The 106,189-nt window shown below is 36.6% G+C and overlaps 6 protein-coding genes across 8 annotated transcripts; 2 read left to right on the top strand and 4 right to left on the bottom strand.

Moving 5' to 3' along the window:
• The first annotated feature begins 4,472 nt into the window (after positions 1-4,472).
• Positions 4,473-30,778, top strand: LOC117992222 (semaphorin-1A-like). Of its 2 annotated transcripts, none has more exons than XM_069503622.1 (11): positions 4,473-4,784; positions 16,536-16,667; positions 19,603-19,699; positions 20,703-20,754; positions 25,046-25,298; positions 27,029-27,222; positions 27,498-27,639; positions 27,784-28,465; positions 28,635-28,960; positions 29,209-29,398; positions 29,647-30,778. In XM_069503622.1, the coding sequence occupies exons 2-11, from the start codon at positions 16,577-16,579 to the stop codon at positions 29,870-29,872; spliced, it is 2,253 nt and encodes a 750-aa protein (XP_069359723.1). In that variant the 5' UTR covers positions 4,473-4,784; positions 16,536-16,576; the 3' UTR covers positions 29,873-30,778. The 2 variants fall into 2 exon arrangements, with proteins under 2 accessions (XP_069359723.1, XP_034835774.1); XM_034979883.2 differs by having other exon boundaries at positions 4,474-4,780; positions 16,531-16,667.
• Positions 30,779-32,140: 1,362 nt separating this feature from the next.
• On the bottom strand, positions 32,141-34,577 carry LOC117989773 (putative nuclease HARBI1). Its single transcript, XM_069503656.1, has 2 exons — positions 34,244-34,577; positions 32,141-33,429 (listed from the first exon to the last, which is right to left on the bottom strand). Exons 1-2 carry the CDS (start codon positions 34,535-34,537, stop codon positions 32,542-32,544), a joined length of 1,182 nt encoding a protein of 393 aa, XP_069359757.1. The 5' UTR covers positions 34,538-34,577; the 3' UTR covers positions 32,141-32,541.
• Positions 34,578-38,432: 3,855 nt separating this feature from the next.
• LOC117992231 (methyltransferase-like 26) lies at positions 38,433-40,179 on the bottom strand. Of its 2 annotated transcripts, XM_069503425.1 has the most exons (3): positions 39,951-40,179; positions 39,772-39,840; positions 38,433-39,449 (listed from the first exon to the last, which is right to left on the bottom strand). In XM_069503425.1, exons 2-3 carry the CDS (start codon positions 39,819-39,821, stop codon positions 38,810-38,812), a joined length of 690 nt encoding a protein of 229 aa, XP_069359526.1. In that variant the 5' UTR covers positions 39,822-39,840; positions 39,951-40,179; the 3' UTR covers positions 38,433-38,809. The 2 variants fall into 2 exon arrangements, with proteins under 2 accessions (XP_069359526.1, XP_034835785.1); XM_034979894.2 differs by having other exon boundaries at positions 39,772-40,179.
• A 3,213-nt stretch (positions 40,180-43,392) lies between these two features.
• Positions 43,393-54,220, bottom strand: PIG-N (Phosphatidylinositol glycan anchor biosynthesis class N). Its single transcript, XM_069503588.1, has 12 exons — positions 53,859-54,220; positions 52,661-53,116; positions 52,440-52,570; positions 51,948-52,153; positions 50,899-51,400; positions 50,272-50,447; positions 49,121-49,308; positions 48,261-48,484; positions 46,346-46,539; positions 45,636-45,743; positions 44,323-44,514; positions 43,393-43,715 (listed from the first exon to the last, which is right to left on the bottom strand). The coding sequence occupies exons 1-12, from the start codon at positions 54,053-54,055 to the stop codon at positions 43,470-43,472; spliced, it is 2,820 nt and encodes a 939-aa protein (XP_069359689.1). The 5' UTR covers positions 54,056-54,220; the 3' UTR covers positions 43,393-43,469.
• Positions 54,221-58,078: 3,858 nt separating this feature from the next.
• Positions 58,079-73,454, top strand: LOC117992200 (ras GTPase-activating-like protein IQGAP1). Its single transcript, XM_034979862.2, has 15 exons — positions 58,079-58,303; positions 58,785-59,041; positions 60,427-60,504; positions 61,327-61,471; positions 61,561-62,640; positions 62,719-63,551; positions 63,636-64,489; positions 65,153-65,378; positions 66,389-66,553; positions 67,339-67,518; positions 68,850-68,990; positions 69,534-69,684; positions 70,262-70,435; positions 71,559-71,778; positions 72,083-73,454. Exons 1-15 carry the CDS (start codon positions 58,258-58,260, stop codon positions 72,438-72,440), a joined length of 4,908 nt encoding a protein of 1,635 aa, XP_034835753.1. The 5' UTR covers positions 58,079-58,257; the 3' UTR covers positions 72,441-73,454.
• A 490-nt stretch (positions 73,455-73,944) lies between these two features.
• nkd (naked cuticle) lies at positions 73,945-87,796 on the bottom strand. The gene is made up of 5 exons (XM_034979116.2): positions 87,447-87,796; positions 80,005-80,228; positions 78,307-78,417; positions 77,747-78,219; positions 73,945-77,475 (listed from the first exon to the last, which is right to left on the bottom strand). Exons 1-5 carry the CDS (start codon positions 87,559-87,561, stop codon positions 77,106-77,108), a joined length of 1,293 nt encoding a protein of 430 aa, XP_034835007.1. The 5' UTR covers positions 87,562-87,796; the 3' UTR covers positions 73,945-77,105.
• Between the last annotated feature and the right edge of the window lie 18,393 nt (positions 87,797-106,189).

Here is a 106,189-nt window from a genome sequence, read left to right on the forward strand (position 1 = left end):
AGGAAAAGCGGAACCATTATAGGATCACTTTGTTGTCTGTCTGTCTGTCAAGAAACCTACAGGGTACTTCCCGTTGACCTAGAATCATGAAATTTGGCAGGTAGGTAGATCTTATAGCTGACATTTGGGGAAAAATCTGAAAACCGTGAATTTAGGGTTAGATCACACAAAAAAAAAATTGTGGTCATGAACTAATAATTAGTATTTTCAACTTTCGAAGTGAGATAGGTAACTATCTCAAGTGGGGTATCATATGAAAGGGCTTCACCTGTGCATTCTAAAACAGACTTTTATTTATTTTTATGCATCATAGTTTTTGAATTATCGTGCAAAATGTCGAAAAAATACGACTGTAGTACGGAACCCTCATTGCGCGAGCCTGAGTCGCACTTGGCCGCTTTTTCTCAATGGCAAACGTCGAGATGCGTCGTTAACTGAGCTCCATCGAACCAGCGAACTGTTATCTTGCTATCCTAACTTTCCCCGCGAGATAACTATTTCTACTTTATCGACGACGGTAAAACTAACTCAATTTACTCGTCGCTACCGATATGGAAATAAGCAGATTTTAGAAACTGGTTAGGTTTGGTAGGTAGATATAATAGTAGGTAAGTAGTAAGTACCTACCTATATTTTTAAGGAAGGCATAGTGGATAGCTTTATCAATGATATTACCTACATTCTTATCGATACCAATAAAATAAGTTTGATATTAAATTAGGTAACGGCCTAGTTATTATTATAATTACACATAGGCACATAGTCACAGCCTAGTCAATATAATAAGCCATACAGTGGATGTATACCTATTATAAATGCGAAATTTGGGATAAGGATAGCCTGGATAGACATAGACAATACAACGGCTACTTTTTACCCCGGAAGTTTTTAAAACCTAAGTACACGCGGATAAAACGCGAGCATCCTCTAGTACCTCTAGTATTATAATTAGGTACCTATACTTACATATTTTTATATAAGCCGAGTCATCAGTCATAATAAGATGAATGATCATCATTGATCGTATGGATCGTATAGTCATCTCAAGCTATATCAATGTCAAATAAATAGCAGCAATGGAAAAGTCCCTGTTTACGTATGAGTACCTAGCTAATGTAAGAAACATGTGAATTATTGTGAGTTGTGACCCAATAGATTCCTCCTACTGCCTACATCAATGGTAGGACCAATAAAATATTAGTTGGTAGGACTTAAGTTAGGGGACAAATCCTTTTAATTCCTGCCCACCTTTGAGACCTACCTCACTTTTTCGTCAAAAATACCGGTACGATGGTGCCTAGTAAACGGCTCTTACAGGTTAGCCCGCTTCCACCTTACCTACTACATCGTCAGTCATCACATAGGTACGTCACCAATAACCATATGAAATCACAGTACCTAAATCACTTGTCATGGAATAAAAATATTCCCCCGACATCAATGAAAATAATAATAGACATTTCGGTAGTTTGCTTGGTGAATGAACAAAACGCTATGTGGAACCACACCCGCCTAGCTGATATGCAAATTGACCCTGCAAATGGCCCAAACTGTTTTGTATCAGATAACGTAATTTGAGGCTGAAATATTTAACAAATGTAGAGATATTCCGACGCTGTATCTGTCTTACTGTCCAAAGTTAAAAGTTGCTTGTTTATGTGGACAAGATTAAGATAACTAGACTGCAATTTCCAGTAGAGTTTTCTTGATAGTAGGTAGGTAGGTACTACCTACATATTATTTTGTTTAATCAAGTTTATGTTTGGTAAAACATTATTTTGTATCGAATTGACTGTAAATTATTAAGGTACCTAATAACTAGGAACATTTTACAATTATTTGTAATTCTCAAAAAATTATGGCAAATAAAATTAATTGATATTTTTTTGTAGAGGCTTTGATCGAGATTCGAGACCAATTCCTGAATGTTTTTTTTTGATTGGACAGAGTTTAACTATTTTATTAGTTTTAAATATGTAGTTAGAGAAGATCAACCTATAGGTACTTACCGTCCTACAACACAAGATTAATAAAAAATTTGCAAAAAGTATTTTTTACTTTAATTTTTTTAATAAGAATCTCTAGTCAAATCAACTCTAAAATAAAGTCTGTCCCGCTGTCTGTGTGATGTATGTATGAACGCGTAGATCTTTTAAACTACGCAACGGATTTTAATGCGGTTTTCACCAACAGATAGAGTGATTCAAGAGGAAGGTTTATAGGTTTAGTTTAATTCTCAAAAAATTAGAGATCCCTAGAGAAATTGAAATAATGTGAATTAGGTCGGAAAAAAATCCTCTCATTTCAGAGTTTCCGAGGCAATGACACGTCAATGAAACCACATTAGTATCGACATTGCACCCATGCGAAGCCGGGGCGGGTCGCTAGTATATAATATATTGAATTAAGTAAAGTTAATATAGTTAAGAAACACGCATAAATCTTATTATAAAACCATAAATTGCAGATGACAGACAAAACGTTGTATTATCTTTAGGGCGCTGGTACCAGCCCAGAGTTCCCGGCTTATCTAACATCTTGAGTGGACCTCTTTTTGCTTATCTTTTTCCTAATACGAGTACATATAATATATTTTGTGAAGGACAAATGTTTGCTTTATTAAAATTGTTTTGTCGCTATCAGCTTACAATAATGGCAAATATCCTACAACTTTTTGAAAGAGCTTGTAAGACTATTTTGAATATTCTGGTCTCCGTGAAAAAATAAGGTAGTTATGCACATAATTGAAACAATTTTGGCGACAAAAACTTATATTATGTTCATGAGACTTCACTTTCGAATACAGACAATTGACAAGCTCTAAAATTGATGCAAAATAAATCATCAGTTGCTTTCCCAAGTGAAAGTGATAGTTGAAAGTTGGCACTTTTCGTAAATCATTTTAAAAACATAATGATGAGTGAATACAACTAACAATCAGAAATTTTAGACATCACCGTTGCAACATATTATTTATTTTAGAACCGTACCTGTATGTACCTACTCGTATATTGGTTTCTGATTGCACAATTAGGCAAAGTGGCAGACCGCCCACAGAGAACTCGAATATCATATCGCTGGCCTGCCACAAGTTCTCCCGTATCACGTCATAGTATATCTAATTACCCAATGCGCTTGTACGTTTAACGTGAAAAGCATTACACTGTACAGCATCAAGTTTATCTGAAACGAGACGTAGTCTACCGCTTAAATTTTGTCTGACCCAATTCACTGTTAGTGAAGTTAGTAAAAAAATTACTACTTTTTACTTTAGCCTGCCTCCTTTTCGGGAGGTCAGGGATTCAATCCAGCTATAACTTTTCGAAGTTATGTGCATTTTTAGTAGATAGGGTAAAGGAAAACATAGTGAGGAAACCTGCATGCTTTGAGTTCTCAAAGACGTGAATTCTATCAATTCGCAATGGGTCAACGTGGCGGACTGTGGCCTAAGTCATTTTCATTCTGAGACCTGAGCCGACTATGGGTTGATCATGATGATGATGAGGTAACCAAGGCTTGTCATGTTTCAGTAGGTAGGTACATAGGTAGTGTAAAAAGCTGTCAACTTTATTCGATCATAAGCTTCAAATGCGATTGGTATAATATAGAGTATTTCGTAATCAAATACGACAAGACAGGGTACTGAAAATCCTTTTTTATTGACTTTAAAAATAATATAAACTGGCATCTCGTAAAAATAGCATTAAAATCGAGCAGATGCGGCTATGAATGCAAGGGAGCACAGTAAAGTCTTTTCAATAAAATTTCACTACCATGTGGTGTAAAAAAAGCTCGTTCGTTCGTTAATCTGGCCCAAGATGTAGATAATAATAAGTGTTGGCGCAGGTAAAGGCCCATGTGGTAGCACCTGACGCGTCGCGTCCCCTAATAATTCCGAGGCCAAGATAGAGCGTTCTGTTTACGCTGTGTGGCAAAGGTACTCTTCACTCAGATAACATAGTTGAATCAAGGAGACTTGGCTATGTATTCTGTGCTTTATTTAGTAACCATTGTGCCTGGATAGTTTTAATATGGTGATCCCTGTAACGTATACCTTACTTTATGGTTACAGTAAAGTCATTTCAAAACTGATTTCAGTTATAAAAATCCCCTGTACAAGATTATGCTTTAAAGTGGCGGACGCTTTTGCTAACTTCTAAGAATATTTTTGCTCAATGGGACATACAGTTATTCACTTCAGCAAAAGCTCCTAGGTACTCAATCAATACGCTCCTTAACTGAAACTACCTCTAGTATACCTATCTACGTTTCTATTAATTTATGGCCCCTCATTTAGAAGACTCAACACAAAACAAAAAAATATTATGGTAAAACTGGCAACGCGTTGCTAGAAGTAAACGACAAATGTGGCAACGACGCGCAGCGCACGCGCATAGTAAAAGAGATAGAGAAACTGGTCGGGCGAGTTCGTGTATAACCGCACCCCCCGCGCGTTGTAGCCGCTCGCGCCAGTGCCGTAGTCGAGTGCGTCGCGGGTGTACGTTCGTGTATTGAACTAGCGGCAAACTTTGAAATCGGCGTCCAGCGCCAACTGTAAACATTAAACAAGACACGTAACACTTCAGACTGGCAACCGGTCTGTGTTCAAGGAGTCTGTGATCTGCGATATCGATGTGTTCAGTGAACATTGTATCTGTGTTTCAGTCAAGATTGTGATGATAATTAATTTGTGTCTGTGAAAACTTTGTTTTTATGGGATGACCTGTCTGTTGGAAAATAGTGTATTTGGATTTTGCAGACGGTGAATTTGGCTATCTAGGTAGGTCCATTTTCAAGTTAATAATTTACAGTCCAGCATGGCAGATTACGACAAAAAGCTCTAGATGTAGAGTAGGGGAGAAGGAGAGTGCATGTATTGTTGACACGCGGCTAATAACACCATGAATTCCTACTTCTCGGGACGTTTATTTAAACTTTGTTTTTTTTAAACGCAGGAACTGAATACGAATTCAAATCACAAACTTTACAGTCAACATTATCGTTCATTCATAGCTTATCTAATGCATAGAAATTCTTGCGTCTCACGTCATCCAGCCTTTGTAAGTCACAATAAAATTTAGACTTAAAAACAATCAAATTCATCAAATGCGTACCACGGCGTAAAAACCCTTGAAAAAAATGTTGTTTCCCACCGTTCACAGAGTATAGACTATAGGCACGTATAGAGGTACTAGGTATATTCAAGAGCTTTCGCACATTATCGTGGAAGAAGATGAAGAGCGGGCATTAGATTGAATATGAAATACCTACCTAACTGTTAATTTTAATTTCAGCTCTAAACAAATATGCTAATATTTTGAGGCTGGGTTAGTACATCTAACTGTCATAGTTTGTATATCTGGATATAGTAGTTAATTTGCTGTTTCCGTATCACACGTGTGTAGGTAGCTAATTAGACTTAAATACATATTTTAGAAAAGTCACTACTTAATTTCGCGCTGGAAAAACTGAGGGATTGTGTAATAGAGTAAATAGTATTAAAGATTTTTTAGAATTCAGCTGTATAGCTGAATATTATAATGATCTGCGATATATAAAAATTATTATGTATACTGGAATGCAAAATAAATGAATATGAGTATTCAGGGATAAGATTCCTACAATTTGTCCTATTTTATCAAACGATATGGGGTTCCGACAGCTAGCAATTGGTGGGTCCGCTCCCCGGACACGGACGAGTCAACGCGCCGCGGGGTGAGTTGTAGTCAAAAGCGCTACAGCAGCGCTTTGTTCACCTATAGGTTATTATGTACGTTCCTATAGGTAATTATATCAGTTGAAAAGTGACCGAATTTGGAGTTCCGAATTTGCCCTTTTCGTTTCTTCCGTGCCTTCTCAGAGCATGTTAAACCGTGGGCTCCTATCAAGGGCGGATCCAGGGGGGGGGGGGGGGGGGGGGGGGCATGGGGGTCAGGACCTAGGTGGACCACTAATTAAAATTGTTAAACATAATGTTTTTTATATTTTTATATACCTAGATTTTATGTAAGTTCTTTCAATACTTAATCAATTGTATGATGGCAAAAACATTATGTTCTTGCGAACAAACGCATCCAAAATTTGAATTTTACCGCGTCACCGCTACCTTTCATCGAGATGTCACATTTCGTGTGACGTTCTTCAATGATTGAAGAACATCACACGGCACTTGACCAGGGCCCACGATCGATTGGGGCCCAGTAGTCCCTGCCAGATCACCAAACTATGACAGACCAACCGATATTTTAATACCCAAAAACGATATTTCGATAAAATCAACGGTCAAAAAAGCCATCTCAAACAAAGGACCGTAGAGATTGTTAAATAGTCAAGACTGACTTATATCCGATCTTTATTGTCTTTACTGATAACGCAAATGATAGAACATTTCATTCTTTTTCACACTTTTTAAAAAATTCCCGACAGTAAAAACCTCTCAAAGTAAAAAATAATATGTATTATATACCTACCTATAATGTATTGGTCGGATTGGTCCTTTACGTTTATTATTTATAGTAAAGTTTTTATTATCCAAGCGCTCGTTGCATCTGGGGACCCCTAAAGATAATAGAACTATTCTTTATACAACAGATGACTTTATAGTTTTTAGTACAAAATTTCTGGTATTTATCTATATCGTAATACAATATTTCTGACATTTATCTTTTCTTTTTTTTGTAAATAATGTCATAAATTTTGCGCTCGCTTCGCTCGCACGTCCTGTTCACTAAGATTAAAAATCCCTTCCGAGATGCAAGCTATCACTGAGTAGTACCTACCTACCTACATTTGGCCGTGAAAAGTACCTAACAAGATGATAGTCAGACAGAAAATTTCGCGCTCGCTTTGCTCGCGCTTTTGCTCTGTATTAATTGTTGCCCGCCCGCAACCTTGTACGCATTGATTTAGGTTTTCAAAAAACCGTAGGAACTCTTTGATTTTCCACATAAAAAGTGTATGCAGGTTTCCGGTATGAAAGCTTTCTGTGTAGTACCTGGTCAAAAAGATAGACCGTCAAATGGTAACAGATAAGTAGATAGACACGCTTTCGCATTTATAATATTAGTAGCTACCTTATGATTTTTTCGTAAATATATGAAAAATTTCGCGCTCGCTTAGCTCGCGCTTTTACTTTATATTGGTTGATGCCCGCAACTTCGTCCACATACATTTAGTTTTTAAAAATTTCCGTGAGAACCCTTTAATTTTCCGGGATAAAAAGCCGTTTCCGAGTGTAAACTATCTCTGAATAGTACCAAATTTTGATTTAGAATATGGACTTTGAAAAGATAACAAATAGATAGAAACATTCGCATTTATAATACGTCTAGAACGTGACTTATCTGCTTTCTTTGCCTATTCAAAGAAAATAGTACCTAGTCTGTCAAGATCATAGGGGCCCCGTTATTCTAATGTGCCCAGGGCCTCCAATAGGTTAAAGACGGCCCTGCGTGCGGGTGTGCGGGGTGTCCCCCCCCCCAACCCCCGCTCGTCATACCCCGATTACCAACTCGACCTGTCGCAAGAGGTCGAGATGTTGTGACTTGACCACGACTATCTGACCCCCCCCTGGCACCATAGCTGGATCCGCCCTTGGCTCCTATTATCTCTAACATCTGATAACAATGATCGTGAAAACTCTTTACATCACTAACATCTGATAGTAATGATCGTGAAAACCAAAGTTGAAATAGTTCCTATCTACTCCCGATCGAGTCATATATATGGAAGGACCTGGGAATCGCATTATTATACCCAAGAAAACGCCTGCTACTATTAAATATGTAACTGATTGAACAAGGTCAATACCCTCAGCAATGAGGAATCGACACAGATAGAGAGATACAAAAAAATTGTGACTAGAAAAAGGAATGTTTAATGTTACTACTTAGGTCTATCTAAGATTTTCATTTTAGAATTTAGGTGTAACTCGTACTTAATTAATTGTTAAAATTTTAAAATCTTCATCAAAGAAATCATGGAAGTCTACTGCTTAAGCTGAAATCATTGTTTATTTAAATCGTATTCCCAGTAATAATATTCATTAATAGTTACCGTCATTTATTGATTGTTATTCACATGAAGTGGCTACTCACTCAATAATGATGAGTGATTAAGGACTATCGCAGTCTTTTAATAATGATAAATTTTACGAGATTCTAAAAGGTTAACAGTTCATATTCTGTTAGACATTAGAAATTGAGACAAAAAAAGGCTGTGTCTCTGCGTGGATGTTAATACTAGTCTGTTAGACTAACAAATTCTTAGATTCATTAAAAAAAATCAGAGTTGTCTGAGATTGCTGGTAGGGAGCTCTTTGCAGGGATTCTCCTCCAGAAAATCAGTAATCAGGATCTCTAAAAAAATCTAATTCCCTCAAAACTAAGGAAAATAAGTAGGTATCTATACAGCTACTTAGTAAAAAAAAAATATTTATAGTAAACTACAATAAACTCCCACCCGATTTAAAAAAACTAACTCTTAGATGCGGGTGGAATTGCGGACATATTAAGAAAAAGTAGGAATACATAATATATCGTATCGAAGCGTGAGATTTGTAACGTTGCAGTCGAAGCAGAACCAGACGCTAACTGGTTTGTTAACACGACCCCAAAACGCGCCTAGACCATAACCACTAGAGACAAGTCCGTTCTACTGACACGGTGAAAGCAAAGCTACCACTGATGTCGAATGCGACCTTTAAAAAAGAAACGTTTAAATATTTAATTAACTATTACTATTATTGCCCATGCAAGGAATTGCATGGCGTAAAATAAATCATACCTAAAACAATATTACAATTAGATATGTCGTAAAATACGAGTATCATTTACATAGTAAGTGTAGGTACCTATAGTATTTCAAGAATTTGTAGTAGGTTGATAATAATAATTTAATGTCGATGATTCACTCAAGCGATTCCTTCCGCAGAATTTATAAATAGCTCTAAGTAGATAATTAGGTACCACGGTTAGTAAATGAAATACGTAATGAATGGGTACATTATTATCAACATCCTGGGTTATTGCGCATATATCACGCCGTGTCAAGATAATGGAAATTGTTGCCGTAAAGATAGCAAACCGGTATGAACATATCCTACAAATTACCGTAAGTTCCGTACTGCATATAAGTACGTTAGGTACGCTAAAATGTAAGAGAGAGAAAGTTTGATTAATTCCTACTAGGTACTTCTTTGACAAGATTGATCGATAGGGTTGCAGGGTGTCCACTTTTTAGGGTTCCGACGGGCCCATATTACTAAGCCTCCGCTGTCCATCAGTATGTCTGTCTGCAGGCTGTATCTCATGAACGGTATTAAGTAGAGTTGTTTTCACAGAGTGTAATCTATTTTAGCTATAACAAGAGATAAAACCAAGATGGCGAATTTCAAAATGACCGCCATGCAAATTTAAAAAACCGGCCAAGCGCGAGTCAGGCTCGCGCAACTAGGGTTCCGAACTACAGTCGTATTTTTTCGACATTTAGCAATATAATTGAAAAACTATGATGCATAAAAATAAATAAAAATCTGTTTTAGAATGCACAGGTGAAGCCCTTTCATATGATACCCAACTTGATATAGTTATCTTACTTCGAAAATTGAAAATACTATTTTTTAGTTCATGACCACAATTTTTTTTTTGTGTGATGTAACCAAAAATTCACGGTTTTTAGATTTTTCCCCGAATGTCTGCTATAAGACCTACCTACCTGCCAAATTTCATGATTCTAGGTCAACGGGAAGTACCCTGTAGGTTTCTTGACTGACAGACAGACAGACAGACAAAGTGATCCTATAAGGGTTCCGTTTTTCCTTTCGAGGTACGGAACCCTATAAATCAAAAAGTAGGTACATAACTAGTGTGAAAACGTGACACAATATTGGAACGGAAGATACGGAACCCTTCGTATGCGAGTTCACACCTCGCACCAGGAATAGGTTGGTGATCCCATAACTAAACATTTTTTTAAATTCATAGTGGGCAATTACAATTTGGCCTCTGCTTAAAATCCATACTAATATGATATCCATATCCATACTATACTTATTATAAATGCGGAAGTGTGTCGGTCTGTCTGCTAGCCTTTCATGGTCCATCCGTTCAACCGATTTTGACGAAATGTGGTACAGAGATAGTTATTGCATCCCGGGGAAGGACATAGGCTGTTTTTTATACCAGAAATCAGAGTTCCCACGGAATACTTAAAGACCCCATCCGTTTAATCATTATATGATATTTGGTACAGAGGTATGTAGTTTGCGTCCTGAAAATTGACATAGGCATTTTAATATCCCGGAAAGGCAAATCCACGCGGACGAAGTTGCGGGCAACATCTAGTATATAATAAAAAATGTTGTGCTTTTCCTATGGAAGATAACAATAATACATTAATGTTTTATGCGTGATTGACGATCTCCATTAAATCCTTTTCGAATCCCAACACGTATGTAGTTATCCGCTATCCAATGCACGTCCGTTTACACATGTATATGTATACACATGTATATATGCCATACATTTCACGTCTGACATCGCCAGAAGCTGTAATAAAAATAAATTATGCGCTGATATAAGGCTTAGGTAAAAAAAATGGTGACAAGCTGCTTTTATGTATGTACTGTCCATAATCTTAGTCGATTTTTCATGCAAATAGTAGAAAAGGATGTTGGTAATAATTTGCACCAAATGAAAATATTAAAAGTAAACAAAATTTTAAAGCCGTAAAAATAAATAAAATCGATTTTAAATGTAGAGTAACGAGTTAAAGATAACCTCGGATAAGACCTGTTTCATCTCGGTAAAATAAAATTATAAAAGTTGTCCTAAATAAAAAACTTTCTGTTTAAAATAATAATAAGCTCCTAGAAGACATATTGGAGATATCTCTCGACAAGTTCAAAATTTTATAAACCGTAAACTTATTGAATTTTTTTATTCTATTACAAATGTAAAGGATTATTTAAATTTTAAGAAGGCTTGGGAATGAATTGCTTTAACATCTTTGATAGTTGTAATAAGTTTTAACGTTTGAGTAATAGTGTGACATAGTGATAATGAAAAGAACACCCGGTTGAGTTTCTTGTGGACTTCTTTTCAGACCAGTGCGTTTGGAACTCTGGTAGTTTTAGTTTTAATTTTTAAGTGCGCATGGTTAATTTATCAAAATTACATCAACTATCTTACAAATACAATAATTGACACATTTCATTAGTGTACAATGGTGCTTACTTATTTTGAATATACGGCTTTTACTTTTGACCAATCCAAGAAAATGGAGGTACTTTTGAGTTGAGCGTTCACTTCCGATTTTCAAGAAATAATTTTAGTTTTTATATCTATGTTTATCGATGCTTCAAGTTCAACCCTTAATTGTTGTAGAGTAGATAATGTAATATATGATAACCGCAGCTTCCCGCATAGCGTGGGATCGGGTAGGTCTCAACACCACAGCCCATTGCGGGCTCGGATGTCAACCACATCTACATAATTATAGGTCTGCCTTGGTCACGCTATACGCATGCAAGCGTAATCCGGTTGAGAAGCCGATATAAAACTTGCATTAGTGGGAAACTTCACATATATGGGTAGCTCATTTTTTCTTTGTCGGTTAGAACTTAAATTCAGTCTTAATTAATTATATGAATGAATGAATTATATTTTTCCACATTACTTACAACAGCTATGTAGATACAAATATTTGTTACTTTACTATTTTACATTTCGCTGTCGCTGTCGAAATTCGCTGGATGAATTATTATACAGCTAGATGGGCAGACCCAAGTCCAACAGTGGATGTCCACAGGCTGATGATGATGTTGAATATGGTTCGACTAGTAATAAACGCTGTACGAATCTTATTATCCAGCAGCCTAACATTAATATCCAGTTATTACCGCAAGTTTTACCTACTATTCAGACTTAAGTGAAAAAAACACAGGTCTTGGTAACTAAAGTCATTAGAAACGGATTACTGGAAAGCTAGAATCGAGTACTTAATGGGTACCTACGTATCTCGTGAACTAGGATGGCAATAAAAATTAGCCACATCTATAGGTGTTGAAGTTTACATAAACATCCATAAGTCAACGACTCTCACAATGAGTTCACTTGCTGGTTTCGATGGGTCCGCATCACTACTCCAAAAGTCCAAACACGTGACATAACATCCAACAAGTCAAATGTTACTTTCTTGCCCCACCCAATGTATGGGTTTACATATTTATGATTCAATAGGAGCGTTACCCCTTTCCCTTTAATATGCATACGAATGTCTTCGTTACTTTTTTATTTTCATTTATATTCAGCGTTTGTGTTATAAAGGACTTATAGGTATTTCGTGACATTCTGTTGTTCGTTTTGCTCAAAATTTTATCGCCTTTGTATTTTGGAACGTCCTTCAAAGAATTTATTTGTTTCATTACATACGATGATCTACTTTCATGACTCCAAAGAAAAAGAAAAAATCATTTAATTCCGTACCATCGTACAAGAAATAACACTTTTTTAGATTTTTTTTAAATTTTCATTGCGGCCATTTTGAATTTTTTATTGTTTATTGTCACTTATAGCGGCATATTCTTTCTCTACCTATTACGGTTACGAGATACAGCACGCTGATAGACAGACGGACAGCGGACGTTTAGTAATAGGTTACCGTTGACAACCCTCAGGTACGGAACCCTAAAAATCAAGATGTACTATATTTATAAGACCGGTTAGGTTCAATAATATTATAATATGTTACAATATTAGCAAGTCGGTGTCGATGTTTGTGATAACAGCTCCTTTGTTAAGTCGAGTAATTGTGCCGCCAGATCGAGTGCCGATAAGTTACAGGTTTGCCTTAGCGGGCGTAATGTAACGCAGGCCGGGGCATTAACTTAGCAAACTATGCCAACGCCGTTAGCCGAGCGACGTAATACTATCGAATTACTATTTTGGGCCGAGAGTGAATCTGAAAGTCCAATAACGGGTAGGAAATATTACATTATCCACGCCCCCAGTTCCTTTTGTGCGACATCTGCGCAGCGCCGCTGTCCTGCATCATGGCTGCCTGCTGTTACATTAAAAACTTACAACCCTTTTTGATATTGCATTAAGTGCCATCCTTTTATACATATATAAGTATAAAATATTGTATTAATCAAAGGGTACACAAAAATATATAGGTACCTACCTAAGTCATTTTATTTGCAAGTGGCCTCGAATCGTCTATAGTCATTCTTGTCTGGTCTGTTGACTGTACTCCTTTATGATACGAGTAGGATTTGAGCAGGACATAATTACAATATATCTGCATAGAAATATCATATATGTATATAATGTGTTAATTTATATGTACTTATACAGAAATATAAAGCTCAGTTCACACCACGGGATATAAATTATATTATATAGTGCGGTCAATATTAGTTTTCCTAACATTTTTAGCTCTATGCGAATTATTGTAACCTTGAATGACTAATTTGACCGGACTGTAATGGATGTATTATATCCCGTAGTGTGAAATGAGCTTTAGGCATAATAATTTATTTGTTTCTCCACACAAAATTAAATAAGTACATATTTTTGCAATCCACACATCATTTCATTCAAGCTATAGTGCCTAGTTATTCTAACGACTAATTTTTTGATAAATAGTACCTACCTACTAGAACTATAATGAATTCTCACGTCTTGTTCATTATATCCCGAGATCATTAACGAGTTGTCCACAGAAAAAAGTAAACCTACAGTAAATTGCCTGATGCGTAAAAAAAATAAAAAACACTGCTCGGTTAAGTTTCTCACGACCAGAAAGATAGTCAATGTAAAAACTAGAATGGGAGGATTCCGAAGCTCGATGCATACAGGAGTCTGGTCGTATGGAGGAATTATCGCCAAGCCAGCGAATTCATTTTGCATGCTCTGAATACAGATTAATACGTCTACTAACAAATTTAGTGACCGGTTTTATTTTTGAACTAGCTTATGCTCGCGACTTCGTCCGCGTGGACTACACAAATTTCAAACCCCTATTTCACCTCCTTAGGGGTTGAATTTACATAAATCCTTTCTTAGCGGATGCCTATGTCATAATAGCTATCTGCATGCCAAATTTCAGCCCGATCCGTCCAGTAGTTTGAGCTGTGCGTTGATAGATCAGTCCCGTCAGTCAGTCAGTCAATCAGTCAGTCACCTTTTCCTTTTACATATTTAGATAACATCAGATGCAAGGGAATGACTTTTAAAAGCTTTGTTGTTTGCATAAAATTGTGTTGCGATTGGTTTTCTTAACAACTTTAAAACCAAGTTTCGGAAAACCTACCTAGTAGGTACCTACTCGTATATTATTTCGATGACCTTAGTCTAGTCTTCGAAGCGTCTATCAGTGTCATTAGATACTAGATGATGCCCGTGACTTCGTCCGCGTGGACTTAGGTTTTTTAAATCCTATTGGAACTCTGATTTTTCGGGATAAAAAGTAGCCTATGTCCTTCCTCTGAATCCAAGCTATCTCTGTACCAAATTTCGTCAAAATCGGTTGAACGGATGGGCCGTGAAAGGCACACTTTCGCATTAATATTATTAGTATGGATATTTCTGTTTCACTATAAAGTTTTATCCGCATTTTGATAAACTATTCATCATAATCAATTTAAAAAAATACAACTGAAATAATTGATGTCTTAAAAATCTGTATTGCAGTCATCTTAGATACTTACATATTGTTATTGAATCTCATCCATAAAAATTATAATAATTCATCGGTAGGTAAAACTAATGCAAGAATATCAATTCAGTATTATGTAGAGAACAGCATGTACATAGATTAACTCTTCTTTATTATTATAAGGAAGGTTGAACTAGCTCCCAAGTTCCAGTCCGTAGCCACAATTAACTGATACTATTTAAAGAAGCTGAAAACTAAATGGAGTAGGTACATTTTAAATCACACGATTGCCTGCGGCATGCTCGGTTTAAGTGCTGGGAATTATCGCCAAGTGAGCAGACTCGTCTCACATGTTCAGAATACGGAATAATCTTACGTGGAACTGCAGCTACTGAAAAGATTTCTTATTTAAGTATCATCATCATCATTATCATGATCAACCCATCGCCGGCTCATTACAGAGCATGGGGTCTCCTCTCAGAGTGAGGAAGGTTTTGGCCTTAGTCTACCACGCTGGCCATGTGCGGATTGGTAGACTTCACACACCATTTGAGAATATTTTGGAGAACTCTCAGGTATGCAGGTTTCCTCTCGATGTTTTCCTTCTGTAAACTGTGGTCATGAACTAATAATTAGTATTTTCAATTTTCGAAGTAAGATAACTATATCAAGCGGGGTATCATAATATGAGTCTTCACTTGTGCATTTCTTAAACAGATTTTTATTTGTTTTTATGCATCATAGTTTTTGAATAAATCGTGCAAAATGTCGAAAAAATACGACTGTAATACGGAACGCTCGTTGCGCGAGCCTGACTCGGGTTTGGCCGGTTTTTCCTTTTGAGGTACGGAACCCTACAAATGTACTCACACGAATAGTACGTAGGTAGTGGATACTCATATAGCTACTTAGAAATGTATAACAAGTTTGTTTACTCACATTTAATGAGATAGATAATAATAATGATAACTTCGATATCTATGAGTAACCATTAGCGAGGTAAACATTGTAATAAAATCGATTAAAAAAATGATAGCAAGCTTTTTATTTACGTAGGTAGGTATATTATCAATTTATCATTTAAGCTAACGCTGACACAGTTACGGGTTATTCTCATTTCATTTGATATAAATAACCTTGTCTGGCAGTCGAATTATACGTCCAGATTTACCTATAGTTAGAGCTGTATAATTAAAATTTCTGTGAAAATGTTTCATAAGTTTGAAACTTTAAGGTTCATATTAATATGTACTTACTTAGTTTTTTTTTTATTTTTTTAAGAATATTAGCCATGTTAAATGACTAATATTCCCCTTTCCTCTCCAACTAAGCGTCAGGCTTGTGCTAAGAGTAGGTACGACAATAGTGCAACGGGCGGGGTTTGAACCGGCGACCATTCGGTTAGTCAGTACCGTTAGGTCTTCTATATTTATAAAAGGAAAAGTTCAATTTCCTTTTTACTCTTTTTGTAAGCTTGGTTTGACCACCAAGCGATTTGCAACTATGTATTATGACATGTGCCTGGTACAGCTCAAAGCATTCATCTGAGCGGGTGTCTACTGTCTACTGCCTACGTAATTTTTCTGCAAGGTAGAGATTAGAGGGATGGCTCAGGGTGATTCTTTTGCTCCATAATTTTTTTCTTCTCTGAATATACCTATGTATGTTATCATAATATTGTTATTCTAATGGTATTAAGTATAACTCATAGTCACACATCTCAAACACAGTCAACAAAGCTTTAAAGTACCTACTACCTATGACATCAGACACATTTGATAACCCTAAAAATAAATCAGAGGACCATTCACAAAAATAAATAAAGAAAAAAAATACCGACGAAAATTAACATGAAACCTTTATTTGTTACAGGGGAGGCAGTGAAAATGGCGGCTACAATGTATCGGTTTTGAACAATATGGCCGTCGCCCGCGCGGTCTTGGTGTTGCTAGCATCCACCGCACAAGCGTGGATGCCTGATTCCAATGCTCGAATCCATGTTAAATATGGTAAGCTGTTTAAATACTGCAATTATTATTGCTTGATACACCCACTAACAAACGAAAAAAATACCGACCAATCCGTTTAGGAGCTAAACTGTAAGTATATTAGGTATACCTAGTTATGCGATGCGCGAAATAAAAGAGCATTCAAATCATAGAGATAGAAATTAGTTGTATCTCTTGTACCTCTTGTACGTAGGGGTCTCTAGAGGTGCTGAAATAGCAACTTCGCACTGAAAGGCGCAGCTTTGGAAGACCCGCCATTAGGTGGACGGACAACATCAGACAAGTCGCAGGGTGCCGCTGGATTCAGGCGGCGCAAGACCGTGGCGTGTTGAAGTCCCTACAAGAGACCTATGTCCAGTAGTGGACGTCTATCGGTTGATGATGATGATGAAAAATCGAGTCGGTGAAACAAACAATTAATAATGCACAGTAACAGTTGGTGAGAAGTAAATGTTAGGGGAGCATAAAAAGGGAACCTGCCAACGCCAGGCGGGTGATCAGTCGTATTTACGATCCATTCCACTTAATTCCCTGCGTTCAAACTACTGTTAAAACCCTCTTACCCAGTGGAATCCCGACAACAGCGCGGACTTAGCCTATCTGTAAAGAGAGATACCTAGTTAAAGCACAGAATACCTACGAGTATATAATAGGTAGTACTGGTTTAAGCTTTAAGTATTTAAGTAACCTAGGTCAACAGGAAGTACCCTATAGGTTTTCTAGACAGACAGACGGACAGACAGACAGACAACGAAGTGATCCTTTAAGGATTCCTTTCTTCCTTTTGAGATTCCTACGGAACCATAAAAACCGGCCAAGTGCGAGTCAGGCTCGCGCAATGAGGGTTCCGTATTACAGTCGTATTTTTTCGACATTTAGCACGATAATTCAAAAATTATGATGCATAAAAATAAATAAAAATCTGTTTTAGAATGTACAGGTGAAGACCTTTCATATGATACCCCACTTGATATAGTCACTCACTTCCAAAGTTGAAAATACTAATTACTAGTTCATGACCACAATTTAATTGTTTTTGTGAGATCTAACCCTAAATTCACGGTTTTCAGATTTTTCCCCAAATGTCAGCTCTAAGATCTACCTACCTGCCAAATTTCATGATTCTAGGTCAACGGGAAGTACCCTGTAGGTTTTTTGACAGACAGACGGACAGACAGACAGACAGACAGACAACAAAGTGATCCTATAAGGGTTCCGTTTTTCCTTTTGAGGTACGGAACCCTAAAAAGCAAAAATTATAATTATTTATAACATGATACCTAGGTTGATAACTTAGGTACTTACCTATAAATATTATTTTGCAACCGTTTTAACAATGTAGGTAACTATCCAATGCACAAGGGATTGTTACTAAATCCGACAGGCAGAATTCGAAGGGGTAGACTTGCCGCAAAATACAGGTCAAGTCAGCTCTGCGGTTTAAGTCGACGGCTTAGACCACGACAGTTCGCAGACCTTTTTGACATTAACAAACTTGCGGGTAAGACAATCACTTCCCCTTCTTTTAAGAGGCCTGTTACACTATTAATATTATCACACTATACGTGATATCGTAATCCTGTATCATGGAAATATATTGATGGTACACATATTGTCAAGATCGCAATGTATTCGGATGTTCTTGAAAACCTGCGATCTAAGAATCGTGATAATGATAAGGTTGAAGTAATACCGCCCAAAGTAAATAAATCTAAAAAATGTCTGTGTATCCTTGTGTATGTAGTGATCCTGTAAGGGTTCATTTTTTCCTTTTGAGGTACGGAACCCTAAAAATACTTTGTTTGTAATTATTCTCTTTTTTGGTTTACCACTGACTATCTGTTGCGTGTGACACGCACTTGACCAGTTTTTACTTTTTATGGATTTAATATTTTATATAAAATAATTTCCGATCGCTTTCTGACTTCTGTAGCATCTCGACACAATATCACATCACCGTTTTTCGCCTCCCAGATTTCTACAGATATTTCAACAGCCAGAAACAGTCCGATATTTGCAAAATTATAATTGCGCAATGACACGGAATTTTTTTTGCGTCTACGCCTACGTTGCTACAATCCGATTATATTTTAGTTCGCAAGTTTTTACAGTCGATTCCATTTATAGTGGATTACAAATCATATTGCAAAATGTGTAGTTACGACTTGGGTTGGACCGAGATAATATTATTGTCTTCGCTCTATGAGCCTCAATAACACAGACTCTCCTTTTTGCCTTCAAGCCACAATCCTACAACACTATTAGCATTATGTTTTGGCAACGTAGACATGACGAATGCCTACCTACCCATTACCTACATTACATTAGTGTATACCTACAGTATTTCATTATGCCGTATTTGCAAATTTTTTCAACAGAATAAATAGTACCTAGTTGTTCCTACTTCCTACCTAGGAAATCAGATCGTACCCAAATTAAGCTACCCTTCTTATTTTGTGACTAAACTCAAACATCTGCTAACCTAAAGAAATACGAATGCTCTCAATAGGATTAAGTAGATACTGGCCAAAGTCACAATTTGAGTTTAAATAATCGGACTACGGAATCTACGTCACAACTCCTAATCCTTTTAGAACTTGTATCATAAGCATATCATACAGACTACTTAGTTGTACGGCTGATTAATAGACCTACATTAGATATCCTATTAAATGACTCGTACCTAAGTGTGTTAGTACGGAAAAATCAAGAAGTGACTGTAATAATAATTAATTTAGAAATAAGAGAAAAACTAATAGTTGTTGTGTTGTGAATTGTAAATATTAATAATCTTATAAGATTAATAATTTGTTATAATAGATTTTGACCTCCCCTACAACTCCTGAAAGCTGAAAGAGTGTGACTATTTTATACTTATTCCTACGAAGCAACGTTGTTATGTTGTAAAGTCGAACTTTATATTGGTTTGTTACAGGCGATGAAACTCCGGAGCAGTTTGTGGGCAATACGACGGGACCAAACCACTTCCGTATTCTAGACAAAGATGACTTCTCAATTTTAGTCGGTGGCAGGTTGGTCTACTTTACTTTGTGAATTGCGATCACTTTGTTGTAAAGTTTCTTCATCATGATCAACCCATTACCGGCCCACTACTGAGTCGGGTCTCCTCTCAGAGTGAGGAAGGTGCCACGCTGGCCCAATGCGGATTGGCAGACTTCACACAGCTTTGAGAACATGGAGATTGGAGAACTCAGGCATGCAGGTTTCCTCAGGATATTTAATTATGTAAAGTTTCTTAGGTTTTTTAATTTAAGCAATAATTCTGTTTATAATACATCCATAATTGTCTGAGTATTCTTCTAATCTTCTTAGTGGAATTCAATACGGTTTTAAGTTTTTCACGATAATTTTTTCAACATTAGGTAGTTAGGCCCACCAGTACAAAGCTGGGGCGAGTCAACTAAAAAGCTGTAGTCTACAGAGGCCGTATAAAATTTCATAAAAATTGTGTTCTGCTAAGACAAATTCTTTTTTAAAAGTTTTATTTGGAAAACATATTCAATAGGCTATTACAGGAGCTAATTCAGTTTCCACGTTTTTGTTGAATACCTTTTTAGGTGGGAGTCCATTCTAAACTTCTAGTAAAAAATAAATAAAAGATGTACATATTTAGGTACAGTACGCGGCAGAAAGTAATGTACATCAGCCTTTATAATGACATTTCGGCTTTTAGAGCGTTGTCTCTGTCACTCATACCTATATGACGTTTTGTCGGTCTCAACGACAGGGACAACGCTCTCTCCTGCTATCTCCTTCCAAAGGTCGATGTACAGTCAGCAACAAAGCTAGGTTTGCACCCGTCCATAGTCGCTTGTGCTGGCGGGAAACCTAGCTTTGTTGCTGACTGCACATTATGTATACTGACTGTACTGTATATCCTAAAAGGTTCTACATCTGCATAATTACAGTGGTACCAATAATATAGGATGGCTTCCTACTTGTTTGTTCACGTGTTTTAATTTTAAAACCAGCTGAATTACCTGTCTAATGTATGTATTTTTTCTTTGTTTTTAGGAGCATGGTCTACAATCTTAGTCTGTACGATTTATCAGAAAATGTAGAGCAGGTGAGTTATGTTTATTATATCCATATATACTATTTTATATTATTTGGTATATCTATTTGTAAAAGAAACTCTCAAAGCTCCCGAGCTTTGAGAGTTTCTTTTAGATTCGATAGAGCAGTCCACTGCAGAACTAAGGCCTCTTTACTAACACACCATACGCGACAGGTAGAGATGGCAATCGGAGTATGAGGCGGGGGGGACGCCCTGCACACTCGCACGTGACCCGGGCTCGCCCGCACCGGCTTAGCGCAGGGGCTGTGCGGGTACGGGGCGAGTTCCCTCTCCGATTGTCATCTCAACCTGTCACGTACTATACTTCTGCTCTTGGTGAGCTATAAATACTTCTTTCCCACTGCTTTTTGATGTGTTATGCCATCTCTCCATGTTACCTAAGACTTGACATGAAGCGCGACGGCAACTGTACGCCAGGATAAGACTGAACGCGCACGTACTTGTGTACGATTTATAATACAAGGAACTGTATAAAAAGCGAAGACAGCATGCGATTCGCGTGGAGGAGCGTGGCTCCTACCCGCGCTTTGCAATGTGACATCCTTCATACGATACCTTATATTACAAACTACATAGACGAAAACCGCGTGGATTTAGGTTTTAAAATTCCGTGGAAACACTGATTTTCAGAGATAAAATATGTTGCTTATTATTACTCTCCAGATAACTATTACAAAAAATTATGTCGATCCATTGCTCTGTAGTGGCGTGAATAAAGGATAAACCAACACACAAACACACTTTCGCATTTATTATATTGGTATTCTATAGGAACTGCTTCAAAAGCGTTGGTGTCGCGTGTGATAAAATGGTAACCTAAGTGATCAAAACTTGATTGTAGTTTCGTAAACTTGTAATCGAGAGAACTAAACCGTAGCTGCAGTTGGCTCCTTAGTTTATGTTTCTAACCTTACGTAAACGCCTCGATTCGCTCCCGTTGCTTCTACACTACCTCTGCTTATTCTTAGTTACGACCTATTTGTCGGCATACCTACTGTTTATTGTAACGTAAAAGACGTAGAGAGAAAATAAATTTAAATAAAAATCCACTGAAAGTAGGTACCTAAGTATTTAAAATTTACATTTTGTTTTTAATTCGAGCGGCTTTTACATAGAATTGTTATTGTTGTAAGAAGCACAGTCGTGCCTACTGAAAGCTTTTACCCTCAAACCCCCGACGTTACTGAATGATGACGTCTTTTTATACGCAAACAATGACCTGGATTAAGTTCTAAAGTCTTGGACACACAAGGAATGTGACGCGCGGCGGCAAGCAGGACGTTACACTATAAATCCAGTTTAGAAATCTTCTTTAGATACCCGAAGTCCTGGGTTCTCGATGGGGTCATGTAGGATTTTTACCTAATAAAACCCCCTCGGTGGGATATTGGGAGGCTCCGAGATCTCTTATGAACACAACGGCGCTCTTCTTGCACAACGCCCATGGGCTCATCAGAGACAAAATTGCCCTCTGTGATCTGTCTCATACCTCGCTATGAGGTATGTCAATGAGCCACAGCAGGCTGCCATCTTCGCAAGGTCGCATATGAGATGGTAAAATTCGTGTACAATGTGTAATATAGTTCGCGTTACGAATAGAGCCTACACTTGAACCTGCGCAATAGACGATATTTAATCGATCTATTTAGTATTTGCAAGCTTTGTGCGTGTCTAGAAAATAAAAGAGAAGATGTTGAGTCTGGTATTTCTAATGAACTAAAATTGCTAATTTAATTTAAAAAACCGGGCAACGGGCGAGGGTTTTGTAGCTTGCAAAAAAAACTAATCCAAATAGTAAGAATATAATATAACACACGACTGGTTCTTCAGCCAACTTCTCGTTTCGCGAAATGTACAAAAATCTAATACGGCTAATAAGTACCTGTACGCAGATTGATTTACTCTACTGTCGTCTATAATATTTTTACGCCTGAAATAAAGTATACAAAGAACTTGAAGCTACTTGAAGCGCATGACGCGCACTTTGCAGTGAACATACAAAATATGTTTCTACGTTTAGGAGCCCTGAAATAACTTACCATACCGCGAGCTAAACTACCAACCTACCTTAGCTTAGCTCATGTAGCTTCAGCATCTTTAAGACACGTTACCTTCGCACGTCGTTACCGTCGCGCGTTCTGTTTGTACAAGCCATTAGCTATTATCACGCATGTAAAGTAAATAAGTAATAATATATTGCCACAAGGCGGACAGAGTACGTTACTGCATTCCTTTGCGTGCGAGACTAACGCGTGTGTTATGAATGAGTTGCAATAGTGTCGCACAAAGGCTTATGAATAGTCTCGATTAGAATTGTTTTATACTAGCTGATGCCCGCGACTTCGTCCGGGTGGACTACACAAATTTCAAACCCCTATTTCACCCCCTTAGGGGTTGAATTTTCAAAAATCCTTTCTTAGCGGATGCCTACGTCATAATAGCTATCTGCCAAATTTCCAAATTTCAGCCCGATCCGTCCAGTAGTTTAAGCTGTGCGTTGATAGATCAGTCAGTGAGTCAATTCTTTTATATATTTAGACTAGCTGACGCCCGCGACTTCATACGCGTGGATTTAGGTTTTCAAAAATCCTGTGGGAAGTCCCACAAGGAAGGAAGGGAAGGAAGTGGTGGAAGGGAAGTGTGTATGATTTTCCGGGATAAATGTCAATCTCCAGGTCTTAAACTATACCCATGCAAAAAACATGTTGATCCGTTGCTCCGGTGCGATGTGATTGAAGGACAAACCAACAAACCAGCAGACCAGACTAAAAAATTAGAAATTACAAATTCCAAACCTCTGCCGGGAATCGAACCCAGGACCTCCCACTAACAATATAACAGCGCTTACCACTGCGCCAGGGAGGTCGTCATTATCTATAACGTCTCTATCTATTACGGTTGACGAGATAGGTAGAGCCCGCTGACAGACAGACGGACGGATGGACGGGAGTCGGGACGGACAGCGCAGGCTTAGTAATAGGGTCCCGTTGGCACCTTTCGAGTACGGAAACCTAAAAACGTAATATTATGATCATAAGAGATAGTCTATACCTAAGTACCATCTACATAATTTCTTACCCGTTTTAAATATCATAGTGGTGCTACAGAACCGGAGCTAGGTCGGTTATAGGTAGGACTTCTAAAAATAAAAAATATCTGGCAGCGATCTCTGACGTCAATATAATAAGTAAACTTTGCCTCGCGTGCACATCCATCACAAAAAGTAAGTATGACGTGACTGGAGCAATTCTGTCAAATTATTCGCATTGCATGACGGTGATATCGCCGCTCCAGACCGCTTAATATTTATACCATAGTACAAACAACTAAAAAAAACATAAGTAGGAACGTAACATAAAGAAGCAGCAGGTTTATTATTGTAAATCTAGCTTAATGCTCGCGACTTCGTCCGGGCGAACTACATTTTCAACCCCCTATTTTACCCCATTACGGCGGTTACGCACTCGTCCGATCCGAGTCTGTAAAAATACGTTCCTTTTTGTTTTGTATGGGCGCTTATGACATATGTCGTAGATAATCGCTGGTATTCTCACGGACGACGGATAGAACTCGGATGATGGAAGTGCAGTGCGTAATCGCCGTTAGGGGATGAATTTTCAAATATCCTTTCTTAGCGGATGTCTACGTCATAATAGATATCTGCATGCAAAATTCCAGGCCGAACAGTCCAGTAGTTTAGGTTGTGCGTTGATAGATCAGTCAGTCGGCTTTTCCTCTTATATATTTAAGAAAAAGAAGATGGCAATCAAGACCGGATCTACATAATTTATAGTAAATAACTAGCACTATTCGCGGCAATAGTTAATAAGTATGTACCTACAAACTGAAATTAAATTAAGCTGAAACTTTTTAACCCGTATGACTAGGCGTAGCCGCCAAGCGATTTAGCGTTTCGGTACGATACCGTGTAGAAACAAAAGGGGCATGGGTTTAATAAAAATTGCCATACCAGGTTAGCCCGCTTCCATCTTAGACTGCTTGTATCTGAATAAAAAAAATTAAAAAAAACTTCACGATGATTCAAAACATCCGAATAATAAAACATACTAACAAAATATGGTAGGTGGATACCTAGTACATAAAGAATTGCCTATTAATCATGGTTTCCGTTTTATCTCATCATCATCAAACGCAGCTCATTTACGTCGTTACTCCCACACGTTTCGGGTATTCCCCAAACAAATTAATGTTTTGTGTACCCAAAATTGTTGTTTCACTTTCGCATTCATGTAACCTCGAATGTTTTTTTTATTTACAGCGGTTAGAATGGCAGTCTACAGATGCCCACAGAGAACTTTGCCAGCTAAAAGGGAAGTCGGCAGACGATTGCCAGAACTACTTGCGAGTAGCAACAAGAGCTCATGGGCGCCTGCTCGTGTGTGGCACCAACGCCTTCAAGCCAATGTGCCGTAGATATGCACGACACCCACCGAACCACCACCTCGAAGAATTCGATGGCACTGGCAGATGCCCGTACAACCCTCAACATAACTCCACCGCAATTTTCACTGGTAATTTTTATATCTATAATTAATGACGTAATATTCATATTATGGTGCCTTAGTTGCGATAGCCCATGAGTTGATTGCGCTGAGTAAGCAACGTTGTAACCAATTCGGTAAATGGAAGGGTGATCCACTGTAGAGGTTCGAATTTAGCCTTTGTACCTACTTAATTAGATGATACCTAGACTAGACTATCGAGCACCTGAACACCTAGAACTAGATAAACTGTATAGTAATAAGTCTAAAATCGTTAACCAGTTACGAATATCCAAATGACAGTCCCTCCATGTAAAACCTTGTAATCAACCAAATCTACAGACCCTCGTTAAATGCCGGGAACATGCTAGGGCATAGGGCATACAAAATACTGTAACTGGTTTTTGTTGTACGTGCTCAACTATATTCCTGTTAAATCATAATGATCTTTGACGGAGATGGCACAAAACAGCGCCTGCGCCGCTAGCTCGAGGGTTGTGCCGAGCACGACGCGCGAATTTCGATATGGATCGATTTTATTACCATTACAGTTACATCCAAAATCTATGCAGCTTTGAGATTCCGTGTGCTGTTATTCGAGTGACAGTAACGTAGAACAACGGTACCGGTCTTAAACAAATGCTTATTAACTACTCGGATTACAGTTAAGCTTAAAAGCAAGACAAAAGCGATGATAGTCATCTTAGAAACCGGTAAATTCTTTATTGTGTTGCATTTTTATTGGAACGAATGACTTGGATGACTTGATGATTGTTAAATTACAACTACGACTGCTTTTTGCCCATTAGGCTTTGGCTTCAAAATTCGCAACTCACCGCTTCGCTACCTTATATACGTCTTGATAAATCACACAGCTATTGACATACATTTCGCTGCGCAATCCACATGAAAGTAGGTAGGGTTTTGTCGTAGGGTTAACATAAAATTTAATAACAATTAAAACACAAAATATAGGTAGGTATTATTTAAATGCAATTATATATGTAATATGGTTGAATTTGTTAAAGGTTATAAATAGATATGAGTTATCGAAGGCCGGCACCCAGGCTTAAATAACTTCAGCAATTCATTTATTAGCAATTGTATGTTTAACCGACTTCCAAAAAGGAGGTGGTTCTCAATTCGGCCCGTTTATTTAAATTATAATAAGCTCCTAGAAGACATATGGTCAAGTCTCTCAACAAGTTCGATGTTTCTATAAAACGCAAACGCATTGAATAATTCTATTACAATTTAAAGGATTATTGAAATAATATGATTGAGTTGCTTTAACCTCTTTTTCGTAACTCATAATGCTGTGAATTACGAAATACCCTGTAAGACTTATAATCACAATACCACACAACACATTCTAACCTCTAATGACTCAAATGAGTCATAGAAACCACAAAACAGCGCGCCGACTCACGACTCTGAATGAATTACTACACTAATTTATCTAAATACCTACAAAAATTTTAATCACCAACGTAACGGTGTGTGGTTCCAAGGATATACAAAATCTCTGACACGATTAAATAATTAAATCCGAAATAAAATTTTAAATATTTTTGTGGAAGGAAAACATGAGGAAGATCGCGTAGATGATATGCGTGTACGTGGTGGATGCGTTGACGGATGACAGAAGCGAGAGTGGAAGAAGACACATATTGTGCGGACCCCGCACGGATTGTGCGTGGGATAAGGACAGAAAGAAGTATCGCTACTATGATTAATATTTTTCTTATATTTTTTTGCAGACGGACAACTTTATACTGCAACAGCGGCAGATTTCTCTGGCTCGGAACCTTTGATATATAGGGAACCAGTACGAACTGAACATTCCGATTTACGATTGCTGAACGATCCCTCATTCGTTGGAGCTGTGTCATCTACGAGCCACGTATACTTTTTTTACCGAGAAACTGCAGTGGAGTACATGAACTGTGGAAAGGTCAGTTTTGATGCAAATGATAATTTTACTATACATACCTACATAAAGAATAATTTGTTTGTATGCTTATTGGATATTTCTATATCTATAATATATGTAATTATTTATAATATACTATCATGATAGATAAGTATGTCTACATGGTATAAAGTCAAAGAAAGAATTGAAAGTATAATAAATACCTATAAGCACAACAAAGGCTGTAAGGCTGTTGTTTTTGTTTTTATATCTATAAGTTTTTCTTGAATTACCTAATATCAATTGTTATTTTACAGGCTGTATATTCGCGAGTTGCGAGAGTTTGTTTGAACGATAAAGGCGGCCCGCACCCTTTCAACGATCGATGGACCTCATTTCTCAAAGCCCGATTGAACTGCTCGATACCCGGAGAGTATCCGTTCTATTTTGATGAAATCCGTAAGTTTTATTAATTAGCCAATCCTTCTTACTTCTACTTAATTTATTTTGTCTATTCAAATACAATAGTTTTAATTGATGCAATTATAACTTTGAATTCAAAGGTTCGATCAGTTTTTTTACTAATTGTGCATACTTTTACAGAGGCAACTACCGAAATTATCAATGGCATTTATGGGAGTGGTAGCAGCCGAAACGATATAGTTTACGCAGTGTTTACAACACCACAAAACGCAATCGGAGGATCAGCAGTATGCGCTTTTGCTATGCGGGATATTTTGGACGCTTTCGAAGGACCATTTAAGGGCCAAAAGAGTATGAATTCGAATTGGTTGCCATTGCCAAAGGAAAAAGTGCCCCATCCACAACCCGGGGCTTGTGTAGAAGACAGTAGGACGTTATCAGACTCTGCAATAAACTTCATCAAAACGCATCCACTAATGAATAGAGGCGTCCCTTCATTTTTGGCACGACCAATCCTTATAAAAGTTAGTTTGCAATACAGATTTTCAGCTATCGCTATCCATCCGCAAGTTCAGTCGATGAACGGTAACAAATATGATGTGATGTACGTCGGCACTGATGATGGTAGAGTCATAAAAGCAGTCAATGTAGCGTCTAATGAAGGAGTGTTCGATTCTAGCATGGACGAATATAGTAGGAATCCCGTAAGAACAGCCGTGATTTCTGAAGTGCAAGTACTGCCACCGGGTGTTCCGATAAAACAAATGCATGTTGCTCTCACTACCGAGAAACTGATCGTCGCGTCCGGGGACATGATAAAAGCTGTTACGTTATCACACTGCACCAACAGTCAATCATGCAGGTATGTAATGATTTGTTTTCTTTATTTAAAAAAAAAGAAAAATTCTGTTTTCATTATATACCTACCTACATCCACAATGTGCAGATATTAGATAAAATTAAAATTCGGATAACGGATTTAGACTTCTACTACTAGGCATTTCTCTATTTTACTTAATATATTTTTGCAGAGAATGCGTCGCATTACAAGATCCCCATTGTGCGTGGGATTCTAAACAACAACAATGTTCTTGGGTTGGGAACAGACAATTCCCAAACCCGGAACGATTTTTACAAAATATCGAGAGCGGAAAGACTGACATATGCAACAAACTACCCGCACTCCTGGCGAGCGAGAGGCACAACAGCAGAAGTCCAGCAACGAAGAAGCCGACACTATCTGAAACAAACCAACTGCTGCCAAATAACGATATCCAAAATGAAATCCTTATAGAAGTAGTGGAAACAAACGTTTTGTCTGAGGATAAAGGTTCCAGTAATAATAAGCATGAAACAGGTAGGTGCAATTCAAATTGATTTCATAACGTATTCACTGTTGGCTGCGCAACATAAATACGAAAGTGACGTAACCAGATCAAAATCACGAGAATTTTGAAAACAGTAAAAAACCTACGCTACGAGCACTAATATTTATTTAATTCTAACAAAATAATTGTCGTACAGTTATTAGTAAAAGTATTCGAAATGACTATTTTAGAGAACTTTTAAAAAATCCAAAAATAATACATGATCTTTTCTTAACAGATTTGTTGACGGTGGAAGCAGCAGACGGCAACATCTACAGTGCACAAGCTTTGCTAACAGCAGTCGTAGCATCGTGTCTAGTGACTCTCATGGTGGGCTTTGTTATTGGATACCTGTTCTCTCGGCGATTTCGTCATCCTTTTTTTACGGATACTTCGCCGTTCAATGAACAACACAACCATTTAAACAGGTCAGAATTAGTTTAATCACTAAGCAATACTCGACATACTAGGAAACTGGAAAAAAATTGATTTGTTCAAGACCTAACAAAATAGCTAATTTTAACTAATTTTAAACAATCGATTAGATGAAGATGAAAGACCAAATGATTAATTTTCCCGAATTCAGATACCATATCTAGTAGTTCATATTTCTACTGGCCTTATTGTATACACATTGTTTGTTGAACTGTATTAACCAAAATCATGTTGATTTCAGGCTCAGCCCATTAGAGACTCCTTTAAATGTGAACTCGGGGTACAACATGCCCCCGAGGTCGAAGAACGTCAACATGGTGGCTAACGTATGCCCGCTCGCCAAACAAGACAACCTGCACCTCGAATTGGGCAAAGAGCGCACTCTTGACCTACGTAACTCCACAGAATCCCTCGACAAAGACTTAAAATGTGGAACCTTACAGAAGGTTAAAAAGACTTACATTTGAAATATAACCCAACAAACTGTATACGGTACCATTGCAAAGTGATAGTGAGTTTTGTGACAGTTTAGTAAAGTGTGTCGCGTGTGCCAAGTGAACCGAGCAACTCGGCTGGAACTGTGTCGGTGTTATTGCGTGAGAACTTTTGATTCTTGTAAATATTGCGTTTATATGTACAGTTTACAAACAAGACTCGTATTTTAATTTTTACTGTGGCAGTAAACAAATGCATTTAGGCGTTACGACACAAGAAATTGCCAGTAACTCTACAACGGACTTTCATTGGAATTTTAAACTGTAACCACGTATAGATTTTATTTTTAAAGGGGCTATTTTTATTGTGTACGACGTTTTCCGTTAGATTTAAACCCTACTCATAAGTATTATAGATAATAATATTATCTACAATCTTATATGGACTTAAATAAATTTATATATTCCTCTTTTAATAATATTATGTTAGCTCTATCCCTCCCATCGTCGTTAACGTCTTACGTAATTATAGCCTCAGTGTCCTGTAGTTTGTATATTATCATATAAATTACGGAGATATGTGGTTTCAGAGACATTTAATACTAAATGAGACAATCGTCGCCTGTATTTATCCGCTTTCCGCTTTACGAGTACATTATTGACCAAAGGAAACCTATGTGTATAGATTGTCGATTCAGTATTAAGTGTAGTTATAAGTAATAGGTACATTCCATACGTTAGATATATAGCATACGTTAGATATTCGCAGAGCAGCTCTTGTAAATATAAATAAATGTGTATATAGTGCTAATAATAATAGCGACTGGGCTTAAGGATATCGACATAGAGATGGCAAAACAGTTTTGATAAAATGATTAGCTAATTTATTGCATAGTCCAAATTGATCATTCGAGCAATACAAATATTGTTACGATGTAGTTGGAAGAGCGGCAATTATAGTTGGTCTGGTAAGATATTGCCATTTGTGTTTGTATGTACATGGTATGTACCTCACACATGACGACACATTACACCAACATGCAGATAATGTGGCTAATTCTGTTGTAGGTACGTACAATCTCTAAACTAAATTCTTTTTTCGCAGGGAACATTTTGAGAGGGATGTATATTATAGTACGCGACAGGTTGAGATGGGAATCGGGATGGGGACGCCCTGCACATCCACACAGCCCCCGCGCTACCCCGGTGCGGGCGAGCGTGGGTGACGTGTAGGTGTACGGGACGTTCCCCCGCCTAATACCACGATTGTCATCTCGGCCTGTCGCGAACTATAGATATCTCATTTTAGTTAAATTTAGAGATTGCTGACTAATAAAAATTCTCATAAACGCAATTCTCAAGATCTGAAGTCAGCTGTATCTGTATTTGAAAATTATTTAAATAGTAAAGGTATAAAATTTGTTAAAATAATATTACGAACATGTTAAATTGCTGTGCTAACTGCATAGTGCCTTGTAGGTTGCCAATCTAGTGCCTAATGTACTGTAGGATACATCAGGAAGATATTATATGCCTAAGTATACATAATGTGTTTGTTCTCTTGTTACATATTATTGTTTCAAGCTTAAAAGCTTTGATAATGAACCTGTATTAATTTATAGTTATGCGGACAATTGTTTTGTAAGCTTATGCCGCTTCTTAGAAATATGTATAAATCACTACATATATTGTATCTACCAACCTCCTTTCCACACATTATATCCTCCTATGTCGGTTATTATTTTACTAATCTTAAATTCTATAAAGTTGTATCTTAAAATGTGAATTTGAATGCTAGGCTGAAGGAACCACCAGAGATCTAATAAAAATTAACATGTATTCCCACCGCAAAACAAAGTTGTTAAGTAAGCGGAAATTATTTCTGCATCTTCTGCTATGTAAACTTTAGAAAGAGTTCTATATATTATATATAGTTATAGATGAGGTGAAATAAACTCTTTAAAAGTTAGGAAATTTTTATTTTTAAAAGTTTTTTTATATTTTATAGATAATTGAACTATAATTATTATGTGAAACGTGCATGATTGCAAAAAAAAACAGTTACTGTATTGTATCATTACACAAATAATGTACATATACATTCATATAAAATTGATTGTATTGTATACCTACATCAAAATATGTATTATTTATATTCTTTGTAATAAATAAATTAATTGAAAATATTTTGCGGTTTTATCAATTGTCCTGATTATTGTTGTAGATAAATATGTTTTATTACATTTTAATTTAATAATAATGTAATTGGTTTTATTTCTTTTTCAATATTAAAACACAAAATATGACAGTCATAGATTTCTTTATCTTAGGTATCAATATAAATAAAAAGAGAAACTAGCTTATCAACAAATAGTTCAATCTGCTGGTTTCAGATATTTGAGATACCTCTTGGATATAGGTTCTCATTATAATTAAAATTCCGCCACAGCGCAAAAGGGACTAGATAGTAATTAAATGAGTCATGAATTTTATGAACAAGTACATATTTTTTTACTGTTTGGTACTTTTTTGAGACAACCACCTACTCATTTTACTGAAGTCTGTCGAACTGATTGGCATCATTAATATAGAATATTATATGACTATCATAATTATATAAATAGATCATTTCAACAAGTTTCAGTCTACCAACTGGTTGGTAAAACTAAAAATTTTTAGAACACAGACTTATAAAATATTATTCACTGTTGAAATGTTTTAGAATTATGAAAATAATTGATAAAATTAGATAAAAACTGACGTTTTTCTGCTGCTGTATCAACTACATCAGTATCAATGGTAATACCCTCATCAATCAAAACTACCTCTTCCTTGACTGGGCTGCCTTCTTGAATTAGAACGAAATTGTGTAAAACACATGCTGCACATATCAATGTATTCACAGCTTCAGGTTTATTTATGTCTATAAGGTTCAACTTCCTAAATCTATCTCTTAAAATATCAAATGCTTGTCTGATATAACTATGTGCTTTCCAATGCACTGCATTAAATCTCATTTCTTCACTTGTTACTGCTTCATCACGAGTAAATGGTGTGATTAAATTCATTCGTAATTTATAGTCTGCATCTCCTAACATGTGATTATCAAAGTTGACTAAGTTCTTGAGCTCCTGTGATAGAAAACTTTCCCTGAAGACTTTGCCTTTTCGTGTCGTACCTATTTCTCCCACATGTATGTCAATGAACATAAGTGTTTCATCACAAACAGCTTGAAGGAGAATTATTTCAGGTTTTGCTCTTCTTTTTCTCCTCGAACCAACTTTTAGCTGGCAAGCATCAATAAAACCTATACAATTAGGGAACCCATATTTACTATTAACCTTTATCCTAGTCACATGTTGCTCTTCCAAAGATGGCCAATTTATGAACTGATTTCTTTGTTCTGCTACCAAAGTTGCTATCTCATGGAAGATGTAGCTAACTGAGGACTTGTGTAAACCAAATAATTCTCCAATTTCTTTAAATGATACATCATTTGTTAGCAGCCACAGAAATACATGCACCTTCTTATTTAGTGGTACAATCGAAGAGCCAGGTTTCACATATTCTTTCAGAAAGTTGATTAGTGCCTGAAATATAAAATTTAAAAAATCGCTAACTTCACAAAAAAAATATCCTTTCTCTTTGGACAGGCTTTACTTTAATAGTTAGCCAGAGGTCAACCACCCTAGTTTGACAGCTAGTGTGACAATCGCAATCACCTATGATTGTGCAACAGAAGTATTACTATTGGCTGAAGTGTCTTGCTGCAGAATAAATACCATAAATTCAGCTAATCACAAAAAATGAGACTGTAGCAATGATTGACGCAACTTTTTTACAATCAACCAGCCGTTTTCAGAAAAAGCCAAACTCTCTATCATCTATACTTACTAATACCATAGAGGTCTCACATACAACAGGGCTGCATCTAAGTGCAGAAAAGAAACCGAAGAAGAAGAAAGATCATAGAGGTTAAAGTAAGTGAGGTACAATAGTCATGTAGGGGAAGATCTCTGAAAATAAACTAGCGACCCGCCTCTTCTTTGATACTTTTTATACCGGAAAACTGACGAGTTCTGACTGGATTTTTAAAATGCCGCGGTGTAACCAGCATCATCCAGTTACTTATTTTATTTAGTAACTAGCTGATGCCCGCGACTTCATCTGCGTGGAATTAGGTTTTTTAAAAATCCCGTGGGAACTCTTTTATTTTCCGGGATAAAAAGTAGCCTATGTCACTCTGCAGGTTTTTATCTACACCCATGCAAAAAATCACGTCAATCCGTTGCACCGTTGCGACGTGATTGAAGGACAAACCAACGAACCAATAAACCAACAAACAAACACACTTTCGCATTTATAATAAGGGAACCTACTGATAACACATACAATAACAATTACCTCAACGGTAGTTTTACTCATTTTGAACCTGTCATAATAATCTTCTTCAGAGAAATTTTTCACTGTCTCCTCATAGAAATCCTCTTCTCTCAAAACTGGCAAACAGAATGAGCGCCTGCTCGAAACCGAGTCCAGAGCTGGACGGTGTTCCTTCATGAGAACATCGTTCACATACGAAATGTTTTCTAAATTTTCACTGATTACATTAGCCGTAGCTACTATTAGCCTGTTCGTTGTCGAAACATTGTCATCTAAAAATAACTCCATTATAAACTCTATATCTCTATAAGACATGTCTGATGGCTTGTGATTTCTACGTATATTATAATACTCTTTGTTTCTACGCAAAATTCTAAGTTTTCTGTTATTTTTATTTAAAAAAACTGATTGTTTTTTTTTAGCTATTTAGGCTTAAGGTTAGGTTAGCAATAGTCATGCCTATATAATGTACTCTGTGGCAACTGGCAATAGTTAGCAACTTGACAGTGACACTCATGAGTCTTGACAGTTTTTTCTGGTTTTTTAAAAACTGGTTTTACGGCATTGGGCTCTAGCCTTTTTGAGCCTGGTAGATAGTGCTGTCATGATTTTTTTTTCTGGTCGGTATCTTGGCGCGTTGCGAAAATCGGAACTAACGTTGCCGTCAAGTGTCCCCTTTGTCCTTGTTTCAATATTCGCCTTTGTTCTCCAACAGCTCCCCCCTGTCAATGTTATTCAAGTGCCAAGAGACCCTTGTCGCACTGTAAAATAGTTGATTTGAAATATGCTCTTGCTTAGCTAAATTTTCTTAAGAAAGAGACTGTAATGTTTTTAACATAATATAAAATAAAGCGAGATTCGGCCGATCTTTACCATTTTGTATACAGCGAACAATGGATGGAGAAGTACAGTACGCGGCAGAAAAAAATAATATAGATGAAACCTTGAAACAATGAAAACTTCGGTTTACCGGCAGGCCGGGCCGATTGCGAATCGACTGCATCTATCATTTAATGACAGCATCAATGTCAAAATATGGTTTTCCTATCACGGTTCGGTGAGACCTTAGATGAATGATTACCAGCCCCCCAATTGTGTAAGAATAACCATTTCATGGCTATCGCAATCGTCAAGCATTCTGCCCTTTGATTGGCTGTGAAAAAATGTAAACAGCGAATCAACCAATCAAAGGGCAGAATTTCCTGACGATTGCGATAGCCATGAAATGGTTATTCTTACACAATTGGGGGGCTGGATGGATACTAAGCTCCAAATGCGTGTCAATTCATTTATGTGTGCGTGCGTCATCTTGTCACTGTGTGCACCCATCTACGGTTGGGACGACGAATTTTTTAAGGATATCGATATTACAGCTAAATTATTCTCTATGTTCAGATGACGGAACACTTTCATTAAAAAACAGTAAATCTCTTCGAATATTTTTTATTTATTAATGCGAAAGTGTGTTTGTCCTTCCTTCACGCCCTAACTAAACAACCAATCGACTTGATTTTTGGCATAGATATATTTGAAAAGACGGAGAAGTAACAAAGGAAAGGTACTAATCCTCGCGGACGAAGTCGCGGGCATCAGCTAGTACTTAGTATAAAAGGAAACACATTTTAATTAATTCAAATCAATTTATTGAGTAAAAAGAAGATAGGCAAACAGTTTGTTGGTTCTACTTCCCACCGCTTCAAATGTAGGTAGATAAGAAATGTGACTTGTTTTAGGATCGTCTTTATACGTGAAACAAATCAGATCTAAGTTGAGATCAGCTGGCATATTATAGCTGCTCGATACTCTCTAGGATAGGATTTCCACACGCCACGGTCTTGCGCCAACATCATCCGACTCCCTGCAACTCTCTTTACAATCTGTAAAAAAAAAACAAGTAATAAAATTAAAAAGCTCACGATGAACTACAGTGGCCCTGGTAAGTTCTATTTTCCTTATTACTGACCAAAAATAGATGCATTTGACGATTCAAAAGTAAGAACTTCTAAAAGTTTATAATTGAATAAAAAATTATCCTCAATCTTTACCTAACTCCTTACCTACTCTTGCAACATGACACTGAGGAGTTGGATTAGTGATTAGTTGTTACAAAGTTTATACCTACCTGGCAGCCAGCCTGGGTAGCCTAGTATCTATTCACAAAAATGAAATGAAATGAATATAAATGGTTAATATGTGTCCTATTATATCAAAAAAATTAACACTATATTTTTTTGCGCCCTAAAAACCGTAAAACTTTAATTAAAAAAAATATTTTTCTTAGACAGGTGAAAACACTGTCGGCCATGTTTGGCCGATAGATTATCTGTGCTCTGACGTCATGCATTTGTAAATAACAGTATAACCCTGGGTTATACTGTTGTTTACAAATGCATGACGTTACAAAACCCTGGGTTATACTGTTGTTTACAAATGCATGACGTCAGAGCACAGATAATCTATCGGCCAAACATGGCCGACAGTGTTTTCACCTGTCTAAGAAAAATATTTTTTTTAATTAAAGTTTTACGGTTTTTAGGGCGCAAAAAAATATAGTGTTAATTTTTTTGATATAATAGGACACATATTAACCATTTAAGACCAACTTAAAAAAATTGTCAAGTAGCCTATTTGAAAGTGATTAGTACATACTGGTTGATAGTACCTAACTATTTAGGATATCCTTCAAATGTTCTGGTACTGCATCTAATTCTAATTTCTTTATTTTAAACCAAAAATATAGTTAACAGGATTTTCGAAATGTTTTGAACATAGGCGAGAATATTTCTTTGGCTCCCAGTTTTTTCGTTTTATGGCCCTGATTATTTAGAAATGTGTGGCATTTCTAATTTCAGGACATTTTGGAAATCTACAAAAGTATGCAATTATTATTAAAAAGATAAATTTGATTTTATCGATAAAGTATGTACACACATCACTACAAATGAGGCCTAAAAGAATGCATTAAATAAATATTAAATTACGCTATGAAACGTGATTTTGTTACTTTGTCACGAGATGATTACACTTATAATATGCAAATCTTTAATTTTCAGCTATTTTCGGAGTAAAAATCGCGGTTGGTAGCGATGAAATAATTATTAAAGACTAACCCGTGAAAATACAATTCTAGAACTTTTACGCCTCCTTTCGTAGATCTGGATGCATAAAATACAGCTTCACACATTTTGTTTCCACTTTTTAGTGTAATTTTGACCCTGATTTATCTGATTTTTAAATATTTGGTAAAAATGTTGCATCAAACCCCAATGTTTTGTCTGCTTAAGGGGGCACCTGTCAACTATATATTTTCACCGATAGAGCGACGTTGCCAGACTTATATGAGCTATCGCTTTTATACGAATGGAGGTTCCCTGAAAAAGACTGAGATAACAATAACCTCTTTGGCACATAGATGTACAAGAGCGGCAACACGTTATGGTTACCTCTATGTATACTATCTCTATGGGTGAGACAGTCCACAAAGGATAGATGTGGACAAAAAAATGTTTTGACAGTTCATTTACACTATCGATAAAATTTATTGTATGAAAAATGGAAAAATGCTATTGCGGACGCGTTTTGAAGTTTGATGTCATATAAGAACCAAGACAAATGTTACGTCAAATGAGGTTTTCATTGAAACAACTCGTGGTAATAGATCACGTTTGACGCTTCTAAAGTTACCCGTGGCCACGTGACCACGGGGTACGTCCAACCAGTTTTTCTTTGCCGCCATTTCTCACTCAGCTCAGCTTTCAAGATTCGGACTCACTAGACAGTAGACACTCTAGGCTAAGCTAAATTACTCTTGACAAATACCATAACAATTTATTCAAATGGTATATATAGGTAATTATAATGTTGAGTGCTCTGAAGTTTTTGACCTCATTCCACCCTCGCTTTTTCTACAACCGTACCGCGCGCCACCGTAAGCAATTTCACCCTGACCACCTGGGTGTCTGGTGCACTTCGACAGTCCTTTGTGCCAGATCCTTCTTTCCACGCACATGCAAACTGTGGAATCAACTCTCATCGACGATGTTGCCATTAGATCACAACATGGGATTATTCAAGGGGCGAACCAAATTCCTGAAAGGCCGGCAACGCACGGGCAGTTCCTCTGGTGCTGTAAATGTTCGTGAGCGGTGGTAATCACTTGACCCGCCAGCTCGTTTGTTCGCGATTTATATTTTTAAAAAAAAGTAATGCATAAGATTAAAAATAATACCTACTGAAAAACATTTATTCAAATGTAATGTAATAATAATTACATCAAGTTATGGTAATAAAAACTTCAATACCTACTGCTTTTGTTGTGCTAAATGGTAGAAAATAAAAAAAACTTAGGGATACATAAAGCGCTCGGAAGATCAAATCATGTCTTGTAAAAATTTGGCAGTTAACAAAATTTAAAATACTGTAGGTATTAGAAGTTAGCTGTAAAAATTATTAGGTATACACTAAATACTATAATATACTGCTAAATATTAGGTGTATATTTTACAAAGCTCTCCATAATACAATATAATACTAGAAAATGTATGGGTGTGTAAAAGTACCTAATACTAATTCCACTAAATGATTTACTTAGTCTTTTTTCCATATCAAAGTCATGTTGTTAGCTGGCATTTCTACTGTGTCTATTAAAGATAAATTGTTTTCATCACCTAATTTTATTAAATCATTGATATCTCGAATACCCCATAAAGGATTTCTTGCTTTTAATGAAGCATGGAATGAAATATTGCTCTGTGGTGATATCACACCATCCTTACTGTACGGGCCATAAGTAATCATAAGTGCCTCAGGCTTCAAATAAATTCCTGCATTTTCAAATAAACCAATTGTACATGGGAAAGGGCTAATATGGATCATATTTGCATTAAACATATAGTCAACAGAGCCTTCTTCAAATCCATAATGTGATAATTTGTTTTGAATGTCTATGCAAATTGGTTGGAGGATATTCATCGTAGGACAGCTTGAAGCATAATAAGATATACTCTTGAATAAACTTTTGTCAACCTCTGATGGTTGAAATCTTACTCCAGGAAAATGGGGTGCAAAATGTGCCACATGTTGACCTGTTCCAGAGGATATTTCCAAAAACAAAGGGCTTTCATCTTCAATTTGGTCTGTATCGCTGATTATGAATCTTTTTAAAACTTGTAATATTGGATCTTTATTCCTTGATGCAGCAGGGCTAATCAACTTTTCATCTGTATATCTGCAAAACATTTAATGAATCAGTAGGAGTAACAACTTGGAATGTCTAATGACTGCAACAATCTAATAAAAATAAAAACTAATGGAAAGGCAGCAGTTGACATAATTTAACAAGTTAGTCTTGACCAATGGCAAGAACACTCATTTAGATATTATTATAGTAAAGCTGGAGCTTTTATAGCATAAATTTTTATTATAAACTAAGTATTGCATATTAAAATTATACCTATTGGAAACAAGGTTAATAAAAACTATCTCCATCTTGAGTGTGCTACGTTATGTAGGGCTTATTATGAAAAACATACTTAACACTTAAAACTTACCCCTCATTTTCATGACTTATAGTACAACCAATATCATTAGTCTTCGCCATAGATCTATTTATTAAAACCCTTAAAAATTTTAATAGTTGTTTACTTATAGGCTGTTTATGTACCATATATTTTATAAGAGCAATAAACGTAGAGTTTGCATTGAATGCAAATATGGGAAATACAAGTACCTATAAATTAATTTATTATTACGAATTATTCAAGCAGGTATAATATGACTTTTTGTATAATTTTCAGTCTGTTTGATTTTCGATCTATTAGAAAATACTGAATGCACCACAAATGCCACAATCACGTATTTATATAGCAATTATGACAATCACAGAGTTGTTAATTAGCTTTAAATAAAAGCTATCGAACTAAGCTTGTTTAATAGAAAAGTACAAAGCAAAAGCACCATGGAACTTAACATAATACAGTGCTACGCCGCTTGTTGGTATGGGCCACGGAACAGACAGTTTTTTCTGTTCCGTGGTATGGGCAGGGCAGCCGGCAAAGATTAAAGGCCGGCAAGGCCGGCAAGCAGGAGGCGAGGCGAGGCTCACTTTCTTTCCAATTTTTTAATTTGTACAACCGACTCGTTATGACATTTGTCTGACAAGTGACAAATGACATTCACATATTTTGTTTTGCAGTGTTGCCAACTAATTTCCAAAAATGCACTTAACTCTAAGCCAACTTCAAAAATGCACTAGATTGTGCTAATTATGTTACAAGAGAATAATGGTTCAAAATAAAATACAACTAGGTACTGTTTTTTAGAGTATCGACTCTTACTTATCATGAAAAATGGCGGCAAATTTAATAAAATTTGTCGTGCATATTCCCGAATGAAGGAATTAAATATTATGTACGAGTAGGTATTTGATATACTTTTGCTTCAAAGTGCCTAGAACCAATATCAAAAAATTCACTTATACCTAGCCAAAAAGTTGGCAACATTGTTGACATGTCTTAATGTCATCGTAAATTGGAACATTGGCTACTTGGCTAGGTTGGCACTATGTAATTAGTTCCGGTCAAGTACCTACAGCAACAAGTGCCTTTATTTCGTGGTTTAACGACATATTTTAATGTATATAACGGTTACATACCACGATTAATTTTTGTTTTTGTGTCGATATTTCAACCCAATTGCACACTTTCTTGCTAACCCTTCCTATCTTATACAGTTGTGGTCATATAATTAAGAACGATTTGTAGTTCCAGTTTTTAGTATCATGTTATGTGTGGCTGTATGTTTCTTCTTAGAAGTAATTAATTATGTTTTGACATAGCCACATAGCTCAGTAAACTGAATAAGAAATAGAGATATGAAATAGCTAAATATATTTATTTATAAATTTCATTTCTTTTTTAACCGACTTCAAAAAAAGGAGGAGGTTCTCAATTCGTCGGAATCTTTTTTTTTTTTTTTTTTATGTATGTTCCCCGATTACTCAAAAACGCCTGGACCGATTTTGAAAATTCTTTTTTTGTTTGAAAGGGTATACTTCAAAGTTGGTCCCATTTAAATTTGGTGAAGATCTGATGAACATCATCAAAGATAGATACTGGAACTCCTCAACGGATAAGAGTAAATTGCTCGCGATCAGTGTAATAGCTTAGTAAACAGTAGATTTTTAACCAGTCATAGCATAATTCCATGGGGCCACTAAAAATTGTGAAATAAAATTTTTTTACAAAAAAAATAAAAACCGACTTCGTTACATAAACACTAAAAATTTAAAAATAATTTAATTTATTACCGAATATATTATGTATACAAGAGTTAATATAGTTCCATAATAATATTTTTTGGGGTCGGTGCCATTGTGGAGTCCCATAAAAATATGAAGTCTAGACGATTGGCGCAGCTAAAGCTAATTGGCACCGGCACCAAAAAGTATTATTATGGAACTATAATAACTCTTGTATACATAATATATTCGGTAATAAATTAAATTATTTTTAAATTTTTAGTGTTTATGTAACGAAGTCGGTTTTTATTTTTTTTGTAAAAAAATTTTAATAGTAACGAATTTGAACACCAATGCAGCTGGACAAATAATTAAGAACGAATATTAAAATTGGTCGAGGACTATTAGAGATGAAACTTAGATTAAATAAATTACATGAATGTGAAAACATGATAATTTTAAACTAAAATTAATAGTTAGTGGCATGTCTACAGTTTTTAATTACTGTCTTACAGCGGCAAGACATTAACTCTAGTCAATTTTTTATATTTTTCAAGAAAAAAGTGTTCCATCTTTTAAGAAAACGTCGGAAAGCTCTTAAATTTACACACTGTCGTTTGGGTACACTTTTCTTGCCTTCACATCAAAGATTTTAAATTGTATTTACATCTGGACTGTTATAGTTGGCCAGTCTAAGATAAAAACTGACTAGGTATGTTATGAAAAATTCCTGAACGTTGCGTGCAGTAAGCTAGCTTTAGATCATTGTAGTGATGCCGGAATGTCCAAATAACTGAAAGCACGTCTTCAGCATACGATAGCATTGTTTCCTACAGTATGATTTTGTATTTGATCCATGTTTCCTTCTATCAGTCTAACGGGTCCAACTCAATGACCAGAAAAACACCCTCAAATTTTCATGTTTCCTCCGCCATGATTTAATGTCACTTTGGTGTACTTAGAGTTAAATTCTTTATTCGGAGGTCGTTTTACGTATCGTTTTTCATCCGAACACACTGCGTTTATTTTTGTTTCATCTGAAAAAAGTACATTTTCCACTGTCTGACAGTTCAGGTTTCATGCCTTCTTGCAAATGCGAGACGGGCTTGCCTGTGACACATCTTGAACATGGATAACTTCTTTCCTATCTTTCTGTACAACTTCTTTTCTACCAAACGTCTTCGAATAGTGCATGCCGAGATTGCTGAACGGTTGTTTTCACCAAAATATGCTCGTTAGACCCCTTGCAGAATTTTGTTTTGCCAAACGAACAATATTCCTATCATCTCGACCAGATGTCTTTCTCGGTGTAGGTACGCGCGGAATATTTGAAGTCGTTTGATACGTGTTAAAGTAGTTAACAGCATTAAAAACTTTGTTTTCGAGCATTGTAAATGATCAGCTATCTTTTTATACGCCTAATTCATCTCACTAAGTTTTATTATGGCTTCCCTTGTAGATTTAATACAAAATTTTATTTTTACCCATTATCTTTCTAAAGTAATCATATTTAAGACTTGCGCAGCACTAAATGGCGCCAGAAATTAAATGAAAAAGACGTAGCTACAGAGTATTCACTAAAAAAATTGAATGAAAAAATAAACTAGTAAGCGTTCTTAATTATGTGACCAGCCAGTCAGTAGTAGTGTTAGATTCAGATCTAATGTAATAAATTTATCGTTTTATTGATTATTTTGTAATGTCCATAAATCAATGCACTAATAATATGGAAACGTTTTGTGATACCACGAGATATAAAAAATAATACATGCATTAAGTTATACTAGTTTATTTCAAAAATAATAATCTTTAAATAAGCGTTCTTAATTATATGACCACAACTGTATATATACCTAAGCTATCATCAACACATTATATTATAATATGTAGTATTAATATAATTTAAAAAAGGGAGGAACATAAAGACGCCACGTTATACATAATATTTTATTTAAAATGAGAAATCACAACAAACATATTACAAAAATAAATATAAAGTGTGTATGACACTTACACATATTTCTTTCTGTTTTTAAAGAGCTTAACTATTAAACTGTGGATTGCGATTTCAGTTAATATTTTGGCAATTTTATTTATTAAAACAATAAATAAAGTTATAACTTGCACTATAATATATTGAGATATTGATGTGCCTATCTCAAGCCAACTGCCTGTATTTCTGACATGATAGAGCATGTGAAGTCCCATAATATTCGAATATATTAGCACAATCATATTTAAGCATCCAAAAGGAGCCTGAAAAAGAATAATAATTTTAATAATATATTTTTAAATTACTCAATGCTTCGTGTCTGGGTGTAACATTGATGTCATTGTTTTAATTTCTAAAATACAATAAATTGATCAAGTGCTAGTAGGACTCGTACACGAAGGGTTCCGTAATACCGTACAAGAAATACTTAACATTTCTTTTTTTTTTTTTTCATGGGCGGTTATTTCGAAATTTTAGTAACTATTTGTTGTTATAGCGGCAATAGGAATACATACTTAGAAAATTTCAACTCTGCCTATTAAGGTTCACGAGACAGCCCGCCCGCTGTACAGACGAACAGACATAACGGACGGACAGTGGAGTCTTAGTAATAGAGTCCTATTGGCACCCTTCGGGTATGGAACCCTAAACAACAAGCAATTTAAAGAAAGATTTTTTTGTCTTGTGACAAAAGATTACACTTTGTTTATTTTCATTCGTTCATTCATTTCATCCGTTTTCACAAATTTACAAACCACGAATACTATTATTAATTTGAAGGCAAGAATGAATAGGAGTCTTCTAGGCAAGCGTTCCAACCTAATTATTGGAATACGAAAATTCACATAGCATTTTCAATAATAAACTTACCTTGGTTAAATATTGTATTGCTCTGAACGTGCAAGCGACGCTCAAAAATGGAGAAAGAGTTTTTAATAAAATTAAACCAGTCATGACGAAAGGCTGAAATGAAGTTGTAAAACATAACACCCATCTCACTTCGAAAGAGTTGAGTGATGCTATGTTACCCGTGCCGAAATAGGCTAAAATTATATACAATGTCTGTATTTATGTAGCTAAGGATCATAAATGTATATATATAAAAGGAAAAGGAGACTGACTGACTGATCTATCAACGCACAGCTCAAACCACTGGACGGATCGGGCTGAAATTTGGCATGCGGATAGCTATTATGACGTAGGCATCTGCTAAGAAAGGATTTTTGAAAATTCAACCCCTAAGGGGATGAAATAGGGGTTTGAAATTTGTGTAGTCGACGCGGACGAAGTCGCGAGCATAAGCAAGTCATAGATAAATAATATTGTGATTTATACAGAAGTGGTCTACAGAGAAGACAATATAATTGTTTCGACATAATGCATTAGCCATGTCTATAGTAATAACTAGATGATGCCCGCGATTTCGTTCGCGCGGTTTTTAAAAATCCTGTCGAAACTCTTTGATTTTCCGGGATAAAAAGTAGCTTATGTCTGTCTCCAGGATGCAAGCTATCCCTGTTCCAAAAAGATGATGCCCACGACTTCATCCACAAAGATTTAGGTTTTTAAAATTCACCAAAATCACAAAAAGCGGAGACAGCCAAATGATTAAGACGTCGGCCTCCTTTTCGAGGAGTCGGGGGTTCGATCCCGAAGCAAGCCTTTAACTTCTTGCTTTGTATGTATTTTGATTTGATAATAAAAAATAAAATAAAAAAAACTTTTCGGAATTATGCGCATTTTACGCGATTAGCTACCGCTTGTTTAGCTGTGAAGAAAAACATCGTGAGGAAACCTGGATGCCTAAGAATTCTCCATAGTTCTCAAAGCTATGCAATGTCTGCCTATCCATACTTGGCTAGCGTGGCGGATTATGGCTTGAACTTTTCTCATTCTGAGAGGAGAACCGTGCTCAGTAGTGGGCCGGCGATGGATTGATGATGATCTGATGAAGCAGCGGTTTATGCCTGTATAACCAGAACGCTAGTACGTGTATACATTCTAAGTGAGAATACTTCTCACTTATAATATGTTCACATTATAAGTGAGAAATACTTTCTCCAGCTGCTTGCTTGTTTGCATTAAATTTCGAATCCCAAAATCCTTATAAAATCCAAATGGTCCTAGATTTTTAAGCCCACCGTTTGCCTAAATATGCATTAAAATATTACAAAAAAGGATACATAGAAAAAGGCTCTTCTGAAATCTTGGCTGTTGATACTGCGTTCTAGGCAAACCAAATGTTTTTCACCGTTAGAACTTGTTTCCTCTTCAAAGACGCATTCGCCTATCTGAAATGTTTTGCATGTATATTTTTTACTAGCTATAAAGCTTCAATAGTTGTGTGGTAGTGTTGGTTACTCCCAAATTGCTGAATAGATTTTGATTAATGTATGGTCCGCGACAGGTTGAGATGGCAATCGGGTTAGCGTGGGGGCTGTGCGGGTGTGCGAGACGTTCCCTCCCCGATTGCTGTCTCGACCTGTCGTGTACTAGCCATTCGATTTTTAAATCTAAATATATAAAAGGAAAAGGTGACTGACTGACTGATCTATCAATGCACAGCTCAAACTACTGGACGGATCGGGCCGAAATTTGGCATGCAGATAGCTATTATGACGTCGGCATCCGCTTAGAAAGGATTTTTGAAAATTCAACCCCTAAGGGTGTGAAATAGGGGTTTGAAATTTGTGTAGTCCACGCGGACGAAGTCGCCAGCATAAGCTAGTTTAAAATAAGATTTTTGGATGGAAACTAAGCATACAAAATCTAACTTACAATGTTTGAATATTAAGTTTAGTATCAAATCAAAGGTTCACATTAGTGTAGATTCCGAATATGTACCTAATTATGAACCATTTTTAATGATCATTTTCAGATAGCCTATATTTACCTTTATATTTCGAAAATTACTAAGTTTAAACTCAAGAAACATCCAACAATTCACGTTCAGAATCAAAGTAACCATAAACAAGCCTTCATGCGCCACAGACAATAAAAGATAAAAGTTGAGAATCGCTGTGTTTATTCCCACCAGGCGATTAATAAACTTTTTCGTGTATAACAGTGGAATCAGTGGAAGCAATACTGAAACAAGAACAGACTTACATATAACATTTCAATTTATGAAAGAAATATTTCAATGTATAAAATACTAGCTGATCCCCGCGGCTTCGCCCGCGTAGATTTAGGTTTTTAAAGATCCCGTATAGCCTATGTCACTCAGGAATAATGTAGCTTTCTACTGGTGAAAGAATTTTTAAAATCGGTTCAGTAGTTCTAAAGATTACCCCCTACAAACAAACTTAACGACATCGGGCCGTGCAGCAGAAATCGTAATATTTTAATTTCGCCATAACTTCAAAATTAAACGTCCAATTTTAATCATTCAAAGACCAAATATTATCTCCATAAACTGTTCTTAGTGATGAAATCATTTATTTTGATAAGGATTAATATCATGAGTAAAATAAACGCGTTTAAATGTAGTCCAAAAAAAATTCAAGATTTTTAAATAAAAAAATGGTTGCTGTGCCTCACTCGACATAGATGGGTATAGTGTGTCGAGGACTTTTTTGTAGATATTTATAAGATCTACAATTAATTAGAACATTTTATGGTTCTATCTTTTATAGTTTAGGCAGCGTACGCAAAATAAGTAACTTTTCTGGTTGATTTTTTACACCTTGTGTCCGAAAAACCCAAATATCTTACGGAACCCTATTTTTTTCCAAAATAAAATATAGCCTATGTTACTCGTGGATAATGTAGCTTTCGAATGGTGAAAGAATTTTTAAAATCGGTCCAGTAGTTTTTGAGCCTATTCAGTACAAACAAACAAACATACAAACAAAGTTTTCCTCTTTATAATATTAGTGTAGATAAGTGTAGATTCAGACTGATTGATAAGCCATACTAATATTATAAATGCGCGAGCGTATGTCTGTCTGCCTTCTAGCTTTTCGCGACCCATCTGTTTAACTTATTTTGACGAAATTTGGTACATAGGCTACTGGTCCGTGAAAATCAAAGAGTTCGAGCATGTGGAGCAGTTTTTATTAAACCCATGCGCCTTTAATTTCTACACGGCATCGTACCGGAACGCTAAATCGCTTGGCGGCACGGCTTTGCCAGTAGGGCGGTAACTAGCCACGGCCGAAGCCTCCCACCAGACATTATATCTAGTATCCTATACGCGAAAGTGTCCATCTGTCTAATAGCTTTTTTCCCTGGCCCGTCCGTTTTTATTTCCTATTTTTTATTACCTAAAAGTGTTTATTAAGTACCTAAATCCACATGGACGAAGTCGCGAGCATTGTCTAGTTGTATTGCTATATTTTATTTAAAACTAGCTGATGCCCTCGCCTTTATTCTCGTGGAATTAGGTTTTTAAAAATCCCGTGGGAACTCTTTTATTTTCCGGGATAAAAAGCCTATGTCACTCTCCAGGTCTTTATCTATACCCAATACCCATGCAAAAAATCACGTCAATCCGTTGCACCGTTGTGACATGATTGAAGGACAACCCAACAAACAAACACACTTTCACATTTATAATAAGGGTACTGTCTGTACAGTGGCGTGCAATTCATAAAGGCATAAAAGTACTGCTTACCCTAGTTGAAATGACCAGTGCTCATTACTCTTTATGACCTGCCATTCAGCAGGTCTCTATAAGGTGTATCTAAGGCCTATCATACTAATGCTTACCCTGGCTTCAAACTCTGTGCACGCCACTAAGTACTGATATCCACACAATATTCGTAACTCCACAAGGTTGAAGTCAAGTATCAAGACTATCAACCTACCTGACACAATCCAACACACAGTTTGAAGAGTTTGTGAGATCGGTAAGCTTTCTTCAAACCGTCTCGCTTGCAAGTATATAATTTGCAGAGACAATGCCAATAAAAATATCTGAATGATGCTTATGATCATCTCTCTCATTACATCTTGATCATCACTTTTTGGCAGCAAACATTTCCAAATGTACATACTGTGTATAAGTAGCCATATTAATCCAGCTAAAACGCTGAAAAAAATTGACAGTATAAGTAATCAATCCGATTAGGTACCTGTTACTATTTTCACTTACAAAATAACAAAATAATTGGATGTAACCCTTCAATAGATCGAAGAGTTATATCCGATTATTTTATTAGTATTTCTATGAGGCTATCACGAAGGCCACTGACTCATGCTTGTTTAAGTCGTATCGGTATACATAAGGTATACTAAATGTGTGCGTTTGACAGCGCTTGCTCGAGACTGATTGGTCCGACATGCACGCACAGTTACGCAATGACCATGTAAACGACATTACCACAAGTAAAGTTCAGTAGCCTATGTGAATTGCAAGAACTGTAACTATGTAGATAGATGATGTTCACGACAGGTTTTCAAAAATCTCGTAGGAACCCTTTGATTTTCTGCGATAAAAGCCTAGAAGAAGCCTATACCTGTAAGTTATTTCTCTACCATCAAAATCGGTAATGCGGATGGACATTCGCATTAGTGATGCGAATGCGAATTCGCATTTATAATAGCAGATATGGATGATATAATTCATACATATAACTTATAGAAAAAAAAAACATTTCTTCCGTGGTGCTATGTAGATCAGGTTTTGTTTTAAATCTTAAACAAAATTAATTAAAAGTTTACTTACACTAATTCAATACAAGAATCTTTTCCTATTACGGGCGTGAATGAAAAAACACTCAGTGAAACACATCCGATTGGCCATGCGACACACACCAACTTAGGCAGTTTATGTATTGACGCCGAGAAAAATGGCCACAAGCTCATGCCCAACAGTGGAATACTCAACACCCATCTGTGTGTTAGCGCTAACCCCTAAAACCCAAACATGCTAAAAATAAAAAATCTATTGAGCACAGTTAATCAAAAAATTTAAAATTTTATTGTAATGTCGCACATTGGCTACTGCCGCTTGAATAATAGAATCTTGAACTACTAATCCATTACTGAAGTAGCCAACTACCACATCCATACTAATATTATAAATGTGAAAGTGTGTCTGTCTGTCTGCTAGCTTTTCACGGCTCAACCGTTCAACCGATTTTGACGAAATTTGGTACAGAGATAGCTTGCATCCCGGGGAAGGACATAGGCTACTTTTTATCCCGGAAAATTGAAGAGTTCCCACAGGATTCTTAAAAACCTAAATCCACGCGTACGAAGTCGCGGGCATCAGCGGTTGCCCAATTAGCTACTGTCTAGGTACTATTAATTTTAATTTTTGTAATCGGCTCACGTTACTCACAAGCAACTGCTGTAGTTGCTAGAGCTGTTTTTAGATGCAACAGCTATAAATACTCTTGTTACAACACAATAAAGTGCATTTTAGGTCGCACAGAGTTGGAGCCTAAAATTTAATAAAAACCTTTCTTTCTATCGTGTAATCTTATATCTATCACATAAGAGATAGAGCTACGCGAGAGCCGTTATTATATTTCTCGGGTCACGTGACCATATTGTGAGCCCGCGGGATGATTACGTAAAACGTTGCAGCAGCGACAGCAGTAGCAATGCGACAGTTCATTTGCTGTCTCTCTTCTTCTTCTTATTTTGCTTTGCGGCTATTGCTGTTACTCTCTAGCCGCTGTTACGTGTGACGTTTGACAGCAATGATCGCGAGACTTATGCCTGTCGCAAGCCTGTCGCGAGATACGTAACCACCCCGCCGCCGCGCCGCCGGTCTGCTTATGGTTCGCGCGATTAAATAGCCAATGTACGACCTTTCTATAGCGATGCAGTACTACAATCTCAAAATTTCAAAGAGAGAAAATAACTCACCAAAGCAATAGATCCTAAAGTATAACAAAGTATTTCTATGCCCAAGAAATATATTCTTCTCTTATTTTTCAACAAATTCAGAGTCTGGATCCATAAATTAACAGGTGTTAGAGCATAGATCCACAAAAATATGGGCATCAAGAAGTAAATATAATACTGAACTGGTAAACTTTGTACTGAAATCATTACAATAATAAATCATTTTTCTAAATTATAATATTATAATAATACTAGCTGATGCCCGCGACTTCGTCCGCGTGGATTTAGATTTTTAATAATCCTGTGGGAACTCTTCAATTTTCCGGGATAAAAAGTAGCCTATGTCCTTTCTCGGGATGCAATCTATCTCTATGCCAAATTTCGTCAAAATCGGTTCAACGGTTGAGCCGTGAAAAGCTAGCAGGCAGACAGACAGACAGACACACTTTCGCATTTATAATATTAGAATGGATAGTATGGATTATTACAATTTTGGTTGTACACAAATTTTTTAATTGACCTAAATAGACAATTAGTCTAATATAAGTAGTGATAGCCTTTACTGCAGTGAACAGAATGAAAAGATACCACGAATTTTAGAACAGTTTACAGATAGAAAGATTACAAAAACAATGTATAAAATATTACCATAAATCATAAGACATAACAGCATTGATGCAAATACAGCCAATATTTTAATTACCCTATCTATAGTTTTAAAGCTCCTTATTATTCTTTGATTTTTATTTCTTGGCATTTCTGTCTGAGCACACATTTTTTGTTCAATTAAAAATCTTAGTAGGCACATAATCCAACCTAAAAACGAGAGGGTCACTGTAATGAGTAACGGTTTTTGGTAATAATTGTGATAATAAGTGAGACCACTTAGACTTAAATGCATAATTTCTTCACTAAGTTTAACAACTTTTTCATATTGTTCATCCTCTAATAGTTTTTCGGTAAAGCTAATGATCTCTTGGACTTTCTTCCCATCGAATGATTCAAAGGGTTGGTAAAGTATTGGTATTGCACTGGCTTCTACATCTAATCTCTTTTTATTGTACTGTGATATCATTTGCCTGCAATTGCTGTAAATGGCTTTTGCTTTGTTTGGCAGGGACATTTCAAGCAAGCCAATTGGTAGCTGACCCTAAAAATAAGAAAATTAATGTGTATTTATTAGATTTAGCATCTCCTGTACCCCAGTAGAATTAAGAGTGATCCCAAACGATGCGTTGTGACGCCTGAGCGGTGCTGTAGCGTCATCCATACTATCTATACTAATATTATAAATGCGAAAGTGCGTCTGTCTGCTAGCTTTTCACGGCCCAACAGTTAAATCGATTTTTATGAAATTTGGTACAGAGTTAGCTAACATCCAGAAGGACATATGCTACTTTATCCCAGAAAATTAAAGAGTTCCCACAGGGTTTTTGAAAAAACCTAAATCTACATACCTAGTTCTACATAATATAAATCACACTACCATGTCACACAATGCACGCACGCGCAAAGGACTTAGGACCAGAGAGATGAGGTGGGAAAGGGTGGTGCAGTGCAATACCATACTCTGCTGGAGCAGCAATGCTGTTCTCATTTGGCTCCCAATAGTCAAATCCACAGCAGTGCCGCAACGCAACACACCAAAAGCACATCGTATGGCCTTAGTCTTAACAAGGATAATCTTAAATACTTACGATAGAGTTCACTGGTACAGGTATAGAAATAAAAGTTGACATCAACGGTGTTAAGTCTGCTTGGTTTATGTCATATCTGTTCTCCAAGGACATTACATGAGTCTCAGGATCCAATGTTTCAATTTTATCCTGTACTTGCTGAACTCCCGCTCCCCACAAGACGTAAGGCGTCTTTGTTTCATCATCATCTCCTGTCCCATGTGAACCTGGAATATCATTAAAAATGTTTATAAAATTTTTAGCTATTTTATTTCAGTACTGCCTATGACTTTTTATACTTATTGGAAAATGAAAGAATTCCCATGGGGTTTTAAGAACCTATGCTGAAGTCGCGGAAATTATCTATTTGATACAGAGATAGCTTAACATCCTTGAGACGGATATATATAACTTTTTATACCAGAATATCAATTAGATCCCATAGGATTTAGATCGAAACTTGCACAGACAGTCGCTGGCATCATCTAGTAAATTATAAAACAAGTTACTAACCCCAGTCAGTCATGCCATGGTCGGAAGTCATCAAGAATGTTGTTTTACCATCATCATTGTAAAAGTCTTTCATAATTTGTTCAATTTCTCTAATATTCTCATCAACGAACTTGATGGTTGCTAGGAAATTTCTGAAATATTTTCGCACAATATTAACACAAAATAGCACTAGAATAATTCCTATCTATTGTTGAAGGTACATTATTTTAACAAGAGCTTACTTTGTTTTTGGTTTATGAGTGTGACCGGAAGTGTCAGTCCCTAACAAATGAAGGAAAAACACAATTTTCTTTCTATGTAATTTTTCTTTCAGTTTTTCATTGTAATTTGCTTTGTGGAAGAAATCCTTGACTTTTGTAAAGACCCAGTCATCTAGCAATGTTGTATTCTTGTCCGAGCTGAATGACTGATCATATGGATTAAGTTTCTCAACAAAAATATTATTTTTCACTGCACCCTTTGTGAATATTTCCAGAATATCATATGTCCCCCAAGACCATGTGAATTCACTTTGATTGAAGACAGAGTCAAAATCTACAGGATTTTCCTTCCAGCCTTTTGCTATAGCTGATGGATCTTCATAAAACCCTGCAATTATGGCAACATGACCTGGACGTGACTCTGTTGGGACTCTGGTGTGTGAAATTCCCCATCTGCCATGATTGTTTGCCACAGATCTGAAGATAAATATTACATTAAAAGAATACACAGAAAAATATTACATTAAGATGTTCAGGTGCAGGACTTAGATTTTGTTCAAAGTTGTAGCTGTATTTAAGTCTGACTTTACCTACCTTCTTATACCTAAGTTTAAATTTTTAAAAACATATTCAGCGATATTGTGTGGATACCTACACAAAAAAATAAAGATGAATGGAAAAATAAAAGGTGTAAACAGGAGACAAAATAGACAAGGATATAATAAAGCTACACTAAGATGAGCACAGCTCAAAGGTAGAGACACCTGTAGATTGGATCATGAATTGCCACTTCATTACACTATGGCATAAAAGCAATATAAAATCTTTATTTAATAAAAATGTAATTACAAGGTATATATATATACAATTGTACATAACCCTGGTAGTAGCAATGCAAAGTTCTGGCCCCCAAACCAGGATTCTCTGTGCTATGGGAAGCCAAAATAGTTAATAGAAAGAGAAAAGGTAATTTTGTAACTGATAAGGACATTTTGATATTTTTTGTTACAATAACAGCTCTTCTATTGTTTTTAACATTAATTTACATTTTCTTATAATAATTTGACTGATTGTGCATTTGTAAAACAATTTTAAGTAGTTTTTTTAGTATCTTCATGTTGCTACCTCACAGCTAGTTACTCTAGCTTTGTTTACAGGATTCTCCATTATTTTAACATACAGCTCTTAAACTACAGAAAAACATTTAAAAAAGATATACCTTAAATATGGCATAGTAGTGTAATTGACGAATGATTCAGCTCTCAGTCCATCAACAACAAACAGGACCAAGCGATCAGCAGGTGCCTCATGAAGAGGTTTATAAGTATTGGCATTATTCACAATAGGCGATTTGAAATATATGTCGAATATCGAAAATAAAAATACCAGATGTATAAATATTCCCATACCAAACATAACTAAGGCACAACAATTACCTAACCAAAATATAAAGTTAAAAAGGTAATGTTCATGACTTTTCTTTTTAATGTCGATGTGTTAATTAAAAACCAAAAAACCCCATATTTCACGTTATGAAAGTTTGTCGCCACTTGTCGCACAAAATAATAACAAATAATAAAAATAGTGGAGTAATAGTATTCTGTGGACAGTGGACTATCAAATCCAAAGGCCTTAAACGACTGTTATCCAGGGCCGTAAATTTTTTTTTTTTTAAACCCACTTTCTTATATTAACAAAGAACTCTGTGCATTAAGCCATGATTAAGCCTATGAATGGCCTATGATCGTATATAGAATAATAGGTAGATGTAAGTACTGTGTAACCGCGTATGAGTTAGCGATAGCACGACGTAACGATGAATAAATAACACGACAATAATTATTACCATTGTTTAGTAGTCATTCATTTGTATTAACCGATCAACAATATTTGTATTAAACGTTTTTTATGTGAAAACAAGTAAATGACTCATGAGAAATACAATTACGCCACGAATTCTCATAGTTTGTTTTGCAACTTCTTGTATGTATTCTTGAAAAAAACCAGTTACACGATAAGGGACAAAAAAAGATTCCGACGAATTGAGAACCTCCTCCTTTTTTTGAAGTCGGTTAAAAATAGGTTAGCTGCGTCTCTGTTTATCACATTAGAAACTTTATCTGTGCTCTCTTTTTAGTGCGAATGAGAAAGCAAACGTTCCTGCATCTACCTTTATTACTCTATCTACGACTATGATCCACTTCCACATGATCTATATTGATATACCTATCTCATATCTATACCTACCATTCGTGATCATAGGTACCTACCTACCTACCAGTTTATTACCGACCAGAAAAAATTACGTTTCGTGTGTTGCCACTTGTCTGTTTTTTTGTGTCTTATAGTGATGTGATGCAATCCATCGATACTTACCGATAAAATATTTATAGGTTTTCTTGTGAGATGTGTACTAATGAGACAACAAAATTGTGTTGAAAATAATTCCAATTCAAACGAAATAAGTACCTAACTAGGTAGTTACCTATAGGCTGATTCACAATTACTATATGAGTTTTACATAGTTATTTACTATTGAAAAATTTCTTAGGTGAATTGTTATTGTATTTTTGTGGTAACTAGTTACCTAATTATTCTTTAAGTCTTTTAAATAATATGTGATTAGTACTACTTTTTAATCTCGTAATTACTGAAACGAATTCTAATGACCGTAGGACGATTCTATGTATTATCGACATGTTATCGCCCATCACCGATTGATGGAATTGAATGCTTGATGAGTCGGATGTCTCTAATTGGAATATCTATTTCTTTTCAATATAACAATTTAAACGTGAATCTAAAACATAGGTATTATTTATAAGTAGGTACGCAACAGGTCGAGATGGAAATCGGGGTGGGAACGCCCCGCACACCCACACAACCCCTGTATGTTATTATACTCTTTGAATGCCAGTTATAGGTATTTGTTTTGTTTATTTAAAATTAAGCATGGTAATTGATTGGTTTATTTTAATACCTACCTACTATAAAGTGGAATCGAATACATAGGTAGACATTAAACTAATCACACTAGAATTTATTATTTTTGTTATCAACTGCACCAGCCGCTAACAATTGAAATAATTCTGCTTCTTGAGTTTTTTTTAAAGTATTTAACAAGACATCGCACTGTATTTTCTCGTCAGTTAATTCTTCAATATTAAAACCTAAAGTTGTGTAAAGTCGATGTACTTGACCAGCACTTAACCATCCTCTCTGACCAGGATCAAAGCTTCTTATCACAGCTTCCAGGTGCCTAAAATATTTATTCATTGCTTTGAAACATTGAAAGAAAGTATTATTGACCGAGCGAAGCGAGGTCTCTTAGTCCATTTGAGTGAAATTGCACTTGTCTGTCTGTCCAAGCCTTATAACTTCTGAATAACTGAACGTTATTACTTCAAAACATAATTAAAATAATGGTATTTACTTTACCACTTTCTTTTAATTTTCCCTAATAAGACAGAAAAATGATAAATGAATATCGTCTTTTTTTAAATTATTCAAACTACATGACATTACCTACAATATCTCAGAACATTTTTTGTAGCTATACTCTTGAAATGTGACCCTTCTTTGGAATTTACATGTTTAGCCTTCCGAAAATCAGTCAGAAAAACGTACCCCAACTTGCTACCTTATACGCTTGAAATTGAAAATACTAATTATTTGCTCATGAGCACATTTTTTTTTGCCTAAAAACAAATTCACGGTTTTCAGATTACCTTTTTTCCTTTTCAGGTACGGAACCCTTAAAATTATAAATAGTGCAGCAAGTCAGGCATATCCACCAAAAAACAAAAAAAAAGTAAAAAAAAAAGAACCATACCTATGTAGACCTCGAGTGTGCCTCTAGCTTAAAGTTATTCATTAATAATTTTGTGCAAATAGCGTAGATAATATAAGTAGTTATACCTAACCAGTTCGGGCAACCAATCAAGTCTAAAATACAAAATATACCTTTTTTCATAAAGTACTGGAGCCACTCCATGTCCTGCACGAAAGATCATACAATCATCGAGTAATTTTATAAGAAAACACTTAGGATTATTGGGAGTATGGGCTAGAATCATAGTTAGTAGAAAACGAATCAATTCAGGAATACGACGTTCACGTAGATAACTTTCTGTTCTTGCAACAGTACTTAGAATTAACTGTTTTCGCTCTGGGATTGGTGTTTCTTCACTGGGTGTTATGGATTCTGTCAGGATATCATCATGTGCACACGTACAAATGGGTAATTTTTGATAATCTCCATTATTTTCAAGGATTGCAAGATCTTCTTCTTCCATTACAAAAATATTATTAGAATACTTAAGTAGTTAGTTACAATAATATTATTATTGTACAAGCGAGTTAAATGTTTATTAATTCAATTATTAAACAAGAAAAACCGTGGAAAATTCCAAACCTTTGACAAATCTTGATAAACGTGGGCATTTATCCAAAGAGAATGTAATCACTACGTTTTTTGACTGACACTTTATGAATCAAAGTGTGAGGGTTCGTCCAGGGAGAGATGTTGCACCGCACATCTCGCATCGCGTCGCACACGGTCAAATCAAATAAACTTTACTTAATGTAATACAAGAGCATTCATGTAAAAGCGTATTTACGTGCATTTTGTTTACTAGCGCTACTCGTGGTCGGTGGTAGAGCCCATGTAAGCCACCACCTAGCGCATGTCACCTAGCTCCTGTACGCCACAGCTAGCGCCGTTGCTTCATACGCCACGTCACCAGTAGTAGAAGGGCTAGCCGTTAAACGTAGTAGCGTTAGCGCCTGTTTCTTCACGGGCTGGAAACTTTTAAATTAACAATCGTCATCGAGTAGTGTGTCAATGAAATCGTACTCTACTGCAAAACCAAACACATTTGTGTTGTGAGATGTCCGACGAATACTGCCAAAATTGATAGCTATGGGGTCCGCGGACATATTTGTTCTCCACGCTCTACAGTCTACACCACGTATCGCACAATGTCCCGCGTATTCATAAACAGCAGGCTGCAGGACTGTATTTTACCGTTTATTTATGTTTGTCTGCGCCGTTGGCAACGCCACACCCACCGTTTCACGCACCACCTCTCCGTAAAACGCAAGTAAAACGGAAATGCGCAATGCGATGCACCATACGTGAAAGTGCTTTAAACTTTGGTTTGACCTTTGATCTGTATTTAAAAGGTTTGACACCAATACGCCCCTAATCCAGGAAACAACAATAAAATCTTCAATCCGATTTTTTCGTTTCCGGTTACGGGACTAAAATCTGTATTATCCATATCCGATATTATAAACATTCCATGGCAACATATTATTCAGTTTCAGTGAGAGTTTCCCTTATTTCAGTAACGGCACAACGGATATTATTATACTCCATACTCTATGTTATACTCTTTGGTCACGGTCCACGGACCAACCGTCAAATACGTCAAAAGATTTTAAAACTATAAAGTTCGTGCCTTTGAAAAATTTGTTTACAATAATAATAATTATTGTTTAGTTATCCTAAAGGCTAAATCGTTATTAATGACTCTGAACAAATAACTTATTTTCGAAATTAAAAGCGTGAATGCATTTGCATTCATTAGTGAAGTTTTATAGTTTAAGCGAAAATCATGGGAAAAGACGCCAGAGAAGTGCTAATTGGAAAAATCGACGACTGTAAGAATCCTTTGTTTTTAACTTGTGTTTTTGAGGTTCCGTACCTAAAAAAGGAAAAAGGAACCCTTATAGGATAACTTCGCACTTCGTCTGTCTGTCTGTCGTGTCTGTCACGAATACTTATAGAGTACTTCCCGTTGACCTAGAATCATGGAATTTGGCAGGTATTTAGGTCTTATAGCACAAGTAAAGGAATAAATCTGAAAACCGTGGATTTGTGGTTACATCACACAAAAAAATTAAAATGTGTTAATGAACAAATAATTATTAGTATTTTCAATTTTCAAATAAGTTAACTATACTAAGTGGGGTAAAAGGCTTTACCTGTTTATTTTAAAACAGATTTACATTTATGCATAACAGTTTTTGATTTATCATGCAAACGAAAAGAATACCTGAGTATGGAACTCGGCGCACGAGTCTTGACTTGCACTTGGCTGGTTTTTCTTAGCTATAAAGTAAACACCAATTAACTATACAGGTGATGCAGAAACTGTACGTAAAACTGCTCAGGAAATGGATATCATCAGACAAAGGACCATCGCTTATGAATACCTTTGTCGACTTGAAGAGGCAAAAGTCTGGATGGAGTCTTGTCTCAAAGAAGAACTTCCATCAGCTGTAACGTTTGAAGAAAGTTTGCGAAATGGCGTTTATTTAGCAAAACTAGGAAACTTCATTGCACCTGATCTTCTACCATTAAACAAAATTTATGACATTGACCAAAGACGTTATAAGGTACCTATTTATCACTACCCATATTATTATAAATGCGAATGTTTGTTAATTTGTTGGTTTATTGGTTTGTTGGTTTGTCTTTCAATCGCGTCATGAACGGAGCAACGGATTGACGTGATGTTTTGCTTGGGTAAAGTTAAAGAAAGACCTGGAGAGTGACACAGGCTACTTTTTATCCCGGAAAATCAAAGAGTTCCCACGGGATTTTGAAAGACCTAAATCCGCAGTTAATTTTATTAATAATATTAAGTTGTAGCTAAACCTTGAAGCAGTGATAGCTTAATGGTTACAACATCAAGCGCGCTCCATCTTAGGCTGCATAATCACTTGCCAACAGGTCTGATTGCAGCCAAGCGCTGGTCTGTATTATTTAAAAAATCTGTCTCCTCATCAGGAAGTCTGGGGTTCAATCCCTGGCATGCATCTCTAACTTTTCAGAGTTATATAACTATATGCCCTTTAAGCAATTGTCTTTTGCTTTAACGGTGACAGACTACATTGTGAGGAAACCTGCATGCCTGAGAGTTCTCCATGGTGTTCTCAAAATTGGTGAAGTTCACTATCTGCACTTGGCGAACATGGTGGGCTATGACCAAACCCTTCTCATTCCGAGAGACTGCCTATGCTCAGTAGTGAGCTGGAGATAGGTTGATGATGATGATGAAGCTAAACTATAGTTTTAAGGGTTTATAGGACCCTTATAGGATCACTTTGTTTTCTGTCTGTCTGTCAAGAAACCTACAGGGAACTTCCTATTGTCCTAGAATCATGAGATTTGGTAGGTAGGTACTAGGTAGGTCTTATAGCACAAGTAAGGGGAAAATCCGAAAATTGTGAAATTGTGGTTACATCCCAAAAAAATATTTAAAACTAGCTGATGCCCGCGACTTCGTCCGCGTAGATTTAGGTTGTTAAAAATCACGTGTTCACTCTTTGATTTTCCGGAATAAAAGTAGCTCATCTCACTCTCCAGGCCTTTAACTATATCCATGGAAAAATCGCGTCGATCTGTTGCACCCCTTGCGCCTCTCTACCCGCCTTCTCCACTCCTGCCCCGCTGGCAAGTTAGGTACATACAGATTACTGATCTCAAAGCCCAATGCAAAGAATGTTTGAAGGCGTAGTATGTGGCTCGTCTGATGTCATCCGTCCACCTAGTGGGGGGTCTTCCAACACTGCGCCTTGTGCCTGTGAAACCAATGTCTATCGGTTTTTCGAACTATGTGCCACTTCAGCTTTGCAACCCGTTGAGCTATATCGGTTACTCTAGTTCTCCTACAGATCTCCTCAATTCTGATTTGTTCATATAGAGAAACTCCAAGCGTAGCTCTCTTCATGGCTTATCGTTATGGCTTTTATAAGTAAATATTAAATTGACTTTGCAGATAATGGGTCTACAATTTAAACACACTGATAACATAAACAAATTTTTACAAGTTCTCAAAAGAACCGAACTGCCAGAGGTGAGTAATTTTTTTTACATTGTATGGTTATTTTCCTCAATTTCTGTTAATGTATAATCTGTACAGTAGCCAGCCGAAAATATTGTACATTGACCTTTAGAAAGAGAGTTCGGCTTTGTCTCTGTCATTCATGCCTATGTGATATTTTGTCTGTCTCAACGACAGAGACAACACTCTACAAAACTACTATCTCTTTGTAAAGGTTGATGTACAATATTTTCTGCTGGGTACTGTACCATGACTGGCTGACAGAAAACATAGCCAAAATTTATTCTTTCAAAAAAATAGCAAGCAAACGAGCATGCGGGTCACCTGATTAATATAATAGGAAGTTTAATATAACTCTAGAGTAGAAACATTATCCGGAAGACACTCAATTTGTTGTTTTCTTCAATTTACTCATCTACAAAGAATAAAACAGTCACTTAGGGGTTTGACAAATCTTTGTGATAACATTATTTAAGGTGGTTTGATACATCCAGCCGCGAAAATTCAAATTTTAGTAAGTTTTTTCGAAAATAGTAGACTAATCATACATCGAAAGCTTATGGTAATGAGTTTTGCGGGCATAACACTTATGCATCTAATGTTTTTCCATAAAAACTTTGGTCAAAAATACTCATTTACTTCATATTTGTGCAAATCTGGGAAAATTCAGAAAATTATCTTTCAATTATCTTTCTGGATCTATCAAACAACCTTTGCCATATAATTGTAAAGCTATAGCGGTCATGTCATATTATAAAGTTCCATAAGCTTGGTTATAATCTAACTGTTCAGCAACATGTTAACAAGATGAGTTGTAATTGTGAATATTTGCAGACATTTCAGCCAGAAACAACAGATATTTATGACAATAAAAATATGCCAAAAGTAATTTACTGTCTTCATGCTCTGAGTTCACATTTATTTAAACTTGGCAAAGCACCTTTGATTCATGATGTATTTGGTAAAGCAGTTTTTACAGGTAGGTACTTACTTACTTTTCCTTAAATTCAGTATATAACATAATTTGCTTCAAACCATACTAATATTATACTGCTAATTACATTTTAGACGAACAACTGGATTCAGTTTCTAAAGATCTACAGAAATGCAAACATCCGCTTCCAATTTTTCAAAAAATTAGTGGGATTCTGTCCCAAAGTAATACACCTGATAATGTTGCTACTCAAAATGCTTTAGTTGAACTTAACAACTTATTGGATTCTGAAAAATCTATTACCCATGCGTTATTAGATCCTAATCTAAAAATAAAATATGTGCAAAACTGCCTGATTGATGAATATAAGGAAGTTCTAAAAGCTGCAAAGTATGAAAAAATGCAAGTTGCCCACAATCACTCATTAAATGACAGTTACGTGCCTGATGAATATGATGAACTTTTAACACTTGTCGAAATTCAGGGACATATTACTGCTACGAATTACAAAGCTTTATGGAAAACTTTATGTAGCGCATGTAAAAATAATGACGTAAACAGCTTGCATAAAATATTTAACGAGGAATGGGTAAAAGTTAAAAATTACAATTCAAACAATTTAGATTTTTATTGCGATGTTGTCATAGAAATTATTGAATCATGTAAAGACATTGATGTTGAAAGCATAACAAATTGGCACAAGATTTTTCAAAATATAATAAATGATGGAAACCGGAAGTCTCAGGAGCACATTGAGCACAAGAATGCAATTTCATGCGTTAACAAAGCACTAGATGAGGGTACACCCGAAGATCTTTATAATGCTCTAATAAGCCCAAAGCTCGGTTTAAATTTTAAAATCGATAAGTTTGCCGCACCGCTTTTGTTTGAAGAAATGAGATTAGAGAAATGTGAGTTAGAGAAAAATCTTAATGAAAGCGAAATCGCTGCATCTGCATTATATTTGAATGCTGTTGCTGCTGTGTCGCAAGCAGTTGAAAGAGGAGATGAAGTAACAGTTTGGAATGCTTTAAATTCAAAACAGATACAGTTAGAAACACTCAGGCCACACTGCCGCCGTCGCTATTTATCTGCATTGGTAACAGCTTTACAGGTAAAAGTAAGAGAACAGTGCGAGTGTCCTTTACTTACACTCGAAGATGTAAGGGACACTATTGAAATGGTCAATATGAAGGATGACGACAATGATGAGCGTAAGTGTATGAAAAATAGGTTTTTTATATTTATTTAAAAACATTAATTTTAATTTCATATAACTTGTATTTTTACAGTAGTTGAAGTGATTGACAATATCAACAGAGCTGTTGCAGACGAAAATGTAGACACTTTGATAAATTTATTAAAAAGTTCATGTCTCAAATTGCCACTGTCCTTGTATAAGGAAGAGTATAATTTATATATGAGAACTTTAAAGAAACGGTTGTTACAGAAGGATTCTGAAAATCTCTGGTTTGACGATATTGTTAACGCTATTAGTGAAGTTAACAACGAATCTTTGAAAGCCAAAGAATTGACTGATGCTATAGTACAGCTTAATTTAGCTATTGTGAAAAATGACGTGAAAGAGTTTTGGAACGCCCTGACATCCCCGCCATTATCTAGTTTAGGTATTGTGGAGGGATCATGCAGAGATGTTTATTTCCAAATGTTTTCTAAAGCATTAAAGAAAAAGGGACAACACATATGTCCCTGGATTGTATGCCACACAGAAGTGGGAAATACAATATACATTGATGTGGAATCATACACCTACAGTTGGACCACCCCCAAAGATTTTGTTCCTCATGCCCGCTACTTAACTAAAAAAGATATTAAAGCCATTATCGAAAAGACTAATAAGCATCACATTAATGCATATAGACAAAAACTGCTAGAGAAATCTATCATAAGATTTCAAGCTTACTGTAGGGGCTATTTAACTAGACAACATGTTAAAAGGCTGAAATTCTTTCGAGATCACACTGAATATGTTATCAAAATTCAAGCTTGGTGGAGGCGTGTGCTTATCCAAAGGAAATATGCTACTCTGTTCAGAATGAAAGTAATAGAAGCTAAACTAAATAGAGAAAGGAAACAAAATCCTTGGGCATGGTATAAATCCCAGGTATGTGAAGTAATATAGAATTGCATGTTAGTATTTATCAGGGAAATAATTAAAAAAACCTTAAATTCATTATTTTGATTACAGGAGCAGAAGATAATAAAGATTCAAGCTCTTTGGAGGGGTGTCCGTGCTAGAAACGCGTACATTTCACTGTTTCACTCGCCAAACCCACCTTTGCGTGTAGTAAAAAAATTCATCCCCATGTTAGACTTTAGTACTGAAGACTATGACAGAGAGATAGAACTGCAAAGCTTGAAATCAGAAGTGGTTCAGTCTATAAGAAAAAATCAAGAGCTCTCTAGGCAAATAGACGATATGGATCTAAAGATAGGACTGTTAGTTCAAAATCGTATAGCTTTGCAGGAAGTAGCGGCTCATGGTCTGAAGTTAAACAATTTAGTGAAACACAACACAACAACTTTGGCGTTGAATCGAAGCGGCAAAGGTCCTTTGATGACTGTTTCCACTGCCGTCAAAGGTTTGAAATCTTTAACGAAAGAAAGCAAGCGCCTGTTAGATGGTTATCAACACTTGTTCTATGAATTGCAAACAAATCCTACATATTTATCCAAACTTTTGTTTTGTATTCCACAACTTAAAACTAATTCCTTTTTACAAAACGTCGTATTGAGTCTTTATAATTTCGGTGCGTACGCAAGAGATGAATATTTATTGTTGAAGCTGTTCAGATTTACGCTGGAGGAAGAAATAAGTTGCAAAGTCGTTAAACCTTTTGATATAATAGCGTCTACTCCGTTAGTACTGAAAATGGCGGTCAGTCTTTCAAGACAACTATCTGGGTTAAATAGTCTCGAAACAATTATAGGGCCATTGGTGGAAATGATTATAAAGGATAAAGATTTGAACATAGAAACAGGGCCTGTGGAAATATACAAAGCTTGGAGAAATGAGATGGAGATGACGACGGGACAAATTTCGTAAGTTTTAGTTATTAAAGTTATTTTTCGCTTTCGTACCTCAAAAAGAAAAGGAACCCTTATAGAATCACTTCCTTTGTCTGTCGTGTCTGTCAAGAAACCTATAGTGTACTTCCCGTTGACCTGGAAATCCCGGAATCATGGGCAGGTAGACTGATCTCATAGCACAAGTAAACGAAAAATTTCCGAAAGCCGTAAATTTGTGGTTCCATCATAAACAAAATTTAAGATTTGTGTTCCCGAAATACAGTACGCGGCAGGAAATAATGTTCATCGACCTTTAGAATGTCACTCATACCTATGTGACGTTTTGTCGGTCTCAATGATAGACAATGCTCAGTGCTCTACAAAACCGCTCTCTTTCTAAAGGTCGATGTGCATTATTATCTGCAGCGTACTGTCTTTACTAAATCACATTAAGATGACGCTGTACGGCATTAACTTGCAAATTTTTAGTACACTGGTTTGAAATTTCTCGTACGATAGTGCGGAACCCTTCGTATATGTAAGTCCGACTCGCACTTGAACGGTTTTTTATGAATAAAATATAATATTGCATTGATATTAATGCACACACTTAAGTTACGTACTTATCGCATGTTCACAACTGAAGCCCTAATGAATTTCACCACAATATACAAAATTTTGTTGTTTTCTTTCCAGAAAACTCCCTTACTCGGTACCACAAGAGGAAGCTTTGACTTACCCAGAAGTTAAGTCGCGTCTGGACAAAGCTCTCAGGCAGCTCAAAAATGTCGTGTCCATATTTTTGGACAAAATTACAAGTTCAACGGAGCTTATACCTTTTTGTATAACATACATGGCGCGTGTTTTGCATCGATCTTTGACTTCGAAATTTCCTCATACACCAGAAAAAGATATTTTGAAGGTAATCTTTATTTTTTTTTATTTTTTTTTTTTTATAACAATCGTAGGTACACCAAATATTTACATTATTATTTTCTCGCCAAACTGGTGAGCCAGTTTGTTGGCGAGCTGGCGCTCCTTAAAAATAACTATAATCTACGTATTAAATTGTACTTATGTATGTAAACTTATATTCTAACTTATAAACTTATACTCAGATTAAGGGTTGATCGCTGCAGCAAATTGAACGCTTTAGAGATCAATCCTCAATCTGAGGTAACAAACAAAATAAACTAAAATAAAAAACAAATAATGATAATAAATTAAACAGTAAGGGGGTCCCTAAGGAAGTGTTCCTTTAACTTTTTCTTAAGCACCCCCTCACTGACCTTATTCTCTTCCCTTAACCACTCTATGCCGTTGTAAATTTTAGGTACCAAATATTCACTTAACCTTTCACCGTAGTAGTTACAGACTTTGGGTAACATGAATCTTGTCTTCCTATTACTTCTAGCGTTATCCCTAAGCTTCGTGGGGTTTTTAAATTTTTTTGAAAAATAATGTTCTCTAGCTATTAGGTAATCTACTTTACTATGTACAGGCAATATTTTTAGATCTTTAAAAACACATTCATAGTTCCCTTTATACTTTTTTTTCTCTTTTTTTCCTAGAATGTGTTTTAAAAGTCTAATTTGTAATTTTTTAATTTCGTTTAGATAGGTACTAAAAGTTCTTCCATAAATACTAAGGCCATAGTTGATAACTGAGTCAGCAAGTGCGTAGTATACAACTAGTTGAACACTAACTTTTCCAATTTACCCATTTGCTTAAAATGTTACCAAGAACCCAGTTTTCTAATACAGAATAGGTCTTTCTATTGTTGTTTAAGCAAGTTTCTAGTATCTTTGTGCCTTTCATAAAATTGCTTAAGTATTAAAAGCGTAAAGAAACAACCATATCTAAAATTCTTAAAGAAATCAGTATTGTTGGATTTTTTATGTAAACTTATTGAATTTAACCATTGTGTTTTAGGTGATTGGTAATTTAGTTTATTATCAATTCTTTAATGCGGCTATAGTGGCGCCTGATGCGTTTCACATTATCAACATGCCAAATGGCGCCAGACTGACAACGGATCAACGCAAAAATTTAGCTTCTGTTGCGAAAATTCTTCATTTTTCAGCTGCAAAGAAAGGAGTAAGATGATTTATAGATATTAATTTAAACTCTTGCTGTGTTACTGATTTACTTTCATTACTGATTTAATTTCTTGTTAGTTACTGATTTTGTGCCATACAATTTTTTTTGATAAAAGAAATAGATTTTGCTCTCTAAGAAACATTAAATCTTTTATTTTGTATCTGCCTACATTGACTAGGGCTGAAATCACAGTTTTGTGTCACGGGCAACTTGTGTCAAATCAACCTAATTTTATTTTCCTAAAGTCTGAGCAAAGTCAAAGTAGTTTCAGTATATCTCAGCCTAAAAATTTGCGAAATCGTCTCGTTCAAAAGATTAAAGAGAGCTGTGAGTAAGAGTAGCTACATAAGTTGGTTTTGCAAATGGCACTTTTTTAAAAGCTATATGTCCACCTCTGTACTATGCATTAGACTGGTCATTCCAAACAAGATTGATTTAATAAGAGTTGATGGTTGATGTGTAAATTGATAGTAAGTCGCTCTATGACAATAAAACAATGCACAAGTGTATGTGTAGTTTGACGACTTGTAAAACACAATTTTTGTTCAGTATAACCCTTTTTATATACATTTATTTCAGTAACATCCACCCTTTTCGGTCACAAATAATTTTATTATGCTTCGTTCATCTGTGACTTCCAATTTAATCTCATCTGATAATGCAATGATATACGTTCTTCGCTATTGATACAGCACCGTATTCATTGGCGCAGAGGCACGGAACAGATTAAGTACGCAGTTTAAAATAATGGCACACTGTGACCTAGTTGTCTGTGTTTTCAGTTTGGCGAAGAGTCCAGTCACCTGCGCTGCTTAAACCCGTTCATAGTGGAATGTCACGAGAAGATGAAGGAATTGTTCCGGCGCTGCTGCCGCGGACCCACGCTCGAGGAGTACTTTGCTGTGGACGAGTATACTGAGGCCACGCTGCTCCACTACCCGCACATTTACATCACTGTACAGGTTAGTGCTGCTGCCGCGGACCCACGCTCGTGGAGTACTTTGCCGTGGACGAGTATACTGAGGCCACGCTGCTCCACTACCTGCACATTTACATCACTACAGGTTAGTGCTGCTGCCGCGGACCCACGCTCGAGGAGTACTTTGCTGTGGACGAGTATACTGAGGCCACGCTGCTCCACTACCCGCACATTTACATCACTGTACAGGTTAGTGCTGCTGCCGCGGATCCACGCTCGTGGAGTACTTTGCCGTGGACGTGTATACTGAGGCCACGCTGCTCCACTACCTGCACATTTACATCACTACAGGTTAGTGCTGCTGCCGCGGATCCACGCTCGTGGAGTACTTTGCCGTGGACGTGTATACTGAGGCCACGCTGCTCCACTACCTGCACATTTACATCACTACAGGTTAGTGCTGCTGCCGCGGATCCACGCTCGTGGAGTACTTTGCCGTGGACGAGTATACTGAGGCCACGCTGCTCCACTACCTGCACATTTACATCACTACAGGTTAGTGCTGCTGCCGCGGACCCACGCTCGAGGAGTACTTTGCTATGGACGAGTACACTGAGGCCACGCTGCTGCAATACCCGCACATTTACATCACTGTACAGCCTACAGGTTAGTGCTGCTGCTGCGGACCCACGCTCGAGAAGTACTTTGCTATGGACGAGTACACTGAGGCCACGCTGCTGCACTACCCGCACATTTACATCACTGTACAGGTTAGTACTGCTGACGCAATTCTTTTATTTGTGTCATAATAACTATCTTGATTAAATAACTCATAACATATTCAAGTCAATGGCGGCCCAACCTCAAATGAAATAGGACAAGGATGGGAATTGGATAGAAATGGGAAGAGGAAAAAAAGGAACAAACTATTCAAATGCCTATTCCATCGCTTCCAGTGTAGTGGTACATGAAACAGCGCGGACTGAGGTCATACGATCGGTCACACGTTTTCGGTGGGTTGCGGCGCCGCACCGCTGTGGATTTCAGTATTGGGTTGACACCCACACGGGTACTGCGTTGCCGCTCGGGCAAAAAGTATGGCGTTGCAACGCACCATCCCTCCCCGCCTCGTCTCTCCTAAGTCCGTTGTGCGTGCGGTGCGGTGCCGCACGACTTAACGCATCGTGTGGTATGTCACGGCGCTTTCTATATAGGCACCACTCAGGCCCCGCACCGCCAACGCAACGTGTGGCTTGGCTTCACTTTTATTTCAAAGTTTACCGCGGCCATACCTTGACACTTCTATTGTGTGCTTGTATTAATGTAGTTTCGGAGTGTTGTAGACCATAAGACTAGATTTCTTGATATTTGCAGGAAATCGTAGACACGCACGCTCTACTGATCGAGTACCAAGACATACTAGCGCCGGACCCTAGCGATCGACTGAACGAATTACTAGACGACTTGGGAGAAGTACCCTCCGTTGCACATCTGGCTTCACGGGATGTACCTTCAGTGCGTATCACTACCTTTATTATAAACTAACTGTTACCCGCGACTTCGTCTGCGTCCCGCGGGAACTGTTTTTTCCCGTGGATTTTCCAGAAGAAATCTTTTATACAAACCTTGTCTTAATAATAACACACAAAAAATAAAAAATCATCTGATTTGGTGTAGTCGTTCGGAAGTTATGCACGTACATACATTTCGGCGATTCATTTTTATTTCTATAGATGATGCCCCTGACTTCGTCCGCGTATATATTTTATAGGTTTTTAAAAATACAGTTAGAATTCCATTTACATGCAAATCAATTCATTGTGGCGTGAAGAAGTAAGAAACACACACACACACACACACACACACACATTTGTCCTTCAATCATGTTGCAATTAAGCTACGGATCGACGTGATTTTTTGCATGGATAAACATAGCTAAAGACCGCTGTAATAAGCCCACACGCGAAATCGTACCTGAACGCTGAATTGCCTGTCGATTATTATATTATGTTGTAAATAAGGCTACATAACATTTATTTTCTTATCATATTTCTGTAGCAAATGGGAGAAGCTGAAGAGAACGCAAAATTGGAAGTATGTCTCGCACTTGTCAACAAATTCCAAGCTCCGGCGGACGACATGACCGATTTGAATAAACTTTTCATCAAAACCAAAGAGCTGTGTGTAGCAATCATCCCCTTTTTAAATGGTAAGTGTCTTGTTTTGTTTGAAAGCTCTTTTTTATGTATTGTCACTGCGCATGAAAATTTCCAGGAAACTATTAAACTTAATTTTTTGAAAAAAATATCTTTACTTTTACATCAACATAGCTCGAAATGTTAGCTCTTAAACTAGCACACACGCTAAAGAACGGGTTTGTGCATGCACACGTGTCTTTTAACCCTGAATAAAATTACATCAGAAGCGATAATTCTAAAAAAAACTAAGTCAGACTCACACACCAAAGGTTCCGTACCATCATACAAGAAATAACACATTAAAAAAAGTCATGGCGGCCATTTTGAAATTTTTTATATTTGTTATAGTGGCAATAGAAATACACATTCTGTGAAAATTTCAACTCCCTACCTGTTCACGAGATACAGCCCGCTGACAGACAGTCGTACGGACCGGATGGACAGCAAAGTCTTAATAATAGGTCCCCGTTCGCACCCTTCGCGTACGAAACCCTAAAATTAATAGCGGATTTTAAATTCGCAGCGTCGGTATATGGCATATGACTGGTAACAAACGTGAAAAACTTGATCAATGTTATTTCCTTTAAGGCGAACATCTACTAGAAGCCGTGTGCATCGGCACGACGAGAGAGCAGCAAGACCAATATCTAGAGAAAGTCCGGAGGCGCATATACTCCGGCCAAGCACGGCCCGACGAAGCGATGACGCTGCGTGAACACATCGCCAAACTGCGGCGCAACCTACAAATGCTCGAGGATGAAGGTTTTTTTTTAAATATATTAATTTGCTTTTCGTGAAGCCGTGTGCATCGGCACGACGAGAGAGCAGGAAGACCAATATCTAGAGAAAGTCCGGAGGCGCATATACTCCGGCCAAGCACGGCCCGACGAAGCGATGACGCTGCGTGAACACATCGCCAAACTGCGGCGCAACCTACAAATGCTCGAGGATGAAGGTTTTTTTTAAAATATATTAATTTGCTTTTCGTGAAGCCGTGTGCATCGGCACGACAAGAGAGCAGCTAGACCAATATCTAGAGAAAGTCCGGAGAAGCATATACTCCGGCCAAGCACGGCCCGACGAAGCGATGACGCTGCGTGAAAACATCGCCAAACTGCGGCGCAACCTACAAATGCTCGAGGATGAAGGTTTTTTTAAAAATATATTTATTTACTTTTTTTTATTAGACGAAGACGAAAGTCTTTAACCAGTGTGTTCTTCCCGTCCTCACCTATAGTGCTGAAAGGTGGACGCCGACAAACGGCCTTGTTCACAAATTCAAAGTCACTCAGCTGAGGTATGGAGAGGGCTATGTTAGGAGTTTCCTTGAGGGATAAGATCCGAAATTAGGAGAGCCACAGGAGAACCAGGGTCACTGACATAGCCCAAACTATTAGCAAGCTTAAGTGGCAGTGGGCAGGTCATGCCTGTCGTGGAGGCGATGGCCGTTGGAGCCGGAAAGTCCTTGAGTGGAGACCGCGTTTAAGCAAGCGTAGTGTGGGACGCCCTCCACAGCACGATGGACCGACGATATAAAGAGGCTGGCGGGAAGTGGCTGGATGAGGAAGGTTGAGGACCGGGTGTAGTGGCGCTCTGTAGGGAAGGCCTATGTCCAACACTGGACGTCCACAGGTTGATGATGATCAGACTACTTACAGTACCCTTATGATCAACCCATCGCCGGCTCACTACAGAGCATGGGTCTCCTCTCAAAGTGAGAAGGGTTTTGCTATAGTCTACCACAATGGCTAAATGCAGATTGACAGGTTTTTTAAGCCTACCTCTAAATCTAATTATGTTTAGAGGTAGGCTTATAAAAACCTATCCAACACTCAAAAACTAATTTATCACAAGCAGGTACCTAATTTATTGCTTTTTTACGAAGGTTACGTGACGCGCGAAGACGGGTACCAAGCACTAGTCACATCCATTGCCCTTGATCTGTGCAACAAAGGGAAGTACAGGCAGGCGCAAAGAAGAGCATTGGCGACGTTGTCCCGAACGAAACTCAGTCTCATGGAGAAGACCAAGTATTATCAGGAGAAATGCAAATCATATGACCAGTATATTAAGTCGTGTTTGGCTAATCTTCATGCTGGGAAAAGGTATGTGTAGAACATATAGTGTTACCCCTGACAGGAATCGAACCTGGGACCTCCCACTAATAAGACCACAGTGCTTACCACTGCGTCAGGGCGGTCGTCAATCTTGCAGGTAAGCGTGTTCTTACCTAGACATCATCATTGGTTTTGTAAGCATGGTCGTCAAGCGCAGGCCTATCACGCAAAAAAATAAGTTCTGCTGGTGTCACATAAAATGTCTGTTGATCCGAATCACTTAGTATCAGGTGTGAGGCTGATCGTTTGCTCGGTACTGACAGAGAATAGCGTGTTTTATTTTCTTTTGTAGAAGTGTACACGCGTGCTTGAGATCAGGAAAAGATATTAAGAAAATAAAGTCGAAATTGACGATAAAATATTCCGCTGCGAAGCTTTTGGAAAGAGGAGTTCTTCTAGAAATCGATGGACTATCTACTTCGCAGTTCAAAAACGTACAGTTTGAAATCACGCCGACGGATCACAACGGCGTTTTCACCGTCAAAGGAAAGTTCATGGGGGTAGAAATGGAATCTATAGAAGTAGATATTCAAGATCTTTTGCAGAAACAGTATGAAGGATGCTCCATTATGGACATGTTTGGTAAAGCGAAAATCAATGTAAACTTACTAATTTTTTTGTTAAATAGTAAGTTTTATGGTAAGTCTTAGTAGGTAACTTCTAGGTTAGAATTTTTGACTTTACTATGATTTGTAAGTATTTTGAAATAATTTAATTTAATGCTGTTATCATGACTTTATATAAGCTAACATTTAGTTAGTTTTCTACTATACTCTTTCTACGGAAAGAAGTTAGTATAGCGATCTCTCTGTTACGTAATGCCATACAAATGACAGAACCAAAAATCTCAGTGGGCGTTAACCATTTTGAGGCACCAACCAATCACTGTTTTCGAATTGAATTTCGAATGTTTTTGAAAACATTTTGATTAGTTGGTGACTCAAAATGTTTAACTCCCGCTGAAATTTTTGGCTCTGTCATTTGTATGGGATTGCGTAACAGAGAGAGCGCTATATTACTAACTTCGTTCCGTGGATGGAGTACCTTATACTACAGATATTTTAAGCTTAATTAAGCATCCTAAAGCACATGTCTATGATGAGCTTAGACATAACTTTTTTAAATTAACTTAGATCTAGAATATTTAAGTTTTGCTATTTTTTACAATTTATAAAGTTCCACGAACCCACCTATGTAGAAAGCCAGTCCGCAAGAAGACCTGATTTTTTATATATATTTTTTTAAGAATTAGTAAACCAAATATTTTCGAAACTGATCTATAAAATTTATGTACCTAATCTCTACCAAATAGTATTATTTTTTTACTATTATTAATGACAATGCGCTCTTATTCATATCGCTTAAAATTTTGAATAAGTAGTTAATGAATTTTTAGATTAATGAACTAATTTTATTTTATGTACCTAATAGGAACTCTAATTTTAAATAATTATGCATTAATTTAAAACCTTTAATATTAATTATTGTGATAATATATTTTTAAATTAAACATTTTGTCAGTTTATAATGTTATTATAAGTACCTACCAAGTACTATAACAAGTGCGTTAACATTAGTTACTTAGAGGCTGTTTAAATATTAGAAGTTATTGTCCACGGACCAATTGTTTAACAAAAATCTGAATAAAATTAACTTTACTTATATTTATTGTTTTTTTTGAAGTGAAGTGATAAATTTCTTTATCCGTGTAAGAATGGCTATAATTATGTACTTACGGTAAATTAAAGTATCTGTGGAACTGGTAATCTTTAAAAGCTTATTATTCTTTTAAGGATATCTACCTATTGATCAAATCATTAACGTACTTCTCTGTTTATAAAAATCTTATAAACGTCGTCGTCGCCTTTGTATTCATAAGTTAAACCCGCCTATTTGACGCCCGATGTAATTTATTTATTTGATATCTGTTACAAAGTTAAACAATAGATTGTGATAAAAAAAATCTCAGTCATAAACAGCGAGCAAGAATTTTTCGTGGGTAAGCATAATAACTATCACCAAGCATAATATTATCACCTACCGAATACGAGCTTCTAAGAACAACCATGACAGTTATAATTCTACTTGTATAATAATATTATGTAATTAGGCATGAGGTACTTAGGGTAGATCTTATTTATGAAATAAAATACCTTGTTTGAAACCTCAAGGATTATATTTGATAATAAATACTTTTGACAAGATAGAGCACTTTGTACACTGTACATTTTAAAATGGAACAATAACAAACAATAAATTTACAATAGCATGCACCACTAACTTAACACACAAACTTTATGTTATTCCTACAGCAAAATTCCATTTTAATTTCGACCATTATTATCCATATTCCATACTAATGTTATAAATGCGAATGTGTATCTGTCAGTCTGTCTGTTACCTTTTCACGGCCCATTAATAGTTCTGACCAAAGGAAAAGAGGTAACTAGCATTTTGGAGACACAAAAATTTTGATGTTTTTTTTATTTTCATAAAATTTGTTAAAACTTAAAAATATCCTCATAATGATTTTAAAATTCGTATTCAATGAAGTATCACTCGAGGGATTAAACCAAACAAAAATTTCGGCCATCGTTTTTCATGTTCAAGAAATTGAAAATAAATAATCTGTGTAGGCCGTAACAGGTTTCTTTAGTTGTTAGGTAAGTGTAGTTCATTTTTATGCTGTGCCAAACAGACAGAGAGAGAGAGACTTGACGAAACTACAAGAATTTCTATCCTTGTTTTACTACGGAGTGCGGACCCCAAAAACCCTAATCCATGCAAGTCGCGGGCATCATCTAGCACAAGATAATTAAAAAAACACTTCTAAAAGTAGTACTTTATAGTTTTCTTTGTATGCTAGATGTAACATATTAATCAGACTTACCTACTATTGAAATTTGTTTACGAGATTGTTATTATTATTTAGAAAATAAGACCAATTCAGTACTCAAGTATTTTGCTTGAATAAATTAATAAACAATTTGAAATAAATTTAAAAGGACAGCGGGGCTTATTTTGTTGTACGCGATCTCTAAACTTAACTATATAACAGCAGGGCGATTGTCTAAAACCTGCATCAATCTTTATTACAATCTCAATTGTTCTGATTGGCTGAATTTGTGTGATTCTTGTTGCAACAATGCATTGTGGCCAATAGTGAGCGAGCATTAACCAATCAGAGATGATTGCGATCGTGACATTGTAGCTGTCAAACAACCGCGGTAGAGCCACGGCTAAATGTAGTGATATCCATGAGCATTACCATAGAGAAAATTTTGATCTGTCATTTTTAGAGATAGTGTACTACAAAACATTTAGCTACACTGTTGATAAATAACACCCACATTTCCATTCAGTTATAAAACAAAAGTTGGTTCTGCACATAATCTTTGTCATAAATCTAGAAAGATATTGTTCCATCTTACAAGAATACACATGCTTAATACCATTGAGTGAAACATTGTCATGAAAACAGATCACTCGTTATCACAAAAAAGTACTAAAATAATTTTAGGATTTAGCTTTTACAATAAATATTAAAGTTAAGCTAATAAAGTAAAATTAGAGGTAGATAAAACATTTTACAGATTCATTCATTTACTTACAAGAATAATCAATACTGATAATGGTAATGCAACCCGAAAATAAAAGAATACCAATTTTAATGACATAAAATAGCGAATCAAAATGTCACAAATAAAATGCAGGCTGCACTTAAGTACATTGTAATAATTAATAAAACATACCTATAGTCCGCAACATGTCAAGATGGCAATCGGGATATGAGGCGGGGGACTCCCCACACACCCGCACGTCACCCGCGCTCGCCCGCACCGGGTTAGGGCGGGGGCTGTGTGGATGTGCGGGGCGTTACCTCCCCGTTTACCATCTCGACCTGTCGCGTACTATACCTATCTTATAAAATGTAATCAGCCGGAGCATCTAAAACTTATATCTAAAATCAGTCTAAAACTCTAAAATGAGTTTTTAGTATCTACAAGATACATACATCTAATGAGCATTAACATATTAAAATTATTAAGATATTATATTCCAAACTTTTCGCAAAAAAATGTGTGTAAACATTCACATCAAATGTAAGGCACTATGCAGTAGTTACATCACTTTAACAGACTTCCAAAAAAGGAGGAAGGTACTCAATCCGGCGCGTATTTTTTTAATCTAAAAGCTTTCTATACATAACTACTTAATACGTAGGTACCTACTATATATATTTGAAACAAAATAGGTTTTGTATAGGTATAGGCTAATTCGGTAGTACATAAATCTCTAAATTATATTGACAGGTCTAAAACAGTGCTGGGTATCCTTTTTCTCAGAATAGAATAGAAATATTTTTTATTCAAATAAACCTTTACTAGTATGTACTTTTGAATCATCAAATGCATCTTGCACTTGTTACCTACCGAGAAGAACAAGCAAGAAAGTGATAACACTTACACTGAGGTACTCTTACACCGGCAATAGTTTAAAGATTTGTGTAACTAGGTAGTAGGTACACTACCTACAACTAAATCATCATCGAGATGACAAAATATGGAATGGTGGATTATAAATTCTAAGTCGTTCTAAATCCAATCCCGCTTAAGAAAATTTATAGTCAATAAATAAAGAGTGTTTCAGTAAGAACTTGTATTTTAAAACGCTCGAAACGAAATAATTTCCTATTGTGGCATATTAAGGAACTTTTTTTTCTTAAAGAAGGCATGCAAATAATGTGTGGTTTTGGTTTTGATATGATGATATTGATACGATTTGCTACAATGCATACACAATCGAGGTTTCTGTAGCTTGGAAAGAAATATATAAATTCACCTTTTATTTAGGATCGGAAAACTGAGTTGTAAATAGGTTATTGTCAATTTTTGAAAAACTATGCTAGTTAGAAACTTCGTTTTATTTTTTCCGTAGGTACCAAGCTCTTATTCGCTTTTTATAAAAAGTCAGTTACAAATTGTTACAAGTTAGTTAACTACTCCATTTCACATATTTGCGTCATCTCAACCATTCTATATTATGGTTTTGTAAAACCAAAATAGCCCTTGGATATCTTCATTATAGAGATTACTAGGTTTACAATACTGAGGGCTTGACTTTGAACCACAGATGGCAATAATTTTTTATATGACTGTCGTAAATTCCAAACTGGTGCTTGGAAATGTAATTTCCCAAGTCTTTTTTTAATTCCTGGTGACCATGTAGGTATTCGTTTCTGTTCAAACAATTCCTTGCACACGAAAATTTTCGTAAGGACACAGTCAAACATTGACTCTGCCCATGCTTAAATTCTATAAAAATATGATTTGTAGTACTCTAGGTTGGTGTGTAGAGTGGTTTTGAGCGGGCAAGTCGTGGGAACGCGACCGCTGGTTTAAATTGTGAGATGTTCTGGTGTGTCTCGGAGTCTGCGAATGCTTCTGATGGTAGCCCGTGTTAGCGTGTCGCGCTGAGGAACATATAACTGCGTGCAAGTACCTATCGTACCTGCACAAATTCGAATCACCCCCACTCGCTAAGTCTAAATATCCGTTGTTATTGGCCTCTGTTTTTAACTTTTGGAATGCATGAGGCTTGTCGCTAACAGTGTAAGATCTATTTCTAAGTTTTTGATATTTGTGTAAGATTTCTTCCTCATTGGTAACAGGTTCACAGGGCTTTCTGCAAAAAAAGAAAAATACAGTTTTTAAAAGAGCTTTGAAATGTAGGTATGTGTCTTGGGTCTTGTTTTGCAAGGAGAGTATCTTGCACGTCGATTGGAAAAGTTGTAGTTATCATATTGCTAGTCTCAATAATTGTTGTGATTGGATTAGAGGTAATTGCAATCGTCACACTGTAGCTTTCAAATTAAGGAAACCAACTCCCTGGCACAGTTTACAATATCATAACAGTTTTACTGTTGTATTTTTGGTGTTATTGTAATAATACATACCTTGAAGCTTGAAAGCTCAGGCGATTTTTCTCCATGTTTGCCTGAATGATTTCAAGCAGCTCTCGCCTTTGTAAACTTCCAGATCTCTTTTTCGTGAGCTTCCGTTCACGCGGCTCTCGCCTCGTGTGACGGTGATGAGATGACCTCTGTCTAAGGACTGGTGGAGGTCTTTGGGGTGGCTGTCTGTCGCCCGAGTACGAGGACTTCGAGGAAGCATCATCTTCATGTGACAGCCTATCGTGAGGCTCGTCGTCACTGTTATCGGCGCACTCGGCAGGCGGCGCAACATGCACGTTAGCAGCCCGCTCCCTTCGTCGTCTTCTTCTCCCGTCCCGCCTGTCTCGGTGATTGCGAGACCACCCGTCCTCCGGTACAACCGTTAAACGCACTTGTATTGTTTTGGAACCGTAGTGCGGAACTGTGACCGACTTTCCAATGGACTCGTATATAGTCGACACTATACCGGCTATATCCTGTCGACAAAAATGTACTCAATTGAATAAGTGTATCTAGCAGTCGACAATACAATTTTATAATGTTATGATTCATATTACACTTACGTCCTTTGTCATCCTGCCGTGACCGTCAAGGTCGTAGAGGGTAAAAGAAAACTGCAACGGCTGTTGTTTGGACGATTCTGGATGCTGTAATTCAACGTCACACGTCAGCTCCTGTAACAAATTATAATAGAGATTATTTTTCGGTGCAAGAGAAATCGATCGACTATAAATTTCAATATGGCGACTGTAGCGCGCCATTTTTAAATGTAAAAAAATCAGTCCAGACGTGATGCAGCATAAACATCGGAGTTTATGATTTAAATTAGGTAGGTAGGTACTTGTTTATCAATGTCTTGTCTCGTTATTAAAGTAAATAACTCGTTAGTAAGTTTGTTTTCAAACTTGTTTTGGTTATAAAATATTAGAAGGAAGCATAAAATGACAAACAAGAATTTGTAAGTAGGTACCTACATAGTCAGCTAACGTAGATAACCAGTGGCGCCGAACAACGCGTGTCCGCGGCGATGGGGGACAGGCGTTCTTATCTCGAGCTCTAAAAGGAAACTAGTCGCGCCTTCCGATCACAGAGATACCATAGAACAAAGCGAGCCGCTCGCCCGACTGATATGACACAAATAGATGAATCATCTCATTATTCAATAAATTGCTAACTACGATAGCGTAGTCTACTTATGAATGATGAAAATATACTATAAGTAGTTACATTCATTTAATATGCACAATCACACAATATAATATACCTACCTATAGCTGCTTCACATTTCCTGGGAAACTAATAATCTATTGCTTTGACTGTAAATATTCCAATGCATTTACCTATACGAATAACAGTATTTAGGTACAGCTACCTTATATAAGGTAGGGACATAGGAATCTCGACAATTGGGAATTTGGAATTTAGCTAAATGTATAATAAAAAAATATTTTTTGTCAAATTAGTGGTTAGAGCTCTTATCGAAAATCTTGCGAGTAGTTAATTTTCTGAACATTAGGTATTCAGGCTAGATTTAGACTGAGCAGCATTATATTGTTCTAGGTAATACATAAAATAAATGTATAATTACAATAGTATGTCCTTCTATTGCATTAAGACTTACTAGGATTTTCATAACCGATCACAAAATAATCTGTTGTTCAGTGAACTGCGCTAATCTTTCTTGGATTAATTTAATTTAGTTTCAAGTTTGGCAGTACCTACCTACCACTTAATCCGAGCTGATTTTTAAGAACGATTCTAATTATATTTTAAAACCTTATTAATCCTTAAGATTTCCGCTTCATTGGCTATCATTACCGTAATAATAATGTAGGAACTTATTGTATTCAACAATCCATCATACCTACGTTCAACACAAATCTAGTCTTGTTTTAAAAGTAAAGCCTACCTACAAAATCCCGAACACCGATTTTGCTGAGGCAACTTTATTTTTTCTTGTTCCTTTATTACTTTCAATTAAGAGTAGCCTTGAAGTGATTTCATTGGGCAACCTAATCACGATGCCTATTTCTGTACCGTGAATCACGATATTGATAGATAAAAAATACTCTTCATTTGGTTAACAGATGAGCAAAGGTTGCCAAAGGTCGACCTCATTTGAGGCCTGCCATACTACCAATACCATTACGCGATCGCGATATCGCGAGCCTTTATCGAGGAAATACTATTGGTATTGACGGATCGCATCGCATTTAAATTTTTCATGCAATTGGAAATTTATCTTACAAAAACTTACATACCTCAAATCGTAATCTAGGTTGTTTCTCATCCACATCTGCATGTCTTTGGGGCGAAGGCGGCCTCTTGGAGTAAGCCTCAGACTTCCTCGCAGGGATGGGTGGCGGTGTCGCCGGCTGCAGCAAGGCTCTCGCTTCGCTCGGCAAGACGTCCGGTGGAGCAGAACATTGGGATGACGCACGTCCTATTAATTCTTCTGTATCTGTGCGCTCGCCCTCAGTACCCACTGGAATAGATGATAAATAACAATATTAAAGATGATTCTAGTGCAACAATTTGATAAATATGTACCTATTATATACTTAGTGCACAAGGTCATGGCATGCAAATCCCTACAAGAGATAAATAGAGTTAGTTTCATATTTTATATCTTGCCAAACGTTGATAAAATTGAGCGTCGAAACGATAACGTCATAGTGAGAGGGACTTAAGCGTCCCTGACTTGGTCCCTGACCACTGAAGAGATGTGCTCAGTACACTGATCAGATTATTGAGAATGAGAGGTGACGTGATAATAGGCTACTTGACAATTTTTTTAAGTTGGTCTTAAATGGTTAATATTTGTCCTATTATATCAAAAAAATTAACACTATATTTTTTTGCGCCCTAAAAACCGTAAAACTTTAATTTAAAAAAATATTTTTCTTAGACAGGTGAAAACACTGTCGGCCATGTTTGGCCGATAGATTATCTGTGCTCTGACGTCATGCATTTGTAAACAACAGTATAACCCTGTGGTTATACTGTTGTTTACAAATGCATGACGTCAGAGCACAGATAATCTATCGGCCAAACATGGCCGACAGTGTTTTCACCTGTCTAAGAAAAATATTTTTTTAAATTAAAGTTTTACGGTTTTTAGGGCGCAAAAAAATATAGTGTTAATTTTTTTGATATAATAGGACAAATATTAACCATTTAAGACCAACTTAAAAAAATTGTCAAGTAGCCTATTTTTGCGCGCCATTTCTGCTGATTGGTCTGGTTGACACATCTCTTCGTGGGTACCTTAAAGGTCCTTGATTTACAGGCCCATTAACCACCTTTTTTTTAAATGTAAAATCACATTCTAACCCGATAGAAGATGGAACCGTCTATTGGTAGACGATAACTTAAACTAGAACAATAATTTAGTGGTTGAAACGGTAGTATTAAGTATTTATAATACTATTGTAAATTTGTCATAAGGTTAAAACGTCATGCAGGGTAACCTAATCCAAGAACCTAACTGGCAAAACGTCACGATTACATTGAATAGTTGTCGTCATCAGCATTTCAGTCGGCGGACATCCGCAGCTGAATTTAGGCCAAAGACTAAAGAGCCTGTATCATCGGTCTATGTTACTGGAGGGGGCACACTAGTGTCTACTAAGTACCCCACTTGTTCCACTCTACTCTAGATCTTTTCGATTCCAGCCTGCCCTCTGTCCCTTCAACTTGCTGAGGGTTTGGGCTAGGTCATTTCCAAACCACGCTGAGCAACTTCTTTGTCAGTGTCCACGTTCATTATATTATGGTGAGGACGGGGAAGGAAAAGTGCTAATTTTTTATCGAAATCATAAGATTTTGTCCTGCAGAAAATATCTTAAAACCATCTACTTATTCAGCTATCTTATAAGATAAACCGCTTTTTAGAAATAGAACGGCGGAATTAATACACGGAAATAAATCTAACAACGTATAAGGTAGTAAATCGAATGCCATCGCATCGGCAAAATTCAAAAGATTTTTGTGTAAAGCGAGCGGCCGGGTATAAGTAAAGACTCACAAGGCACAGGGGCTAGCAGGGCGGGCGTCGAGTTATTTCTCGGAAGGCCCGAGAGATCGGCATGGGCCTAAAGCTTTAGAGCTCTGGGTTCGCCGTCCCACATCTGCCACTAATTTTATTTTCTTTTAAAAGCGTTCTTAGAATTTATCTGATAGAATTATTCTAACAGAAGCCTAAAGTCTTATTCTCCATACTAGGACTCCATTAGCCATTACTGCCATTACCTAGTCCTTAGCACAGGTCCTACCATTGGTAGGTACTTAGGTAGGTACCTATCTTTAAAAACAGTGCCTTAGAAATATCTAGGTTCTAGGCAAGGTATGACATGGCCTTTTTGTGTTTGTAATGTGGATTTTCGCTGATAGAGAGACGCAGTATCTACATCTCACGCAATCAGTTGTTAGGGTTCCGTACCTGGGTAAAAACGGAGCCCTGTTAATGTCACTCTGCTGTCTGTCTGTCTGCGTGTAACCGGTCTCTAGCTCGTAGACTAAATGAGTTAGGTACCTACATACTACATACCTGAAATTTTAGTATTTGGTTTAGAACGTTGACCCAAAACATTTTTGGGGTTTTCATTCACGGTTTATTGCGATGTTCTAGCTCGGAAAAGAAAATATTTCATACACCCAAAATATTAACTAATACCTATGTTCATAATTATATACCTACGGAACACTAAAAGAGCGAGACCCGACTCGCACTTGAGCTGTTTTTAGGGTTCCGTACCTCAAAAGGATATATTTATAGGATCACTTCGTTGTCTGTCTGTGTCTGTCCGTCTGTCGTGTCTGTCAAGAAACCCTCTTCCCGTTGACCTAGATTCTAGAATCATGAAATTTGGCAGGTAGGTAGTAGGTCTTATAGCACAAGTAAAGGAAAAATTCCGAAAACTGAATTTGTGGTTACATCACAAAAAAAATTAAAACGTGTTCCTGAACAAATAATTAGTAGGTATTTTCTATTTTCAAAGTAAGATAACCTTAACAAATGGGTTATCATATGAAAGGGTTTTACCTGTACATTCTAAAACAGATTTTTATTTATTGTTAAGCATAATAGTTTTTGATTTATCGTACAAAATGTCGAAAAAATACCCGAGTACGGAACCCTCGGTGAGCGTGTCTGAGTCGTACTTGGCCGGTTTTTTCTTTTTTATGACTAAAAAGTTATTCAACTTACAATGTTGCATATTTTTGAGCTCGCCGGTAACTTGTTAAGTAATGTCATTTTTAGGGTTCCGTAGTAAACAAGGAACCCTTATAGTTTCGCCATGTCCGTCCGTCTTTCCGTCCGTCCGTCCTCGGTTAATCTCTGAGACTATTAGTGCTAGAAATCTGTAATTTGGCATGGGTATAAATATTAATCACGCCGACAAAGTGGTAAAATAAAATTTTGATAAATATTTTTTTTAGGGTAGCTCCCCTACATGTAAAGTGGGGAATATTGTGGTTGTGGGAACTACCGTTTGGCTGATACGACGTTTGGTTAGGAACGTGAAAAAATTCACAGCAGTAGTATAATATAATCAATTTTAAAGGAAAACTATCATGGCTAAGTAGGGTTCACAGGTTAAGGAGTTACGAGTATATATAATGTTTTTCGAGGAATGTGACTACGAAACCTTATACTGCGCGTGGCCCGCCACGCATTTGGCCGGTTTTTATTTAACATTCTCTTTCCGTGTATAGGCAAATAGGCTAATCGTTGAACTATCTTATGCTCGCGACTTCGTCCGCGTGGAATACATGAATTTCAAACCCCCATTTAGCCCACTTAGGGTAGAATTTCGAAAAATTCGTTCTTCGTGGATACCTAGTACCTACTCTTTATAAAGAACACACGCTCTTAATTTCATGTCTCTAGAGACCAGCGATTTAGACTGTGTGTTGATATATAAGCCAGTCAGTCAATCAGGACTTTGACATTCATATGTACCTACAGATTATTTAATTAAATTAAAACTAACGTTAACTTTTTAAGACCACAAATGAGGTAAGTTAAGCTGTCACGTCATGTGACGACCGATGTAGGGTGCCCAACACTTAGATAATTTATGGATAAATCCCGACTCACGACAAAATAAATAATACTAAGTATACGCAGGCTACATTACACAAGTTAGAAAAATATGAATCGAGTTACTTAGGTACTTTAATTTAAAAATATGTATTAAGTTCTTACTAAAATTATGTTAATTAATCTAAAAAAAGTCCAAGTATGCAATTAGGTAAGTTATTTTTCACTGGCTTTAGTCAACTTTAGTAATTTTTAAATTCTGTGCTTTTATATCATGGGTTATGTATGAGTTATGACCTAGGGTAAAAGCTATCACAAAAACTACACAACGGATATTTGTTATTAGTAGCCTTCTGCCTTAGTAGGTACCATAACTTACTGCTAACGGTATTTAAACTATGTTCGGCTGATATTTCGTTGTGTCGTCGTGTGTTATTATTTAGGTTCTATCCTAACTAGGTATAGGTAGGTACCTACTCTGGTTCGATTAAATAACAACTTTCTCTTCATATTCTCAATGATATACAAACGGACCCAGTTAATAATACGTTGGTAAAGGTAACCAGCAACATATCACTAAATTGTTAATCAATCTTTATTACAGTTTGATTAGCACTTTCACTTTTTCTATTTTGTTACTATTACTAATTTTAATTAATTTGTATTAAACTTCTAGTTTTAATACAAATTACCTAGTTGCCCTTGGAGAGTTACAAAATAGTTTAGTTTTACAGTATTTTTAACTAAATATCGCTATAAATAAAAATGAATCGCTGAATGTGTTGCTAAGCGCAAATCTCGAGAACAGCTTAACCGATTTCGCTAATTCTTTTTTATAATATTCCTTCAAGTACGAGGATAGTTCTTACAGAGAGAAATTTTTAAAAAATTGTTAGTACTTACGTATTTAAAAAAATAAAGAATCGACTGTTTGGCGGACGAAATTCGCCGGGTCAGCTAGTATTAAATATTCTTAGATTGTCTGCCTTAGAAAATTGGTCAAAGATAACCGTGTGTAGGTATAATCAGTTAAAACTAAATGTCAATTAAGGAGTCAGTGAGTAACAGCAGACGTGTCTACCATATTCATGCACTCATTACGGACATTTAAACACGATGCCCAATGAAACTCATTTTAAAACCATACTTATGTGAAACTAATATGAAATGCTATATTAGTGTTATGTAATACCTACTTAAGTATGGAGCAAAATCACGAAAGTTTACACAAAAATCTTTACTTAAAAGTAAAACGAAAACATTTAATAAATTATTCAACTACATATTTGTAAAACAAAATGTGGAAGAATCTGCATCAAAAAAACGTTAAATTATGCGTCGAAAGCTATTAGATATCTTTGAAAACGTCCTTGGTATCTTTGCATGCTTAATGCGTTCAAACTAAGAATAGAAAAACCAATGCCTTCTGGCTGTCAACTTACAACTGAAACTTAAAAATTATACCTAGTTTGCAAGAAAAATAAATACATTGCATACCTACATTAACTACTGTACGTGGCAGAAAATATTGACTTACACTTGGCCGATTTATGTTTACATTGTCTAAGTCAGTACTACAAAATCTAGTAATTTAAAATATACCTATACCATTGAGTATATTTCAAGCTAAGTTGTACGCATTATATCTACCTATCTATTGTTATTTGTAGCGGGCTATAATTATGTAGGTACATACTATTACTCACTTTAAAGAAGAGCTCGGGGCGGCGAATTCTTTGATGTCAAATAAAAGGTATCATTGTCTCCGCTTCGGCGAGTGCTTTTAACTTTTCTCTTTGAAGTAAATCAAATGAGCGACGCGGCTCAGTTTGAATTTAAAATTATTAACAAACTTTGCCTCACAGTTGACGTGCGTGAAAATACGTTATGAAACAAAAATGTATACCTACCTATCTTTTAATTGAAGTGTTGGGGTTACGACTATTTCGTTACTAAATAGAACAAGATCAAAGGAAAATCTTTTTTCTTTGAAGTAGTACCGAATCAGTAGCAGACTTGAGTAATACGGAAATTGTTTTTGCAAAGTAGGTAATAAGTCAATTTTATGGACAACTCACGCTTGAAAAATATTTTACTAAATTCCAAAACAATTGTAACAAAAAGGCCTCATGATTCCTAAGTCAGTTGCCCTGAACATATTTGTCCTAACTCATTTTTTTAAATAAGAATATTAGCCAATAATGATTAATATTCCCCTTTCCCCCAACTAAGCGTTAAGCTTGTGCTAGGAGTAGGAACCTTTCGCATTTTCAATCCGAAATCAATAGAAAACACACGCCCATGTGGTTGTTTCCCAACTAGGTAAGTATGTGGACGGACATATCTATTCCACAACAAATGCCTACATCTGCCTAAGAACAGAAGCTGCTGGAGGGTGGGCAGTAAAAGATAACTCACAACCATGACCACTCTGAATGAATGAGAACATAATATCTTTGCAGCTGCGCCGCTGTTAGTTTAACTTCTCTCCTACTGATAGGTTTCTGGTTCTGGTATTTATTCTGTTTTTGAAATAAAAGTAACCCGCCGATAGTATTATAATATCATCCGATGATTTGATTCACAATAATTGAAAGTCATTACATTCAGAAATGGATGGCAAACATTTTAGGTCACTTAATTTATGTCCCTCCTTTATTTAATTTATTCCTTTTTTGTTTTTTGTTAAAGGCTATATTTTATGCCAGTGAATAAAAGGTGTGTGTGAACAAAAATCCACTTCACAATTCCCATTATGCAAAAGGACTAATAGCATTACCTATCTAGGATTTAATTAATTAGTAAATGCAAGGCATGTATGATAATACGTCGGCTACAAGTCCAAAACCTAATTTGACTTATTAATCAGCTTTAGTGCAGAAAGCAAAGTTTTATTTACGCTATTTCAAATCGCTGTTCTTATCATATTTCACTAACAAATGTTGCATCTTTCAGCTTATTACACGATAAACAACGTGAGTCTAATTTCTTAATGGAATAGTAATAATAAACAACTTTACTGTTATGGAATGTGCATATTATTCCAAAATTTGACGATAAATAACGGCTGACCAATACATCAATGAATCCTACTATTGCTACCTACTTATACATCTGTACATACAGGATTTTAATAATTTAAAACGCTATCACGACACCTCTTTATCTAGAGGTGCATAGAGCTAATTGTTCAACTATCGGTAAAAATCGGTTTTGATTTCTTCCATTAGGCTGTGGCTAGGTATATTTTAAAGGCTCCAAAACTCTAACTACTAACAGTTCTGCAGTCATTATTGAAATATCAGAATTTGTCTTAAACTTGCTATACCATCAGTATATTATAAAGCTTATCCTGCAAGATAGAGCTATATGCAAGAGAGGTTAGGCTTACTACTTACCCGTGTGGATTTTCGTTGTAACTGTTCAGCAAGCAAGTTTTAATATTCATTTTTATTACAACTTTTATTATGCTTACTTAGTTAATATTGGTTATTCTATGATCCGTACTCCGTACAACATTCATTCAGTAACGTTCAATAGGTTTACTACTTCATTCAAATCATTGAGAGCGAATGTCTTAGTGACTTATGTAAATTCCCATATTGTATTTTTAAGGAGTATACTATTTAAAATTGATTCAGTTTAGTTTGCACTTACTGCTGAATTTCTTATATCCATTTCTAAACTTGTTGCGCCACCACTTGACGAAGTGGTGCGCCATGGGGGCGTCCGCGGCGGGTGCCGAAGCTCTCAATGTTTCGTAGCACGTCATGCGCTGCGCTCACGCACGCATCACGTACACTTCAAAAGCGCCGCTAGTTTCTTAATTCACAAGGAATCTCAAAACACTGTCACTGAAACCACCCACAACACAACACAAAACAAACAAGTGTTCTTTGGCAATACGCGTATGCACCTCGTGACCCAGTTGTCCGCGTGAATATCGGGCGCGGCAAATAAGTGTACAACCGTTCCCGTCGCGTGTTATTGAGTGACTGACTGATGGATGGAAGAGAAGGGGCGAGCGCGGGTTGGGCGGAGGACGCTGCACGTTACCGGTACTAGGGCTGCCTCGGTCTATACTCTATTATGTGCCTTTGTTTATGTTGTAAATGTTGTTATTGTATCGTAATATTTTTATTGTGCAATAGATTGGTACCTACTAATCCGAAACTTCATTCAAATTCAATTCATAGTAAATATTAATAAGAATCTAGACCATGGAATTAGTACATAATGTAGGTAGGTACCTACCTATTAAATGAAGGGTGAAACTGACTGACTTACCAACGTGCAGCTCAAAGTCGGTTCAACCGTGCTAGATCTAGAAACGTGCGATCTTGCATTTTTTTTGTAATCATTTTCCCTCAGAAAGTATTGTCAGCAACCGAGCGATACCAGCCGGGCCTGTGGTCTGCTAGTAATAAAATAAAGAAGAAAAGGACCCATGTGCCCGAGCGAGTCGTTCTTCCGTATCGGGTAAAAAATAAACTTCACTTTTTTGGTTAAATTATCACTAAGTATCACGAAGATTTACCTATTTATTATTTATAGGATATTAGATTAAATTATTTTACTTTCTAAAAATGTTCCAAATCTTATCAGTATCACACAACCCTAGACATGAAATTATTTTTTGTTCAGACCCCTTTATGATCACGTGGGAGCCCCCTCCAACGTAAAATATACTTATTTTATTTTACAAATATTTAAAACAAAAATTTCAGTTTTGTTTCAAGATGTGTACCTATCTTATTAGTAGGTATATGTTAGAGAGATACCTATAACGTAGGTACCTACTTAATCATATGTGATTTTAAACAGCGATCAAGTTTAGACCACCATTTCGATTAACGTAACGATTAAAATATAATCTTCATGCTAGTCTTACGCATTAAGGAACACAGTTATAAATACGAAAAAAATTTAAATATCGGGAAATTTCTTTTAACGTCATTCTCGTTATCTAGAAAATGTTTTATGACCCTCTCAACATTATCAAAGCTTAATTGGAATTCAATTTTTGTGCAAGAATTCAAACAAACAAACATGTTTAAATAGTATATTTATTTTATAAAATAATATCCAATAAAACACACGGGCATCGTGGTCACCCTAGTGCTAATAATCGAAATCTTTAAATAACGTAAAATATTGAAATGATTATAGACAATAATATCAGTAGGTACCCTTATTATAAATGCGAAAGTATGTTTGTTTGTCGGTTTGTCCTCTGATCACGTCGCAACGGAGCAACGGATTGACGTGATTTTTTGCATGGATATAATATAGTCAAAGACCTGGAGAGTGAGTAGTGACATAGACTACTTTTTATCCCGGAAAACCAAAGGGGATTGTTAAAAACCTAAATCAAGTAAGTGAAGGGAAAACCCATCAAGTAGGTACGGGTCGGACTCGCGCACCGAGGCCAGGGTTCGTTTTTCCTTTTGAAGTACGGAATCCTAAAAATTAATGTTGAACCCTAAAAAGCCCACCTATAAAAAAATCAGAAAAATAAATAGCGCAGGTTTTCAGAGTGAATTTTTTTGCACTATCTTTGTAATTTGTAACACACTATATTATGTACCTAAGTATTATAAGAATATTAGGTACATATCTATACCAAGAAATATTGCTATTGTAATATTATGTACGAGTTCATAGTTCATGAGCCTACATATTAAATGGATTTGGAAGAAAGGTGCGTACAAAAGGTACATAAGTAGATAATAATATTTCACTATAAAAGTACCTACCTTTGTTATTGTAGGCCAAAGAAAGTAGGAAAGTTTACTGTTTGGGGCAAAGATAGAGGAAGGCGCCCGCGCATGGGTCCGCTACGTCGCTCGGCAGCCTCCGTGCGGTCGACGACCCTAGCCACCGATTACAAAAAAGATAATTGTAGGAAGATACCTACTATGTATTCCTAGTTCCTAGTTCCTTTATGGAAGCTTGGCGACTTTGCCCCTTCGCTCATATCTGATTCGCTTCGCTCGCACTGATCTAAAGAAAAAATGTTGAGCAAAAAAAGATAGGTAAAACAAGTAGATAAGTATTTCTTCTCGAAAGACGCTGTTTTTACTGTTGCATAAAATTATTGCCTCTGGAGTAGTGGTGCTCATACCTACCTTGTTATTTGTAAACAAAATACCCGCGTTGCATTATAATATTTGGATTGGTACGTGTCACTCACATGAGTCATCACAAAATCCTCGTAGATCGAGAAAAGAAAAGTTGTAGAATATAATGTATCTACATATAATATGTAACTGAAGAAAAACATCGTAAGATAACCTGCATGCTTGAGAGTTCTCCATAATGGTCTCAAAGCTTTGTGAAGTCTGCCAATCCGCACTTGGCCAGCCTGGTAGAGTATGACCACAACCCTTCTCCCTCTGAGTGGAGACCCGTGCTCTGTAGTGAGCCGGCGATGGGTTGATCATGATGATGTATATTTGTACCTACTTACCTATTAATGAAACTAGGGTGAAATCAGGAATTTCTGAACGGGAAACAATTATTCGAGAAACGATGTTGCATTTGCATTATTCGTTAAAATATTTTAATACTTAGGTACCTGATTTTCTGAGTGATGTTTACACATAAATCTACAGTAGATTTTTACATCGTATTGAATCGTTAGGCGATTTTGGTAGTTTGTGCTTTCTAGCAGTGGCTAGTAGCCAAAGGGTTGTTCAGGATAAAGTTAGGAGTACCTTTACTTACCTACTTTAAGGAATATATTTAGGTACCTACCGAGTATGTAGCTTATAACCCGTATCGTAATGTAACATCACTGTCTAGTCTAGGTACCAATCTACTTCCTGTATAAGCCTTCGCCCGCATTTCGCGTGCCCGTCTCTTCGTTTCGCCATCATGCAAGATATCTGGATAAACACTGCATAGTGTGATTTGTATGAATTAATGAGCTGATATGTACTAGGTAACTTATACATAATACTTTTTGAAGTGTTTACCGCTAAAACATTATACGGACTACCCGCATAGATTCAGGTAGCCATTGCCTATTTGCGCTCGAGTGAGAAAACACATTTACTAAATAAACTTACAAATCTAAGCCTCTGACTAATCATTACAGCAAACAAGCCAGTATAAGGTAGAACAAAAATGTATATGAATCCAATTAGAGTTGTGTCTGGCTCTTTGTCTGATAAACTTAAATAGACTATTAGAGACCGTGACTCTACTCGCTATGTACGTATCAAAATGCTCTATCACACTTGACACTATCGTAAAAAAATTGAGAGCATGAGCTGCTTCTATGAGCGCTCCCCTCAAATAATTTTTTGTATAACTTTATTGCAATTTTCGGCTTTGGGCCATCTATTTACAGTAATTTAAATTACCTAAGTAATTAAAATAATGTAAATGTGTTCACTAAGTCAGACGTTATAAGGCTATAACAGACCGATAGACAGACAGACGAACAAATGTACCCAGCTAGACTGGCAGACTTCCTTTGCTTCGTCAAAGATTTTTATTATATAAATTTTCAAGAAAACATAGAACTTACGTATTAACAAAACGTAGGTAGGTATGTCTGTGCGAGATGTGTCAAGGAAATTCGCGAAACGCTCTTTCTCGCGGCTCGGTGGATTCTTTCAGTTTCAGCGTGGACAAAAATATATTATAAGTTCACCTCAAAAATGAAAAATTATGCTTCCTGTTTTTTTTTATTGAAAATTAGCCTTATCTAGTTACTGTACACGTCATCCACGCGTGGAAGATGCCAAGATACTGGCTGCATTTTTGCGCTGGACAGCCAGGCTGATCCGTTGCGCAAAAAATGAACCAGCACTTCTGTCACCAGATGAGGCTTATTAATCGCGGCGAAATGTCTCTTATATATTTTTTTGCACTAAGACTCCGTGGCCCCAGGGTACCTCTACGGCAAACGAAAAAAAATTTAACCTCTCGAAAAGAGAGGCATACTTGCGCCGCTTGCAGGTTTCAGCCATTTCTACTGCGGCTCCCGGTCTTGATGCTGTCTCCCTGATATAGCACGGAGTCAATGTGTCAATGCACGTTGCGTTCCAGATTAGGGCCTGTCCCCGTTCCCAGGAAACCAGCGTCAATCCATCAGGTCTTTTGCCATCGTCCCAACTAATCTCTGCTGGCTCAATCAGCATAGGAATGTCTATGGTGGCAAAAGCCCTATTGATCGTGTCGTTAAGAGAACCATGCCTAAATAGCTTACCAGCGCTCTTTTGGCAAGAGAGTCTATGTATTCCAAATGTATCAACCTCTTTTCCACACGGACATCTGTGCTGATGGCACAGTGGTGTTCCTAATATGAGACGCAGAAAACTTTTGTTATCTAAAAATGTGCCGAGATTTTTGGATAGCAAGGCCATATATATTCTATGTTATCTAAACCTGTTTCATACTTGGATGAAATATGTTACACAGTAGTAGTGGATAATATTACGATAGGTTGTTCTCGGTGGGATCGCGGCGCGGCGCCGGGAACGTTCCGTACGGCTTGGAATTAGAATTTTACGATCTCTTCGTGTTAGGTTTATTGTCGACGATTTATCTGCGACCGAGATGAGCTCGTATTCCAAAAATTACTTAAAACAAACACAGCTTTATATCCCCAATAAAAAATCTGCTGCCAGACAATAATAGACTATTTTAGACGTTTTTCTTTCCATTTAGCCACTCGTAGTCATGAAATTTTCTATCGATAGGTAATAGTGAGAACATTCTTTAAACTAAACTAATAGACTTAGAGCCTGTCAGGGCCAGCCCTTCGTTATTTTATAAAAAGCTGAAAGTTTCTCTGCGCATTGTCCCCATACAGGGAGGAACGATCAGCGACTAAGAAGTTTGGATCATGGCTTTGGCAGATAATAGGTAACAAAGAAGTTCCTATAAAATCTTTACTCAAAGTATAGTTTATTTTCTTCGGAAAATTCTATTTTTTATTATCTTCGGAATAGTATTAGAAATGCCGTCATGCACACCCAGGCACTTAGTATCGTGGCAACCCCCTGCCAGGCGGCCAAAACATATTAAAGTTAGTGTGTCTGGCAGAGGGTTGCCACTTGCCACGAAACTAAATGTCTGGCAATGCATGACTTGATTTCTAATACTATTCCGAAGAAAATACTACCGTGATTGACTGACTTAGACCTAGGATTTGCCAACGCGATCTTTGAAAAACCGGCCAAGTGCGAGTCAGACTCGTGCACCGAGGGTTCCGTACTCGGGTATTTTTTTCAACATTTTGAGCGATAAATCGAAAACTATTATGCATAAAAATAAATAAAAATTTATTTAGAATGCATACAGGTAAAGCCCTTTCATATGATAATATGATACTCTATTTGGTACCTATAAGTTATCTTACTTGGTGAATTGAAAATATTAATTATTTCTTCATGAACACATACTTAGTTAATTTTTTTTGTGATATAACACAAATTCACGGTTTTCGGATTTTTGTTTTACTGACCTTACATGCCAAATTTCATGATACTAGGTTAACTGGAAGTACCCTAAAGAATTTCTTGACAGACACGACAGACTGACAGACAACAAAGTGATCCTATAAGGGTTCCTTTTTCCTATTGAAGTACGGAACCCTAAAAACATAAATCCTCGCTGACGGAGTCGCGGAAATAAGCTAGTTTATCTATAAATATAAGTAGGTTAGGTACCTCTCCGAAAACCTATCACAAATGATTTATAGTTAGACGATGGACTCAAAAATAAAACTTCATTATAAAAGTATGCGCTCATCTAAGCTGTCACTCATGTAAGATAACGACAGGGTTTCCATTCAAATGTAGTTATCATGGTCGAGAACAAAATGCATAGCACTAGGTTAACGGAATCCACTTGGGTCACTTGGGTGGGTTGGGTGGCATTTTGAGGTTCGAGCAATGACAAAGTGTGACGTCTCGGAGCGCAGTAGGTAATCGATAAGCATCGGAGGAAGCTGTCTTATGAAATACTTGCTTATGCTCGCGACTTCGTCCGCGTGGACTACACAAACAACCCCTATCTTACCCCTTATGAGTTGAATTTTCTAAAATCCTTTCTTAGCGGATGTCTACGTCTAGCTATTCTAGTATCTGCAAAGTCTGATCCGTCCAGTAGTTTGGCTGTGCGTTGATAGATCAGTCTCAGTCGGTCAGTCAGCTTTTCGTGCAAATTATGTCGAAAAAATACGACTGTAGTACGGAACTCTCGGTGCGCGAGTCTGACTCGTACTTGGCCGGTCTTTTACTTTTGATGTAGGTACCCATGCAACCCTAAAACCTACCTACAATATAAGTTAATTTCCTTGATTTCTTTTTCATTACCTACCTACTTTAAGAGTTTTGCTGTGCAAAAGCGGACTTGTTAAACATTCTCTATGTTGATGACAAAAAAAATCTATGCTTTCACTTCTTTTGAGTTGTATTGCAATCATATTGCAATTCGCATAACTTACAGACGATAAGTACCTAATCAATTGGTAGGTTATGGTGAATAGGTGAATCTCATAGATACAGGTGAATCTGTATCTAAGTAGGTGTACCTACCTACTTACCTCATTTTGAATGACCAATATAGAGCAACTATGTTAAGTAGGTATGTAGCAGTATATTTTTTATCTTAGCTCAATGACCAGTTTTGGATGAAGGTGTTTTTAAGGATCGTGAATTAAAGAATTTTTGATGTAAATAATATTATGTGCGCGAATGGGCTATGCCCACGCAGTTGGAGTGGAGCGACCGCAGCTGGCTCCGCGCCAGCAAACTGAATAGCAGAAATAAAACGCAACTATCAACATTCCAGGTCATTTCATACGATTATCTTGTTGTTTTTTAAGTATACTACTTTTATCAAATTATAGCATTCAACAACAATTTTATTAAATCACAAAAGTCACAGAAAATATTCGTTTCGCCGTCAAGAAAATCCTTTTTCTATGCAGTTTGTTTGTAATTATATACTTATAAAGAAAATGCGTGGCTGTAATTAAATAATAGAACGAGCGATATTACCTACACCATTTTTGAAGGTAAGAATTCTTTTTGGCTGCCTCTAAAGAGGTGTAGTAGATCCAGAGTCCAGACTATGACTACAGCTTAATAACAAAACAATGCGTTTTGGTTTTATATATATATATATTACTAGCTGTAGCCCACGACTTCGTTCGCGTGGAATCAAAAGAAGGTGGCGGGAAGCGAGTGAATGAGGAAGGTGGAGGGCCGTGTTATGTGGCGCCATCGATGTATGGCGCGCTCTAGTAAAGGTCTAGGTATATCCAGCATACGGACTGATGGATTGTATTGGATTCAAAAGTTTGAAATTATGAGAGCCCGCGCAAGTCACTACAGTCTACACATCGTTTTTGGGTGAACGTGAACGTGAACCTAGCGTTAGCTTTGCCCACATTTTTTTATGATTTACTAAAGTAAGGTAACCTTGTGAATAAAGAATAAAAAACCAGGACTAGGCTCTACTTTATTAAAATCGCCATCATAATACCAACGCAATTTAATCATGATTATCAAGAAAATCTTTTTCCATTTTCTAATATTATGCACCGCCAATATGAAGTTTTTATTATTACAGAAGGAATCTTCTTTACAAAACTTTAAACAAATAGCCTATGTCCATCCCTGGGATGCGAGCTATCCCTGTACCTTCGTCATGATCGGTTAAACGGATGGGCCGTGAAATGCTAGCAGACAAACATACAGATACGCTTTCGCATCTTATTCACATTATAATATACAGTATTTCGCATAATATTATACAGTATGGACTACGACGGAAAGTTTCCTGCAAAGCTAAGATTTCGATTCATGTGGTAGGTACAAGGAAACCGAACCGTTTTTATTCAGTTGCCTCCTAATTAAATTATGAAGGCCATCTAGTGACACTTTGCAAGAATATATTTTTTTCAATAGGGAAATTTATCGCCGGCAAGGAGTGTGAGGGTGACAGTTTAATGCGAACAAATTGCTACAAATAGGGGCACAGCTTCGACAGGTATCTCCGGCACAATGCCGGGCCTCTATTCACTATATTCACAACACCGTCTGTAGAATTTCCTTCCGCTGCATTTTTTCTTATAAGTTCTGATAATTCAAGCTTATTATAAGGAAAGCTAGTGCTTAGAATTAAGCTTAAGAAATTTTTAATTACAAAGGATCACATCAGGAACGCATTTTAAATGAATACTTTCTTTGATATAAGACTAAGAGAACTTAATTAGACTATTCAGTATACTTCCATTTTCTGTATCGATGAAGCAGCGTTTTGTATCAAAATATGAAAATATTTTTATCTTTCATAGCTGATTTTGTTATAAGGTATTCAGAATAACAACTGCACAGTAATACAGGAAATCTGTCTTTCTGTATGTTTTGCGCTATATTTATTGATAGAGGACCCTCGTCTTTTAGTGCTTTAGGCTTTTATCGTGTGCTATGATTTTTGACTTGTTCATTTGTCCTTCACGTCGCGAATAGAGCAAAAGATTAGTGAAAGACTTGGAGAACGGCATAGGCTACTGTTTATCTCGAAAAATAAAAGAGTTCCCAAGGGACTTCAAAAACTTGAAGCCACATGGTCTAAATCGCGGGCATTAGCCGGTCTCTTATATTATAATAACTGACTGACGGACATAATATCAATATACTACAGATCAAATCACTAAATCTAGAAACTTGATATTGTATGGAGATTGTAGGTATGTACATATATTATAGGTAGATATGTAGTTTTCTCGTAGAAATAAATGGGAGCATTACGAAAGGATTTTCAGAAATTCCACATTCAACGCAGGCAAAGCTGAGAGCCCAAGTTAGTAAACTACTAAAGCATGTGAGGCTGACAGGTAAACGGGAACAAATTGCTATGTAGCTTCGACAGGCAACCCCGCACAATGCCGTGCCCTATTCACTGCCGGCTCCGAGCCGCCCGGCCCGCGCCTGTACAATTTCCTCTTCACTGAATTTTTCTTATTCCTAAAATACCTAAGTACTAATAAAATATCAGCTTCTTTTTAATGAGTAGAAGTGCTTAAAGCAAAGATTCGCGTGGGTACATTTTAATATTTTTCTAAAAGAACTTAACTTATTAATTATTATGTAGGTACCTCTAGATTGTAAACCACACCTCTATTATTCTTTCACCTACTTTAACGTCAACTAAAAATTTAAGTAGGTTATAATTGATATTATTTACGCTATTGTGTACCAGTAAAAAATAGTTAATTTCGATTATTCACTCAGTTCTCTACTTCTATAGTTCTCACAGACTAAAAAGCCCGTCTAAAACACCTGTCTTGCCTGGTACCTAGCTTCCAAAGCCACGATGATACAAACTTCATAGTCGCTGGTCGTTCTTACCTGTGTTGGTGACAATGCGCTGAGAAACTTTCAGCTTTTATAAAATAACGAAGGTCTGGCTGTCACAAGCTCTTGCTTCTATACTAGGTTATCACCGCTATACCCCGCCCCGCAACAATAACATATAAAGACGCGACAGGTCGAGATGGCGATCGGGGAATGAGGTGGAGGACGTCGGTCCACACATCCGCACGTCACCCGTGCTATCCCGCACCAGGTCAGCGCGGGGGCAGTGCGTCCCCACCCCGACTGCCATCTCGACCTGTCGCGTACTATATGTCTTTTCATATTCAGTATATTTTTATTTGCCACTAGCTGATCCCCGCGGCTTCGCCCGCGTAGATTTAGGTTTTTAAAGATCCCGTATAGCCTATGTCACTCAGGAATAATGTAGCTTTCTACTGGTGAAAGAATTTTTAAAATCGGTTCAGTAGTTCTAAAGATTACCCCCTACAAACAAACTTAACGACATTACCTCTTTATATAATACAATATTTTTGAGCCTATTCAGTACAAACAAACAAACAAACAAACAAACAAACAAACAAACAAACAAAGTTTTCCTCTTTATAATATTAGTGTAGACAACGGGCCGTGCAGCAGAAATCGTAATATTTTAATTTCGCCATAACTTCAAAACCAAACGTCCAATTTTAATCATTCAAAGACCAAATATTATCTCCATAAACTGTTCTTAGTGATAAAATCATTTATTTTGATACGGATTAATAGCATGAGTAAAATAAACGCGTTTAAATGTAGTCCAAAAAAAATTCAAGATTTTTAAATAAAAAAATGGTTGCTGTGCCTCACTCGACATAGATGGGTATAGTGTGTCGCGGACTTTTTTGTAGATATTTATAAGATCTACAATTAATTAGAACATTTTATGGTTCTATCTTTTATAGTTTAGGCAGCGTACGCAAAATAAGTAACTTTTCTGGTTGATTTTTTACACCTTGTGTCCGAAAAACCCAAATATCTTACGGAACCCTATTTTTTTCCAAAATAAAATATAGCCTATGTTACTCGTGGATAATGTAGCTTTCGAATGGTGAAAGAATTTTTAAAATCGGTCCAGTAGTTTTTGAGCCTATTCAGTACAAACAAACAAACAAACAAACAAACAAACAAACAAACAAAGTTTTCCTCTTTATAATATTAGTGTAGATTAGTGTAGATAAACTGAATATAATAAAACATATAGTAAAACAGGAGCAGCAGGCACAGAATATATAATAAGGTCTGTTTAATTATCCACTTTAAACATTCTTCTTCCAATCCACCTTCTCCCTGCGAGTCGCAGCGAGAAGCTGGATTCAGGCGGCATAATTAATATGCATAATATGCATTGCCCGTTGCTAAGTAGGTATAGTGTTTTACAAAAACTGTTTGCTATAGAAATCGTACAGCGTTCTTAAACCATATGGGATTTAGGTTTAGGAACTGTTGATAGTGAAATAATATTGTAGATACGTTATTGAACGTCATGTTCTAACTTCTCTATCCTGATGCTGTAGGGTATAGGCAAGCGGTAGATTAGGGAAGGATTTTGGAGCAGTTGATGGTGAAGGCCGTTGCTATGGTATGGAGTATGGACACACAAGCGATTGTCTCTCAATTTTGCCAAATGAACGGGGGTGCAGTTGCAGTTCAGGCGTGTCCAATTTGAAGACGCAGGTAAATACACATAAGGAATAGTTCGAGGTAGCCCAACGAACGGATTTTTTATGAAAGAAGGTCATCGGGTGGGATAGAAACCGCTTACCTTTGATAGAAATCAATTCAGCAATTATGGATGTTACTTAATTGGATCATAATTATACCAAATGTTTTTGCTAAAATAGGTTGGCTAGGTTGGTAACTTGCTAGTAAGTCACAAGAAGAAGGTACCAAGTTATCAACTATCACTAGGTACCAAGTTGGTAGGTACCTACCTAGTGACAGTTGGTAGGTCGTTCCGGGTTCAGTAAATCTAGGGTTCCGTACCCGAAGGGTGCCAAATGCCAACGAGACCCTATATGACCCACCAACCTTTCAGCTGCCCGTCCGTCGGTTCGCCCGTCTGTCTGTCAGCGGGCTATATCTCGTGAACCGTATTATATAGGTAGGTAATAGTTTATAGGTAGAGCGTTGGAATTTTCACCTCTCCAAACTCGCCAATTATTATTTATTATAGGCATACTTACCTAAATATAATAATTAAATGTGACTGTAATTAAATCAATAATTAATCTATCTTAACCCGGCTGAGTTTGTTGTGGTCTCTTCTCAGACCTGACGCATTTGGAACCCTCGTAGCTTGTTTTTATGTTCGCGTAAATATTATCACCACTAGGTAGGTACCTATATCATTTTACAAAATATGCAACAACTGACTTTCAAAAAGTGTAATTTATTAGGTAGGTACCTACCTATTTTGAATAAACCATTTGATTTGATTTGGTTTGATTTGATTTATATCTACACTAATATTATAAAGAGGAAAACTTTGTTTGTTTGTTTGTACTGAATAGGCTCAAAAACTACTGGACCGATTTTAAAAATTCTTTCACCATTCGAAAGCTACATTATCCACGAGTAACATAGGCTATATTTTATTTTGGAAAAAAATAGGGTTCCGTAAGATATTTGGGTTTTTCGGACACAAGGTGTAAAAAATCAACCAGAAAAGTTACTTATTTTGCGTACGCTGCCTAAACTATAAAAGATAGAACCATAAAATGTTCTAATTAATTGTAGATCTTATAAATATCTACAAAAAAGTCCGCGACACACTATACCCATCTATGTCGAGTGAGGCACAGCAACCATTTTTTTATTTAAAAATCTTGAATTTTTTTTGGACTACATTTAAACGCGTTTATTTTACTCATGCTATTAATCCTTATCAAAATAAATGATTTCATCACTAAGAACAGTTTATGGAGATAATATTTGGTCTTTGAATGATTAAAATTGGACGTTTGGTTTTGAAGTTATGGCGAAATTAAAATATTACGATTTCTGCTGCACGGCCCGTTGTCTACACTAATATTATAAAGAGGAAAACTTTGTTTGTTTGTTTGTTTGTTTGTTTGTTTGTTTGATTGTACTGAATAGGCTCAAAAACTACTGGACCGATTTTAAAAATTCTTTCACCATTCGAAAGCTACATTATCCACGAGTAACATAGGCTATATTTTATTTTGGAAAAAAATAGGGTTCCGTAAGATATTTGGGTTTTTCGGACACAAGGTGTAAAAAATCAACCAGAAAAGTTACTTATTTTGCGTACGCTGCCTAAACTATAAAAGATAGAACCATAAAATGTTCTAATTAATTGTAGATCTTATAAATATCTACAAAAAGTCCGCGACACACTATACCCATCTATGTCGAGTGAGGCACAGCAACCATTTTTTTATTTAAAAATCTTGAATTTTTTTTGGACTACATTTAAACGCGTTTATTTTACTCATGCTATTAATCCTTATCAAAATAAATGATTTCATCGCTAAGAACAGTTTATGGAGATAATATTTGGTCTTTGAATGATTAAAATTGGACGTTTGGTTTTAAAGTTATGGCGAAATTAAAATATTACGTATTATATAAAGAGGTAATGTCGTTAAGTTTGTTTGTAGGGGGTAATCTTTAGAACTACTGAACCGATTTTAAAAATTCTTTCACCAGTAGAAAGCTACATTATTCCTGAGTGACATAGGCTATACGGGATCTTTAAAAACCTAAATCTACGCGGGCGAAGCCGCGGGGATCAGCTAGTATTATATAAAGAGGTAATGTCGTTAAGTTTGTTTGTAGGGGGTAATCTTTAGAACTACTGAACCGATTTTAAAAATTCTTTCACCAGTAGAAAGCTACATTATTCCTGAGTGACATAGGCTATACGGGATCTTTAAAAACCTAAATCTACGCGGGCGAAGCCGCGGGGATCAGCTAGTATTATATAAAGAGGTAATGTCGTTAAGTTTGTTTGTAGGGGGTAATCTTTAGAACTACTGAACCGATTTTAAAAATTCTTTCACCAGTAGAAAGCTACATTATTCCTGAGTGACATAGGCTATACGGGATCTTTAAAAACCTAAATCTACGCGGGCGAAGCCGCGGGGATCAGCTAGTTATATTATATAAAGAGGTAATGTCGTTAAGTTTGTTTGTAGGGGGTAATCTTTAGAACTACTGAACCGATTTTAAAAATTCTTTCACCAGTAGAAAGCTACATTATTCCTGAGTGACATAGGCTATACGGGATCTTTAAAAACCTAAATCTACGCGGGCGAAGCCGCGGGGATCAGCTAGTTAGGTAATATTTTAATGAAGTAGGTAACCAACAAAGTGGTGCCTGATGGCAGTTAAAAAATGTAATCTATGGTAAGCGCGGTATCGTCGGCACTTCAAAGAAGTAATAACATACGATTACCGTACGGCATACCTACCTACCTACTCTGCCCTCACCTGGCGTGGACGCTTCTTTTTACATCGAAACCAGTTCTCTCCCATGTCGGCTGTTCTCAAAAAGCGATTCCGTCGTAATAGCCTCGAGGTGTGATTATTACTATTATATAACGAAACACAGATTTAATTATAGCCTCTGATGAGATTTACTCGTCGGTTCTTTGGCTTAGTTGTGACTGGCGACATTGTATCGCTTTTGATTTGCACTAATTATGAATTTTCAGTACCATATTATATTTATAGGTACTCATAGATTTCCTAATTAACTGCTCATAAACGTTCCTTAAAACAAAAATTACGTGAACATGTTAATGTTGTCTTATTGTCTTAACAATTTACAAAAGTTTTAAAAATGCTTTGTTTATAAAAATTGTTTTTCCCAACCCTGATTGTAATGCTTGAAAATATGAAAAATATGTTTTTATCTAAAGTCTAATCCTTCTAATCTCACTCTAATAGGTATATAAAAAGGATCACTCAGTAGTACTACGTAGGTAGGACAACCGAATTGACATAATGGACTTCCGGCTTTGGACTAGAAAATATAAGATCAAAGACATTTTACTTGATAGGACTCATTAGACAGGAGCCGGATTTTTGGTTTTGGAATAGGTAGGTAGGTAGGTTGTATGTTTGTATGGTATAAGTAGGTAAGAATGGGCATTCCCATTCCTGACTATTCCTGAGAATTGCCTAGCGAAGAGGCAACATGTGTGAGCGGTGTGAGCATTTTTGCTTTCGATTAAACACCTATGCCTACATCTATAGTACCTACTTACTTGTTTATTTTAATACAGTTTATCTCTACATATAAAAACCGGCCAAGTGCGAGTCAGGCTCGCGCAATGAGGGTTCCGTACTACAGTCGTATTTTTTCGACATTTTGCACGATAATTCAAAAACTATGATGCATAAAAATAAATAAAAATCTGTTTTAGAATTTACAGGTGAAGACCTTTCATATGATACCCCACTTGATATAGTTATCTCACTTCGAAAGTAGAAAATACTAGTTATTAGTTCATGACCACAATTTAATTGTTTTGTGTGATCTAACCCTAAATTCACGGTTTTCAGAGTTTTCCCCAAATGTCAGCTATAAGATGTACCTACCTACCTGCCAAATTTCATGATTCTAGGTCAACGGGAAGTACCCTGTAGGTTACCCAGACAGACAGACAGACAGACAGACAACAAAGTGATCCTATAAGGCCTTCGTTTTTCCTTTTGAGGTACGGAACCCTAAAAATGAATCGCTGAATGTGTTGCTGATCGCAAATCTCGAGAACAGCTGAACCGGTTTCGCTAATTCTTTTTTTATAATATTCCTTGAAGTAAGAGGATAGTTCTTACGGAGAGAAAAATTTAAAAAATTGTAAAGGTCTGTACGCACCTAAGCTGCGCTGCGCGTCACTGCACGTCGCGGCACAGAGCGTCAAAATATTATTTCTATCATTTTGTATAGCGCATATCGCACTAGAGCATTTTATTCAAATAAAGGTTACCTATCTATAATCTTTTTAAACCTAGAGACTGATCGTACTGTTATACCTACTGTTTATATGGTTTCATATAGTAGTGATTAATGGACTAAGAGCCAGGGCGTGCCAGACCTTCGTTATTTTATAAAAGCTGAGAGATTATCTGCGTATTTCCCCCAACACTGGGAGGAACGTTTGTTTGGATCATGGTGGCTTTGCCACAGAGTAGGATTTGCTTTGGGAGATAACAGGTAATAAAGCTGTGTAAAAAGCTTTCGTCAAATTATAAAGTTGATATTATGTGAAATGAGGGTACACCTACGTACGATATTGGTTGTGCAGACATTGTCACGGTTGCCCTATCGTCACGGTGCAATGGCAATGTTGTTGTTTTTTCGCCCTTTGAGGACGAGCAGTTTCCCACACGGATGCAACTTTGTCGGCGACATCAAAGGGATTAAACTGATATCAATGGTCCTACGCTACCGCGGCTCTTTGTCGGCTAAGCGGCTACATCATAGTGACAACGACACGTCGGGCGATCGTTGCCGATACAAAACGGATGTCAAACGAGCCGCCAGTGCGCTAACCGCCAGCCCCTGCCAGGACCTGTTCCGAGTCACGTGCTGTTTTTATCGGCAAAGAGGATTAATAGTAGGTGTAGGTACACGTATTTCGTATATAGTTTCTGCCTGCAAATTTGCCAAGGCTTTTTCGTTGTTTTCATCAATCCTAATTCAGGATAGCATGATAGCTTTCAAATTACCAAATGTATCTTATCTTGTCTGTGAGTTGTGAGTGTGACTATGATATTATTATACTTAGGTAGGGTAGGTATATATAAAATTTAAAATGTTAAATAATGCTACTAGATGGCATTAAACAGTCGCTTCAGTACTGAGAGAACATACGTATCACAAATTTCGTCACTGGCGGTAAGCGAAACCGTGGCCGAGTTGGTCAAGGCATCGCTCGGGCGCGAACCCAGAAGATGCAGGTTCGATTCCTGCCGGTTACGCAATTTTTGATAGGTAGGTAGGTATGTATTTAAAAATTATTTAAGTAGTAATTTCCTTGAAGTGTAGGTAAAACACTAAAAAATTATACAAAATATACCTACTATTTGATTCATTTTCACCCGAAGGGTGACAACTGCCAACGGGACCCCATTACTATAAGCCTCCGCTATCCACGCATCCATCCGTCTGTCTGTCGAGAGAGTTGTCATAGAATGCGTATTTCTAAAATTATATGGCTGCCATGAAAATAAAAGAAATAAAAAAGTGTTATTTTATATTTTTATTTCGGATGACGTCAAAATGACGTCATTTCGATGTTAATGAGACATGGTTCCAGCGCAATAAAAATTTGCGGAACTTATACGGAGTGAGTGTGTGAGTACGACATGCACTTGTTCGATTTTTTGGGGTTCCGTACCTCAAAAGGAAACAAAGGAACCCTAGGATCACTTCGTTGTCTGTCTGTTAGTCGGCCTATCCGTTTGTCGTGTCTGTCAAGAAAACCTATAGGGTAGGTACTTCCCGTTGACCTAGAAACATGAAAAGCAGGTAGGTAGGTCTTACTCTTATAGCAAAAGTAAAGGAAAAAATCCGAAAACCGTGAATTTGTAATTAGATCACAAGAAAAAAAAATTAAAATGTTTTCATAAACAAATACCTACCCTAATTAGTATTTTCAATTTTCAAAGTAACAAATATACCAAGTGGGGTATCATAATATTATGAAAGAGCTTAACCTGTAAGTACATTCTAAAACAGATTTTTATTTATTTTAAACTTATTTTAAAGCATACTTAATAATTTTTGATTTATCGTGCAAAACGTTGAACAAAAATAGGTAAGTACTTACGATAGTTTACGAATCGAAAAATCTGATGGTTAATTTTTTTTTTAAAGAATTTAGCCATGGTAAATGACTAATATTCCCCTATTTCCTCTCCAACTAAGCGTCAGGCTTGTGCTAGGAGTAGGTACGACAATAGTGCAACGGGCGGGGTTTGAACCGTCGACCAGCGACCTTTCGGTTTTCAGTCCACTCCTTTATAGGTTGAGCTATTGAGGCTTTAGAAGGCTAATAGAAGTTTATGTACCTACCTATATTTTAAGGAAAAAATAAAATCATCACTCTAACTACCTATCATAGTTTTTGTGATATTAACAATAAACCTCTACAAACAAAGTTTTTCGGCTCGTTAGCAAAAGTGATTCTTATCGTTTTTCTTCTTGTGTAGTACCTACGGAACCCTCGTTGCGCAAGTCCGACGCACTTTTTCTGTTATTCAAAACCGGTAATGGGTTTGCTTTTATCACATTAACCATAAAAGAAGAAGTAACTCTGCATGTATAGATAAAAGGCAAAACTTAAAATGTATCCAAAAATAGGGGCGTCGGCCCTCTCGGCCTGCGCCGGCACTCGGCAGTGATACTTATCTTGGCCCCTTTGATCTTCCCGCTACTACTTCGAGACCGCCTACGCCACATTGTCTCGGCGCGAGCTAAAGAATTTATTTGATTACCTCAGAATCTTTTTAGATTAACATTATATTATTTCCTTTTGTGGAATCATAGTAAACCTTCGGTCGGAGTTTAATATAAAAATTCGGAAATACCCCAAGACAGATCGCAATCCCCCCAATTCCAAGAAAAAGTAGGTAACCCAATTTTTCAACTAAAATTTAAAAAAACTACTTATCTATGAGTATCTCATGTAGTGTTTCTCAAAATATATTTTAATATGTAAAGAGAGGTAAATCATATAGGAACCTAAATGGACCTAATTAGAAAAATTGTTTATACCTATAATATGTATAATTTACCGAATTCCTGTCAAAATTACCCCAAGTCACCGTACCTACTATAGGTATAAGGTATACCTACTTACTTGCTCGATATACACCTACTTTATATTCGATGTTTAGTAAATCTCGCGTTGGTCACGCGAGGCCTTTGAGCGGCCAAGCGAGGCAGAAAGGCTGATAGCATCGCAGTCGACGTATCTACTCATGTGGCCGCGTGCAACGCGCCATCAAATTAATTACCTCTATATTTTATCCCTTTGTCGGCTA

This window comes from Maniola hyperantus, chromosome 2 (assembly GCF_902806685.2).
Source record: "Maniola hyperantus chromosome 2, iAphHyp1.2, whole genome shotgun sequence".
Taxonomy (NCBI): domain Eukaryota; kingdom Metazoa; phylum Arthropoda; class Insecta; order Lepidoptera; family Nymphalidae; genus Maniola; species Maniola hyperantus.

Coding starts and splice junctions, on each gene's coding strand:
- LOC117992222 (XM_069503622.1), top strand. CDS start 16,577: ATGGCCGTCGCCCGCGCGGTCTTGGTGTTGCTAGCATCCACCGCACAA. Junction 27,640..27,783: donor GTTCTATTTTGATGAAATCC/GTAAGTTTTATT, acceptor ATACTTTTACAG/AGGCAACTACCGAAATTATC. Junction 28,466..28,634: donor ACCAACAGTCAATCATGCAG/GTATGTAATGAT, acceptor ATATTTTTGCAG/AGAATGCGTCGCATTACAAG.
- LOC117989773 (XM_069503656.1), bottom strand. CDS start 34,537: ATGTCTTATAGAGATATAGAGTTTATAATGGAGTTATTTTTAGATGAC. Junction 33,430..34,243: donor TGAGTAAAACTACCGTTGAG/GTAATTGTTATT, acceptor TTTATATTTCAG/GCACTAATCAACTTTCTGAA.
- LOC117992231 (XM_034979894.2), bottom strand. CDS start 39,887: ATGGTACATAAACAGCCTATAAGTAAACAACTATTAAAATTTTTAAGG. Junction 39,450..39,771: donor ATAAGTCATGAAAATGAGGG/GTAAGTTTTAAG, acceptor AATGTTTTGCAG/ATATACAGATGAAAAGTTGA.
- PIG-N (XM_069503588.1), bottom strand. CDS start 54,055: ATGTTTGGTATGGGAATATTTATACATCTGGTATTTTTATTTTCGATA. Junction 52,154..52,439: donor CCATGGCATGACTGACTGGG/GTTAGTAACTTG, acceptor ATGATATTCCAG/GTTCACATGGGACAGGAGAT. Junction 49,309..50,271: donor CTTTAGGATCTATTGCTTTG/GTGAGTTATTTT, acceptor TTTGGGTTTTAG/GGGTTAGCGCTAACACACAG.
- LOC117992200 (XM_034979862.2), top strand. CDS start 58,258: ATGGGAAAAGACGCCAGAGAAGTGCTAATTGGAAAAATCGACGACT. Junction 59,042..60,426: donor TTGACCAAAGACGTTATAAG/GTACCTATTTAT, acceptor TTGACTTTGCAG/ATAATGGGTCTACAATTTAA. Junction 70,436..71,558: donor ACAAATGCTCGAGGATGAAG/GTTTTTTTTTAA, acceptor TTTTTTACGAAG/GTTACGTGACGCGCGAAGAC.
- nkd (XM_034979116.2), bottom strand. CDS start 87,561: ATGACGTGCTACGAAACATTGAGAGCTTCGGCACCCGCCGCGGACGCC. Junction 80,229..87,446: donor TGGATATAAGAAATTCAGCA/GTAAGTGCAAAC, acceptor CATCTATTCCAG/TGGGTACTGAGGGCGAGCGC. Junction 78,220..78,306: donor ACGGCAGGATGACAAAGGAC/GTAAGTGTAATA, acceptor TTTTGTCGACAG/GATATAGCCGGTATAGTGTC.